General features: G+C 49.5%; 5 protein-coding genes across 9 annotated transcripts; 2 read left to right on the plus strand and 3 right to left on the minus strand.

Annotated features, from left to right (window-relative positions):
- Nucleotides 1-16493: 16493 nt before the first annotated feature.
- NELFB (negative elongation factor complex member B) lies at nt 16494-27873 on the minus strand. Its single transcript, XM_062505705.1, has 13 exons — nt 27772-27873; nt 27472-27635; nt 27186-27285; nt 25394-25624; nt 24260-24445; nt 23155-23267; nt 22244-22346; nt 21218-21313; nt 19960-20102; nt 18977-19083; nt 17951-18092; nt 17104-17212; nt 16494-16860 (listed from the first exon to the last, which is right to left on the minus strand). The coding sequence occupies exons 1-13, from the start codon at nt 27871-27873 to the stop codon at nt 16723-16725; spliced, it is 1734 nt and encodes a 577-aa protein (XP_062361689.1). The 3' UTR covers nt 16494-16722.
- A 1600-nt stretch (nt 27874-29473) lies between these two features.
- LOC134051655 (ectonucleoside triphosphate diphosphohydrolase 2-like) lies at nt 29474-42677 on the plus strand. The gene is made up of 9 exons (XM_062505564.1): nt 29474-29619; nt 31617-31734; nt 33222-33372; nt 34129-34288; nt 35710-35937; nt 37027-37299; nt 38578-38673; nt 39697-39828; nt 41035-42677. The coding sequence occupies exons 1-9, from the start codon at nt 29506-29508 to the stop codon at nt 41260-41262; spliced, it is 1500 nt and encodes a 499-aa protein (XP_062361548.1). The 5' UTR covers nt 29474-29505; the 3' UTR covers nt 41263-42677.
- Nucleotides 42678-50255: 7578 nt separating this feature from the next.
- Nucleotides 50256-52337, plus strand: TUBB4B (tubulin beta 4B class IVb). 5 transcript variants are annotated; one of them, XM_062505892.1, is made up of 5 exons: nt 50256-50348; nt 50435-50543; nt 50620-50730; nt 51137-51228; nt 51835-52337. In XM_062505892.1, exons 1-5 carry the CDS (start codon nt 50292-50294, stop codon nt 52195-52197), a joined length of 732 nt encoding a protein of 243 aa, XP_062361876.1. In that variant the 5' UTR covers nt 50256-50291; the 3' UTR covers nt 52198-52337. The 5 variants fall into 5 exon arrangements, with proteins under 5 accessions (XP_062361876.1, XP_062361873.1, XP_062361872.1 ...); XM_062505889.1 differs by having other exon boundaries at nt 50435-50547; nt 50615-50730; nt 51137-52337; XM_062505888.1 differs by having other exon boundaries at nt 51137-52337.
- CIMIP2A (ciliary microtubule inner protein 2A) lies at nt 52334-65662 on the minus strand. Its single transcript, XM_062505893.1, has 7 exons — nt 65607-65662; nt 62021-62190; nt 58744-59051; nt 57269-57374; nt 56077-56171; nt 54022-54139; nt 52334-52422 (listed from the first exon to the last, which is right to left on the minus strand). The coding sequence occupies exons 1-7, from the start codon at nt 65660-65662 to the stop codon at nt 52334-52336; spliced, it is 942 nt and encodes a 313-aa protein (XP_062361877.1).
- Nucleotides 65663-70608: 4946 nt separating this feature from the next.
- On the minus strand, nt 70609-97956 carry LOC134051647 (discoidin domain-containing receptor 2-like). Its single transcript, XM_062505554.1, has 16 exons — nt 97893-97956; nt 93839-93941; nt 91615-91843; nt 89804-89951; nt 88995-89100; nt 87695-87881; nt 84069-84315; nt 82958-83050; nt 82293-82450; nt 81848-82043; nt 80512-80756; nt 78072-78193; nt 77538-77735; nt 74171-74405; nt 72044-72193; nt 70609-70918 (listed from the first exon to the last, which is right to left on the minus strand). Exons 1-16 carry the CDS (start codon nt 97954-97956, stop codon nt 70778-70780), a joined length of 2622 nt encoding a protein of 873 aa, XP_062361538.1. The 3' UTR covers nt 70609-70777.
- Nucleotides 97957-133484: the final 35528 nt, after the last annotated feature.

Here is a 133484-nt window from a genome sequence, read left to right on the forward strand (position 1 = left end):
GGGGCATGTGTCTTCTTTTGGACCAAATAGCTCAGCTCAGTGCTGTGGCTGTGCTGGTTTTGGGTTAGAGGCACTGCTGGTTACAGCACATGAGGGGGATTCTTGGGAATTCCTGTTCAGATGTATTCCTTGTGTACTGTGCCATCACAGCACAGCTTCTCCTTGCTGAGGAATCACCCCCTCTCCTGCATGGGGGAAATGTGTGTCCAGGGGTGCTGAGGGATGCAGAGCCAGACCCAAAGCCCTCAGGGGGCTGAAGGTACAGACAGGGGCCCACTGGCCACCCCTGGCTGTGTCCTCCTCACCCTGCACCATTGGTCAGCACAAATGCCAAGGGGAAAGTAAGTCTTTACAGGGTCTGGACCCAGCTTTGGGTTTCACCACTCCTCAGGTCTCTGGGGTCCACACCAGTGCAGACTGGTGGATCCTGAGCTCTTCACCCACCCCAGGGTACACTCCTTGGGCAGGACTTCCTCCAACAGAGCTGCAGCGTGACCTGAATATTAAAAAAAAACAACAAAAGAAACCTACAACCATCTGGAACCAGACTCTGGTAGGCAATCCTGGGTTCCTCTGCATAAAGGATGAGAACATGAACATTTGTGGTATGAATTCAGCTTTTATCCATACTGGATCACCACGAGATTCCAGACAACATTTTCACTGGATCCCAGGCTGGGAAAGCCAAAACCAGCAGAGTGACACAAGGGCTGAATGAGAACAGACAGTCTGAATTCTGTGTATGCAAAAGAGTTTATTTGAGTAAACAATATTTATTTACAGGCATAAATCCAGCATGTGATCATCAGGGCAAGGCAGTCCTGGCCCTTCACCCTTCCTTAAAGGTGCATCTCTCTGTCCCTGCTCAGTCTGTCTGTCCTGCTGAGGCTGGGAGCTCAGCGTGGTCTCTGGGGCCAGCACTACCCTGCCCCACTGCAGGAATTAATTCAAACCCTTTTTCCACAGCCAGAGCTCCCAAACTCACTCAGCTCTGTCAGAAGAGCGGGGAGAACATCCCCCAAACACACTCAGCTCCAGCAAAGCAAATTCCCCCAGCACACAGAAACACTTCCTGAATGATTTCCCTCCTGACATCTTTGTCTGTTGCTGTCACTTGTGCCTGCATGGATCAGGACAGGGGAGCAGCCCCAGTGCCCCAGAGCTGAGGCACAATTTCACAGAGTTTATGCTTTCAAATATGCAGAAACTGTTAATAGATACTTCTGCCTCCTTTTTCAAAACCGTCTCAATACAAGGCATGAACTTCAAGGTAGAAACTTCATCTCCTCTAGGTGAAAGCAGAGATTTACATCCAAGTTACTGATCCAGCCTGCCTGGGAGAGAGGATTGGGAACTTCCAGCCCTGGGTGACTGAACAAACACAGCATCAACCATCAGGAACGACTTGCAAACAACTGAGCAGCAGACAAATGTGCAAATGTATCTGGTGGCTATTCTGGATAATGAATGCATAATCTATTCCGACTCCCCTTCCTATCTAAGTCTGGATAATGCGTCTGTGAGCCTGAGTCAGGCTCACAAATGGCTGGCAATGAGGAAAACAGGCTGTGTTTGAGCCAAACATTATGTTCAGCAAATAAGGAGCAGTTTTGCCCATGGGCAGCTAGGGCCCAGTGTCAGAATCCCTCCCATGCTCCACAATTCCCATCCTGCCCACAACAGCTCTATGAGCTGCAGGATGCACAACTGGCTTTTGCCTCTAAAATCTGGTTTTATGCCTAAACAGCAGAGTCTAAAAGAGCACGACTGTATTCCTTCCCCACCTATCTGCTCATTAGGTGGCTCTTATATTTATTTGCCTCAGCTGCTGGGAAGGCTCCAGAAATGCTAATTACAAGGCCATTGCAGTAAATTGCATTTGGTGACATAAATCTGAGTCACTGGTTCAGGGCATTTTCCTTCCTCTTCCCTGAAGCAACTCATTTAACAAAGGTGAGGAAAAGCAGAAAAAAATTGGCAGGCTCTTAGTGCATGAGACTTAACAGGGAGCCAGCATTCCCAAAGTTCTGCGACTTCTGGGGGAGGCAACTCCTCCTGGGAGTGGTGACAAACTGGACCCTGAAGGTTTTCCAGTCACTTTGGGAAATGCTGCTGACTGGCCACGCAGTCCTGGAGCAGGAAAAGAGGAGCCTGAAACCACTGGGAGTCTTCGCAGGGCTGACCTGCAGGAGCAAATTCCCATTTTTCCCCTGGGAAGTCTGCTCTCCACCCACTCAGCCCTTGGGGAAGAAGACAGAAAAGTCACTTCATGGTGTTGGGTGGCAAAAGCCTCTTCCCATCTCGGGTTATCCCATTGCTCCATGGCGGCTCCTCCCCAGGCAGGGATGAATTCCCAGGGGGAAGGGGCTCGTTCCCTCTCAGCTGTGGAAAGCTGCAGATCCCTGGAGGATGCTCTCCGTGTGGGAGGTGCTGCAGACCCTGAGGGGTGGCTGCCTCTGGCCCAGCAGAGCCCCAGGCTCCCAGCAGATCCCTGCTCAGGCTTTCCGGATGATCCTTCCCGGTTTCCTCCAGTCCCGGTACCTCTCCCTGCGCACGGAGTGCACCAGGGGCCTGCAGAAGCTGGAGGGGGCTGATCTGCTGGTGCTGCCGGTGAGGAACAAAGCAAGAACAAAGCAAGACATCGTTACTGGCGTGGGACAGGGCTGGGGCACATCTGCACCCAGTGCAGGCTCCTAAAAGGACAGGGAATTTTGGTTCACCACCACTGTTACCAAGGGGTCAAGTGCTGGATCCTGCTGCAGCCCCTGGTGCTCGGGGTGGGCAGAGGATCAGGGCTGAGCCTTTCCTGTACCCCTGATGGGTGATGGGAACCTTCCCTAAACCAGCTATGGGAGGTCTTGGAAAGAGCTGCTGAACTACAGGTGAAGCTCAGAACCCCTAAACAGAACCCCATAAACCCCATAAACACTCAAAGCCCCCTGGACTATCCCCTCTATCCAGGGTGGATCACTGAAACCAACCCCCTTCAAAACCTCCAGTATCTTTGAGCAGTTTTCCTTAAAACCACTAAACCAAACAATGTGCATTCCTGGCACTCCTTTGGGATTTTTACCACCCCCGTGTTCTCTCAAGGGGTGATCCCGGGGGTGAACCAACATTCCATGAACGAAGCACACCACAATTCACCACAGCCCATGCAGAGATGCCCGGGACAGTGTCACAGAGCTGGCTTAGCTGCAGGAGCAGTGGGATTATGTTCACCTGGAGCCCTGGGCATTTTCCTCTCCCTGGGCACTGTGCCCAGGCTTTTCTTTCCTCCCTCCTGGCTAACACCTTCACTCCTCATTTTCACATCTAGAATTGCAAAGTTGGCAAAAGACTGACACAAGACAAGCACCTTGTGCTGCCAGTGCAGAGGGTGATGTGGGCACAGCAATGTCTGTAGGAATTTGGGGTGACATTCACCCAGGGTGAAGCACAGCCCCTACCATTCTTGCAAGAAAGGCCATCCATGGTGATCTCTGGTGATCAGAGATGTTTCTTCTTTCTAGATCCTGCTCAGTCACTTGTCCTGTGATCCCAAATGGCTTCATCAATGAACATTGTCCAGAGGAGGCCACAGAAATGCTCCAAGGGCTGGAGCCCCTCTGCTCTGGAGCCAGGCTGGGAGAGCTGGGGGTGCTCACCTGGAGAGGAGAAGGATCCAGGGAGAGCTCAGAGCCCCTGGCAGGGCCTGAAGGGGCTCCAGGAGAGCTGGAGAGGGACTGGGGACAAGGGATGGAGGGACAGGACACAGGGAATGGCTTTCCACTGCCAGAGGGCAGGGATGGATGGGATATGGGGAGGGAATTGCTCCCTGGGAGGGTGGGCAGGGGCTGGGATGGAATTCCCAGAGCAGCTGTGGCTGCCCCTGGATCCCTGGCAGTGCCCAAGGCCAGGCTGGACATTGGAGCAGCCTGTCCAAGTGACCCTGGGGTCAGTGAAGTGATTTTTACGGTCCCTTCCAACCCAGCCCAGCCCAGCCCAGGATTCTGTGATGGATCCCCCCTGCCCACAGCACTGCAGGAAGGGCAGCAGGGACAGGGGCTGTGCCCGGACTGTGCTGATGAATGGAGCAGGGCGGGGGAGCCGCCAGCCACTCCAGGAGCGGAGGAAGACAGAGCTGTGGAAAAGCTGTGAATGTGAGAAAAAGCTGCCTCACAACAGAGCCTGTTACTATTCAACAGCCACAAAAGGAGGAAGAGCCCTGAAATCTGCCTGGGCTGAGGCTACAGTCGAGAGAGAACACCCTCCTGTCCTAATTCCTAATTAGCTCGCTGCTTTATAACTGAATTTCCTAACTGGTTTTCGTGTTAATTACCCTTACCAGGCTGGGAGGTGGCACTCAGGCCCCGTGGCAGGAGATGGAGCCTCACCTCCCCAGCTGGCCCAGCTCCAGGCTGTGCTGGAAAGGAGAGCCCTCTCATCCAGCTCAGCCCAGGAGCTCTGCCCTGCTCTTTCCTCAGGGTTAAGTTCTTACAGGAAGGTTTTGGGTGGCTGCTTTGGCAATGTCTGCAAATCCGTCCTAAAATCCTATAACATTTAAGTCCCAGACCACACCAGCCCCCCTCTGTCATTCCTCCTAGCTGGAGATGGCACCAGTCCTGCCACTGCCACCAGGGCTGGGCTGGGTGTCCCAGTCCCTGCTCTCACTCTGGAGCAGGTGCTGTGCTGGTCCTGGCCTGGTGCAAGGCTTGAGGAAACTTTTTCCCACTGCTGAGCCACGGCTTGAACTCCATGAACAGCCAGGCTACAGATGTGGCAGCTGTTTCTGAGTACCTCCTAAGGCCAGGGCCAAACTGAAGGATGAACATCTGGCTCCAGCTGTGCTCTCTGGGCACGGGAAACTTTGTGGGCTCATCAGTCAAGAACACCTCAGCATTATTGCAGCAGGGCTGTGTGAGCCCAGGCTACACCAGAACCAGGGAGTCCACACGGGACAGTCTTAATTCCAGTAAAAGGATCCCAATTCGTGCTGAAATTCTCCAGTTCTCTGGGTCACAGAGCTTCACCTGTTGATGGTGCAATCTGTGAATTATCCAGGTGATCCACACAGACCTGGTGGCTCTGCTTTCCTAAGCTGGAGGCAGTTGGAGGAGCAGCAGGAGCAGGGCTGTGACAGCAGGGCTGTCACTGTGCAGAGCTGCACACCCAGCTCAGGATACAGAGCCTTGCACAGATCCTCCAGCTTGGTCCCACATCCCAAAATGAGGTTGGATGGATGAGGGGCAGCTCTTGGAGATTTTTTGTTTTGATGGGGTACCTAATCCTCTTTTAAAACCCCCAGCCTTGCAACATTATTCTGTCTGCTTGATGCTAGTTGTTTGGTGGCTTCCAGTAAACCAAGTAGCTCCTTTAGGTTTTCTCTCTGGCCTCAGGGTGCCCCAGTGATCAGTACAAGTTGTGTCCCAATTCCTCCCTGCACTCTGCCGTGGAGAGAGCAAGGAAATCTGCCTCTGACCTCGATCAGAGCCCAGCCAGCCCCATCCCTTTCAAGCTATTTCTGTGCTGTCTCCACCCATGGCAGCGTTCCCAGTGCTGATCATTTCACTTGCACAAGGTGCAGCTGAGCTCTGCTGGTCTGGAAATCCAGAAATGTATTCCTGAACTGTGGATGAAGGGGTTGGGAGCTGTTGAGCTCCAGCAAGCCATGGATGCATCCTCACACCACTGCTTTCTCTTGGGGGTTTGATCGATGGAGACACCTCTGGGGGGTGTTTGTGCAGCACCAGGCACAGCAGGGCTGGAACTGCAGATGGGAATGATGCACATCAGAGGATTAGGATAAGGACTGAGCTGAGAGCTGTGTGCACTCGAGCTGCAGCAGCCAGACCTGGAGCAAACTGGGTCATGGGCACATTTTTAGGTCCAAAGCTCTAAGGGGTTGGGTGTGCCATGGCCTGAGATCTGGCAGGAGGTGGATTTTGGGATGTGATTCCCTAATCACAGGGCTGATAAGGAGTATCTGATGTCCAGATATTCTTCCTGATAAGACCCCAACTGAGCTGACCACGACCCAAATCATTGTTACATGTGAACAATGTTTGAAGGAACAGATCTGAATTTTAAAGGTATGCAGCATTTTTCATTAATTGTCCTTATTTCTCCAGCTCATTTTTGTTGTTAGGCAGAAAACAAGGGATTGGTGTAGTGGGCACAGCCCAGGGGGTGGGAGGAGATGGAGAGATAGAGACATGCACGGTAGTGATTTAATATGAAATACTCTGATTGCAAGCAGCCTCTGGAGGTTTGTGCCTCATTGATGAATATCATGCATGAAGCGTAGCTCCTTGTGCTACCCACATTTTTCTCTTCCAGGTCTGGTGATTGGGAACCTGAGTCACAGCAAATATGCTGAGTTACAGCACATTTCCACAGAAAAAAATCCCAAAAAAACCTCAGGCAAATGGCAGGCATGTTTATCTGCAAGTGTGTCAAATGCACGGGATGCTCAGACAATGCAGGCTCAAAGGATTAGCAAACCTTAATTCCTCCCTCAGTGTACTAATGCCCAGCAGATGAGACAGACACAGACACACCTATAAGGACCGGTGGGTGCGCACAAAATCAATCCTCCCCATCAAAACATCTCCGAGCTGTGCCCCTTGGGGAGCAGAACAGGCAGCAACTCACCTGGAGGACCACACCGGACCTGCCTGCTTCTTCGGCTTGGCCATCTGCTTCTGGTACTCCATCCAGCCACTCACCAGCTCGTGCAGAATCATCACGTAGAGAAGGAAAATGAGAATCCTGGGATCCATTCGTGGCACCTCGGGGTCTGCTTCATTGGGTACAGGTGACATTTGCTCGGGGGAGCCGCGGCTGCGGGCAGGGCTCCGGGAGCCGCGGGGATGCGAAGGTTGCTGCTGGAGAGCGGGCTGGGCTCTGAGCAGAGCGAGTGAGCGCTGGAGAAATCCCCGCGGGGATCAGAGCCCGGTGCCTATCGCGTGGAGAAGCACGAACACAGCCCCGGCCGCTGCCTCCCTCGGGCCGGGTCACATCTGCAGCCCCTGGGTCCCTCTGGCTCATGGCTGTGTCCGCATCGCTCCGCACCGGCAGCTGCCCACGCTGGGATGGCAGGAGCAGCCGCCCCTCTCGGGGGTGGAGGGGAGACTTGGCTGCCGTGCCTGAGCTCCAGCACGGGCAGGGAGCACTGTCTGGCTGCGAGGAATAAATCAAACCCACCAGTCGGTGACTGGGGATTCTCCGAGCTGGCTCTTCCCAGTGCCTCAGGATTTGGGGCTGCGCCGAGCCAATCTTGTTTGGGAGTGTTACTGAGTATTTTGCAGCTGAGAATTTTTTTGTTCCTGCTGTTTTCTCACTCTCTTATTTTGTTTTCCTCGCTATTATCCCTTACCTGAATCTTCAGCTGCTGTTTCCCAGTGTGAGGCTCTGACAGGCTCCCAGTTACAAGAAAGCTGTGGCCACAGCATCCAGACTTCCCAACCACAGCTCCTCTCCCAGCCTCTCACCTCCTTCTGTTTAGAGTGGAGGACCCAGCTGAGATCTGGTTGTGCCACCAGATCACAGAATCCCAGACCGGTCTGGGTTGGAAGAGGTCTTAAATTCATCTTGTTCCATCCCTGTCATGGGCAGGGACACCTCCCACTATTCCAGACTGCTCCCAGCCCCAATGTCCAACTTGGCCTTGGACACTGCCAGGGATCCAGGGGCAGCCACAGCTGCTCTGGGCACCCTGTGCCAGGATCTGAACACCCTGAGATGCCCTCAGCCTCTGCCTTTTTTCCTCCATGGACACAATGCAATAGTCATGCCCAGAATTTCTAGCAGGATAAAAGCACAAAGTGTCTTGCTATGACACTCATATGAACCAAAAAGAAAAAAAAAAAAACCCCAAGAGTTGCTTTTAAAACCATCTTACTCAAAAGTCACGTTCTTCCACTGCAATATTTCTATAAGTGAAATAATTATGGTTATCCAGAACCAAACCTGTGCCAACTGTACAAAAGGGGACCCGGGGACCCCCAGGATCCTCCATCCCACAGCTTCTACACAAGACAGGGGGAGCTGGGCAGTGCAATTCAGGTGTGACAAACACATCACAACCCTCCAACCATAAACTCACCACAGGGAAGCTGCTTCCCATCTAACCCAGCTTACCTTACCCACCTGAGGGCAGAGGTTCCTCAGAAACTTTCACCCTTTGGTGTAAGTGCAGACAAGTGTGCAGTAGCCAGGGCTTTGATAATTCTCTACTAAGTGCCAATTTAACACACATTAGAGAATGCTAATTCCATGGTAGATCTGCATGTGAAATAAACCCAAGGGCAGCATCATTGCCCCAGACAAACGTGCACCTCCAAGCGCTGTGTGACTTTCCCTCAGCCAACTCCTGAGGAGCCCAGAAGTGCTGAGTAACTCTAAACTGGGAGGAGAGGAGCTCGTGGAGGGGAGTGAGCAAGTGAATGAAACCAGCCAGAACTGGAGGTGTTCTAGCAGCTCTGAAAATGGGAATAGTTGAGGTTTTCCATGAAAAGATAGTGGAGCTGTTCCCATGGCAACAGAGAGAGTTGCCAGGCTGTGGGTGATGCTTTCTAATGTATGGTACGAGTCAGACCTGGTGAGGGATTGGAGACCAAGGACAACGCTGATATTTTATACATATGCAATTTTTGATGAGTAAACCCAACGTGACTCCTTTGTTCCAGGGGAGAGAAGCTTTTCCCACAGGGAGGGACATTACCAGGGCAAGAGCAATGGAACAACTCATAACAACTCACTCAGATCTGTAGGAGATGCTCCAACATCTGAACAAAAATAATACTTAATACTACATAAGGTAGAAAAGCCAATAATTAGTGAGCTGAGAGCAGAGCAGCTGATTCCCAAACTGTGAATAGTCACGAGCAGTAAGTTCTTTGACAAATGAGTCAAAAATATTTAGAATTTAGAGTGATTAAAGACCAGTTTGGGAGGGCAGGGTGGGAGTGCTGGCAGTGCTCCTGAGGGAGCCTGGTGGTGGCCTTGGGGTACAGGGGGTGCAGGAACCCCCTCACAGCAGTGGGGAGCCCTGACCGTATAGAAACACCTGGCCAGAGGTGTTTCCCTTCTGCCCTCAGCCTGAAGGTAGATTTAGATGAGATATTGGGCAGGAATTGTTCCCTGGGAGGGTGGGCAGGGGCTGGGATAGAATTCCCAGAGCAGCTGTGGCTGCCCCTGGATCCCTGGCAGTGCCCAAGGCCAGGTTGGACACTGGGGCTTGGAGCAGTCTGGGACAGTGGGAGGTGTCCCTGCCATGGCAGGGGTGGGATGGGATGAGTTTTGAAGTCCCTTTTAACCCAAACCAGTCTGTGATTCTGTGATTCCTCAGCTCCAGCCCAAGGGCCTTGGTGTTCTCCTGAAGAACACCTGGTGGGAGCAGAAGCACCTGTGAGGATCCTTCACGTGTCCAATCGCTCTCAGCAGAACCCAGCAGTCTGCAAACTCGCTGTGGATTCCTAAGAGTTGGGAACAATTAACAGCTGGGCTGTTGCCCTGTTTGATAATCATCAGTACCCAGAGATAAGCCAATAAAATATGTATAAAAAGTTATCACATAACACAGCACCAGACAGAGCTCACCTGCAGGCCAGAGCCATGATCTGCTCCTCCAGCTCTCCACTGCTCTGCAAATGGCTTTAGTGAAGAGCCAGCACTCCTCAGACACCCTGTCCATGCTGCTTTCACACAACCCCACAGAAATGGCAAGCGGGTGGAACCTGGTGGAGGCTGTGGGAAAGGAGAAAAGCCCCAGCTGGAGGTGAGAGGGAAGCAGGACCTGGGGTGGTGTCAGAGAGCCTGGAACTCAGGCAGGCTTTGAAGAGCAGGGAATTAAAAGCAAACTTTGGGAGACAAAGCACTCTGCCCCAGTTTTGGTGGGGCACAGAATCATACAGAGGAGAATCTTGAAGCAGACACAGAAGGGACATAGCTGAACTCCTGAGCAATGACAGCATCTCGTTCCTAAGCAGCAGCAAGGGCAGGTTTGAAATTCCTTTGTAAAACCAGGGTGGATGTGAGGCCAAGCTTCTTTGTCCAAGGCTCAGTCCAGCTGATTGGGCTGGAATTAAAACCCAGAATAATTGAGTAGTCAGCAGCTCTTCACTCCTTGCAAACCCAACTGCTGCACATTCCCACTCTTTGGGCTGTGTATTGTTGGAACAAAGGCCCTGAGGAACAGGACTCTGTCCCTCTGCTCCCCAGGGCCTATTCTCCTCAGTTTGGGCATCAATCTGAGCCTCTTTATTCCTAAAGAGATTTTAAGAAACAGAGGTGGTAGTTGCCAGGTAATATTTATATTCATTGCAGCCCCAAAGATACCCTGCAATACCAACCATCACCTTCCTTCAGGCTCCTGGGAAGCATCCATCATCCCATCCTTCCACTTGGAATGTGGTGTGACTGACTACCAAACAGGAAAACCCACCTTCCTGAGGCTCACCATTGACCCAGAACTCTCACAACCTCCAAGGAGCATCACATAAAAGGCAGCAAAAACTGTTTTGTTGCAGTAAATCAGGGTTCACCTAAACCTTGCTGCAATTTTTGTTTTTTTTAGAAAGAACTCCTGAGTTTCACTGCCAAGACAGTGATCTGCATTTCCCTTTTGAGGCCCAAAGGCTGCAGGATCCCTCCAGCTACCAGGGTAGACAGGTTCTGGAAACATCAAACCTCCCACACACAGGTCGAACTGAAACATCAGGACAAGCAGCTCCTGAAAGAGGCCACAAGGTCAAGGCCCAAAATTCCTGTGTCATCCAAAAGGTCCAGTGATCCCCCCCCAAGGCAATCAGGCCACAAACACCTGCAAAATGCAAGTCCCTCTGCTTAGACACAGCACTGGCCAAGGTGGATTGGAGGTCCTGGAGTCTCCAAATCCCCCAAGCAGGGCACTGTTGGTTGCAGGGCTGCTCCTACATCTTCACAGCCAAAGCCCATGAATGTTGCTCTGCTGGGTGTAAGTGAGATGGAAAACAGATTCCTTTCCTTGCCCTTTGGCTGCTCTTCAAGGAACCACCTGTAAAAAAATCCCTCTGCAATTATGTGGTTATTCAGTAGTGATTGAGCAGAGACCACGGTGCTGGTTTGGAGAACATGGGCTGGGAACAAACGTGGCTGTGACCCACTGGACCAGATGTTTTGATGTTGTTGCTACCCAGGCTTTGTTTCACAAGTCACTGATGACACCTTGATCGATGTGTGAGCTCAGGGGAATAAACCACTGCAGCCACAGCCCTCTCTTTCCTCTCTCAGCACACCAGGGCTCCCTTCCTGCACTCCCTTCCTTCCACCTCTGGAAGCAGAGAGGAGAGTGCACACAAACTGCCAGAGCAGCTCTCAGCCTTCAGAGCAGACAGGAAAATGAATTTTCAGAGTTAAAAAGAACAAGGAGCATTGCAGAATCTGTCAGCTCCTTCCACAGGCTCATATGAGTCGATAATTAACAAAAGAAAGAACAGATGCTATGAGACACATTTCTTCTGAGTGTATTTACTTGCTTCTACCTACAACTGTGCCTGAAAAAGTGGTAATATGAAACTACATTCCTAATCATTGGGTTGCTTTGTATCAGATTGTTAATGATTCATTACCAGGATTTTGTACACATTTCACCACTTCTTTATTCTGTTAACCTTCATCAGGCAATTCAGCTTTGGCACAGCAAATTGATGCTGGCCTGAGGGAAAAAAATATTAAAACTACAATAACAGTTGTCTCCTGAGTCCTGGACTGATTTTTTATGACAATAAAAACCAGAACACAAGAACCAAGCACAAGAACCAGCAGGGTTTATTCTGGTTCAAGCTAGATGGTTGGAATTGCCATTAATCAGGACTTACCACAGGAATACCTGAGGGTGGGCAGGCCCTGACACAGTGTGCCCAAAGAAGCTGTTGCTGCCCCTGCATCCCTGGAAGTGTCCAAGGTCAGACTGGACAGAGCTGGGAGCAACCTGGGATAGTGGAAGATGTCCCTGCCCATGGCAGGGGTGGGATGGGATGGGGTGGGATGGGATGGGATTTAAGGTCCCTTCCAACCCAAACCCTGCTGATTCTTTCTCACTTCTTTGATGTAGAATGACAGTCACAGAAGCTGTTGAAAAAGGAAAGATCCTGATTCTCACTCCTGGGCTGCTGTCTCTAACACATGCAGATGTGAGGCTGTGATCTCCCAGGGATGTTTTATCTCTTCCCTGGGCCCAGACCCTGCTGCTGAGGAGAAGCAGAGCACAGACTCACCCCAAGAAGCTCTGTCAGCCCAGCTAAGACACCTTTGCCCCTTATGCAATTGTTTTGCTAGAAAAGGAAGCAGGTTTCACTGTCTCCAGTCATTCAGCCTAGTCCTTCTCAAACTCCTCTGGCAGGTCCAGCAGGCCAAAATCCACCTACACAGATGGTTCAGCTGCTTTTGTGAAGTTCTCCTTCCAGCTGGACTAACCTCGTTATCTTTAGCGTGGGGTCCACGTGCTGCTGGATTCTCCTCAATTTACTAATGGTCCTTTTTGCACCACAGAGGGCAAGAACAGGGAAGGGACTTGGGAAAGAGCAGGGAATGCAGAGGATGTCCATGAACTGGAGCAACCATGGAGTAGCAATCCTGTCTGATGTGTCCTCAGCACTGAGTGACCCTGGGTGGAGCTGTCCTCAATCCATGTTTTGCACCCACCTGAAGCTCTGAGATGCTCATTTGCCTCCTGAGCCTGGCCCTGGTGGAAGGGGAGTCCTGGCAAGGACACCCAAAGCATGCCTGGGGTGCAGAGCCATGAGGAAAGAGCTCAGTCCTTGTTAACAAAACAGCCTGGAGAGGAAATTAAGGTGAGAAGGGCAAGTGGAGAGAGCAGAAAGTTCACAGCAGGATCCACCAGAGCTGCAAAGACAAGTGCAGAAATACTTCCTCCTCCTGCAAAGCTGCTCCACCAACACTCCTATCCATGGACACAGCTGGAGGAACAGTGGCACTTGTGTGCCAGGACAGGCTTCTCACTGCTGTACAAAAGGGAACACAGAGCAGCATGTCACCCATCAGAACTGGAATAAAGGCTGGAGACCCTGGATAGCCCCGTGGGCTCTGTCTCTGTCTCCAGAGAGACTCAGAGCACCCAGGTCCAGGTTGTGGCACAGCCCTGACCCACACAGTCCTGCTGCTGGGCACTTCCAAACACACCTCCTGAGACAACTAATACAGCCCCAGCCTGAGGAGAGCTCAAATAGTATTTAGAGCAGATAGAAATACTTTAAATGCACCTACAGGCAAAATCAGGGATGTTCTTCATCGTCAAATGGCTGATTGATACTGAAAAAGTAATTAAATAACTAAGAAAAAAATTATCTCTCTGCCAGCCAAAACCAGGACAGGAATTAACAAGATTTCTCATGTCACTTCATTTTCTGGGCTAAATGCAACTCTTCCAAAGTTGAAGACAGACATTCACCCCAAGGAGCTGGATAAGGAGATCCTCTTTTACAGGGGAAGTCATAAACCAAATTCCCCACCATGCACAACTCACCAGAATTAACCTAAAGGTGACCTGCAAAGCCTGAATCTTGCAGCAGCTCTGCCAGAAAAGTCTCTTGGAGAGAGATAACTCAGTTATGATAGAGAGATAACTCAGATGCTGTGCAGCATCTGCTTCAGCCTTTATCAGACATTCCTTTCAATGTCCTTCTTCTACCACATCCCATTAATCATTCCCAATCATTTTCCAGTGGGTGCAGTGCCCACAGCAGTGAGAACGGGATGTTCTGCCGAGGAGCAGATGCTTTGGAGCATTCAGAAGTATGAGGATGCCTGACAATAGCTTCAGCTGTCCAGTCCCCACCTCCTGTTATCCTCTAAGTCACAGCCCAGCTGAGCCTGAAGAGCCTCACTGGGCTCCTCAAGCCCACAGACTTGACTTCTGTGTAAAACTTCTCTCCGCAGTCAGGCTCAGCGGGTTTGGAGAGAATTCACGGTTTGTTCGTGTCACAGGGATCACAGCTCTCTTGTAAAGACAAGCTGCCCCTCTAAGAGCGAGCAGGGAGCGATTCCGGCTCCCCGAGCGCCAGTCCGGGAGGATTTCAGGGCACGCAGGGCTGCACCACCCTCTAGTGCACACCCGCAGCAGTGCCTGTGCTCGCAGCGATCCCGCCGGGGCTCAAAGACTGGGGAGAAATTCCCTTATGCAGCCCGGCTGAACCTCCCTGGGAGCTGTGCCGGCACCAGCCCGGGCAACAGCAGCTGCGGGAGCAGAAGGGAGAGAGCTCCGAGCTCTGAGAGGGAGCCCAGAGCAGAACCAAGGGTTATCCTGGCCTTGGCACAGGGAAAATCCACTGTCCTGCACCCCAGCACCCTGCACCCCATATCCCTGGAATCCCAGACCCTGCACAGGCAGCACACTGCACCCCATACCTCTGAAATCCCAGACCTCAACATCCCTGGATTCTGGGATCCCAGACCTTGCACCCCAGTGCAGCCAGCTCAGCTCCTGATATGCAGAGATTTACCTGCACAACAGGAGTCTGTGTAATTCCCAGCACAGGAGTGAAACCTTTCTCATCTCAAAACATGGAAGCAGATTTTCACGACAAAAACACAGAAGCAGATGTGGAGATGTTCACTACTAAAATTGTTGTCTGGAAATTGTCTCTCTTCTCACACTCTTGAGCAGCACCAAGCCAGGAGAGCATGGACTGGCAGCCACTTTATCTCAGCTGCCCAGCTCTCCCCTCCCCAGCCAAACTTGCCACCAGCACTGGAATTGGCCAGTTCATATTCTGGGATTCAGTTTCTCCATGGATGTAAAAAAATGGGAAAATATCACCATTGTGTGTGACAGTTCTGCAGGTACAGGTACCAGGAGAGTACCACGTTAGCTTTGGGATAAGGGGAACATCAAGTGATTCAAGAGAATCCCCAAAACAATCCTAAAATAACCTCCAGATCTGAGCAGAGCATGGGCCTGAGCAGGTTCATGGCCAAGGTTTGGCAGCATTGTGGGATGTTATTTTGTCTAAGTTATCAGGATAGTTTAAACAGTTTGAAATCAAAAATTTGCAGGAAAGACCAAATTGTTACATCCAGGTCCTGTTTCCAAAATGTCCAAAAGTATCAGAACTGCTGGGAGGATCCCAAGGACAACCCTGACCCCAGAAGCTGCAGTGGAGACGAGAGGAGCAAAGGAAATGTGGGCTACAGGACAGTGCACCTGTGTCAAACACAAACATATCCCACCTTTCCTGCTCCCCCACAGGATATCACGAGTTCCTGGACCAGAGGAGAAATAAAGTACCAAGGTGATGAAGGGAGGGGAGTCACTGCCCTCACACAGCATTTCTGAGCTCAGGAGGAAGGAAACCACATAGAGAAGGAAGGAGCAGCACTGGGCAGGGAGTTCTACCTCTACTTAACTACCATGTTTGTTTGGGTTTTTTGGACACAGCTTCAGGAAACAGAAGTGTTTCCTGAGCATGACTTGGCACTCAGTGCTCAAGTCCCAGGAAACAAGAGCTGATGGGAGAAAAAAAAAGGAGGTTTAGGCAGGGTATCAGGCCAAGGTTCTTTCCACAGAGGGTGGTTGGGCCCCTGCACACTCCAGCTAAGGCAGCAGCAAAAGCAGAACTGGAACAGAAACACAAGTGAGCCATGAATCACAGACCTTACAGCCTGGAGCAGAGCAGCTTTGGGGTGACCCAACTGCTACCTTCCAGTGCCTGAAGGGAGCCTTCAAGGAAGTTGGAGAGACTCTTTACAAGGGCCTGGAGTAACAGGACAAGGGAATGCCTTCCCACTGCCAGAGGGCAGGGGTGGAAGGGATATTGGGGAGGAATTGCTCCCTGGGAGGGTGGGCAGAGCAGTTGTGGCTGCCCCTGGATCCCTGGCAGTGTCCAAGGCCAGGTGGGACAGGACTTGGAGCAACCTGGGACAGGGGAAGGTGTCCCTGTCCTTGTCACAGGTGGCACTGGATGATCTGAAAGGTCCCTTCCAACCCAGGCAATTTCTATTGTTCTACTTTTTCAAAAACAGAATCTCACTTTCCCTACACTCAACCCTTACTGTCACTGAGGAACAACAGTCTTGCTCTTTGTAGCTGGGTCCAGGACTCACTTCAAGCTACTCCTTTGCAGAAAGTAGGGGAGAAAGGGAAGAGACTGGTTCAATTTCTGGCTCTCTTTGTGAAAGCCCATCTGAGAAGAGGCTGTTGACTGTTGCTTGGGCTGGTGGCAGCAGTGGACACCTCTGATAGTGCAGCACATCTTATCATGTGCCACGAGAGCTGGAACCTCAAACAGGAACTGGTTTCAGTGGAGCTCATCTCCTCTGACTCTTCATCCTCTTGAGCATCTTCTCCAGAAACCCCGAGGGGTAGACCAAGGCCAAAGGAAACCATGATCAGCCTCAAGAGCCCACACCACCTGCTCAGCCACACTGGGGCTCCACACTCACTGAGCAGTTTAAAAACACAGGATGCCAAGTCTAAAAATATGCTTTTTTTTTTTTTTAAATGTACAGTCAGATGTTAAGTGGATCTACAAGAAAACACTCGGCTATCTTTAAGAAAAGTAAACCTTGCAATGCACTGCATACAGTTTTCTAACCACCAAGAGCCAGTGAGTTGGGTGAACGGCAGCATTTCCTGAAGGACCTTCAGTGGCTTTGTTTTTGTTTCCACCACGTGGGCAGAGACTCTGAGAAGGCAGCACAGGCTCAGTTCCTCTCCCCTCAGCCTTGCCCTGCAGCCACAGCTCAGCGTGAGGCTGGAGTGGGCACGGTGGGCAGGGGCAGCTCCATGGAGGGAGTCTCAGTCACCTCAGCTGGGCTGGGCTTGCGGAGCTCCAGTTTCTCACTGAGTTGGTTGTAAAGCTCCTTCACAGCTTCCCCACTCTGCAGGACGAGAATCAGGGATGGGGAAACAGGACAGTCACACTCCATTCTAGCCAGAACACCACGTGTGCCTTCATCCTGTGTGCTTAACACAAACCAGCACGGAAGGAGGAAGCCACAAGGTAATCAGACCACAGCTTGGTACACTTGGAAAACAGAGCCCGTGTTCCATTCAACAGAGTCTGGAAAGGCAGCTGCTTTCATCTGTAATCAGTTTTCCCTTTCTCCTGTTTCCCTTCCTACCTGCTTGGTGGGCTCCAAAGCTTTCTGGAGAGACTCTAGTTTGGCTGGGGCAACTTTGTGATGCAGATGCAGCAGCAGCCTGAGCACATGTCTGTGCACGTTCTCCTTCCTGCAAGAGCCATTTGAAAGCAGAGTAACCAAGACAAACAAACACCATCTTGAGAACAAGGAAGCCACAGCAACAGCACCAGAATAATTTACCCATCACAGACTTTGTTATAATTTTCCAAAACCCCTGAGAACTGGAGCTTCTGTAAGAGGCTAACTTAGTGTAAACACTAACACTGCCTCAGACCTTCAAGGATTCAAGGAATTGTTCAATAGGAGTGGATTACCTCAACAACCACAAAGAGGGAGGGGGAGATTTTAAGCATACAGTGTGTGGAGGAAGCGGCAGCACGTGCTGCTATGCCCCAGCAGTAATTTCTGCCCCTTTTAGGGAAGTTTTCTGGAGGCTGAACTTGTCTGCAGGCCACCAGCTAAACCAGTGTGACTGACCAGAGGTAACAATAGCTTTTTGAGTGCTGCTGATACTGCAAAGAGCTGAAGTTAACTCTACATAGCCAGAGCTACTGCAAAGCCCAAAGGATATTCTCCTTTACAACTCCAACTTGGGGATAATGAATTCCAGTTTAGATAAAAATTTACAGTCAAGACATAACCATTTTGCTGATAAAAACTTCATCCCAAAACATACATCCCTTTCCTTAAAGGAAAATAGCATCAGGCTGCTACTTCCAATGCCTGTGAAGAATTTGGTGAACTATTAAACTATTGTTCAAAGCAGTAAAACCTCTGTCAGGCATTCTGCAAACTCCCTTTCTCCAGTCAGAAAAACCTGTTTTACCTGGAGCAGGCAGTGAGGAAGAAGCCATCAAAGAGACTGGTGCAGAACTCCTCGAGTGCAAACTCATCACTGAGCAGGGTGAGGTTACCCGTGAGCAGATGCAGGAAAATGTCACTGAAGGCCAAGTCACTGAATGTCTCAACTATAAAATATGGAAAGAGACAGAGACTGATAAGCATGTGCCAAAACCTGTCCACACAGCTCCTGCCCCTGCTGAAAACTCTGCAGTGAGGTTTCACCATAGAATGGTTTGGGTTGGAAAGGACCTTAAAACTCACTTATCCCCTGCTGTGGGCAGGGGCACCTTCCACTATCCCAGGCTGCTTCAGCCCCAATGTCCAACCTGGCCTTGGGCACTGCCAGGGATCCAGGGGCAGCCACAGCTGCTCTGGGCACCCTGTGCCAGGGCCAGCCCACCCTCACAGGGAACAATTCCTTCCCAGTACCTAATCTAAGCCTACTTTTTTTCAGTCATTTTTTTTCTCATTTCCTTTGATAACAGGCAGCCCAGGCAGGTGGCTTTGATCTTTCAGACATAAAACATTAGGAGCGGATTCCTCCAGAGCTCTCCTGCAACTCATCCCAGGGGAGTCAGTGAACAAGATAATACTGGTGAAAAAAATTAAGGCTGTGTTCAGTCCTATTTTGTTACCAGTTCTTGCACCCCACAAAGCCAAGTTCCAGCAACTTCTGGCCACATGCAATCATTGTGGGCAGCAGAACTGGGGGATCTTCTCTGTTACCTTTCAGATTCATTCCAAATGGTTCTCAACTGATCTCATTGTTAAAGGAGCCCTTCATGTAAGGAACCACTAACCTCAACCACTGTCCCTAAACTCTCACATCAGCAGAAAACTGCAGAACCCAAACACTCCTGCAAAGACTCACAACTGAGTCACCAGAAGAGCCAAAGGCAGAACATGATGTTCCTGGCTCTGACATCCCTTTCACTCCAGGTTTAGTGGCCTCCTGGGTGTCCAATACGAGGCAAACAGCCATAGAACAGAAGATTAGACAAAAACTTACCTAGTGCTGGCAGGAGCCTCAGAAAAGCATTTTTGTTCCTCTGTTTGGTGATGTGAAGGATGTAATACAGCCCAATCTCACAAGCTATTCTGTTCTCCTGCAGGAACCTGTTATGGCACAAGCAAAGTTTATTAATCAATAAAGCTAATTTTTTAATATTTTTAAAGAGGTTTAAAGTACTTTTGGGATAGTTATCAAGCAGGTGCAGCAGTGGCTAACCTCAAACCCACTGAAGAGCAGCTATTTAGTGAGTGAGCAGATTGATCATACTTACATTCACTACCACAGTCCAGAAAAACTGAACATTCAGCAAAGAGCTGGATTTAACTGTGAACATTTGTAATGTATTCATGATGGAAGTGCTGTTCAAAATGGGGTTTAGAAGAAGCCCAAATACTCAAAAATATACAAAGTCCAATACTGTTTTAGTCTCCCAAAGTCAAACATCAACGCTGTGACAGAGCAGAGCACAACTACCAGGACCCAGTATCCCAGATTCTGGCACACAGAAAATTGTGCTAGAAATCAGCAGAAGATCTGAACACAACAGAGCACACAGAGCTTTTAATTATTTTTCTGACATCCCTGGAGTAACAGGTTATCAGAGAGTTTGGGTGTCAAAAATGCCAACATTATGATTTCCAATAGTGCTTTTCAACAAGGGCACTCATCCAGCTGCACCCTACTATGACCCAAAAGTCAGCATTCACTGCCTGGGAAGCTGAACAGAACCACCAAATACTCTCATATTGAATGAGAGAATGGTCATTTTAGGAAATACTACTTTATGTAGATAAATTTTATTTGAGGGAGCACAAGTGAAACCTGTTGTGTTAAAGGGAAAGTTCAGACTTGATGAATTAGTACTGAATCTTATCCCAGGATGCCTTGCCTTTAGCAGAGGCAGTTTTCCCCTGCCAGGTCTGGCTTGCTCCCTGCTGCTTTGGTGCCAGACCCTGCAGTGGGTGAGGCCAGGCACCTACTTGGTGAAAGCCTCGGGAATGGTGCTGGGGTAGGGGATTGGTGCCTTCTCCTCCGAGGGCAGCTTCTGATCCACAGTGAAGGTGTGGTCATCCACCACAAAGGACATCAGCAGGGGCAGGAACCTGGTGATCAGCTCAGCCTCCTTGGAGAACAGAGGAAAGAGAACAAACCCATCATCAGTCACTTCATGCCACCTAATGGTCCTGAAGTGCTGTGACAAAAGCAAAGCAGTGTAAGAAGCCTCATCCTACACTGAAGAAAACCAGGTTACAGACATCCAGTTCAAAATTCCTGAATAATCCACTTCTACATGTTCCATGGTAATCAGGAAAACTCTACTTCATCTCATTACAAAAATACTCTTGCTCAAATCCTTCTTCAGACAATTGTGTAGCATTTCTTCTGAGAGGCCCTTCCCAGCACTGCTGCAGGCATGGGATGTGTTCAGGATGACATAAAACTGCTGATATCAACAATTACAGACTCACAGCATGGCCCAGGCTTATTTGTGGCAACTCAACCACAAAGAAATCAGATTTTAAAGACTGATTCAGAGACTCCCTTTGGAAAGAAATGGAACATTTTCCCTTACAGGTTCATGAAAGAGTACAAATCACAGCACTACACATGGTAAATACCCATGGTATTTATAAAACATTTACTGCTTTATAGTTCAGAATAGAAACAGCAAATTCCTCCTGAGGAACAGCCGTGCTGTGCAACACCAGGGTTGGCCCTCCTGCCCTCAGCTGAACTACACGAGGGGCTCCTGTAATACTGGGAAGGGATTTCCAAAGCATAGAAAGATTACAGTTCAATGTGGCGCTACACTAAACTGCTGTAACAGAGAGCTGGGAGGGAAAAACCATTTTTCTTGTCAATGAAAAGCTTCTAAACTACTACCAGAGTTTGAGAATAGTCTTGGAAATCCTGCTTTCCTCATGCAAGATGTGTTCTATAAACCCATCAGTTGTGTACAAGACTCCAGGAAAAATGAGAGAGCAATGAGCAACTAGTGGAGTATTTAACAAAGATACAGGCTGATTTCAGAACAGCAAGGACCAGAACCCATGGAAATAAAAAGGCAGGTAATGGAAGCTCACAGTCCAGAACAGCTGCTCTGTGACCACTGCTTTTTCCCAAAAAAGCTCTGATGAGACATTTGGAGAACTAATGTTTAATAGGGAATACAACAAAATAATAAACAACCCTGAATTTGATTAATTGTGTTAAATTCTCACCATCAAAAGGGCTCACCATTTTTGGTTCCTTGAAGACTTGGCTGTCAATCATGTCCCAGGCCCCCTGTCCCAAAGACAGCATCCTAAGGAGCAGCAGCAGATCCGGGCTTTCCTCGAATTTTTAGGGGAGAAGAAAAACAGCTATTTTGATCTTCACATGAGATAGTTAATTGGAAGCAGTGGTTTATATTCAAAGCTGTTCTGGATTAGCAGCTTTGTCCAAGACTCCTAAAGGCATTCAGTTCAAGTTGAAAACTGATCCTCAAATGGGCATCAAAGAACTGCCACACCTCAGGGTTTGTAGATTTATAATGGACCAGGAAGTTTGCAGCCATCTGAGCACATCTTTTTAATATGTGTCCAGCTCAATTAGTGCACTAAAATATAATGTGTGAGAGGATGAACTAAGTTATCTCAGCAGAAGAGAGGATAAAGGTTGTGTAAGAATGACAGTGAATTTTTTGTTTGTATTGTGTCCTGAAATCCAAACGACTTTCAGTCTTAAACTGTCACAAGAAGTTACTACATGCAGCAATAACACTGAACAACTCAGGGATAAAACAGCAAGTGGCTCCCATTGTCCAGACCCCTGCCAAGATGCCCTTCTCAACATTTCAGCACTTCCTGCAGACTCCATTGCAGGAACTGTGGAGTTATCTCAGGCACCAGACCAGAACTGTGCAAACAAACCCAAGGCATTCACTGTGGCAGGAGAAAGATGCTGCTGTCACACAAACTGATGGAGGGACAAAGCAGGGAGGAACAGACTCTACATATTATTCTGTATTTGCACAGCTGCCAGGCAGAATGAGCCATGCAAAGAATTCATGGTCAGTTTTGGAGACTTCCAAAATGCCCATGCCCAAACAGCTCCTGCAGAGCTCTGCAGCAGGTGCTGCAAATGGACAGGAATCATGTTTCCTTTGTTCCAACTGCCACATTTGGGAACTTCCTGAGACTTGGACAATGCCAGCCCTTCCCTAATGGCTGTCAGTCAGCCAAGACCACAATTCAGGTTAGGTACACAGGCTGCAATGCTTACCCTGGGTAAGGTGTCCTGCCCAACCAGGTCTTGCAGGTGCCTTATGGTGCTCAAGGCTAAGGTGTTAATGGCAAAGGGATCACACAGGATCATTGATAAGTCCCTGAGAAGAAGTAAAAAATCAAACACTTGTCATACATAACCAACAATCTCATTGTACATGTCCAAACCCAGATGTGTGCACCTGATGAACCTTCTCCTGGCCTTGTAAACAAGTAACATTCATGGTGGTTTTGACATGAAAGAGCACAAAAAACAATTGCTGAGGTCTTCTGCACTGAGATCAAGCACAAAGTCTCCCACAGCCAGTTGAAGGTCTGCTGGGAGACAGCCCACAGGCAGTGGAGCTCTGGTGGCCCCAGCCCTTTGAGCCGGCAGGTTTTGACCATCTCCAGAGTGCTGAGGACAGAAAGGTCTCAGAGGCTTTTGAAAAACAACAGGTAAAAGTAAATTTGCAAATAGTCAAAAAAAATCACCAATGGACAAAATCTGAAAGTACCAGCTAAATAAAATACTGTGAGGGCACCTTCCAGAAACTTAAGTGTACCAGATCACAGCAGGGGTGTTATTTGAAGCTAATGAAGTACTCTAACTGACAAACATCACTAGCCCATTTTCTTTGGGTTTAAAGCCAGACATGTCATTCATAATAACTTATTCTGACTCCCTAAGAAAGGCTCCTGAATTTTGTTATGAGGCCACAGGGGAGACTCAAGAGTTGCACGTGAAGCAGTGCAAGCTCTGCCAGCAGGATGTGCTTGGCTGTGCCCCAGTGCACTGAGGGATTGCACAGAGGGGCTGCTGGAGGTTTGCTGGCTTTAGGGAAGAATTAACACCTACAGCACCTGTCAGATGTTGTGCGTGCTAGGAAGCCTTTTTCAGTTTCCCAAAAAATAGCCCAAGTGCTTTACCCCAACACTTGTTCTTGTCCTTTCTTCACCCCATCCAGGAATCCTTGCAATTCCCGAGCTCTCTTGTTGTCCACAAACTTCTCCCGAATGCAGGCGTCGAGGCACCAGGTGAACTGTCACCAAATGGAGAGAGCTTTATGAACTCATTAAACCAGCAATAAAACACATGATGTCAGAGAAAACAGTCTCAGAATGACCTCAAAATATCTGCAATTGAGATGCTTCATTAATGCACCTAGGCATAGTACCACACTGGTGACTACCACAGAGGTCAGAAAGGCCAACATCCCAAAAGGAGGTTAGGAATGCCCAGGGAAGTTAACCTAGGGTCACCTTCTCCACTTCCAGGGAAGGCATTCCCTGGCAATTAAGAAGTAGGAATTAAATTCACCACAGCCCTGCACACCTATGGATTTACACAAGTAGGAGACTGAGAAAGAAACAGCATCACTCAGAAATAAAAATGTTTATTTTGGCCAGTGCAATAGCACTCCCATTCTCTAAATGAAGGAATATTGACAGTGGAGGTGTTTGTGCTTTAGAGCTGTATTACTGAACTATTTTTTAATCAGAATACATGGAAAACTTAACAACTACTTCAGAGAAAAAGCCTTATTCCAGATCACAGTGATGCTATCATGAGCAAAAGCCAGTAACAAGATCCTGCTGTGACATTACCATATCTGTCACTTCCCAATATTTGAATAGTTTAATGTTTTCTTATAATTCAATATCCAAAGTATTTACTGTTACACACAGAGTTTACTGGCAGATGGAGCATATCCACAACTGGGAGGGAAGCCTGGAGTAAGAACCTGGGGCCAGCTGATGGTTTTTATTATTTTTGCAGCATCTACATACGACAGATGTCAGATTAGACATTGCTTTTAACACTGCCAAAGTACCCTAAATTTGAATGATTCATGGATTCACGAAAGCAAACTGTTGCTTAACCAAGATTAAGTTCTCACCTGAAGGTCCAAGGAATGTAAGATGACATTTAGGTTCAAGGTCTGAACTCTCTTTACAGAAAGGACTCAACATCTCTGGGCTTTTTCCAGAAAATTCTCCATAAATACCCCCATCTGTCCTACACAACTGGTACCTTGTGACAGGGGTCAACAGTGCAGATCTCACTGATCTCCAGGTCATGCAGTGACATCAGGAGCTCTGCCCTCAGCGTGCAGTAATGGACATTCCTGGTGCGCAGGAACAAGGTCCTCAGGAACTGCAGCACCATGTCATAGAGCTTCACGTTCTTCCCAATCATCTGTGTCAGCTTCTGCACCACCTGAGCTCAGAGGGCACAAAAGTGGGCTCAGCACCAAGAGATGTTCTCATTCTACACACACACACAAATGTAAATTAATTACATTACGTGATTCACCAAGATTGAACATCTGCAAGGGCAAGAGGTCCTGAAAAGGAACTGCTTACTCCAAGATTTCCAAGAGCATTTGTTCAAGAGACATTCACCAAATCTTCAACAGCCATAATGTTTTTGTCTCAACTCACAAGTTTCTTTCTTCTACCCTTCTTACTCTCCCCCCATCCCCTCAGAGGAAGTCACCAAGTGGATGTGTGGTGCTGAGTGTCCAGCTGGGATTAAAGCACAACTCTGCAGCGCAAACCTGGAGTAAATTGCACCAGGGCACTTACACCAAATGATTTTGAAAGCCAAACAGGCCTAGAACAACCTCTCACATAACAGATGTACTGCCCTCTCTGAAATTAAAGCTTTGTAATGCCTTGTAATTAATTTAATTCAAAGAGATACACTTCTGGATGCAAATTAACTACAACTTTCTACATCCTTTATAAAAAATCAAAAAAAGCAACTTCAGTTGAGCTATGTCCACTAAAAAAGGTCCCAAGAAAGCAAATTTAACATATCAGCATACTCAAACTGATGTGATAGAGATGTTCAGCCTTCAGAACAGCTGAAGCATTTTAAAGCCAGACTGAATAATAGAGAAAAAAAATCTGCCCTTTCTTTTTTCAAAGGGCATAAACAGCTTAGAACATTCATCATTTATTACACAACAACTAAAATAATTCCTGCTGCTTTCATCAAGATGTGTAGGAGAAAATGGCTTGGCGTTTCTTGCAAAGAGTTTCTCCAGCTAAACAACTTCAGCAGCAAAGGTGGGCAGGGGAAAACAGCCCCTGTTATGTGATGGTTGACTGAAAGCTGATAAATTCCCCTCAGCAGCAGACTGTGAGGGTTCTGTGTCCTTACCTCTCCTTGACGTCTCGTTTTGGGAGATGGACTGAAGAAATTTTGCAAGAAGGAAATATCATTGCTGAAGAGAATGTTCTCCTTCTCCAGGATGTATTGTTTCAGCAGGGGTGACACCTCATCCCCAAAGAGAGCCTGGTTGTCCTGCCAGATCTGTCTCTTCACCTCCACAGCACAGGCCTTGTACAGGTCCTTATCTGCCATCACCAATTTCAGCTTCTTCTCAGGGACCTGCAATCCACAGAGCAGTTACACAGTGAGCAGCACCTCACCTGCCTGATAGTCCATGTAACCCAAAACTGACTACAGGAGGTATCTAAATCCTGGAATCACAGAATATGCTGAGCTGGAAGGGACCCACAGAATCATCCCTGTCCCTGCCCAGACCCCCCCAACAATCCCCCCCTGTCCATCCCTGGCAGCGCTGTCCAAACGCTCCTGGAGCTCTGGCAGCCTCGGGGCCGGGACCATTCCCTGGGGAGCCTGGGCAGTGCCCAGCACCCTCTGGCTCAGGGAAGAACCTTTCCCTGATCTCCAGCCTGAGCCTGCCCTGGCCCAGCTCCAGCCGTTCCCTGGCTCCTGTCCCTGGCCCAGAGCAGAGCCCGGAGCTGCCCCTTGGGAGGAGCTGCAGCCCCAGGGAGCTCTGCCCTCAGTGTGCTCCAGGTGAACAATCCCAGTGCCCTCAGTGTGCTCCAGGTGAACAATCCCAGTGCCCCCAGTGTGCTCCAGATGAACAATCCCAGTGCCCTCAGTGTGCCCCAGGTGAACAATCCCAGTGCCCTCAGTGTGCTCCAGGTGAACAATCCCAGTGCCCTCAGTGTGCTCCAGGTGAACAATCCCAGTGCCCCCAGTGTGCTCCAGGTGAACAATCCCAGTGCCCCCAGTGTGCTCCAGGTGAACAATCCCAGTGCCCTCAGTGTGCTCCAGGTGAACAATCCCAGTGCCCTCAGTGTGCTCCAGGTGAACAATCCCAGTGCCCCCAGTGTGCTCCAGATGAACAATCCCAGTGCCCTCAGATGCTCCCCATGGGTCCCTTCAGACCATTCCCCATTCTTTCAACATTTCCCAACAGCTTTAGATGTTTTTTTATCTTGTGCTCAAACAGCCCCAGGACTCAAGGTGAGACTGCCCCAGTGCAGAGCACAATCTTCTCCATGCCCTGCTCTCCACCTCAGGCAATCTGGGCATTCACCCACCTAGTGCAGCAGTAAACCAGTCCTAAGAGACTTCTTCAACAACCAAAGCACACACCCTTAATTATTTCAAAGAAGAAAAAAGATCTACTTTAAATCTCCAGTGCTGAGATTTGAGGTGATGTTTCCAAACTCAGTAATTTACTGAAGTTCCAGCAGTGCTTTGGATCCATTACCTTGAGTGCAACATGATGCTCTTAGTAAGGACACTCATAGAGATTTTTGTTTCACAGATCTGATTCTCCCTCCTGCCTACTTTTAATTGCACTCTTCAAATTTTACCTTGCACTTGCCAAAGATTTGTAAATCAGCTGTGGAAAAATTCACCTATCACCAAGCTTGACTTTTTAAGGAAGGTGCATGGATTGAAGAAAATAGGGAAATGGTCTCATCTGATTATGAAAATGTAAAAAGCTTTTTGATTCACTCCACTGAGTTATTAGCAGATATAAGATCTATTGAATCTTCAGCCACTCCCTGACACAGAACAACACACTTGCAGAGGTGCAGAGGGAGCAGAGCCCACCTGCCAGAGGCACACCACAGATCTCACACGACTGACACACGTCACACCAGGCCAACCAGTGCAGTGGTCCCACCTTGGGCAAATGCTTCATGACACACATGACCACAGGCTGTATGGAGGGCATCTTGACCAGGGAAAAGCTCTTCTCTAAGAGATCTTCCAGCTTCTTGTATCTGAAAACGTGGGAAAATACAATACTAAGTACCATGGAGCAGTAAAGGAACAAAGTGGCCACCCCAAAGTCACTGGAGCTCAGTCCCTGAGGAACCCAACTCTCCTTCACAGAAGTCGCCCATCCACTGCACTTTCACAGAGAATTCCCAGCTCACTTCAAGGAACCAAGAAGACTGCTGACAAACCTCTCCTCGACCTTCCCCTCCAAAGCGATGGCAGAGACCCTCTCCAGCAGCTTCTCCCGCAGCTCATCGAACACGGACTGGTGGAACTCGAGCCGGGGGGTGCCGTGCAGGTCCAGGAAGGGCAGGGCATACTGCAGCGAGGGCAGCAGCACCCCGTTCTCGGTCTGTAACACAGCCCGCAGCGGGAACTGAGAACGGCACTCGGGAAAACAAATAAAGCGAGGAAAACCCAGACAGCACTGGGGGCTGCCTCAGCACAGGTCCCCGCACAGCCCGGCCCCACACGGCACCTCAACGCACCTGGAACTGCTCGATGGCCTTCAGCGGCTCCGTGCAGTTCGTGAGGGTCTCCTTGAGGTCCTCGCCGTTGGCCACTCCCAGCTCCTGTAGCCCCGCGTACATCTCGGCCTGGCCGGGTGCGCGGGGCCGCTCCCGCACCTGATCCCGCTCCCGATCCCGCTCCCGGCCCCGATCCCGCCTCAGCTCCCGCCCCGGCTCCGCGCGGTCCGCCCCAACCCGCCCGGCCGCGCGCGGGCCCCGCGCCGCAGCACCAAGGTTCCGGCGCACCAAGGTTCCGCGGCGGCTGCCCGGGCTGGCCCCGGGCTCCCCGCGGCCCGACGAGCTCCGTGCGGCTCGGCTGAGCGCCGGGCAGGGCGGACAGGTCTCAAGGAACCTTTGGACAGCGCTCTCAGGCACGTGGAATCACAGAATCACGGACTGGTTCGGGTTGGAAGGGACCATAGAGGGTCATCTGGTCCCACCTTCCTTTCCAAGCAGGGTCATCCCAGAGCACGCGGCACAGGATTGTATCCAGACTGTTCCGGAATATCTCCAGTAATATTCTGGAATATCTCCACCCTCTCTGAGCTGCCTGTTCAGTGCTTGGTCACCCACATAGGAAAGAAATCCTTCCCCATATTCAGGTGGAACCTCCCAGGTGTCAGTTTTTGTCTCTTGTCCACTCGGCTGGGTACCAGCAGAGTCTGGTCCATGCTCTGACACCACTCTTTAGATACCAATACACACTGATGGGGTCCCCTCTCAGCTGTCTCTTCTCCAGGCTGAACAGGCCCAGCTTCCTCAGCCTTTCCTAGCAAGAGAAACGTTCCAGAACCTTGACCAACTTAGCCCTCCACAGGACCTGCTCCAGGAGTTTCGACATGGTGGGAATCTCGGGGGTGTCTTACATACGGCCAGGAGTTGGACTCCATCCTTGTGGGTCACTTCCAGCTACGGAGATTCTGTGATTCCATGCTTCTATGCAGCAAAATTCGGGGTTCCTGGGGGTGTCTGAGGATTCCCCGCTGGCTGATCACGGGCAGACCGCAATGAAAAGAGGAAGCGTCACCAAAAAGAGAGAAGTGGCCTCTCCTCATTCCTGGTTTGATTTTGAGATCCGTGACCAGTCTGTGGACATGAGCAATCAGCCAACTGCCTCAGTGCAAGCAGCCATGGAGTTTACTTCAGAATTTCCATTTTCAGGGATGAGACTTTGTGGTACTGTCAGGACAAAGCAGGCAGGTGTTTCATAAAGCCTGAGCCTTGGTTATTTTCCACAGGGAGGCTGTCAGGAAGGGGGGCTCAGGCCCTCAGAAATAAAGTAAATCCAGTGACAAGCAGTTTCCCCACTTCTAATTTGGAAGCTCACACTACCAGTCGTGGAATACCAAAGGGATGAGTTTTGCCTGCCTTCTGCTTACTGCACAGCTGAGTTAACCCCACATTTCTATTTACCTCAACCCCACTGCCTGGGGCAGTTTCGAGGTTGCAGCGGTGCCGTTGCAAAGCTCTCACTGGGATGGGCATGGAGCCCTCCTGTTATTTATGGACAGCAGCGCTGGAAGGGAAAGAAGAGCTGCCTGACGCATCATGGCCAGGCCCACGCGTCCTTGTGGTCCGTGTGGCTTGGGGCCGGGCTGAAGTCAGAGCCTGGCCCTGGCCACGCCTTTCTGCTCTTTTTAAAGGTTGTTAAAGCAGCCCGTGCCAGTTTGCTGCTCCACTGCTTCCTCCTTTTGTGAAAGGAGAAAATTCTTCATGTCTTGGCGTGAGCTCCTTCCCCCCTGGCTGGTGATCGTGGCGGGACTGACGGGCATCGTGCTGCTCTGTGTCTCCACCAAAGATGTGCCCGTGGCCCCGCTCAGGACCAAGGTAAGGGCTCTCAAGGGGTCAGACAGGCAGTTAAAACAGGCTGGTTTGTTGCTTTTGACATTATTTTATTATTGAGATGCTTACAAACTGAGGAGGGAACTGGAACAAGACTGTCAGGTTGGCATCTTTCAACATGCTGTAGGTTTTCGAGCAAGAAACAAGCCCACCCCTTTGATTGGTCAGGAAATACAGGCTGGATATGGTCCATGGGTCAGTGGAGATGCTCAGGGAGGCTGAGGGAAGGCAGCCCATGTCAGGAGGTGCCCCAGAGCAACAAGGAACCAATGGTGTCAATGCAGGGAAAAGAGCTAGGTCCCTATCAAAAGTCAGTAGGAATGTGCCCCTGAACTGCTGCTTCTGTCTTAAAAACAAATTGTCTTTCATGCATTCTTCTCTTTGGTCCTATCTTGATGTTGATCAAAGAGCCAGCTCCTCACAGTGCTGGGTCAGGTCTGGGGGCGTTAATGCCCACCTGCTCTGTCTCTTGATGCTCTCATTGTTGAGGTGAGCTCAGTGGCACACCATGTTTAACCCAACAGAAGGAGGTTATCCTGCCTGTTTAGAGATGGCACCCCTCCTCCATGCTCCTCTCAGAAACAAAACTGGATTAAAAACCTCCTTATTTCTCTGTATAATGTCCTTTCCTTGTTAAGTTGGACATAAATGTGGTGATCCCTCCCTTTCTCCCAGCAGAAGCCTCTAATTTTCTGAAGGAGGAAAAAAAAATCCATGTTTCTCCACCAATGCCATTCCTTTCTTCCTCTTGTGCAGCAGCCAACATGTCCCTGCTGGAAATCCGAGCTGTCGCTGGTGTGGGAGGGTGCCAGCAGGCTCGGGCAGGGAGCTCCATCCTCCTTCCGCATTGCTGCTCCAGCCCAGCCCCACCAGCCCCTGGCCTGGGTGCCAGGACTGGTGCAACTGGGAGCTCCAGGAGGGCAGCAGGTAGCCAGCCTCACCCAGAGGCTGCAGCCAGTTCTGTCTGGTGCTGAAACCCTTCTGGTGGCATTAACATCAACCTTTCAGGAGGTTTCTCCTCCCACTCAGTCGTATCTCTATTTGTGTGTGAGATAGAGCTTCGACCATGCACTGCCATGGAGCTCATGAGTTTCCTTCCTGCCTGTGTAGGAGATATCCCAAACTGGAGTCATGTAATAGGGAGCAGAGGACCCCTAGGCTAGCTCTGGAGCTATTTAGGGTGTGGGGACATGAAGAGCTGTGCTGCAGGGTAATCCAGTGGCCTCCACTTGCTCACCCTCATATACTGGGAGCAGCAAGGCTTGGTCAGCAGTAAACAGACAAATACTGGGGACAAAGAGACAGAGAGCCCTTGGCTTGGGCAATAGCAGAGCTGCCAGGGGACAAGGGGCTGAGCTGATCATGTTCACTGCTGCTGTTCTTCCTGCCAAGACATCATCTCTGTCTCGAGGGGCTGCTGTGTTGTACAGTGTCTGTGCTGGTTGCTGCAGCTCCCACAGCTCTGCACACATCAGGGCAAACCCAGCCTGCAAACCCACCATCACTGCAGCGGAACATCAAAGAGACACAGGAGTCCTGGGTTCCTCCGGACGGCACAAAAGCCTGAGCAAACCAACCAGCAGCAGTTTTGAGTCCCAGAATCAGTGGAGAACTCATACAGTGCCATCTCCCACTGCTTTAGGACCTGTTTTTCCTGAGCTCCAGGTGGCTCAGCTCTCAGGGGAAGCCCTCTGCCTGGTTTCAGGAGCAGCTCCAGTGCATGCCACTGTAGGGCTGATGTATTTCTGGGTGTTTCTCCACTCCTGCTCTTCCTCATGCATATTCAGAAATGCGGATGGTTCCTTGCAAATCCTCATCCTCTTCTGCCTTCTCTTAGTCTTTGAATATGACAAGCAAACTCAAACACTGCAGTGTAGGCCCAGGGGTGACCCAGAATACCTATATATGCTGGCTAACCCTACAGTATCAATCAGTATGCATTCAGTAGTGTTTTTCAGTAGAATGTTTTGGGGTTTTTCCAGTATGGCATTGTTCTGGATGCTGGCCCATCCCGCACCATCCTGTTCATCTACCAGTGGACAACCACCAATGCAAGCAAGACCGGGGTGATCAGAGGATGCAGTTCCTGTCCTGTACAAGGTAAGGTGCCAATTTCCTGCTCAATGGTCTGTGGGATTGGCATGGGATGGATGGAAAAACAGAGACCTGTGCATGGTCCAGTGCAACAAACTCCTTGGCTCCTGCACCACCCAGCTGTGCACTGAAATAGTGATGTACAGGTTGCTTGTTTTCATCATGGCTCTTCTCGACTGGGCAGATTTAGCCACACACGGCTGGACATCAGATACTTGGCAGTAGCAGGTGTCAGGGTTTTGGGGCTGCAGGGAAGGGAAGCACACAGAGAGGATGGGGCTTGTCCTGATGTCCACATGGATCAGTGGTAGAGCCAAGGTTGCTGGAGCTTCTCACCCAGGAGAGGCAGTGAACAGCAATGAAGACAAATCTGACTGCAGGATGACTCCTGGTATCTTCTGCCTCCTCCTGACTGTGCCCTGGGCAGTAAGTGGGGTAGCTCCAGGACAACAGAGCTGCAAAGACTCCAATCCTCTATGTGGCATTTGACAGCACATACATGAGTTCAGCTTGCTTTTAGGTGTCACATTTCAGAGAATTTGGGGGTTTTCCTCATGAATTTGAATCACTTTGGTCCTGTCTATGCCAGCTGAGAGGGTTGAGTGCATTAAATGGGGTTTTGCTTCCCTATCTCCTAATCTTGCTTTGATGTTAAAGCCTGGTTATAGCGGGATGCTGGGAAGGACTGAGCCCTCAGCAGCAGTGTGCTGTGGGAGGGCAGCTGCACAGCAAGCAGGGAACACAGTTTGTGCCCTTGCAGGCTGTAAACAACACAAATCACACACAGAAGATGCAAGAAGGGCTCATTGAAACCTTGTACGTGTCCCTGGTTAAGTGGCTGGGTTAAGCAGCAGAGGCCCAGGAAGGTCTCAAGCCCAGGTGTGAGTGGCCCTGTCTGCATGGCAGCACAGCCACAGCCCTGCAGGGAAGCTGCAACTCAGCCCTGCACAGGGCCCCAGAGAACAAAGCTTGTGGTGAGGGAATCAGAACGATGGGGAAGGGAGGCTCGTCCTTGGTAGTAGCTCTAAACCAACATTTAAGACCCCATTGACTTGCTGGAAAAATGAGTCAAGGCTGGCTTGCAGCTTCCCTCTGCAGAGCACTGGCTTCCTCTAGGGCAAGGGTGTCCTGCTTCCCAGCAGGGGCTCAGTGGCTAGAGGAGAGAGGTGTCTTTTGCTTATTTTTATAGCAACTAAAGCCACATTTCTTCCTCTGTGGGCTGAGACAGCCTCAGCTGTTGCAGCAGTCATGTGGCTTGTGTTGATGTCTCAGCTGCAAAGCTAGAGTAGTCTTAGTGCAATCAGGGATTTCTATGCATGTGTTTTGGTCCCAGTTCTGTATTTCAACCAGATGGATACCTGGAAGACCTCCTTCATTCCACCTGTGACAGGTTCTATCTTAATCATGTCCTAGGATAGCAATCTCTGAGGTAACAGCTCTCACGTTTCTCCTATAACTTTCTTTAAAATTCCATTCTGTTCCATGGTCCTCAGGTCCAGGAGTCTCCAGCTACTCAGATTCTCCTCAGAAAGCTGGGAAGAGCTTGGAACCATGTTTGAACTGGGCCCAGAATGAGATCCCAGCAGAGCAGCACAGCCAAACCCCCCTGTACTTGGGAGCCACCGCCAGCATGAGGCAGCTGAAGTGAGTGAGTGTTGCAAACCCACACCCAGAGATCAGCACACATCACAGGATCATTCTGTACAAGCATCTCACCCTGTCTGCTCTGCAGTGTGAGGTAAACCTTCCTCAGCCCTGAAGAGAGGAGCATGGCATGGCTGTGTCTCCATGTCTCACCCCAGGCAGCCATGAAAATTATAGTCCTCCAGCTGCTGCCAGGCTGGTAGTGTCTCCTTTACAATTACACTTTCACAATTGCACTTTCACAATTAGTGCTTGGGAAAACACCATCAGTGTGTTTCCCATCAGTCTGGAAGCTCAAGTGTTTTGTGTGACAGCCCACATGACATGGACTTTCAGGAGTGTTTCTTGTCAGCAAATTGGAAATGGTGAGGTTCACCTTATCACACACTTGTGGACCCTATTCTCAGTCACCACATTACTGGGACCTTCATCTCCCTTTAGACACTGGGGAAAAGTAAGGTCTGGAAGGGACCAGGCCAATGGGATAGGGCCAGAGGATTTACTCAGTGACAGAGGGTGTTAAGATCCTAAATTCTTAAATGGTGGCACAATTGTTCAAACCATCTTTCTGCTGTATTTGCCTCCAGTGCCATGCAAGGGGAGAGGGAAGCAGCAGGAGTGGGTTTGTCATTGTGTCTCTGGCCTACTACACAAAGTAGAGAGCACAGCAAAAGCCCTGCAGTATGCCTTCACTGCAGGCTGCTTCTGGCAGGGTCCTGTAACATCAAATGTAACTTCTTTTTCTTTTGTGTTTAGCTTCACACATCCCATCCTCTCTGACAGTCTCCTCGCAGCTCTGACTGGCACCCTGAAGTCATCCCCCTTCAATTTTCAAGGGGCACAAATCCTGTCCAGCCCAGAGGAAGAAGCATTCAATTGGGTTGCTGTTAACTATGTGCTGGAGAACTTCTTCAAGGTAAAGAATGAATCTTCCTGGGGCACACAGAGCTGGGCTGAGCAGCTCCTGTTAACAGACAGCCACAGAGACAAGTGGTGGGATGGGTCAACCCCTGTACTTAAAATAATGCTTCAGCACAACTTCCACTTCCTTTCAGAGGAGGCAGCTTAGATCCAGCACCAGCGGGTTGAGCTGAGGTGGTGAGGCCCTGGCACAGGGTGCCCAGAGCAGCTGTGGCTGCCCCATCCCTGGAGCTGTCTGAGGCCAGGTTGGATGGGGCTTGGAGCACCCTGGGATAGTGGAAGGTGTCCCTGCCCACAGCAGGGGGTTGGAATGAGGTGAGCTTTAATACTCCTCCCAGCCAAAACCATTCTGTGATTCCATAGTCATAACTAGGCTGAAGAACCAAACCTCTGCTCTGGCCTTCCATGAACACATCCATGCAGCTGCCCTAACAGACCTGAGGCTTCCTGGCCAGCACATCCAGGATGCTCCCATGGATGGCCTTACCTAGCCTGGCCATGGGCCATCACCAAGAGCTCTGCTGTAGTGCCTCTGTCAAACGGGAGTTGCTGCTGTTTGTGGAGCACTGTGGCATTGCCACTAGAGTCCAGCTGTCCCATAGGGTGTCTTCTGGGTGGTAGAGAAGCAGATTCTGTTGCTGCCAAAGCAAAAGCCTCTCTCAGTGAGACACCTGTGAGACAAGGGAGGCATTTAAAAGGTATTTGCTAAACAAAACAAAAAAACAACAACAAAACAAAACAAAAAAAATTCCATTTTCTTGTTTCACCCATCACTTCTCAAGCCAGAGAATGCAGAGGGCAGGAGAAAGGTGGGTCAGACTGTTATTCCTCATCAGGGATCAGAAAAGCAGCTCTGATAACCAGCAGCAAGCACACACTGGTTAGGGAATTGTCCGACCTGTTGACAGCAATATGGCCTCCCCCAGCCAGGCCTAGAGTGTTTACCCCATGTAAACTCTCCTGCCTATGCTGCCAACTTCAGCATTGCCAAAGTCGGTTCTGCAAGACTGCTGGAGATGATGCCACAGGGTTCTTCTGACAGAAGGATCACTTTAGCATCAAGGCAGCACTTGAAACCCATATCTGCCCTCTTGGAAATGTCTCTGCCACCACTCCCCACCACTGTCTCCATTGTCCCCTTCTCCTGCCTGCTGAGACCCTGCCTGGTGCAGCCATCCAGGCTGGGCAGCCCTGTTTGCCCCCCCAGGCTCTCTGCAGGTGGCAGTGACTGTACAATGGCTCCTTTGTTCCCTCTGAAGCCACTGGTTCAGCATCCTTATGTCCTGTGGGCAAAAAAGAACTGGGCTATGGGCACCATCAAGCTGCTTTCTCTCTCTGTGCACTAATACTGGCACCTGGCTGTGACTGAGATGGAGAAGTCTTAAGGATTGACCTCTCTTGTTCTTTTTGGGTCAGTATGACTGGCAAGGACAGTTGGTCTCCTCCAGGAAGGGGATGGCAGGAGTCCTGTCTGTGGGAGGAAGCTCAGCACAGCTCACTTCCGAGCTGGAAGAAGAGAAGCAAGCCCCAAAGGAGGGAGTGAGGCTGCAGCTCTATGGGCAGACACACAGGGTGCACACCCGCCAGTGCCCCTGCCACGGCACGGAGCAGCTCCGCAGCAGGCTGCTGTCTGTGCTCATCCAGGTGAGCATCTGCTCAGGGCCACAACATCCACACTGTTCCACATGTTCCAATGTTCCATCCACAGGGCCACAACATCACTAAATGACAGCTGCACAAGGTGTGCTAATGGGCAAAGTGTCAATCACTTTAAAGTCAATCCCTCTTTAGTAGAGGCTGTTTGCATATCTTAGAAAAAACCCTTGTAAAACTTTCTCTCCCTCCAAGCAGACACATAGGCACCAATTCAAGGTTGTATTTGGCTCCTACTTAATACACAGAAGCAAAAAAATTGCTCTCCAGAGGTGTCAACATCACCTTCAGGGTGAGCAGAGGCAATGTTTGCCTTGACTCCTAGAAACTGCTCCTCCATCCTAGAATGGGAGCACCCAGGAACCAACTGGTGCCTTCCATTTGGGGTAATTCCTTTGCTGACTTTAACCCTGAAGCATCTTTAAAAGAACAATATTTCATTTTGAAAACATGCAGGTGTTTTGGTTCTTCCAAACTTTATTTCACTTGGAGAATGGGAAGGAGGAAAAGAGTGATGTAGTGTGGGACAAACTCAAGAATCACCTTAGTCCTCATCAAAACTGTGTTTTTCAGGAATTAATTGCTCCCTGCGCATTCACTTTCCTCCCTATAAACCCCACTTGCCTTTATTTGAGACCCGAATGTCACACACTGGACACCAACTTCAACACAGTTATACTGGGAAATTGCTAGATAAAAAACACTGTTTCTTGTGGGGTTGAACCATCTGGAAGGCAGATCAGAACAGCCTCCTTCTTGCAGCTAGAAAGAGCACAGGATGCATGAAATTGTATTTGTGCTCTAAAGGAGGATGGGTAGGGCCGGGAGTCATCACTTCACAACAGCTCCAGTCACTGCAGTGGCCCTGAGCTCAACAGGAGCTGGGACTTGGCTGGGACTCGTGGTTGACTCAATGCCTTAAGATTTGGCAAAGCTTTTACAGCCTCCCTGCTCGATCTCAGCGTTGTGGTGCTTGGGCAAAGCTCTTCCTAACCATGTTACATTCTGCCTTCTGTGTGAAGCCCTGGGATGCCAGTGTCCTCTCTTGCTGCCTCTGTCCTTGTTTTATTCTGCCTCCAGGATCAGAGAAGTGCTAAAACCGTGTCCAATCCCTGCTGGCCCCTCACCTACTCTAAGGAAGTGCAGTGGCAATCAGTGCATGCTGGGCCTTGTGCTGCCAGTGATGACACACAGGACATCCCTGTCCCCAAGGAGGTCTTCAACATCACAGGCTCCAGCAGTCCCACAGCCTGCATGAACCTTGTACAAAGCCTGCTCAACTCTTCCCCTTCCTGCAGCTTCTTCAAGTATTCCTTCAGCAGTGATCTCAAGCCCCTTCAGCCCAGGTTTCTGGTAAGTTCTCATTTACACTGGAGTATGCAACTGGTATGAGGAACCCATGAAATGGCACCAGTTCGACCATTAATAAATACAGTGGGAACATCCAGACCATGACACTCCTGCCTTCTCCCCCTCATTGCTACACAGTTATTCAAACATGGACCACTGGCTCCCCACAGTGACTGTGGGAGAGCTTTTTTCATCCCTGTCTCCTCAATGTCTGCTGCTGAGACCAACTCTGGAGCTCCATGGAGCCAACAGAGATGGGACAATCACGAGTTGTGTGCTGAGCAGGTCTTCCCACACCAAGTCTGTGGTAAAGCTGGAGATCCTTTGCTCCTTTCTTAGCAAACTTTTGGTCATGCTGCACACAAGCACCCTTCTACCTGGGAAGTGGCCAGTCATCGGATTGTTAAGGCAGGAGTAGCGCAAGATCCTAGGACAAGCTGAGTGCATTTCCAGGGAGGGTAACTATGGAAATTTCCCCAGCTCTCTGTTCCTGAGTCTCCTATGGACATGGTGCTGATGAGTATCAGGATCACCTCCCAGTCCTCAGCACTGGTGAGGTGACACCATGAATACCGTGCTCAGTTTTGGACCCCTCACTGCAAGAAGGACACTGAGGGGCTGGAGGAAAGGGAAGGGAACAGAGCTGGGGAAAGGGCTGGAGCACCAGAGAGACTGAGGGAGCTGGAAAGGGGCTCAGCCTGGAGAAAAGGAGGCTCAGCAGGGACCTTGTGGCTCTTCACAACTCCCTGACAGGAGGGGACAGACAGGGGAGTCAGGGACAGGAAGAGAGGGAACAGCCTCAGGCTGGGCCAGGGGAGGCTCAGGGTGGATTTTACAGAAAATTTCTTCACTGAAAGGGTGGTCAGACATCTGAACAAGCTGCTTAGGCTGTGGTGGTGTTACCATCCCTGGAAGAATTTAAAAGCTGTGCAGATGTGGCACTTGTTGTTTAGTGGTGTGCTTGGCAGTGCTGGGTTAACGGTTGAACTTGATTTTAGACATCTTCTGCAACCAATGTAATTTTTTGATTCTATGACCAGGGTACTTATCCAGGCAGGGCCAGGAAGGCTGCTGGATGCACACAGGGAGCAGACCTGTTTCCATCCCAGACAGCAACAGCTCTGCTCATGTCCCTTGAGCCCTTCCAAGGCACTGCAATCAACCCTGCACACCAAGGGCACCCTGGAAATGCTCCTCACTTCCCTAGGGGTAATTTCTGGTGTGCAGTACAAGGACACAGAGCACAGCCCCAGCTGATGATTATTTCTGCTGCTGTTGTAGGTGGTTTCTGAGGCCATGGACTTCATGAGAAGAACTGTACCTTCTCCTGACTTGGGTCAGGCAGTCAAGAGGCTGTGTGGGATGTCTGTCCAAGAGGTAACTGTGGAATACCTGGGTGTGCAGAGAGACTGGGAAGCAAGGAAGCAAGTTTGTTACAAAAGCCCTCAGAGCTCTGACAGAGCTGTAACTTACTGGCTCCCTCAAGGAAAATTTTGGATTTGTCTGGATTTTGTGGGCTTTGGTTTTTTTGTGGGGCTTTTCTTTGTTTGATTTTTGTTGTTGTTGGTTTTTGTTTTGTTTTGGTTTTGGGTTGTGCTTTTTTTTTAAACTTTGAGGAAACATTCCACTGATTTTCCTTCCTCTGCTGCTGGTAACACCTGGACCTAATTACATGAAAAGCTACAAATACCTTTTACAGTATTTTAAAGAGTAAACAGGAAGGCTGTCTACTCACTCCTGTACATCACCTTGGTCTTGCTGTTATCCTGTCCTTAAGTGCAAGGGACACATCCACTAAGACTACAGGGCTGTTCCCATTTCACCTGGGCCCAGGGAGCCCAAGCCAGGGGGAGCTTGTCAGTTCTTTCCCTGAGTTGGTGGTTATGAGGTCACCCTCATTTGCATTTACACTGATAGAGCATTGACAGTTAACATCCTAATGGGACGATTTCTCCAGGGTTTGTTAATGAGCCCATAAGCAGTCCCTGAAAGCATTCTCTTCTGGAAGGAGGAGAAAGATCCCAATGTTCCAGTTGGGAGAAAGGCTGCAGCATCAGCTCAACCTAATTAGAGAGAAAGGAATCAATCCTACCAAGCAATTCATCAGCAAGGCAACCTGGCTGTCAGTCCTGCTGCTCTTGGATCTGGCTTAGTAAGATGGAAACAAAAGGAGTAACAGATGACACTAATTTCTACCCCACATCCCAGTGAGTGCAGGAAATGTGGTTTCAGTCTGCACAGGACACAAATCCCTCCTGCAGTCCCACAGTCAGCGTCAGAACAGGAAAAAGGAGGCTGTAGAAGACCTGAGATTCAGCTACTGAGTATTTACTTCTTTGATTTTTCTCCCCCATCTTCCTTTTTTCTTTTACTTTTTTTTTTCTCTGGAAATGGCACCAGCTGATTAGGGAGTCCCAAGCAAGCCTGGACACACTTGTTGATTACTGCACTGTGTCTGCCTTGATCTTCCATCTCAGTACAAGAGGACACACACTTGACTTTGACCGGCCTGCTTGGACTGCATTCCAGAAGGTCAGTTCCTGCAGCACAGTGTTCCCAGTTACCAAGAGGGCTGGTCCCAGTACACCTAGTTCCCACACTGACAAGCCCTAACTAGCTGGGCTTCTCCAGCAGGATGGTTTTGCAAAATGGATTCACAGTTGTGATAAACAAGAAAACCAGGATCAAGAGAGCCAGAAATGACACTTGTCCTCTCCCAAAAACATATGGGTCAAAAAACTTCTCTGGATCAACACCATCTTTAGAAATCTGTGTTGTCAGGGAAGGAAGTACAGCTGATCTCCACTTAATGCTAAGAACAGGATGCTGATAACATTTCCTGAGCCAAAAGGTACTTCCCTACCTTTCTGCAACCACCTTTATTGATAAATACCTTATCATCATAGTATCCTTGACTGGTCTTGGATTGAAAGGAAATTTAAAGCTCTTCTCATTCCACCCCCTGCCATGGGCAGGGACACCCTTCTCTATCCCAGGTTGCTCCAAGTGCCATCCAACCTGGCCTTGGACACTTTCAGGGATGCAGGGTCAGCCACAGCTTCTCCAGACAACCTGTGCCAGGGCCTTCTCCCCCCAGAGAAGAATTTCTTCCTAATATCTAATAATCTAACCTAATCTCTAATAAAGTCTGAAATTGCTCCAGGATCTGGAGGCCCTAAGGACAGGGGGATTCGATTCAGGTCATTCCCTTCACAAAAGAAAAGAAAGCCTGTTCCCAGACCTCTTCACAACTGACAATCACAGCCATGATCCCACTGAGCCAGGCCAAGTAGTGACCATCAGAAAAGGCAAGGTAATGAGGTAGGTCCAGGACCCCCAGGGAGCCCAGCCTGGAAATAGAGAGACAAGCAACTTAAACCATAGGTCTGACGTTCAAGGAGGGCCAGAGAGACAACTATTCACAATGCAGACTTAAGATCCACTAGAAAAACCCATCAGTAAGCAGAGAACAGCACTCCCCTATAGCACAGCTCAGGAAAGAGGGGGCTGCCCAGGCCACAGCTTATGTGGACCACCCATGCCCATGGGCAGAGGTGTGGGTGGAATGCCATTCAGGCCTATTGGTGTACTCAGGACACCAAGAGGGGGAGAGCTCCTAATTTCAAGCCTTGGATCAGTCTTGGACAATACATACAAAGCCTTGGGCCCATGCACAGAAACACAGATGGGGTCCAGGCTGTCTCCTTATCTTCTGACCTCTCCTTTTTATTTCAACAGATGGGTGATAGATCATCTGGCTGGACTCTTGGGTACCTGCTGAGTCTGACCAGCACCATGCCCCAGGGCAGCCCAAGCTTCCTCAAGGGGATCGAGCCGGGGGTCTGGTCCTTGCTCCTGATCCTCTTCGTGGTGCTGCTCATGGGCTCTTTCATGCGCATCTCGTACCGAGTGATGGTCAAGGAGAGCAGCTCCAGCCACAGGAACAGCAGTGTTTTTGATGACTGACACTTTTCTGCAACTCAGGACTCTTGTCAGAGCACAGTTAACAGGGTCCACACAGAAATCACAGAGGTATAAGTCACTGGAGGATGCAAGTGATTTTCCTGCAGGGCTCCAGCAACTTGCTGGTACTTGCACTATTGGACTTTGAGACAATGGATCCTGCTCCACAGGAAGTCTGTGATTCCTGGTGGATGGCAAGCTATTCATTCTCCAAATAAGAACAGCCTGCATGGCTCTTCCTTGGGCTACAGCTGGGATTACTCATGTCAGACATGAAGTGATGCCTCTGAGCAGGCAGTCTCTAAGCTAATGTGAAGTTAGTATTGTATAATCCTGTCAAATCAGAAGAGGTGGTATCTGAAAAAAAGTCTCTGTCCTCTTCTGTGGCCTCTCGAGAGATGATGCCTGCAGTATTGCCATTAGTGAAGATTGGAAGGGCATTAAAATACAGTCAGAATGTAAGAGCCAACTCCTTCCATGTTCTAGGGAAAATGCAGGTATTTTCTGCCTGATGTGTCTGTGCTTCCATCTCAGTGATGATGGCCACGTGTCCCTTCCAATGAATGCTCCTGCTGACCAGGAATCCTTCAAAACCAATCCCTCTTAGTCTTGGCCTCTACAAAATGTGCAGAGGATCAAAGGAGAAACAAGGGGCACAGACACACAGCTGAGTTTTTGCCTCTCATCTGAGTTACAGCCACACAGGGTTAAAACTGCCAATTTAAACTCTTTAGCAAGGACTCAAATTAACACATTTAATTTCACATTTGCTAAAGCTGGACTTATGCTGGGCTGAGGTTCACCTGTTTGTTCATTTGCACTGACCTGCTTCTCTTGCTGATTCTGGAAGTGTCTCAGCTGACACTGTCCTTTAGACCAGAGTAGGCTGAGGAACAGAAGCTTTCCTAATTGTCACTTTCATATTAGACCATGACCAGAGTTACTTTATGATCTAATAATCAGGATTTCTCTGGGATCTGGCAGTCATTCCAGCTCCTCTGGTCTGCTCTGCACGTCTGAAAGATGAGTGCTGTACAAACTGTGTGTTACTGCTAAGAAAAGGGATCAACTCACAAACACTGTCCTTTGACTAAGGCATTTAGAGCTCACTTCTTAACTGCTGCAGAGACTTAAAACACACAGACTGTTAAGAGCCTCAGGGATGAGTGTCTCCAAGGCTTCTTGGACCACTTTAAACAGAAATGTAAATGCTCACAGATACAGTGATGTGCCTTGCAGGGTTTTTAAAGCTACCATGGCACCTAAATCCTTTCAAATCTGATTATTCGTCCCTTGTGCTTCTAACTGATAATATAGGACACACACACCCCATAATATAGGGGTATTCATGCATTTTCAGGCCAATTAATGAAGGTTTGGAACCTGCCATTCAAGTTTAGAGGGGTGTGGAAACAGACTTAAACAAGCTTCATATTCATTTCTTTGAGTTGCATGTTAGATATTTTTAATGATATCATGTCATTAAAGATGTTTTAATAGACTGTCTGTGTTATTCTTGGCAAGAGATCAAAGCAGGGGGGTTATTGAGAACACAGAGTGTTTCAGTGAGCAGGATGGGGGAGCTGCTGCTGCCTCTACTCAAGAGCTGTTTTGCTGTGTACTTTTGGGGTACACAATGAGAACCCCTGAAGGCACTTTCTTTCCAGTGAAAGACAAAGATTTCAGATAACCTGACTGCTGGTATTTCGTTGATGAGAAACATGCCTACACCTTTTGATGTGTTCTTTGCTCAAACCATCTGAAGAAGGTAGGAGGCATTCAGGCAAGGTGGCATAGAAAAAATAAAGAGATTATCATGGAGTCAGCAATATAAGGGAAATTCCTGAGACTTCATTCATCCTGCACCTGGAAATGCAATCCTTTAATAGAGCTCTCTGGCTCAGTGACCTGACAGCACAGGGCTGAGATCTGGAACCTGCCAAGGAAGAATCCTACCACTGAAATGGAAACAAGCAATGAGATGCCAGGAACTCCTGAACTCCAGGTGCTCTGGTCTGGCAGTCGCTGCACCTTCCTTCATTGGAATAGATCACAGGGTCCAAGAGAAAAGGATATCAGCCAGAACTTCCCCAAGCTCTCATTTAGAAGCTTTGGGACTTCCACACAGATAAGTGAGTAATTAGGCAATGAGCTCAGCGTGGCCTCCTGACACTTCACTTTTGCTTTGCACATGCCACTGAATTAAATCCCTGCCCCTTGAGCCATCCTGACACTGAACCACTGCTCTGCCATACAAAAACCCACAACCACTTCTTTTTCTGACAGATAAAAACACTTACAGATGTATTTACCAGATGATAAGATAGATCCATATTTTAAAACTGGTGTTTTGGCAATAAAAAAGGCATAAAATAACAAAATGAGGAACCTATGAGAAGAAAGAAGACTAAAAGTCTTCTACTAATAGTGTTAACATATTCCTTCCTCCCAGCTCTCTATAGAGCAACTCATTCATGTCAGTCCCACAATAAGTTTGCAGAATAAATCCTCAGATTGTCTGGACAGCAGAAATCTACTTAAAAGGAGATACCAGATGAACTCACTCACTTTGAAACAAAGATGCTTGCAGGTCTTTGGTTACAATTCAGCTGTGAAAATGATAAACAATGAGGATTTTCTGGTTGTCCGTAAATTCTTTATACACAGGGCCCTCACTTCTCACTCAGGCTAAGCCACAGCAGAGATCTTCTGGCAGATAATAAAGTCTGCTCATGTGCAACTGCAGTTCTGCTGCTGTCAGCAAATACCAATAAGAAGGAAATAAAAAGTATTAGATACAAAAATTGACACCAGAAAACACTTTCTCTATTTTAGCTCCAGACACACAACAGGGTGACTGACCTGCTCCTGGCTATTGGGTCTTAATTGTCATTGGCATCCCAAAGCACCATGGATTCTCAACCAGTGCATCCCATCTGGGTTGTCCCAATGAATTCCCACAAATATTGAGGGAAATAGTTTGTTGCCTGCAGTTCCACTCTGCAATACTCACAGGGCCTGAGTTGTTTCTTTCTTCCCATTCCAACATACCCAAGCTCCCTGTGGTAGGAGAGACCCAAGTTGAGGCCTTGGAATCTAGAACCATTTCTAGAGCAAATCTAGCAGAAGATGAGAGGAATGCCTTTTATGGATGGCTGGATTTAGTATCAGTATATTTTCATGTTGTTCTTCTACCCTGCCTCTGATCCTGTATCTGAGTGTCTTTCCAGAGAAGCAGGCAGCCATATGATGTGTTTACTTCCTACCTCATGGACTGTCACTCCTGCTTCAAGAGCTAATTATGAATACGCTGAAGAAGAACAGGCCTGAAGGAATACTGGGACCAGAAAACCTGCAATTTTTGCCACAGCTTTCTTAATATAAAAGTCCTTTCCCAATGCCATTAAACCCAGGCAAGTCTCAGTGTTTTGGTGTTCTCTAAGTGCAGACATCACCATGTACTTGTACACTGAGGTAACCAGGTTCCCTCCATGTGAGATATTCAGAGCCCTCCTGCATGCTGTCAGATCCTGGTTCAAGTCAGATAAACACAGAACAAGAACTGCTGCTCCCAGGAGTAGTGTGCAATGCCAGGGATCAGTCATGAGAGGGAGAATGGCAGAGCACCCTTTGGAAAGCCTTAGGAAATCTCTGACACAGCCAGTAGCTTCTCCCACCACAAATGACATCAGTTAGCAAGGAGGCTTCTCTGGGAACTCGTCATGGATGCAGGGGAAAGGCACTGCGGTATGGAACCTCTCTGTATGGGATGTGAAAGCTGCTCTGACCAGGGACTTAAGAAGCTATAGCATTGGAAGAAGTCCTCTATGCAGGGAGACAGGCACTAGCATGTAGTGTGAATGAAGGTTCTTCTGGAAATGAGAGAAAGAATAATCCCTACCAGGAACAGCAGTGCCCTGGAAATGAAGAAGAGGTTTGAGACAGACAGAGGAATGATAAAATCAACTTTTGTGTGAAGGAAAGCTTATTTTTGTTCACAGCAGGGGTGTCACCATCTGTGCACCTCATGACCGAATTAGTCACCACTTCTTGGTGGAAAGTCTCAGGAGAAACAGATTCTCCATGTGGAAGAAGGCAACAGCTATCAGGCTTATCACTGGACAAGGAACAGCAGCATAGCTGTGGAACCTTCATGGGAACAACATTCAAAGTTCACAGGTTTCAAACATGAAGGAGATGTAAATGGCCAACTAATGAACATTACATAAAGTAAAAGCTGGTTTAGCATTACCTTGTCTCACAGTATCACAGAAAATGTTAAACAGTCCTGGAGTGAAAGCTCTGAAGGGTCAGACTCATGGCTTGTGAATAGAGTTACTCGGTGGAAATCATGAAGCCAAATGGAAGGAGCTCTTCTTCCACACAGATCATGGTTAAACCACAGGACTCATCAGGACAGGAGGCTGTTTATGCCAAAAGTATACATGGCTGCAAAAGGTGATTAGATAAATTCATAATAACCCATTGAGGCTATTAAACAAAAAGTTTCTTGTGGCTAAAAAATTGCCTGAACCACCTGGCACATCCATATCTGTTTGCCCTGTTCCTCTTTGGTAACTGCTGCAGAGCATTAGAGACGAGACACTGGCCTGGGTAGACCTTGATCCCATTCAGCTGTTCCGATTTCCCTTAGGCAAGAATCCCACAAATGCACCACTCACTCACTGGTCTCTGGAAGCAGCCTCTCACCTCCATAACTTCAATATCACAGGAGCAGTAATTTCTAGAAAACAAGACTGGTTATTCCTAAAAGTAACGATCAGACAAGAATGAGAAAACACCTGCATATACCCACGTCTCACTTCAGTGTTACCATAAAGCTGGAATGACCCCAACACCAAAAGCCCTCTGGTTCTGAAGGCAGCTCCCACCCACACTCATCCAGCGTCCCTCCCTTAACTCAGGGCTTCAGGTTTTCACCTACAGAGACAGAAATAGTTGTGTGATTTCTGTCGGGGCTCCTGCCAGCCCCAGGTAGAGGCTCGGCTCGGACTGGATCTGTTTCAGAGACACAGGCTGCAACCTCGCTGGTTAAGCACCAAGAGAGGAACGGCAGTCGCTGCCTGCCTGCTGAGGGGAGGGATCAGCTCTGTACACACACGCAGAGAACACTGGTTCGGCAAAAGGGGAAGGCACTATGCAAAAGTGAAAAGAAAGCCCCTCCCCACTCTATTCAAACCAGTTGTTTACAGTAAAATCTGTTTCCAAGCCAAAAGCAATACAGGTAGTTACAAAACCAAAACAACTGCAATTAAAAAAAAAAGTTTTAAAAACCCTAATACATAATTCAACAAAACAGAACTTCAATTTCCAACTTGTTTTAACTTCCCTGTGTCTATCTTTGACTTGTACCCAGGGTCTTTGGCCATGTAACACTGTCCTGATGTTTTCTAGGACCCCTGTTACCACATTAATTTATACAGCACTTACATATGGGATCTGCCCCTAAATGAGGTGAAACCTCCTTGCTTGTCACTTGCAGCAGTTTGAGGAGAGCGTTCAAAGTAATCAAACACCAGCTAAGACAGATGTCTGCAAAGAAAACACGATGTGGGAGCCACAAACACCCTACCTCAGTGCTGTTCCTTTGCCCTCCCAAGTGCTTTCCAGCATTCCCTACTCTGGCAAGCTGCAGCCTCTCCACTAAACCAATGGCCACTAGAAATGCATTTCAGCATTCAGCTCACACAGGACCATGGAATGTGCAGCTTTTTCTCCCAGAATTTGCCTCACATTCAGTATTCCATGCAGAGGCTCGCCCTGGAAGGAATGCTCCATGTGAGCCAGGATTCTGGCACAGACCTGCCATGGCATTTGCCAGCTCGCCTCCTGGCACACACTAATTAATGCTGGCCTGCCACGGTGCTAGAAATAGCAGGGCTGACATGGTCAGCAGCTCCAGCAGCTCTCCATGGAGATTCCTGTGTTCCTTCCCAGAGAGGTCTTAGAAGTACTGGCATTTTACTTCAATTTTAAAAATGGAAAAACATTTAAGAGAGAATTGTCATTTCCTGTGGATGTGCAGGTAGCTAAGAACAGAAACACTCACTAACTGGGCTAGAATTAGCAAAAATTAATATTGCACAAATAATTTGAAATGTCTCCTCCTTAGATATTCAGGTGGCTGAATCTCCTGGGGAAACCTCTGGAAGCTCCATCAGAGAGCAAAGTTTAGCTCCTCCATAGGGTCCTAGTCCTGCTCCACTGGGAGGGATCCTGCTGGTGTTCTGCAGACAGGTATGGGAGCCTTAACCAAGCAGAGCATTTCCACTCTCACACTCCCTCTGGGAATGCTGGGGGTGGCAACAATTGCTCACTCCACACATTACAGAGCAGCTTCCCCAACATGAAAGGCAGTGCAGGCTGGAGCAGAGGCTGTGGGAATCACAAAGGCTCGGGACTGCTAATGCAGGGAGGACATGGATGACGCTAATACACAGGCCTTCACTTTCTGGCCCTGGCTGAAAAAAACCCCAAACCTGTATGTGCATTAAATACAGCAGCACTTGTACCACAAAACCTCCCCCAAGCCCTGCAGTGGCTCCCTGCTCCATCTCAGGATTTGCCAGGGTTTCCCGAGCACACGTGCCTGTGAACGCTGCGCTGAGCACACCTGATGAGAATTGATGCTGAATGCACCTTCCTGGACAGCATGACACAGGCAACACACTCTACAATCCCTGGTTTTAATCACAAAGAAGTCAGGATTCCTTTCATACACTACTCTGAAGAGATGGCATCACATCCTGCAGGAAAATCTGTCTTTACTGATTAGCACATCCTTGTGTGAAATCTTGAGCCAGTCTTATCCGGATTCATCCTGGCTGCCTTTGGTACCTAAATGATGCTGCAGTTTTTGGAATTGGTCACTTCAAAATCCGTCACAGAGAAAAGAAAGGTGTTGTCAGAGCACTGCTCTGAGCTGGAGTGGGCCAAGCCATCCCTTTCCACTGATTCCAGTGTGAACACTATCCAATCAATGCCTGTAATTAGTGGGATAAATCTGGACCCTAATGCCTCTGCATTACTCAGCTATCTCAAAGGGAACTGCATAAACCTCCTGCATTCTGGCTGCGGATGCAGGAATGAAGGATAAGCTGTGTGCATTTCCCCAGACACCTTGGAGGCTGACACAGGCCTTTCCCCCCTCTCAAATCACTCCTGGGGCTGCTCCAAGTCTTCCTGGACTCCTTCCAGCACCTCTGCAGGAATATGTTTTAATGCCAGAAATATCGATCATCATAATCTTTATATTAAGCCAGAGGACATTCAAGCTCCAGCCAAAGCCTTCACGGGGCTTCTATATCCTGCCACCTCCTCACCTGACCCAACCACAGGATTGGATTATTGTTATCCAGGCACAGATTCCAGGATGTGTACGAGCTGTTTGTGTGTCACACAGAGCTGGCCAGTGTCAGCAGAATTGAGGTCATGGCTGCGTTTGCCTCAGCCCACCCCACGGCAAGGCAGCAGGATGAGACTCCCTGCCTTGGGAGTTCCATTAAGAGCCTCTTTCAAGTTTTCGCTACAGTACGAAACAAGAACAGATGCTGGGACTTGTAGACCAAGCTGGCATCACAATGAATACATATAACCATGAAAAGATTTTGCTGAAACAATAACCAAATATGCTTAATAAAACTGTGACCAATGAATGCACTCTCTGGGCAAGAATGTGCTCACAAAGCTGGGAGGCGGAGTAAGGGACAAGGAAAGGCGAGGGTGGTATTTATCCAGCATGGGGTGTCTGCCTGCTTCACGACAGGGCTGCAGCACCCACACACAGCCCAGGATGGAAGTGTCGATGTGGGGAAGCCTTGGTAAGCAATGCCTACCTCAGATCCCCTCACAGCTTGGAGCCCCTCAATGGGGCCTTTCCCTCACATCACACCGACTGCCACAGAGCTGCCACTGCAAGGCTCAGGGCAGCCCTAAGCCCTCACAGCAGCCAGACCCCCCCCAGACCTCCACACTCCCCTCACAGCTGCCAAAGCCCCCCCCGCCCTCTCATGGCTCCCCATGGCCCCACAGCCCCTCACACCTCCCACCCAGCCCCCACAGTCTTCTCACAGCTGCAAAAACCCCTGAGCCCTGAAGGTGCCCCGAGCCCTCCAGGAGCCAAGCTCCCTGAATTCTCACAGGAGCTCTCAGAGCGCCTCTCAGGCTCCCAAGCCCTCACACTCCTCTCACACCGCCCGCCCCAGCCCCTTCCCGCCACCCGCCCGCGCTGTCACCATGACAACGCCCGCGCGCGCGACCCCGCCACCCTCGGGCGGGGCGGCGCGCCAGAAAGTGCTGGAACGCCGCTGCAGCCCGCGCATGCGCACGCGGGGTCCTTCCCCCACCCGCCGCGGCGCTGCGGCGCCGGCTGGAGCGGGAAGGGGGCGCGGGCAGGGAAGGAAGGAGGAAGGGAGGGAGACCTGCCTGGGGGAATGGAGCCGAGGGGCGGGGGGAAGCGCTAGGGACCCGCGGGGAACCCGCCCTGTCCCGCAGTGAGGAGGAGCTGCTGCCGCCTCCGCTGCGCAAAGCGCGCACTCGGATCCGTGAATGGGCGGCTGCGGTGGCCACCGCCCAGAGCCCGCTGCGGAGTCACTGCGACGGTTACTAGGGCGCTTCGTTCTCCGCCAATCAAACGGCGTTAGCTCAACCCCCAGGGCCGGCAGCCAATCGGCTTCGACATCAATCATTCAATTGAGCCAATCGGGAGCGCCGTAAGGGAGCTGGGGCGGGCACTCGAGGCTCCCGGTTGCCTAACTGTAAAGCCAGCAGACAGGCGGGCGGGGCGAATAGGTGCCGGTGACTTGAATGGCATCTCTTCAACCAATCAGATTTTCTCATTTCTAGAGCCTCGCTATAAGCATCCAATCATTGCTGCGAGTGGCTGCCTGGGCGGGGAGAAGAGGGCTGCGCGCGCATTCCGCTGCTATATAAGTGCTGGCGGTTGCCTCACGCAGCCAGAGTCGGTTGGGGGAAGGCTGGGGTCGTAAAGGGTACTTGGAGCCGTCGCCATCATGAGGGAGATCGTGCACCTGCAGGCCGGGCAGTGCGGGAACCAGATCGGAGCCAAGGTCCGGGCGGGGATAGAGGGTGCGGGGGTGGGAGGGGAGCGCGCCCAGTCCGGCGTGGCCGCCGCTGATGCGCTTCTCTTCGGCAGTTCTGGGAGGTGATCAGCGACGAACATGGTATCGACCCCACCGGCACCTACCACGGGGACAGCGACCTGCAACTGGAGCGCATCAATGTCTACTACAACGAGGCCACAGGTAGGGCCCGGACCCACCCCCCCGGGCTCCCCCCGGCCCCCCCGGCGCGGTAGTCACGGCTCTCCCTGTGTTGCAGGCGGCAAGTACGTGCCCCGCGCCGTGCTGGTGGATCTGGAGCCCGGCACCATGGACTCGGTGCGCTCCGGGCCCTTCGGGCAGATATTCAGGCCAGACAACTTCGTCTTCGGTAAGTGCGCGGGGGCGGGAGGAGCCGCGGGGTGGGGCGGGCAGGGCACTGCGGGGCTGCCCCGCCGCACATGCTCCGAGGGACCGGCCCGGACGGGGCTAATCCTGGTGTGGAATACCGGGATGGCGGCCGGGAGCAGCTCCGAGGCGGCACCAGAGGTCGTTGCTCTTCCGATTCTTCGTTGCCGCCTCCGTGCGTGCCACGGAGAAATGGAGTGGCTGCTGTATCATTGATAATTAATGTTTTCCCTGTGGCTGCCGAGCCACTGCAGTGGTGCCTGTGAAAGCACAGCCCTGCGCTCGATAAGATGAAAGCTTTCATAGAGCATGATGCTCTTAAGGTTTGCTTGCAAGTAATAAGTAGGAAGCAGTGACCGTAATCTAATACGAAAATGGCTCTTTTCCAGGTCAGAGCGGAGCAGGAAACAACTGGGCAAAGGGCCATTATACGGAAGGTGCTGAATTAGTCGATTCTGTGTTAGATGTTGTAAGGAAGGAGGCAGAAAGCTGCGATTGTCTCCAGGGCTTTCAGCTTACTCACTCCCTGGGTGGTGGCACAGGCTCTGGCATGGGTACCCTTCTTATCAGCAAAATCCGTGAAGAGTACCCAGACCGAATTATGAATACTTTCAGTGTCGTGCCCTCCCCAAAAGTGTCAGATACTGTAGTCGAGCCCTACAACGCCACGCTGTCTGTGCACCAGCTGGTGGAGAACACAGATGAGACGTACTGTATTGATAACGAGGCGCTGTATGACATTTGCTTCAGAACACTGAAGTTAACAACCCCCACCTACGGTGATCTGAACCACCTCGTGTCAGCCACCATGAGCGGTGTCACCACCTGCCTGCGGTTCCCGGGCCAGCTCAACGCTGACCTGCGGAAGCTGGCAGTGAACATGGTTCCCTTCCCACGTCTGCACTTTTTCATGCCCGGTTTTGCCCCGCTCACGAGCCGTGGGAGCCAGCAGTACCGGGCTCTAACCGTGCCAGAGCTCACCCAGCAGATGTTCGATGCCAAGAACATGATGGCGGCGTGTGACCCTCGTCACGGCCGCTATCTGACAGTGGCCGCCGTCTTTAGAGGCCGCATGTCCATGAAAGAGGTGGATGAGCAAATGCTAAATGTTCAGAACAAAAATAGCAGCTATTTTGTTGAATGGATCCCTAATAATGTTAAGACGGCGGTCTGTGACATTCCACCTCGTGGCCTCAAAATGTCTGCCACCTTCATTGGCAACAGCACGGCCATCCAGGAGCTGTTCAAACGCATTTCTGAGCAGTTCACTGCGATGTTCCGCAGAAAGGCCTTCCTGCACTGGTACACGGGCGAGGGCATGGACGAGATGGAGTTCACAGAGGCTGAGAGCAACATGAACGACCTGGTCTCTGAGTACCAGCAGTACCAGGATGCCACAGCTGAGGAGGAGGGAGAGTTTGAGGAGGAGGGTGAGGAGGAAGCAGAGTGAAGCTATGCAGTGGAACACCTGTAAATTTTGTTTAAAGTTGTATGAACTCTCTCATTCAAAAGTTCTGTTTGTGTTGTGTTATTATTGCTGTTCCCGAGTCACTCCCGATGCTGTACAGGCACCATTAAAGCAGTTTTCACAGTGCACGTCCCCGTCTCCTCTGTTCACACCGGTATGATTCCCGTGTGGCATTCCCGTAAGTGAGCCCGCAGACGTCCCGCAGGCCTGGAGGAGAAAAACGGTGGGCTTGGCATGGGCGCTGCCACCTTATCCATGGCAACCACCCTTCTCCTGCCCTCAGCCAGGTGACACCTCTTGTGTCACTGGCACGGTTGCAGTCCTGCTCCTGCTGGTGGGATGACAGAAAGTCCCTGGTGTTCTCTTACAACCAGGTACGGTGTGAGGGGGGCATGTGTAACAGGGAGGGTGGAATTAACTCCAGGCTGTGTCTAAATTTAGGTAGCTGCCTGTGGCCCATTGCTGCCTGGCCTGGCAGGAGCTGATCAGGGGCCACAGGAGCTTTGAGCTGCCTGGGTACAAAATGGTGCCACAGAGCTGCCACCCAGCACTGGGTGTTCCGTAGCAGCTGAGCTGCTCCACTGCAGCTCCTCAGCGCTACAAACCCAGCCCGGAGCCCTGGCCTGGCCCAAGGATGACAAGTGACCCCAAAGCTGTCCTGTGCACACAGCCCTTTTGCAGCGATTTCAAAAACCACAGTAGGCATTTTGGTGATCAGGTGTTGGTGCAGCCTCTGGTTTTGGGGTAACACCAGTTTTGTCTCATAAAAACTATTAAACAGCAGCTTTTTACAGTGAAACCAGTTCATATGTTTGGTGTCACTTAAGTGACAGAGCTGTCACCGAGGAGCTGGACAGGAGGAGCAGGCTCTTCCTCTGCTGAAAAAGTTCTGTTCAGCGTTTTAAATTATAACTGCTTTTGTTTAAAGGTTTTCTGCCTTAATTAATTTTCTCCATCCAGAGCCGGACTGGTTGGAGCAGTTAAAACTGTGCTGACTGGTGGCTCCAGAGGCAGGGAAGTGGGAATGTCTGCAGGAGCAGGGCCCAGTGTCAGATCTGCACTCAACATTCTCCTCTCTGGGATCAACCTCCCCATTAGCCGAAACCCAGCCCTGCCAGGAGAGCTGTTTTCTCACTCTTTGCTTTCAATCCTGCCATATTTTATGTTTTCTCCCATTTTCCCCTTGCACTGCAGCAAGGACAAGCAGCGCTGAGTTCAGTTCTTCCCAGCTGAGCTTCATGATTTCCCACCCACCTTACTGAGCTGTGACCAAACACAGCAATGCATGATTTGTTGAGATTTTTTAGGCTGGTACATTAATGCTTTCAGGTGCATGGACACACCTCCCCCTTTCACACAAAATTCCTCCAGACCTTTTAGGCAGCCCAAGACACCACAGGGCTCAGGCAGGGACCTGTCCTGATGGCAAATTCCTTTTCCCTACACTTTTTTGTGCTTTCTTCACCTCTTCATACAATATTTTCCTTTTTTTGGCAGACTTGAAGCTTTTCACAAATCCCTTTCCTGATGTGTCAGGTGGGATGTCACTGTGCGTCCCCCACCTCGGCAGGGAATGGTGGCTGGAAGTGTGAAGCCTGGGAAAGGCTGGCAGTGGGAATGCTGGGCTCTCCTGCAGCCAGGGCATGACAGAGTTTCAGCACCTCGGCACAGTCCAGAAAAAACCTACTGCCCATCTGGGACATCTCGGTGATTGTTCACTTCTCTGCCACTCCAGCCACTAGCAGCACTCCTTAACCCAGTAATGAATATTAGTGCCTCTCATTTTCACTCAGCTGATGAACTTACATGGTACAAAGCCTGCGTAGGCAGGTTTGAGTCCAGCACGGTTGTAAATTTTGTTGTCTGGCCAGTGTGTCAGGGGGAATCTCGTGCCCAACGTATAAGGTGGATTTCTCTGCAAAAGCTGGAAAACAAAACAAAAACAACAACAAACCTACAATATGGAACAGTTTATTTCAAAACATGCTATTTTTACCAATGTCATGTGCTTTGATTCTGCATTATATAAAATATTTAAGCCAACATAAAGCAATTCTCCTTCCAGTCCTGCTTTCTTCTAATTAAGAGCTACATGGCATTGTCCCTTTTTCCACTGCATGAATTTTTCTCCCGGCAGTTGTCAGCAGCAGTCCCTGCCAGCTCATCCCCCATGCCCACAGCACGGCTCAGGTGCTGTCCTTGGGGTCCCTGCAGAGATTTATTCCCTTGGGAATCATCCCCAAGTCCCAAAGGCCTCATGCTCCTGCTCTGCTGTCCCTGGAGCTGGGCCTGCTCCTGTGCTGTGGCCGTGTTTGGGTTTGACCCCCTTTGTGTTTCCATGAGTCCCATCAACAGGAACAGCCTGGAACTCCCAGGCCAGGAGGAGCAGGAAGGCTTAAGGAGCATTAACTGAAGGAAGAGTGTAAATCATCTCCTGCCCTCTGAGGGCAGACACAGGCGAGGGGCTGGGCAGCAGGGTGGGTGTCACAGCTGGGTGTCACAGCTCTGCAGCCACAGAAGCCCTAAAGGTGTCCCTGGAGCTGTGCTTGGCAGCAGAGGGGCTGCGAGTCCCGGAGCCCAGCGCACCGCGGGCCACGGATGGAGCCCAGGCTGCGGCTCCTGAGAGGATTTTTGCTGTGCCTGCTGCAGGCAGTGAGCAGTGATCCATGATGGCACATCTGTAACCGAGGACAACAAAGATTTAGGGCAGGAGATTAGCGGCTTGAAGTCAGAAGCCATCTTAGCTAGAAACGTGGTGTGATTCTCCCGTCAGCGTGTGGGCTCCTCCGCTGCTGCCAGCCCGGATTCCACCGACAGCTCCCTGGCTGATTCACGGCATGGCAGGCGTGTCTGAAGGCATCGGGGGCAGAAAGGCTTGGCAAACAGCACATCCAGGGATAAACGCCCGGCTTTTGTTCTGTTTGCTCCATTTCGATTCCTAATCACGGCGGCAGGGAAGGAGACAGAAGTCAGCCGGGAAACACATTTCATCCAGAGCACGACGCTGCCCTGCTGCTCTCTCCGCTGACTCATTTCTGCCCAGCTGATTTCTCTGAGCTGGGCATCCTCAGTCTTGGGCGTTTTTCCTACATCAGCCCCATATGCCCGGGGGTGAAGGCACGGCAATCCCCGATGTCCCGGGGAGCAGGAAGGGCTGGGATGTCTCAGCCTGCATTTAATGCGCTGATCCGCTGGACCAGCGAGGCTGCCGCATCCCGGGGATCCCGCCGCATCCCGGGAATCCCGCCGCATCCCGGGGATCTCACGCCACCCTGGGCAGGGAGGGACGTGTAGCTCTGAATGCAAACTATCAACTGCTGTGGGAGAGATCTCGGTTTCCCGTGCCAGAGGATTAGGTGTCATTGAATGTCATGTAGGAGCTCTTACAGCAAGGGGACAGCAGTTTTTCAGGAGGGATATTTCTGCATCCTTCCCAAAAGGAGGAGGAAGAAGGTCGAGATGCCTTTAAGACAAATCGTGTTAGGAAAGGAAAAAGCCTTACAACCAATTAAAAGACATATCACAGGAAGCCACCATCACTGCCAACCAGAAAGAGGAGATGTATTCCATAAGGGAAGTGCAGATAGTTGTATCCTGCCTTTCTGCACCCAGAGCAACATTTTTAACAGCCACTCTTGGCCCAGTCCTCAACAGATTTCCTTAATCCTTTTATGAACTCATTTACCCTCCCTTAATGTCCCAAGGAAACAAGTTAGAGAATTGCTGATGTTTTTTTCAACATTACCTAACAGTGTTTGATTTTGCTCGCACTTGTGCCCCAGTTCTAATCCTACTACTGAAAATTCAGGTGGATCAGCATCAGCATTATGCACATTCTTATTTCAGTAATCTGTAATCTACCTGGTATCGGTCAAATTCCTCTATGGCTTTCTTCACAGCTGGGATGTAGGTCATGCCAACTTTGTCAAAGATGTAGGGGACGAATCCAGTGTACCCTTTGGGTGGAGGCAAAAGAGGACATTTCCTGCTTGAGAACATACAATGATCATTTAAAAATCAACCACTCTGAGAGTGGAGGAGCCTGGGATGAATATAAAGCATTAAAGTATGGGAAGGAAAAATTAATCTGTTTAAATTGCAAAATTAACTCTTACATGTGAGGTATCTTCTATGAAAGAGGTTTTTTACTTATGATTCCCATGGAAAACACAATGGCCTGAACTGATTATTGTTGGTCTGCATGTGGTATGGAAAAACCGTTTCATTTTCTTAGTACTTTTTTTTTTTTTTTTTACATCTACAGCTCCTTCATGTTTTCTCCCAATTTAATGCACATTCAGGGGCTAACAACAGGATGTCCAACTTTTTTTCCTCATCTGCTCTGGCCATCCAACAAACAGAAACTTTATAAAGTCTGAAAGTACATAAACCCTAATGAGGTAGAACCTAAAGGCAGCCCAAACTCCCTCTTTCCAAAGGAATGTTTTGGAGAGAGAAATTTGTCTTCTGCACCCTAAAGCATGGACACGCTCCCATTTTAACTGAAATACTGTGATCCCTGTATTCCCGTGATCCAGTGCAGAGTGGAGGATCCCACCTGCTGGAGTTGGATCCTTGAGGGGGGAGCTCAGCCCACCACCCATCATAGCTCTCCTGCTGCACTGGAATGTTCTCCCAGAGCAAGGGAGAGGTTATGGAACACCCCTTGTAGGACAGATCTTATGCCTTTATGATGGTGCAATACACTCCTGCGTGTGGATTTGGTGATTCAGGAAAGCATCTCATTTCCAGGAGATAAATAACCACCCCGACAGTGTGGGTCAGAGCCCAAGGACCAGCTCTCCTCATCCCCACACCTGCAGGGAGCCAAGGTGGTTCCTGAATCCCTTCCACTGCCCATGGGCACAGAGTGACATCCACAGGGTGACAGCATCGCAAAGAAACACCCTTTCAGGGGGAGCAGCAGGAATATTTTCCATCCCAAACAAGGTGGAGCCACTGGGCAAAACCACTGAGGTTTCCCCATGGGGAGAAGGGTCACATCAATTTGTCAGAGGTGGCCTTGTGCTGCACGTGCCCTCCCTGTTTTTACCTGGGATGACTTTCTGTCGGATGGCATTTGGGACAGGCAGCACGGGCAATGTGTAATCTGCTGTTGCAGCCCCTCCTGGCAGTGCCACACCTCCAGTTTCTAGCTGCTTAAAACAAAAAGAGAAATAAAATAAAACACCAGTGAAACCCACTTCTTTCCTTGGCTCCACTGTTTGAACTACCAGGACCTGGGAATGGCAATTGCCATTTCCAGTTCTTCCCAGCTTTACACTGAGAGCTATCCCAAGGATTTCTGGGAAAGTCAAACCAGAAGATGAGCAAGTAGCAGACCTGGAAGGGGTTTGCAAGATCCCCATGGAGAACAAGGGGAGCTTTGGGCACTGAGCTCCTGTGCAAATCTGTTTCTGAGGGCAAGGAACAGGAATGCCCCTTCTTGGGATTTACATCCCAACCAGCTTTTGACTCCATGCGTCAAACTCTAATCTCTGCCTTCAGAGGATTTGCAGAGCCGCGGCTGCAGGAACCTGACAAAGGCTGTTGCTGGCTCCGGAGGAAATAAAAGTTTTTAAAAAGATAATAAATATAATAATAAAATTTAAAAACTAACATGTTGGTCTGAAGGGATATTTGGCTGTGCTCAACAGTCCCCAGCCCCACACACAAATCCCAGTACTGGTGTTCAAAGGGAGGTAATGATGGTGGGAAATTCAGGTGGGGGCAGATACAGGGTCTGAAACCCAACCAAAGATGCTGGGAGTGCTCTCTTTTTGGGAGGAGGAGGAAGACAACATCAGGGCTCCAAGAATACTCTAAGGAATCACAAGCCTGTCTGCCCAGCACAGCATAACACAACTTTAGGCACTGGGATTGAAGCCAAACCCACTCAAATGAGAAATTAAGCCTTTTTGATTGGGAAGCATAGTAAACAATCAAAACCATTTCCTGAAGATGGAGTAGGTTTGCTGCTGCTGGAAACATTTGTGTGTTTGATCTTTCTCTACACAAGCTCCTAAGGGCAACAAGGCTGGTGAGGGGCTTGGAACACAAGCTCCCTGTGAGGGAGCTGGGGTTGTTCAGCCTGGAGAAAAGGAGAGTCAGGGGTGACCTTATCACTCTCTCCAGCTCCCTGAAAGGTTGCTGTGCTCAGGTGGGGTTGGTCTCTTTCTCCAGGCAGCACTGACTGAACCAGAGGACAGTCTCAAGCTGTGTCAAGGGAAATTTAGGCTGGATATAACGAAAAAGATTTTCATGGAGAGAGTGATCAAGTACTGGAACAGTCTGCCCGGGGAGGTGGTGGAGTCACCATCCCTGGATGTGTTTTATTAAAGACTGCATATGGCACTCGGTGCCATGGTCTAGTTGAGGTGTTAGGGCATGGGTTGGACTTGATGATCTTGAAGGTCTCTTCCAACCCAGTCATTCTGTGAATTAACTTTGTGCCCTTGCCACTCACACCTGTGTGCAATTCCCCCTCGCATCCACCAGCCCCAATCCCACACCCAGGGCCATACTCACTGTTTTGCTCCCTCCACAGTTGCACTGGCATGTTCCAGTTCCTTTGCCCAGAAGACCAGCCAGGGGTGATTTGACCACCTCCCTCTCCATCTCCTTGGCCATGGGGTGCAGGGCGAGCCCCTGCAGGGGCTCCTGGGGCTGCCAGGTCTGCAGGGCACCGGGCAAGGTGGTGTCTGGGGGGCACTGCCACTGCCTGAGGGTGGGATCCATGTGGATCATCATGGGCTCCTCCAGCTCCAGCGTGGGGGCACGCTGCGGCCCCAGGGGTATCTCAGGAGGGCTTATGATGGGCTGGTAGGTGACATATCCTGAAGGACAGACAGAGTTAGGGGACAGGCATGACCCAAAGGGGATGAGGGATTGCCATTATCCCTGTGCCCCTCCGGGGAAATGGGAAGGAACGTGGAGGTCAACGGTGCAGAATCAGAATAGCTCGAGTTGGAAGAGACCATAAGGATCTGCTCCAGGCACATCCCATGGCTGTGTCATCAGCCCCATCAATAAACCAGCCTGCACAGAAAACTGGCACAAATCCGAGTTCACTAACATTTATTCCAACTGTCACCTGAATGGTGAAAATACCACCAGCCAAGTTAAAAAGTAGTAAAGGGGGAAAAAACTCTCAATCCTTAACTCCACGTGGCTGTGTCAGCTCACCCCAAACAGAGCCCCCCGCCAAAGAATTCTTACTCTGGCACTGTTGCTGCTCATCGAGGAAAGGATTTGCTGTAACACTGGCTGGAAAAAAATTCTCTTGCATCCAGCAAATGCTAAATATCTCCACTGTGAATGAGGGACAGAGCCCTGTGATTTGAGATTCTGCAGGGACAGCTGAGCTTGGCAACATTTGTCTGATTTCCCCTTAAAAATCCCCCATGACGTGGCTCCCCGGGTGCCCCAGCCCTGTGTGACCCCCTGGCTCAGGCACTCCCTTCTGTGCCAGCACTGAAGCCCATTTTTCCCCTCTGTAGTTCTAGAGGAGAAACACTCCTCTAACCCACAACCACCTTTTCCTTCTTGGAAAGCTGTTACTATGTCAGTCTTGTCTTTTAAAACAAACCAAATTCTTTCCATTTTTGTGCTCACTGGTCGTTTTTTTTCCCAGGTCATTACAGCCTTCCTCTGAGCTCCCCTTGGGAGCACATCTGCATCCCAGGGCTGAGCCTGGGGAATGAGGCCCCATCCTCCACAGAGGCTCCATCTGCAGACAGCCTGGTCATCTGCAGTGCTAGATTAGTGTTGGACTCAATCTTAGAGGCTTTTTCCAAACGGAATGATTCCATGATTTCTGCAAATCTGCAGAAAACAGCAAAATCTGCCCTTTTTCTGCACAAGTATAAAATTCTGGTGGGCATTTAGGTGTGCAATCTGCCCATAGTTACACAATAATGTGTGTACATTCTGTATACAACTTTGTGAAATATATATAATATGCTCTATGCAATGGAATTATTAAGTGTCCAGGCTGGCAGCAAAATAAAGAAAAATCCTTGATTAAAATGATTTTTCAATCCAATGTGCAAATTTTAAAGCAGGTTTGTTTTTTACTTCATTATTAATAAGAATGTTGAATCTACTCTCTTTGTCCCACAAACCAAAGGAAAAGGAAACTCAGATTGTTCTGTACTTGAGAAATCCCTGTGAGGTCCTTTTGATGGTCCTGGGGTTTGCAAATAGATTGATTCTTAAAGGCTACACAGTGAGGCACAAAATGAAAAACCAGGAGAGCACAGTGGTTTTGATTTGAGTAAATATCCACATTTTCAGCTCAGGGTCCCGGGGAATGGCTGCCTACACACTTGGCCTGTGCCACAATCAGTTCCAGCATGGATGATGGATAATTCAGCACATCCCTGGCTGGTCTCATGGAATCACAGAAATACCCTGAGCTGGAGGGACCCACAGGATCATCAATTCCAGCCCCTATCCCTGCCCAGACCCCCCAACAATCCCCCCTGTCCATCCCTGGCAGCGCTGTCCAAACGCTCCTGGAGCTCTGGCAGCCTCGGGGCCGGGACCATTCCCTGGGGAGCCTGGGCAGTGCCCAGCACCCTCTGGCTCAGGGAAGAACCTTTCCCTCATCTCCAGCCTAAACCTCCCCTGACAGAGTTCCAGCCATTCCCTGGTCACCAGAAGGAAGAGAACCCCAACAGCAGAGCCTGATTTCACTTTCAGCAAGAAAACAAATGTGATTCAACTGATAGAAACTAGTAAAGTACTTGGTGCCCATCAGTGAGACTTAATCAAAGCCAGACCTTGAGAAAAAAATCTCGAGACTGAATTTCTAAAGGCAGCCACAGGCCCAACACTGCCATGAGCTCTTTGACCACCATCATATAAAACACCCAGAAGGACACCAGGCAGCACCTGGAGAGGGTTTAAGGGATTGCACAGGGCCAGCTGGACAGCAGGAGCTGTTGGTGACCTTATCAGCACAGCCAGGGCTGGTTCTTCAGGACATCACTAACGAGCAGCAAACACCAGCACCAGCATTAGAAACAAGGAGAGAACCAGAATAATGCAAGAGCAACTCGGTCAACTGGTTAGTTGGGTCTGTCCCAACTGTATTTTGAACCACAGAAATGCAAATTCAAATCTCCAGGAATGAAGCCTGTAAACACCACCTGTGTAGTGGAGCCTGGATCCTGGAAAACAGGGCCAGGAGGAGCAAGGAGGCCACAAGCTTGCAAGAAGATGCACAGCACAAATTCCCAGTGAAAAATCAGAAAGCAACACTTCAGTGTGGCCATCCCCAAGGAAATAAAGACCTAGATCCCACATGGGCACATTATCCCTGTGTTCAGCCTGGAGGAAATTCACCCACTGTCCACGGCATCCACAACAGCCATGGCTCAGCCACAGGATGGGACATGGCAAATGTGTCCCAAAGGATGGCACATCCCCAAGGGGCTGATCAGGACAGCTCTGCTTTGGGGCTGCTCAGCAGGGACCAGGCACTCTGCCCAAAGGGCTGGGACTTGGTAGGAGATTCCTGCAAATTCCCAGTGTTGGGAATCCACATGAGCCTAAGTGTTTGATGGAGGAGATGGAGCCTGTTGGCAAAGTGGGAAAAGGAAAAGAGAAAAAGGGAAAGCACAGGAGCTGTTCTGCTGAGCTGAGGAGCAGCAGCAAGAAGCAGAATCAGTGCCAAGATGTCAGAGCTCAGAGCAGAGCAAGCTGATGCTTGTCCCATTGCATCCAGGAGCTTAGCAATGACAGGTGGGCACAGACCCCACTAATGATAATTAATGTTCATTAGCAGGGTCCATTTGCTCACCTGGATGCTCAATGTGGTAATGGAGCTCATGGAGGTTTTCCTTGTTGTCCAACGGTGCCAGCAGGGACCGAGGGCTCTTCCTGATGGTGGGATCTGTCAGCAGACCATGGGTGATTCTGCCATAGGTGTCCCCAAACTTGAAGGAGAACTGAGGAATGTAGCCCCCATAGCTGAGGAGGAAACCAAACAGGAGCCATCACGGAGATGGAGGTGGGAGATGTCCACTGGTGGGTAATCATGGAATGCCAGACTGGTCTGGTCTGGAATGGAGCTTAAAGTCCAGTCAGCTCCACCCCCTGCCATGGGCAGGGACATTTTTCATCATCCCAGGTCTCTCCAAGCCCCAATGTCCAACCTGGCCTTGGGCACTGCCAGGGATCCAGGGGCAGCCACAGCTGCTCTGGGCACCCTGTGCCAGGGCCTGCCCACCCTGCCAGGGAACAATTCCTGCCCAATATCCCATTTATCCATCCCTGCCCTCTGGCTGCAGACTGTTTGTACCCTGGAAAGCCCTGTCCAGGAGCCCAGGGAAGGTGAGGGATGGGATGAGCCCAGGTGGAGCAGCAGCATGGGGGGAGAACTGAGACCACACGTGTGGTTACACAGGAGGCCAGGAGGGAGTGTCTGTGCTTCACATGCATGTTCTCCTCTGGCAGCATGAAAACTGGCTCATCAATTCACAGGCATGTACAGGCACAGGCCTTTGGTTCTTGGAGAACCACAGGATGAGGTCAGGGAGCAGCACCTGTGGATGGGAAAACTCCCAGCACAGCCTGGGCTACAGCACCAACATCCACAATCCACCAGGTAAAATTCCAGTTCAACATACCCCAGTTTAAACTTTGCAGTGCCTCTCTGCTCTGACACACAGTGAATAACTGAGAAAATCCCAGCATCTTGTTTGGTATTGAAACACAAAAATCAGAATCATTCCTCACTTGCACCACCCTCCTCTCTCTGCTCACAGAGAGGAGTGGGCCTGGGCTGATGAGCACAGCTTGGCACAGGAGAGGCACAGGGAAGGTGGCCAGTCCCAGGAACAAGCACAGCTCTGGTTTCTTGGGATCTCTCCACTGCCCAGTCCCTGGGATGGGCACTGTGACTGGTTGATGGCCAAGGGCAGGGCAGGTGCTGGAGCTCTGGCTCTGCTCTGAGTCACCATCAGAAACTCGAGCTGTTCCAGTCTCAGGTTTCCTAATGGTGATATTATTCCAGGACTAAAGAAAGGTAAAGCAGACAGTTGCAATGGACAGACAGAAATATTCCATCAATGAGCCCAGCGTGGATCTGGGGATAAAGCCAGATGATGCACGAGGATCATAAGATGATGACTAAGTCCTTTCCCTTCCAAATAGTTGAAACAACAGCGAGCAGAGCTGTGCATTTACTCTTGGCAGCTTTCCCCACTCTGCATGCAGGATTCCTCCCCAGCAGCTCAGTGGCTCATCCCCAGGGATTCTCAATGAGTCGTGCAACACGAATGACAAAACCAAGCAAGGGCACAAATGAACAGCCCAAATAATTACAGGATGGCTGGAGGGATTTTGATCATGGACAAAATAATGGTTGGGCTGAGAAAGGGCTCTGTTCCCCTGCAATTAAACACGAGGTGACCTGAGCGAGTCAGTCTGAGTGCACAAGAAGGGATTTGCCACAGAGGGAGTCACAAGTGCTGCTGGTAAAAGCCTGGGGAATGGCTCAGCCTCAGCAGGGCTGTTTGTGCCCCTGTGCTGGGGTGCTGCTGAAGGACCCCCCTTTGGGGATCCCTGTTTGGGGGCTCAGGCTGGTAAGCAGTGAAAACCTTCTCACAGAGGCTGAGCCCATCTCACCCTCCCCTTGCTCAGCCCTGTATCTCCTCCATCACCACTCCCAGGCTGCCACCCAAACCTGCTCTGCCTCCCTGGTCGCCAGCAAAGCCTTGGCCTTGGGCCCAGGCCCATCCTCACTTGTCTCCAAACCCTTCCCAGCTCTGCAGGGCCAGGCTGTGCCCAGGATTCATGGACTGACCCCTTCTCTGCCCACCCAGACCTTCCCAAGCTAGCCCACTCTTTGGCTTTAGGCTTCCCAGTACTCTTGAGCACTGTGATGGCTTTTCAAACTCCTGCTGTGACCATTGCCTGGCCTGAGGGACAGCAGCGTGCTTTGGTGCTCTCGTGGTGTTTGTAGGTTCACTGGCACAGGCGGCTGCAGCACGTGGGACACCTGGGGACACCCTGGACATAAACTCCTCTCCTGTGACACCCTGGTGCAGGGCTCTGCTGGTGATGTCCTTCAGGCAGCTTCTCCTCACCCTCAGTACCCAAAGCAGATGCAAAGCAGCACCCCCAGGGGCTCAGGGGGTGCCCCGAGCCTGCACAGCACCAACACAAACAGCAGCAGGATTTGCTTCCTCCTCCTGCCTCCAGAGGCCAAAGCAGCTCCGGAGAGGAGCATTCCCAGCCGCTGTGTCCATCCCAGGGCTTGGAGCTGCTCCTGAGGGAGCTGCAGGCAGGGATAATCAAAGGAAGGTGTTGAGGCTTTTGGGGCTGCAATTCCAGCCACAGCTCCCTCCTTGCTGTCCCTCGACTGTCCCAAGCTGCTGCCAGCACAGCTTTGACGGCACACACAGAATGTCACATCAGATGGACACAGCAATGCAAAAACGAGTTAAAAACCTCCGGCCCCAGAGCTCGTGTAAGTGGGAAGGTACAGAGATGTGTAATGGAAAATCCTGCCTGTCACTGGAAGGGGAAGGGTTGATTCAGTCATCCCTGCAGGAGCAGCCTTAAGGAAACCTGCTCTACCCTCTCCCCGTGGCTGAGGATCTGCCTCCCCAGACCTGCCCTGCACCTCAGGACATGGCTGGCGTTCCCTGTGCCAGGGCTCACAGCCTGGTTCACCTCAGTCTGGGCTAACCCAAAGGATTTCATACCCACAGCAGCTGATTTTCCCCTGGGGGCCACTCCACCCTTCCCACCCTCTTTACACATCCCAGGCCAGGTCTTATCACAGGACCCCACACACAACATCTTAATTCACAGCAAATCCCTTATTCCTCCCATTCATATCTTACCTTCTCCCCTGTAACTCATTGCCTCATCCAGTGTTTCTTCTTTCCAAGCCTTTGGAGGAGAGTGTCACAAAGAGTTTTGGAAAAAGTCCAACTACTTATGGAGGAGATCACAAGACTTCCCAGTCCCTGACCCAGCAGCAGGACAGGGCTCCAGCCCAGCGACCAGAGGGTGCCACATTTGTACAACCATTTAGTCAAAGGAGACTTCCAAAAATACTTGAGGCAAATATTAAGACAGTTTGGAAGCCAAACCCTACACAGTAGCTCTGGTAACATTTGCCAGCTTAAAAGAAATAGGGAAAAAGGGGGAAAAAAAACAATTTTGGCTTTGCTCTCCATGTGCTATGGCATGGTCTGTAACTCTACCCTTCTGCAAGGTGCTGTTTCTCCTGGAGCTCTGTCTCTTTCAGAGCATGGCTACATGGAATATTGAATAGTGTTTTTTAAAAAACCCCAAACATCCTGGGTCATAAATACTCCCTGACCCCAACCAGAGCCATTTGCATTGGAAATGGATGTTTTGGATGAACTTACCCAGGGATGTAGTAGGGGTTTCGAGGGAAGATGCTGTTTCTTTTGGAGCCTGCCATGCTGATGTTGCAGCTCGTGGTGGGGAGGGGCAAAGGAAACACTGCTCAATGCAGTCACCAGGGGAGCCTCTGTGATGTCAGCCCCCAACAGGTTCCACCTGCAGCACAAAACCCCTCAGCTTCTCCTGGACACAGCTCTTTCTTTCCCCACCTGGAAGCTCTGGATGAGCACAGCAATTTTACAGCTCCCCATAAGTGGCCCCATCACAAACCCATGTCCGTGGTTCACATCCCACACCAGGACTCTGCAGAGCCTGTCCTGCCCAGGGTCTGCTGCTTCCACCAGGGACAGCTCGAGGCACAGCCTCAGAGATGCCCTGGGCTGCAGTGGAAGCTCAGCCAGATGTTTGAGGAAGGGATGATCCTTCATTGCCTGATTCCTGTAGGATATAGGTTGCTCCCATTCCCAACATCACACCCCTGGCAGGTGATGGGTTTCTCTCAGAACAGGGGCTCCTGTTTACTGAACAGCCCAGGCACAGTTTGGGGTGGAAAGGACCATAAAACTCACCTTGTTCCACCCCAGCCATGGCAGGGACACCTCCCACTGTCCCAGGCTGCTCCAAGCCCCAGTGTCCAACCTGACCTTGGACACTGCCAGGGATCCAGGGGCAGCCACAGCTGCTCTGGGCACCCTGTGCCAGGGCCTGCCCACCCTCCCAGGGAAGGATTTTCCAAAATGCCATCTACCCCTGCCCTCCTTCCCCTTAAGGCCATTCCCCCTTGTCCTGTCCTTCCATGCCCTCATACACCTCCTGTACATTGAGTTGACCAGCTCACAGATCTTTGGGAAAAAAAACCACTGAATATTTTGCATGTGGTTTTAGGACTGGTCACTGATGCAGTTTAAATTTCTCACACATACAATGCTTGAATTAAAAATTAAATATGTATGAACATGCTTGGCTTTTAGACATTTCACTGTGCTGAGTGTTCTTCAGTCTTCCAGAAAGTATGTCGTAATTTCTGACGTTGAAAATTATTAACTTCTTTCTCCTGAAATTCCCCTCCCAGCTGACTGGAATTGCAATTGGAGCTGCAGTCATGCTGCTACTTGAAGCAGTTGCTCTGTTTGTCATGTATGGGACAATGAGACTGTCTAATTATCAAATACTTACTGTGTAAGTTTTAAAACCAGTTTTTCCATCAATCTTGAGTTTTTTGTAATTTTCTGTGGTAGTTGTTTGCTGCAGAGGTGTGGTTCTTGCAGGACAACAACTTTAAAGGATGGAGAACTTGTGTTAATTCACTTCCCCACGTCTGGACCCAGAACTGTCACATGCAGGACCTGGAGGTTTTATTTCTTTGGTGTATGAGCAGTGTCAGCCTCAGGATCAGTTGTGAATTATGCAGATGATTTCAACCCTTCTGTGATTTCACTGTCACAGGAAGGAGAAATGGTTGAATGAGAGGTTTCCTTCAGGAGATTAAAGCTGCCCAATCCTTCTGTGTGCTCAGAGAGCCCTTTAGCTCCTCTGGGGCTGAGGTGGAGCCTCAAGGCAGCCCTGACTTGGCCAGAGCTGGGGAATGAGGGATCCCAGGGTGGTTTAAATTCCAAACTCTGCCCACAGGAGCTGTTCTGGAGGCAGCAAAGTCCCCAAGCTGTGCTCAGGTGTTCTCCCAGCTGCTAAAGGTGGTTTCTAATGTGATGCTTCTGTTTCAGAACAACTTCAGCCACACGTGCCTCAGTACAGGTTTTCCAATAGCAACAAAGTGAATTTCTAGGGGCAGAAGATCATTAGGAAGGTGAGGGCACCTGGCACAGGGCGAGGGAAAGAAAGATTAAGATCCAGTTTGGGAGATGTAAAGTTTGCAATATTTCACTTGTTGAGCCTGGCCCAGGTCCTTCAACCTATAAGATTTCACTTTTGTGGGATTTTGTGGATGTTTCAGAACTCCTGCAATACTGACTGGATTGCTGATGGAGCAGCAGTAGCTTCTCTTTTTGGCCAAACCTTTCCTTTTTGAAAAATATTTAGTCAATGAGGGGAGCAATAAATCAATGAATATCTAACTCCTATAAGGAGTTTAATGATTGTTTAAATATCCCAGAATCCAAGATTGGTTTAGGTCGGCAGGAACCTTAAAGATCATCTTGTCCTACTATCCCAGCTTGTTCCAAGTCCCATTCAACCTGGCCTTGGGGACACTTCCAGAAATGAGGCATCCACAGATGCTCTGGGCCACCTGCTGAATATTTGAGGGTTGTTCTTACCTGTTAAGGTGCTTAATTCCCTCAAACTAATATCTGAGAAGATAAAAATGCTGCTTTTCCCTTGGTGCCTAAACGGAGAGATTTTTTTATTTTCAGCCTTTATAAAATGTATTTGAATTTGCCCAAATACCCAAGCTCTGATCAGGGGCAGGCCTGCCCAGCAAGCCCAGGCCTTCAGAGTGGCTCTACAGGGGAACCACAGCTCAGCTCAGAGGGGCACAGTCCAAGACCAAGAGGCAACACAAACACAGGATGCAAGGGAAAGACCCACCAGGCACCAGGAAAAAGTTCTTCATAGGCACAGGACAGCCCTGGGACAGGCTCAGGGATGACATCTCCAACCTCAGAAATGTTCAAAGCCCAGAGCACCCCAAGGGAACTTTGAAATTAGCTCAGCTTTAAGTGGACAGGTTGATAAGGGACCTACAAAGGCTTCTCTCCCAGCCTAAAGCACCCAATTTTAACACTGACGTGTAAAAGTTGCTTATTGAAATGCAGCACCAACCAAGAACCCCAGGCCATATCAGGTCCCACCAGCATGAAGGGATTTGGGCTGGCACCTTTCCAGCATTTCCAGAAACTCCCTTCAAAACTTTCTTAATGGTGAGTGGCTGATCCCTCCAAAACCAGGGGTCACACAGTCCCTGAAGAGCTACTGAACCACCACACCAAAATGTCAGTTCTCAGGGAAGACACCTAGGCACACAAAAAGAAATGGAAATTCACTTTTGTCAAGGTTATCATTAGAATTTATTGATATGAGACAAACTTTGTATGTCACCATGTCAGTGGAGGAACAGCATGTCCAGATGTGACAGAAGCACAGAGCCCATCCAGGGACACTCCACACCCTGGGAGCTCCCAGCTCCAGAGCACAGGAGACCACACACATGGCTGGGTGGCACTGGGGACATTTCCTGGGGCACGAATGTTCCAGAAATACCTTGGCTGAGTGGTTTGCCAGACAACAGCACTCAGCAGGCTGCAGCAGGGACCTGCAGGCTCTGACTCCGGCAGGGAAGGACAGCTCACCCCAAGCCCTCCAGTCACAGGGGACAAAAAGAACACCTATTTGAGGGTGAGATTCCAGGAGTCCCTGCAGGGAGATGAGAGCACTTGGGTCCTCTGGCTCCTCAGCCCTAAAGGGGCTCAGAAGTGAAGCTGTGGTGGGGACACATCCCCAGCAGGACAGCCCAGGCACAGCTGGAGCCTTCCCAAGGAGCAAACACAGCCATGCCATGCTCCAGCCTGGCATCTGCCCATTCAGAAGCAGAGTTTTTCTTTTAGCACAATTATCCCTGTGTTGTAACCACTCAGACATTCCCCTCTCAGCAGTGCCCTCTCACAGCACAGCCAGCCAGTCATCTATGCTTGTGGCTAAAATGAAAATTATCTTTATAATATTTACTGGAAATGCATTTTATCCTGGATTCTACTTAAAAAAAAAAAAAAAAACCAAAAAAAAACAAATGCTGAGCTTTCATCTTCTCCCAGCTTACGAAATATTTGGTTTGGTCCTATAAGTATCTTGCTAAATGATTAGAGAAGGAATAGCAGAGTATTCCCCAGGCACCTGGTAAATCCACAATGGATCTATTGTAGAAACACACTGCATTCTCTAACTCAATCCAAATGGATTTCAGAGCCCTCTAAAACCCTCCAGAGAACAAGCTGTTTGTGACAGGACACGCAAAAAGCAACCCCAAATTCAATAAGTAACCAGCCTACACTGAGATAAAGGACAGGCCACAGCAGGGGACATGCCAGCCCAGCCCTGGGGCCTCGTGTGACAGTGACAGAGACAGAGCTGCCCCTGCCTGGCCATGGCACCAACCTGCTGCACACCTGAAGAGGAACCTCTGGCTCCAGACACACACGTATGGGCCTGTGTGCTCCTCTTGTCCCTCTCTGGGAGCTGTGACAAGTGACAAAAGAGGGTTCTGCTCTCAGCCATCCACTTCCACCAAATCTAAGTTCCCTCTCACACATAACAGCATTGATTTAGAGATCTCATATTGATGGGTAATTATACAGGATTAATTGCACATCAGTCCATTGTGGCTACAAGTTCATTAGGTTAATAAATCTACATAGTGACAGTAGTACAGTATCAGCTACTTCTCAATACAAACTCCCTACCCTAACCTTATTTTGTAGGTCAGAGGAAGACCTTCTAACACAGTGACCTCCCAATGACCTTTAACATTCATTTAAAAACAATTTTTTCTAGAAAACAAAACAAAAAAATCCAGTGTGGGGAAAAATGCACATATATAACCAAAGCAGTGCTTAACAACCACAGGAAAACAGAACATCATCTTGGACTCTTGTTTCAGCATCTTCTGTGGACCCTGGCAGTACCACTCCCAAAGCGTTCCGAAATGCTTTGTCAGTTCCCAAGTCCATTAAACCATTTCCCAGATGTTTCTGGCCTCTCACCATTGTCTGTAGCAAGAGCACACAGAAACACTTGCTCATGTGCACAAGACTTCCATCAGATTCCATGGAATAGCTCTAGAAGGCTGCAGTTTTTCCTTCCAGAAACCTGTTCTCAAGTGGCAGCACTCTCACTCACCTGCGCCTTCTCTTCCAGCCAGGAGAGAGCCCCAAGTCCCTCCAAGTTTTACTCATTCCTTTTGCCCAAAGGTGTATGGGTATCCAATAAACCCCCTCTCACAGTATTCCCAGGAAATGATTCAGAAGAGGAGATGATTTTTCAACCAAATGAGATCCTCTGGTCCTGTGTGTCAGACCATGGCCAAGAGAATGAGCAGCTGCCATGGACATCCCAACTGCAATAGGGCCCAGTCAGGGAGGGGAGCGAGGTGGCCTGACTGTGAGGGACAGGTAATGAGACCCCAAAGTCACTCTGTTCTCAACAGTTTGCCTATTTCCTGGCCTCAAATGTTTGATTCCATTTGTTCTAGCAGGAACTGGTGGATCATGTCAAAAGTGGGACGATCTTTGATATCCCTGCTCCAGCATTTCAGCATCAGGTCAAACACAGGGTTAGGACACAGAGGAGTCTGGGAGAGATAGATCTGAAAGGAAGAGAGTCACAGTATTTCAGTGGGGTTCTCACAAAAGAACTGAACCTTTACTAAAGCAATGCCAAAAGACAGTTTCATTGCAGGTTTACAAGACACAGCCACCATGCAGCACTTGGAATCCCTCCAGCCCCAGTCTGGCAGGAGTCTGGACAGAGCCTCTCAAACAGCACCATGGACACTTTGCCAACTTGCCTGATGAGCTGGTCACAAAACAGGCTTTTGTCCCTCAGAAAACATCAATGCTTCTGATTTGTCTTCCAAGAGACAGCAAAGCACAAACCAAAACCAAATTTACCACAATAAAATCCAAGTACTTTCAACTCACCGTAGACAACCCATGAGGCTTTCTAAGCATCGTGACAGCTTGTTAGCAGAGACAGAAAAAAACACCTTTTAGAGCTTATCTGCAGCACAGCCTGGCAGAATGATTTGATTTCTCCCTCTCATTTTTTAGGCTCACTTATTTTAGACTCCTGGCTAATCACTGGCATCTGGGAGATGGTGAGTAAACCACTCATCATTCTATTTCCCTTAATTCTCTGGTGCTAAAAGGTGAGTTTTGGGGAGAACTCTTCTGAACTGGTACTCCACAGCTTTGGGTACTGAGGAGCTGGAGTGTCCTGCACCATCACTGGTATCTACTGAGGGCAGCAGCAGCGGGGACAAAACAACACAAAAGCCTTCAGCAGCTGGAGAGGGCCAAAGGCTTCTTGGCACATGCGGAGATACTACAGGGAGAATCTAATCCCCTGGGAACTAACAACTGCTCCTTCCCACCACAATTCCCTCCTGCTTCCTCATCTTCCAGAGGCGAAGCTGGTGGGAGAGTGCTGACAGAGGAAAGGAGAGAGGATTGTGTGAGACAGCCTGGAAAAGCTGAAGACAGGGCAGAGTGGTTTAGAACAGGAAATAAGCAGAACAGGGCTGAGGGATTCTTCCAGTGGGACTCCAAGAGAAGAAAACTGGTGCAGTGAGCCCAGAAAAAGGGGAGGAGAGGCAGGACACAGGTGAGAAGTTGAGTGGAAGCAGAGACTACTGCAGATGAGGTGAGGGCAGTGGCAGCATGCACCAGGCTGGGAGAAGCTGAGTGAAGGCAGAGCCTGTTGGGTTCCTTACCTGCCTGCCCTGGCTGCGGAAGAACTCGCCCGTGTTCTCGATGACCTGCTCGTCCGTGAGCAGGCTGTAGGGCTGCTCCTTGCACAGCACAAACATCTCCCACAGGGTCACCCCAAATGCCCACACGTCGCTGGCTGTGGTGAACTTGCCCTGTGGACAGAGAGATTCTGCTCAGGTGCCCATTCAGCAAAACCCTTTCAGTCTGCACCCTCTGCAGCTCAACACGAGGAACACACCTGGGGAAATGCTCCAAAAAGAGCCAGAGGTGACTGCACACACGCAGGGCTGTTTGTAGGGCAGCAGTAGTACCTGGGGGTCCCACAACCCCTAAGAAGGTGCAGCTTTCACAGGGGCAAAGCTTTGTAACAGGGAGCAGGCCCCAGAGAAGGCCAGAGTTTCTGATCCTCCTGAGACAGTTTGTTTGCAGCAGAAAAAAATAAACTGATAGAGGGGGATAGTCACTGGCTACCTCCACCCAAAACAGCAGAGCTCACAGAGAAGCCTTTGAAAGGGAAGCAAACCCCTCAGGGTGAAAGCAGAGCCAGAGCAGACTCCAGACTCTTAGAGAAAGGCCCCAGATAATTTTGATTTTTGCACATGTAAGAAGCCAGTAAAAATCTTCTTGCTGTCCCTGTTTTCTGTCTTCAGAATGTGCCCAAACTGGCTGTGTTTGGAACAATGTGTTTCTGGAGAAGTAAAAAGAAGATTGCTCAGAAAATAACACAAAACACTTGAGGGGCCAGAGGGCCTGTTTGGCAGAAAACATCCCAGCCCTATTTCACCCAGGCTTATCTGGCAACCCTTGCAGTCTGTCAAGGTTTGGAAGGTGTTCACACAGGTAGGATGGGAGTGATTTATGGTTTAGATGCAGCTGTAATCAGGAAGAGAGTGGATTTCTGAGAGCTTGGGCCTGGCAGCCTCTGTAGTAGAGGTAACTAGAATTTTTCTGGGTACTTGGAGAGTATGTTGTAAGGAAGTAACTCACCAACTACTACAAGAAAAAAAAAGGTTAAATATCCTCCAGACTGGATGTATTTGGGCTGTGGAACAATCTCCTCAGGGGAAACAGCAGGACCCTTAAATGTGAAGAAAACCCCATAACCTCAAACCAGACCTGGCACTTGAAACTCATGTGGTTTTGTCCCCACCCCTCTCAACTTCCCAGCTGGGGGATTAAGCAGAGAAAGGCAACTTCCTTAAAATTCCAGCAGGAATGCCAGGCATTCATGCCCAGATAAAGCCCGAGGGATATGAAGCCATCCAGACAGACCTGGACAAGCTCGAGCAGTGGCCACAGGAACCTCACGAGGTTTCACCAGTGCTGGAGCTACCCCTGGGTCAGGACAACCCCTGGGATCAGTCCAGGCTGGGATGAGCAGATGGAGCAGCCCTGGGAGAGGGACCTGGGGGTGCTGTGGGGGAGAGCTGGACCTGCCCCAGCCCTGAACCCCCTGCCCTGGGCTGAGCCCCAGCGTGGGCAGCAGGGGAGGGGGGATTCTGCCCCTGGGCTCAGGTGAGACCCCACCTGCAGAGCTGCCCCAGCCCTGGAACCAGCACTGGAAGGAGCTGGAGCTCAAGGAGAGATCCAGAGGAGGCACCAGGGGGATCAGAGGATGGAGCAGTTCTGCTGGGAGGAAAGGCTGGGACAGCTGGGATTGTTCACCTGGAGAGGAGAAGCTTTGGGGTGACCTCAGGGTGGCCTTGCAGGGCTTGAAGGGGCCTGACAAGAAACATGGAGAGAGACAATTTACAGGGGTCTGGAGTGTCAGGACACAGGAAATGGCTTCCCACTGCCAGAGAGCAGGGATGGATGGGATATTGGGCAGAAATTGTTCCCTGTGAGGGAGGGGAGGTACCCCTGCCCATGGCAGGGGGTGGAATGGGATAGGCTTTAAGGTCCTTCCAACCCAAACCATTCCATGACATTCTGATTTTCCAAGGGCATGCTCCTTTCCCAGGATGAGTTATGTCCAGCCCAACCCCATGGATTTCTCACCAGGGGCCATGTGCAGCACAGATAGTGGTGGTGATTAGCTGGCACACAGCTGTGTGACAGCTGTGCCACTGCTTCAGGGACACAGTGAAGATCAGAGGAAGGAAGAAAGAGAGGCTTTGTGCAGTGCATACCAGCAGAATGCTTTCCCAGGCCATCCAACGGATGGGCAGCACAGCTCTCCCCTGGATCCTGTAGTAATCCCCACTGTAAAGGTTCCTGCTCATGCCAAAGTCTGCAATCTTGATGGTGTAGTTGTTCCCCACCAGGCAGTTGCGAGTTGCCAGATCCCTGTGCACAAAGTTCAGAGATGCCAAGTACTTCATCCCTGAGGCGATCTGGGTGGCCATGTACAGCAGGTTGGAGTGGCTGCAGCAAAGGAAAACAGAACAAAGAAAAATCAGTGGAGTTTCCCCACACTCAAGACTTTATTGTATTTGATGTGTTAGTGACCTGTTGTTTTATTTTCTGCCGTAACAGTGGAACTAAACTGTCTCGTTCCAGGGCGTGAACAGCCAAGATCCTGGGCTGACTAAGCAGGAACAGACAGGCTGTCCCTGAAATTCAGGCCTTCACAACCTGACATCCTTTAGATTTAGGTTTTTTTTCAATACTACACATTAATCTTGAGATTTTCAAAGAGTTCATGCATCAAAGCACCAACGTTTTGTAGAGAGACATGAAAAATTAAACTCAGAATCTCATATCTTAAAAACCACTTAGCCTGGTACTGCAAACACCACCACTATTGAATGTTTATATTAACATAAGTGTGTCCCTTCACATTAAAGAGAGTTGACTTGGTTTTAAATATGCTGAACATTACTGAAAATAGAAACAGATACATTTTCCATCTAATTTAAATTCCTCCATTAACTAAATGAAAACAGGATTAATAAAGCAGCAGGATGCACAGATAGAGTTTGGACCCTCAGACTCTCAGCATTCTTCCCACACTATTGCTCTGTGCTGCTCAGCCTGTATCCCACTGCTGAAGCTCAAATGCTTCACACGACCAAGTGCTCATCAGAACACATCTGATCAACTGCTCACAGTTTGCATTTTTTCAGTAAAGGTCAGAAAAAGAGGTCTTCGCCACCAGAACATAAAGAAAAAGGAGACTATCACAGAATCATGGAATGGCTTGAGTTGGAAAGGAGTTTAAAGATCATTTAATTCCACCCCTGCCACAGGCAGGGACACCTTCCACTATCCCAAGTGGTCCAAGACCCTTCCAACCTGGCTTTGGACACTTCCAGGGAATGGGACAGCCACAGCTTCTTTGGGCAACCTGTGCCAGGGCCCCACCATCCTCTGAGTAAAGACTTTCTTCCCAAAATCTAATCTAACCCTGTCCTCTGGCAGTGTAAAACCATTCTCCCTGTCCTGTCACTACCTGTCTGTGCAAAAAGTCCCTCTTCCTACTTATTATAGGCTGCAGAGCAGTAACTCTTCCACTCATCTGTACCCTGATAACCTGGCTGCTGGCCTGTGGCACAGGAATGGGCACAGCCTCTAAGACCCCATGGCCTCCATGATCCCAGGAGTTCCTTTCCCCTGCTCAGCTGTGGCTCCTTCTCTGCCTGGTGCTGCTCTGATCAGCCCCATCTTTCCTGTTCCACCTAAACCTTGGCAGGGGTCCCACCAGCAGCTTCCCCTTGGTTCCTGTCCCCCTGCTCAGGTAGTTCCCAAGGCTCCCACACAAGCAGCTCCATGAGCAGAGGGACAGGATGGGATGGGACTGGATGGGACAGACTCCTCAGCAGAGTCATTGTGGTGCCTCCAGGTAGCACCCCAAAGGCAGAGGAGCAGAGCTGCCTTTGGAAGAGCTGCAAAACTGATGGAGAAGCAGCTGGGGGGAGGGGGGCTCAGCCTAGAGAAAAGGAGGCTCAGGGGGGGACCTTTTGGCCCCCCACAACTCCCTGACAGGAGGGGACAGCTGGGGGGGATTGGGCTCTGATCCCAGGGAACAGGGACAGGAAGAGAAAAAGAGCCTCAGGCTGGACCAGGGGAGGCTTAGGGTGGATATTGGGGAAAATTTCTCCACCAGAATGTTGTCAGGTCTTAGCACAGGCTGCCCTGGGCAGTGCTGGACTCACTGTTCCTGGAGGGATTTAGAAGCCATGTAGATGTGGCACTTTTGGGACATGGTGGCCTTGGCAGTGCTGGAAGAACATCAATGATCTTAGAGGGCTTTTCCAACCTAAATGATTCTGTGATCAGACAGCCAGAGAAAGCAGAGAAAGCATTTCAAATACCAAAGAGTCATAAGGACAAGAACATGTGATCCCTGTGTGTGAAAGGGCTGGTCACCACCTCTGATGTACCAAATCTTGGGTCTGAGAGCCAGGTGGGGCATTCCTGTCACTGCTAGGACACAACCCCTTCAGAGCTGCCTCTGTGTGACACTGCCTGGGAGGAACAGAAGGAGAGGCTGAAGGATCAGTGGGAGACAATGAAAAACTAGAGGTAGAGACAAGTAATGGAAAGCAAGGAAGAACAATGTGAATGACAGTGCTGAAGTTAAATAAGAAGCCAAGAGAAAATAAAGAAAGAACATTTTGAGGCTTTGGCCAGGAAAAAAAAAAGCCACAAGTCTAAAAGTGAATGAGGTTTCAGATGGGCAGAACGGGCAGGAGGCTGGAGAGAGCCGGAATCTGTTTCTATTCAGAGGCAAATCCTCTCCTCCAACAGTTCCTGGCATGTCCTGACTGCAGGACACCAGGTTAACACTCCTGACAGGACTACTGACAGGTCCTGGCAGCAAGGCTGGTGTTGTCTGGCCACAGTAAGACCCAGCCACCACCTGCCCAAGCACATCAGAGCTTGCTCTGCCTGCCTGCCTTGTGCCTGAACCACAAATCCAAGTAATCCTTTAGGGAGGAATACACCAAAGGCTCAGCAATGCTGCAGCTCCTGGTCAGTGCAAGGCTCCTTATCAACCAGAATATATTAGTCCTACATGACTCTCCTTTGAGGAAAGCATTACTCCAATAGCAGAGATACTTTTATGGCAGATTTAATCCTTCCACTGAGGAGGAAGACAAGTGCCACTGCAGTTGAAAAGTGGTCTTCTTTGCCAAATATTCTGCTTCTGTTGGCTGATGAAATCTTCTCCTTACTGAAGCTCCACACTCAGCTCCTCTCATGCAATATTTTTTGGTCAGCAGAGAACATATGAACCTTCTAAAAGCCTAAGAGACATTCTTGATTTTCATCCCAAAATTCTTGCTGTAATGCAACTGATTTTCATGTCAATTAAATATTTGACGCAAGCCCACTAACATAAAGAGATGGTCACCTCAACAAATACAAAGATGGTCTCTGTGACCAGAACAGCTCTGTCAGGGACACTTCAGGGGTACACAGAGCTCCAGAAGCCTCAGGAACAACCCCACACCAAGCAGGACTGGCATCCACGTGCCATGGCAATGGCACAGCAGATAAAACTGGCAGCTCTGTATTCTGATTTATCCCAACAAGAGAGGCAGCTTCTCTTACGTGACACAGGGGATGTTGTTTGAAATGGCAAATTTGCTGTAGATCTCCCTGTGGGACAGGAACTGGTTGAGGTCTCCATTCTCCATGTACTCTGTTATCATGCACAGGGGGTCGTCCCGCACGCACACGCCCAGCAGCCGGATGATGTTGGGGTTCTTCAGCCGGGACATGATCTTGATCTCCTTCAGGAAATCATTCCTTGTAAAACAGAAAATACCTTTGAATCCCTAACTGTACCCCTGTCTGAGGACAGCATGAGTGGTGTGTTCTCAGTTCAGAATAATTTACACTTTGCACACACAGGTGTGAAACTGGTTCTGGACCTCTCCCAGCAGCAGGATTAATGCAGCATTTCAGGCTGATATTGCAGCTTCCCCTAACCCCCCCCTCCCTGCTGTGTCCTGCTCCTTCCATGAACACATGGAATATACACCACAGACACACAAACACTCCCACAGCAGCCCCCAGGGTTAACCTGGGCTTGGGGAGTATCTGCTTTTCTCCCCAGCTAGTTGGAACTGCAAGTGCACTTACCTGGCTGTTTTGTTGACATCTGATCTCAGCATTTTCACTGCCACAAGAACTGGCTGGTGAGTGAATTCTGAGGATGAGACTCCCAGGAATTCCAGCAGGCCATCAGCTTCACAGAGGTGCACCTGCAGGGCAGAAGGCAGAGGCAGCTGTAACAGCATACACAGGCAGAAAACCAGAGGAAAACAACATCACAGCCAGGTCACTGGTTGGTCACTGCTGGCAGAATGAACAAGTGAGTGATCTGGCAAAGGTGACACAGCTGTGATCAGAAAAGACCCAAGGGTCGGCCCTAGATCCTGACACAACGTGTCCAGGACATAGCCCATGACACAGGAGCACACAGGCATCAAAGCCAGGTGAGTCCCCAACACACTGTGTTTACTGCACTGGTGCAGCAGCCTGGGGCAGCCCAGCTCCCCCAGCACCTACTGGGGATGTTCAGGAAGGCCCCTGAACCCAGGTGGCTCTGCTCTGCACTAAAGCACCTCACAAAACCCCAGAACCATCAAACTATGGCCTGGCTTGAGGCATTGCTCAGACTTCACTGAGTAGTATCCAAGAACAACAGCCAGTTATCCAAAATCCTCAAATTCCAGGAAAAAAAGGAGAAAATTGTGTGCAAATGTGTCCCTGATATGAACACCTCACCTGTATGTATACCCAGAGATAAATAGACAAATACTCTAATGACTATACATAATCCCAAATTTCTTCCAATAAATTAATGATTAATGTTATAAAATTACTGCCAGGGTTGTACAAGAAGGGGTGACAAAACACTTGCTTAAGAAGCTCCCAGAATGTGCATCCAAATGGAGAACGGGGTGGGGAAAGCAAACAGACCTGAGAGTGTGGATAGGAAAAAGGACTGGAAAAGAAGAGCAGACTGGATGTCAAAGACTTGCAGCAGTGAGGGGAATGTAATGGGAGCATAATGAATTTTGTATGAAGAGAGTAGCAAGAACTTATGTCACAAGCATGGTGAGGGGAAAAATGAGAGAGCAGAGAAAATGGGACAAACTGCAGAACAGGAACAAAGGTACAGAGATGCTGCTGCAGTCCCACAGAGAATCAATCTGCTGTGGGGAAAATACAATCACAAGACCTGGAACAGGGAAGAGCCCCAGGACTGAGCACAGGTAATTCCGAGGTGATGTGTCACCAGGGAAGGGTGGTGGCTTCCTTGGGAGAAAGGAAGACAAAAGACTGAAAGCAAGGAAAAGTGGAGATTTGAAAGCAGCAATGAGCCCTGTTTCTAGGGGCACAGAGCCAGAGCAGTGGAGCATAGCACATGATGGCCAGTTTGACAAAGACTAAGGAGGCGAGAAGGAGAGACAGGAAAACGTGATGCAGCACATTTGCAAAAGAGCCTGTGATACATGGAAAGCAACAGGCTCTGAATCCATCCTCAAGGAAAATAGTGCTGGGAGAGCCATCTCCAATCAATACAGAGGAGAAATGATTACAGTTATTAAGAGGACAGCATGAGAGGAAAGGAGAAACCAGAAGCAAACCAATAAGAAAATTCTCTCTGTCCCACTTTTGGAGCACAGAGCAGGATGCAGGCAACAGCAGAAAGGGCTGCACTGACAGCCAGGTGAGGAGGGTGAAGACTGTCAGCACCTCCCCAGAAAACAGTGAGCCAGAAAGGAGGGGACAGGAAAGGGGCTGGGGTAGGGAAGGGGGGTGTCAGAATGGAGGAACTACAAAGATGGGCACATCACAGACCAGGAAGCAGTCAGTGAAGGGCTGTGGTTGCCAAAATGCAATAGAGAAACAGAATTTAAGACTGAGTGAACAAAAGCTGAGAAGAAAAAAGACAGAGAAAAAGTGAGAGCAGAAGAGGGAAAGACCTGCTCAGGATGGAGCTACAGATGGTGTGAAAATGAAGCAGGGAGAGAAGAAAAGGCAGGGTGAAAATGTTGACAGCTTGAAAGGAGCTCAAGGAGCAAAGGGAAAGCTTGGCAGATGACAGATGTGTGCATCATTCTGCCTGAGGCTGCTGACAAACTGGGGTTTGAGCAAGCAGCAATGTCAGAAAATATGAGGGTGCCACAGTGTTTGGGAAATGTCTGTCGTTGTTTGGGTCAGTGTGCAGAGCACCCCCAGAACCTCCGTCAGGACTGTGAAGAGCTTCCAAACCCACATGTCTACAGGCAGGTGGCAGCCATCACATTTGAGATGTCCACGGAAGATGCAAAAGTCTGAATTCCCAACCCTACGTAGGAATTACCAGATATACAAATAGCAAACAAAAAGTTCTCAAGTTCATCTGTTGCTAAAGACCCCAGCGGTACCAAGCAGAGCCTCACAGCTGCACAAGGCTCAGTGGAACACTGGAATGCAGAACCCTCAGAACCACTGAGCAGCACCTCAGAAGACTCCTCTCTGCCAGGCACCTCCTTTCTGCTGGAGGACAAGCAGCAGAGAATGGCTGTACCTCTCCAAACTGTCCTTCCCCCAGCTTCTCCTTGAGGCGCAGCTGCTGCCGGGGGAACTCCCCCACGGAGATGTCCTTCTTGGTCAGGGAGTCCACGGTGAGGGCTGGCACTGCGTACATGTTGTTGCCAGTCACCCCCTGCAGGTGCACGATGTCCGTCTCGGCGTAGTGGGGGACGTTGTTCTGGAAGCCTTGGTGAGGGGTGGACTTGGTCAGGTCGGGCTCAGCATAGTCCCCACTGCACACTAAAGGGAGACAAAGACAGCTGAGTCACACACGCCCTCCCTCAGAACCAGTATGTCCCAGTTTCCACTCCTCCCAAGTCCCTATCTAGGAATTTGGCCACCTGCTACCTTGTACTGAGGGACACCTACACGGGAGACACTGCTCTATTTGAACCAGAACAATACCTGTGAGCTGCCAGCAAATTCCAGCTCAACACAGCCTGTTCTAGCCAGCCACGAGAGCTACAGGTCTTGTCCAGACAGGGAGGCAAGTCTGAAGTGATTCTCAGTTTCTGATTCATCCTAAGTACAATCAGTTCCCATCACCAAACATAGGGATGTTGTTTGCAACGTCAAACTTACTCTGGATTCCCTCCTGCAATAAGAACTGATTGAGACTTCCATTTCCCATGTCCTCTGGTAGCAAGCTCCTCTCCTTTACAGCTTATTCACATAAATACAGGGTAATGCTTTAGAATGAACTCCCTGTAGGGTCAGTATTACACAGAACATTTCTCCTTCAAGTTCTGCTTCAAATTCACACCCTGACTCAATCAAATCAGTCTCCCTGTGTAGAATAATGCTGGATCTTAGCAACTTATCAGCGTGAGGAATACAGCACTGCCTTCACTGAGTACAAAACACTGTTGGAAGCATTCCCCTCTGTGTGGGTCCAAAAACTCCCCGGGGGTTGGAAGCCACAGACCCTGCTCTATTTCCTTCTGTTTTTTCTACAGGAATTTCAAAGAGCTCTGGCTGGAGTAAAAGGTGTTAAAGATCTCCCAAGAGTGCTGCAGGCAGCATCTCCACAAATAATGTGTGATTGCTCTGACTGCCCAAACCAGCTGCTAAAAGATGACCTGGGTAATACATAAACAGTCTTCAAATAAAACAATGAAAGGCCACCACCCTCTAGTGGGACTGCTGCTCCAGCTGTCACAGCTCCATGCCAAGAAGTGCCAGTGTTCCACAATACTGCCTGAGCTCCCTGGGTTATTGCATTGCACAGGAGTCAAAGATGGCAACTTAGACACTGACAAGTTGCACATTTTACAATCTGACAGAAATAATAAAAGAAGAAACATGCAGCTTTCGGAAGCTGATGATGTTACCTGAATCCTCTGCACTTTGGGAGAGCTCTGGAAGCTTGTGGAGCAGTGTAGCTGGCTGGTGATATTCCAAATCCAGTGGGAAAGCACGTTCATAGGTGGGATTTGACTGGTGGATCTGGGTCTGGTTGTTGGCAATAGTGTAGCTGTAGAAGGACAGGCGAACAGTGGCATCCTCCTCCAGGATTCGACGTGGGGCCTGCACAGGAGAGGGCAAAAAAACCCCCAGAATACTGAGGCAATGCTCAGCTGTTAAGTAATGCCTTGGCTGCAACCACAGCAACTTCCAGTAATATCTTGGACAGGCCTGGCATCCTCCCCTGCTGTGAGAGCAGCTTTAGCTACTCTATGGAGCTGGGGAAACCCTGTGCTTTTTACACAGTTCTGAGCTCATTAGGGTTAATGACTGGTTCTGGACTTGTGTCTACAAAATAGCCCATTGTATTACCTTTTCCAACCTTTTTTGAACATATTGTTTCCAAAGAATGATGATTATAATCATCAGGAGCAGCAGAATAATAGCCACAAGGCAGCCCACGAGGATGGAGGTGTTGGAGTCATCTGCCTTCTCCCCTATCCAAGTGCTGGTTACAGAAGATGTGGTTCCTGCAATCACAGAGAAGAATCTGGGGTTAAAGCACCAGATGTTTTCTCTGCCAGCCAACTTCTCACAGCAGAGAAAAGATCCTGGTAAGATCTCTACTTCCTGGTAGAGAAAAGATCTTGGGCTGCTCCCTGAACATAAACACCCGCTGTGTTCACATCTTGCTCTTACCAGAAATTCTCATTTTGGAGGCTCAAAGAGCCAAGAATTCTCCAGAGAAGTTCAGCAAAGATTGCTATGAGCAGAACAGATTCCTGCAGTGGATCCATCCTACAGCAGACAGTGCTCAGAGTTTCACTGATTCCATGTAAGTCTCCAGTCCATGTTCTGAGCTAGCCCTGGCCAGCTGAGGCTCAGGGGACTGTCACATGCTGCCCTGTGCAAGATGCACTGATCAGCCCATCCCCAGATCTCCAGAAATGGAGGGAAAGATGACATTAACTGGGATGTTCCTGTGAAATTCCCCAACACCTGAGCCTATGGCATGGCCAAGGGGCAGAGGTCCTTACCCCAGGTGCCTTCAGTAACGTTGTGCTCCGTTTCCAGGAGATCCGTGGTGCTTGTGGCTACCGTAACAAAACTGGGATTGACAGTCTCCATGTCTGTGGAAGGAAAGGGAGTGTGTCAGCCCAACAAAACCTCCCTGCTCCTGCCACCAGTCCCTGCAATCCCAACCCCAGCAGGTGAGGGCTGGGGTTCAGGCAGCAGATCAGGAACAGGAGCGGCTGCTGTCTGCAAGGTAAGCAACAAGCAGCACCCAGAGAATTCCTCCCTCAGGAATGCCCTCTCACAACACGATTAGACTTTGGAGTAGAAAGCTCCATCCACACCTTTCCCTGTCAGTCCTGGTGGTTTTTTCCAAGACTTTTGTCCTTTTCCCTCCAGAGCCTTTTAATGCACCTCATGGCATTGACTTCTGCATCACAGTTAAGACGTAAGGAGAAAAAGAGTCAGCCTCTATTTTTTAATAATTTGCTAAACTTGATCTCATCATCTCTAGATATACTTGAATTATTCCTAAGAAAATACTTGGTAAAGAGAAGCAAAAATCAATGTCATAGCCAGCAGGCAGCTGGGGAAGTAGAGGCAGGTACTGATCTCTTCACTCTAGTGACCAGGGACAGGACTCAAGGAAACAGCTGGAGTTGTGTCAGGGCTAGGCTGGAGATCAGGGAAAGGTTCTTCCCTCAGCCAGAGGGTGCTGGGCACTGCCCAGGCTCCCCAGGGAATGGGCACGGCCCCGAGGCTGCCAGAGCTCCAGGAGCTGCCTGGGATGCCCAGGTTGTGGTGTCTGGGCAGGGCCAGGGGTTGGATTGATGATCCTGCTCGGTCCCTTCCAGCTCAGGATATTCTGTGACCTGTTTCAGAAAGAACAACTGCTCTACAATCCAATTTTTGGTTGCCCTGATTGTGCTTCTGCTCATGTGCATCAGTATCAGCCTGGAAAGAATCCACTGAACCTTTCAGCCCCTTCGTTGCCCTTCCAGTGCCTGCAGCACCTCCTCCCTCCCTCCCACTGTGCAGCCACTCTCCTGTCAACCCCATAAGTCCTGCACCCCCCACACCAGCTCTTCTGCTCCCTGTCCTTCTCCAGGTGTGTCTGACTGCAGGAGCACTCACCTGACTGGAAGGAAATCTCGCTCATCATCATCCAGGTGTCAGCAAAGTAGAAGCGGCACAGGATGGCCTTGCCCACGCGCTGCTGCAGGGGCACGGTCACAAACCTGGCACTGGGGTTTTTGTCATCCAGGACCGTGGCCACCCCCACAGGCTCGGGCTCCCAGTCTGCGATCAGGCGGGGCTTGAACAGACACTCCACCCTCTGGAAAATCTTCACCCCCTTGGAAAACATGTTGTTACAGTGCACCTGGGGAAAGGAGAATGCATCCATCAGAGAGGAGATCTACTGGCACCTAAATCAAGCCCCAAGGATGCTCCATTCACAAAAATTTTCCATTCCCAGTATCTCCCAGTATGAATGTGCAATGAGTGACTTCTTCCAGTGAGCAATGAGAACACTGGGCAAAAAGCTATTCTGACACAGCTCTGAATTTTACCTGCAAAAGCTACATTAATGGTCAGATTCTGGCAGGCTTCAAAACGCCTGCCAGAATATAAAAACATTGATAGAAAAATCAACCAAGCAAACCTTGTACTAATCTAAAGCCTTGCACACCTATTGTCTTTGAACATTTAAACTAAGAAGGGAAAGAAGAAAAACATCTAAACTCTTAGTGTTAAAAAAATTGGTATTACTTGAATTGTTTGACATAAGTAGCTGGAATTGTTAGGCCACAAGTTGAACTTTATCTGAACTACATGGCTCTGTTCTGCAAGTCAAAGATGGATTACAGTGAACACTGGAGCTAATAATCTGATCATTAATAATAGTAAAGATGGATTGTAGTGAAACTTGTATGTAACAATCTGATCATTAATAACAGTTACAACAGACAAAGCTTCAGCTTAAATATTACTCAGAGATCAACAGCTGGAGTGGACAACCCATAGATTGTGCTCTGTGAACTGTAACAGCCATGTTAAAAAATGAACTACTGAACCCATCAAAACCCCTACAGAAACCAGTCTCAGAGGCCAGTGTGGAAACAATGACACAGCAGCCATTTGGTAAAAAAGAGTGAAGCAATGAAGAGTATGGAGAATCCAGACCCTAATACTGCTCTTAGATTCTTCTTCTGTCCTTCTTGCTATGAGGGGTCCCAGGAATTTCTTTTTCCTTGGTCCCTCTTTGGAGGCACCAACTCAAGCTATGACATATCACAATTGATCTCTGCCATTAGATGAGAATTGTGTCCCAAAATTCTTAGCATTTCGACACTTTTAGCAGCTGCAGTCTAAGCTAATTCCTTCCAAGAAAAAAAAAAAAAAGGACAAACCCAAGCAGATATTCCCCTGGCATACACCTGTTCCAGTTTTACCTTGAAGACAACTAAGGATCTGAGTTTCAAAGAAACCCTCACCTCAGCCTGCATCCACCAGCTTCTCCTGGTGGTTCAGCATCAGGTTGAATTCTGTTATGAAGACCTGAAGCTCAGGACTACAATATCTCAGCACTGTGATAGCACTGACCAGGAATCAGAAGAAATAAGGTGACTCAAAGCCTTCAGTATCCCTCAGCCTGCCCCATTCTCACAGCCACAATGGTCCAACCATCCCCATGACCCCAGGAATAATTTCCTAGTGATGTGGAGTAATTGCCACTGTGACAGCAACAGTTTCCAAACCACCTACAGCCTTGAACCCTCTTAATTACTTGCCCTCTGCCAGGTCCTGCAGGGAAAAGCAGTGAAGCACTAATGAGGGCAACCAGCCTGATGAGCAGCAAAAAGACAAAAGGAGGGTATTTGCATATAATTAGGACCAGATGAAGCTTAGACAACATTATTCAGTAAGGAGAAACAGTCATTCATAAGCAGGCAGGAAAGCCTGATGCCTGGAATATACAATTTGTGCCATATTTGGACAGGAGTTGGATGTGTTTCCATCCTGGACTGACACAGACATTTTCTATTGCAAACATCTCCTACTAAAGTCCAATTTTGCAGCATACAAGCCTATGCAATGCAGTTGCAATATTGCTAACATTTATTTCTAATACTTTTAAGTCCAGAGAATACTGGAAAATTGGATACTGGGAAAGCTCAGAGGACTGGGACAAAGTTAATGGGCAAGAGAAAGCAAAAATTATTCACAGACCACCTGACCTATACAAAAGAAATGCAAAGCTGAAGGAGGCAACATTCAATAAATAGTGAAAATTAATTTATGCTAATCAGAATAGCTTTTTAATTAGATGCTAGATGAAGTAGCTCTTCTTATGATCTGATGTGCTTGGTTTATCAGGATGGTTGTGTTCACAAGACAGATTTTTGGAAGGCATCTGTCCCCAGTCAGCATAGTGTGGGTTTGTGTATTATATTAATTTGATTAAACATTATCAACTAGTCAGTCTTAGAAATTTTAAGGCACAAATTCTTCTCTGTTTTTCTAAGAGGAATGCATTCCTAAATCACAATTATTTGGTACTTTTTCCAATGACCTGAGGGAGACAGCAGAATCACCAGCAATAAAATAAACTGAATGGGAGGGAGTTTCCTAAAATAATCTTAAGGACTGACTCATGTCAGGGTAGTGAACTCAGGGACAAAATCTAAGTGATGCTTTCCACACTGGACTTTTATCCTGGACACTAATAACTTGGAACTGATTGCTAGCATGATTCCAAAGCCTTAATGACCACTGGCTCCCTCTCTCTTGGCTTGGAGGATTAATACCATCACAAGATTCACAAACAAAAAGGAATCATCCAAAAGCAGGAAATTGGTACCAGTTTTTATGCAATTTGATGGAAAGCCTGCATCCAGATCCAGATTGTGTACCTCCAAAAGATTAATCAGCAAAGAAAGAAAGGATTGGGTAACAACACCAAAAATGACCCTTGGTCTTGCAGGGAAGGCATTGAGAAGCCTGCCAACTTAGTTTACTGAAGCAAAGATTAAGAGAGTGGTTTAATCATGGTTTAGAAGCAGAAGATTTCTGTGAAGGCAGGACTCTTATTTTTGCCAGCAAAAGCAGGCAAAGAGCCAACAGTTGCAAGTTAAAAATAGACAAAATAAAACCAGAGTAAGTAACCACCAAAACAATTTACTTAAGGATGTGGTGGGTTCTCCTTCATTTGAAATCTCTACAAGAAAAGCCACCAATCCTTTTTAAAAGATCCTTTTGTTTACTACAGACTCAAAGTTCAGCTCATGCTTTTCCTGTGTGTTTAAATAATTTCCCACAGCACAGGAGAAATGTTTGGTCAAAATGGAAGCATAGCCACATTCCTTTACCTCAGGGGTCAGTAAATTCTACATCTTAAATCCATCTCAGCTGCCTAAACACTGCTTCAGGTGACTGTTTTCTAGTCCTTCAAGCCAAATACTGGAAGGAGAGTCTAAGCTCTGAAGAAGCAAGTGCTCACCTGCTTCACCTTTCTACACTGGAAAGCTTGCTCAAATTCTGCTGTCAGGCACTTCCTGCATGCTCCTGCTTTGGGAGGAGTACTCAAGGCCAGGTTGGACAGGGCTTGGAGTAACCTGGTCTAGTGGAAGGTGTCCCTGCCTACGGAAGAGGGTGCAACGAAATGAGCTTTGAGGTCCCTTCTGATCCATTCAATGCCCCAAAAGGGGCAACCTGGAAGCCCCCAGACCCAAAGCCTGTCCCCCTGGAGAGGGGGTTACCTTCATGGAGGTGAAGTTCCGTGGGCGGTCAAACTGGAATTCCATTTCCACAGCGCCTGCGCTGAAGCTCTCATTCCTCCAGCCAACGTAATCATAGCCTGGCCACACACGGTACTGGTGGCTCTGGGTGAAGTCATCCAGCCCCAGCACTCCATCTGTGAGCTGGCCCAGCCCTCCATACAGGTGCCTGGCCAGGGAGAATCCACAGTCAGCCAGAGGTCCAGTGGGAAATCATATGGGTCTTTCAACTGGTACCAGTAAAACATCAGTTTCCCTACCCTTGACCCACCCTGCACAAGGACCCGCTCACTGTTCTTATGCAGCACCACCCTGGTGTTTGGGCTGAGATTTTAGCATCGTTCCCAGCTTGGGAAAAGGCAGAAGTTTTTGCACTGAGGTCAAGGACCAACAGCAAAGCTGAGCTACAGGCAGAGCCTCTAGAGAAGAAAAACACCCTAGAAAATGACACTGTGTGTTCTCCCAACAGCTGGAACTGCAGCATCTCACCATAAAGCTGCACGGCAGGAACACTGCTCTATTCCTATGCTGGGGGACCCTCTGGGGAGAGTCCTGCAGGCAGGCACAGAAAGGCAGAAAAGTGTGAAGTGAGACCATGGGCAGCTCATGAGCCACAGCCAGGTCTAACCAGGATCATTTCTGGCACTGCTCCTAAGAGAAGAGTGTTACTGGCTCTTTCCAAAGCTGATTGGACTCTCTGTCAGGACCCTGTTTCACTCCACTCTTATGTGAGGGTGCAGAGCCCCTCATACAGTTTTCCAGCACTGTTCCAGAGTAGAAGATGCCAGTGTGGAACAATTCTGACCCCCCCTCTGCAACTCCTCGGCTCTGCAAGTCCAGCCTGGGGAGCCCTCCTGCCACTAGAGCACATGTGCCTTTGAACTGCAAACCAGGATTAACAGCTGAAAGAGGCTGATTCCTGCTTCCAGGCCAGTCAGGCACATGAATTGCAAAGTTTCAAAGAGTCCTGGCTTAGCAGGTTGGGTTTTATGCCTACATTGGCAGCTTCCTGACACTCCCCAGCAGGTTCCTAAGTTATTGCTGGACAGCTACATGGAACACTTACTCTGTACATAAAAACATTTTTTTTTTTTAAATATCCAAGCTCTACTGTATCAGCCCAGCTTGAAACCATCAGATATTAATATATAAAGACATTGTTAACTAGCATCTTCCAACATCCTACAGGCATGAAGAAGTGTTTGAGATACAAGATACCAGTGACAGGGTGAGTAGGAAAGAATTTGTACAGTGACAGAGAGAACAGGACAACTTCTCCCACCTGCGTTCATGGTAGCCATCGTAGGTCGAGTCATTCAGATGAACGATGGGGAAGCCAGGAGCTGCTATTGTCCCTCCTTCAGGGATGCTGTAGGATGCCAAACCATCTAAAAAAAGGTCACACACCTCAGAAATACAGTAGCAGCAGCCTCCCATCACCTGTGTCCATGTACCTTTTTATTTATCACACAGACCAACAGAAGCAGTTCCACAGGCCAGGGGCTCCCTCTGCACATGTGGGGAGCCCCAGCCAGGTGTCACTACAAAGATGTGCCCAGAAGTAGTTATCCTATCACCACCTTCATGAGCTGTTGAAACCAGAGGGGCAGTGTTTTCCTTGTCTCCTTCCCCCAGACTATCTCCTGTTAATGGACCCATCAGTGCCTTGCCCATGATTCACAGGTAACTCCCTCCAGGAGCCATTTCTGTTTCATGGGCAATCAAGGACCCGCCCTTGGCTCACAGAATGACATCAGCCCATTGTGAGACATTCCACCCAGGGGGGAGGAGCCAAGCATCCCCACCTGGATATAATCTGGGATTTGGGACAGAACAAGCAGCCCTTACCCACTGGTTTCCAGAGTATAAGAGCTACCAGACCTTTCTACAGAATCACAACTTCAACAAGACCACTTCATCCGGACTGCTACCACCACCCCAACTAATGGGGTGGTGACAGCGGTTTTTCTTTTGTACTATTGCATGCATTTTATTTTTCCTATTAAATTCTATTCCCGACTTGGAGTCTGTCACCAGCTTTTCTTTCAAACCAGCACACGAGGGCCATGCAGGGCTGGAAGGGGCACTCACCGTGCCAGACGCAGCCGTAGAGCTCCACCCTCATGCAGACGGTCATGGCCGCCCTGGTGACCGGGATCAGCCGCACGAAGCGCGCGATGATGGGAGGCCGCAGGTCCCTCAGCACCACATCGTACGTGTCGGTGTTGCCTTCGATCACCTGGAGGAGAAACATCCTCAGCGACTTCCCCCTGCTGTGCTGTTGGGCCACGGAGTGGTGCTCCTGTATCCCCTTGTCTGACACTGGGGAGCTTCCCCAGGAATCTGCAGGAGGGAGCCGCTGCTGCTCCCATGGTGATGGGTGTCAGGGGTGCTGCCATGTCACCTCCTGCCCACTGCAGACCCCCCTGGGCAGCACTGAGGGAGAAGAGAGGCAGGTGGGCTGAAGGTGTGAGTGGATATTGCAGAGAGTTCCAGTTACTGGATGAAACCCCTTCCTCCAAGGGATCCAGGGGTTCCAGCAATGGATAATGGAGGCCGCCCTCATCGCCAGTTACCTAGTAGAGGGTCCTGATGTCCTTTCTCTACAAGCAAACACAATTCCAGAGGTGCTGCAGTGCTTGGTGCTGCACAGGAGGCATCTTGGACTGAGGTGTTCAGCATCACCACAGCCACCCCATTGTGTTGCAGTGCAGTGACAGGGCAGGGACCCTCACCCTTCCCTCTGTGCCACCACTGTCCTGGGAACACTCCACTGTTTATTTTGACTTCCCCTCCCATCCCGCACACACAGCTTTTGTAGCACACACCAAAATGTGAGGGATGGGCAATATAATGGTAATGGCCAGACAGCTGATAAACGGTCTGAGTGAGCAAATAATTAATGAACAAGATAAAAGCTGTTACCAAATACTGCACTGCCAACCCTGCTGGGACTTCCAAAGCACCCTCAGTGCAAGAAAACATCACCACACCCAGTACCTCTGTAGTCTGACTTAGGTCTTCAGACTCCACAGGCCAGCCTGAGGTCAGATAAATTGCAGGTGAGATTCCCAGGGGATTCCTTCCCAGGGCAAGTTTAACAAAGGCTTATGAGCACACAGCCCTGAGCTCTGTGCTCAGCTCTGGAGACAGCATGAGACAACTGTGGTGAGCAGGGAAGCCTCCGAGTGTGTGGGCTCAGCACATTTCCTATTCTCTAAACTCCTTTCTCCTCAATATCCATACACCAAACACTGCTATCAGACACCCAGAAACTCCTCAACTCCCTGTCACCCCTCTGATTTTAAATCCCAAAGCAGGCATTTGCTTGGCAGCTTCCAATTTAGAAACAAGTGTCTAAGACAGGGACACCCATGTGGTGTTTGGGACATGCACAGGTAGTGAAGAGCCACAGTTCTCCTGATTTGGGGGATCAAGTCAGGGGACATGGACAAAGGAAGAAAACTTCAGACATCCCCTTAGGGGAAAAAAAAAAAAACAAAAACAAAAACAACACCCTTGCACTAGGCTCCACAGCAGAAGAGTTGAGAATCCTGCCCATCTTCTGAGAGGAGCAAAGGAGATGATGCACCTTGTGTAGCATCACTACACAGTGCAGCTGCTGCTCCTGAGCATGCAGGGCCAGAAAACCCAAATCTGTTGTGTGAGAGACAAATCCAGCAGCAGTTTCCAGTCCTGGTCACTGCTGATCCCAGTGCTCCCCATGTCAGGAATTCTGCAGCGCTGCTGGATGAGACCAGATGATGCACAGCAAGCACAGCAGTGAGGCAGAACACGCTGCTCCAGCAGAGCCAGGATGGAGTACGATGCACTAAGCAGGACAGGGAGGATGTGCCTGGCACAGTGCAGCATTCCAAGCAGACCCAGCTCGCCAGGCTCACCCTCGTGCCCTGGCGGTCCCTCCAGGAGATCCAGCGCTCCCCGTTCCGGCTGTAGTCGATGCGGTAGGCGCGGGCAAACTCTTTGCCCGTGGCACGAGCGTGCCGGCCCTGGGTGCCCACCAGGGTGATGAAGAACAGTTTGTGCAGGTCAATCTGCAGGAACTGCACATCTTCAGGCTCCAGCAAACCAGCTGGGCACCAGGCTCCATCCCCCTCTTCCCTCTGTAACCTGAAGGGGTGGGGGGGGAAATCACACGCATTAAAAAGAATCAGATTTCCAATGATTAATTGAGGAAACACCCGGAACTTTGAGGAGTGGGAGGAAGCAACAAAACCTGCAATGGCTACCAAATACCTCTACCCTTTGGGATAATGGTCAGTTTTTGAGACTCAAATCCTACAAGGCAGCTTTCCCCTGTGCAGAACAGCTCCTCAGTCCCAGATATCTTTCATTAACTACTTGGAGTAATTTCTTCCCCAGACATGAATTTCCACATCGATCAGAAACAACCCTGCTACTCTGTAGCACCTTGCTGCTAAAGTGCATCCTCACTGCTCCTAAACCCCACATGGTAGGGCCTGAACTTCTGCTTGACCATCTCCTGCAGCTCTATAACGCTTAAAGAGGAGCCACCTTAAAAGTACATTTTATTGAGAACAGCTCTGCTAGAAATGATTCTGGGTCATTTCAATGCATATTTCACATTTCCTGCAGTCAGTAGAGCTGCTGGTGTAGGATGCTGTTAGGAGAGCAGTGGGGAAGGTCTCTGCTCTTAAGCTGAACATTGGGAGAGCTGTAGTTGTGAAAAATTTATCTGCACACCAAAAACGTGTGGATTTTTAATAACAGGGATTTCTTAGCCAACAGCAAGTCCTTGAAGCGCCCTTGGCTTTCAAACAGCTACCCTACCTCCAATTAATGGGATCAGAGAGGGCATCGTGGTACCCAGGAGGAAGCACTGAAGGTCAAGGCTCAGGCCAGAGAAGATTTTAGTTTCTGGCTGGTCAGCTGTTTGTGCAAGACTTTCTTACACTGGAAAAACAAGTAAAAGAATCTCTAAAAAAAGCAGGAAAGGTGACTGAAGTGACAGGGACAAAGATCTGCATGGGACAACTCTGACCTCTAACCTAATGAGGTCAGCTTCATGCCTTGACCCTGTGGACATCCAGCTGCCCCAGTAAAGAGAGGATGGTAACAGATGGCAAGAGATGCCCAAAGTGTTTGCAGCACTGGACATAAGCCATACTTAGAGGAAAAAACTCCCAGCTTTCAGACCCACAGGCCTATTCAAACACTATTAAAACACAGCACACAGCATCACTGCTCTACCACAGACTAAGAAAAAACAATATTTGAGCACTAGGAGAATTTTATTATTTTGGACTCCCTGAATTAATCATAAAAATGTAAGTATCATAGTTAATCTGAAATTCCTATCTGAGTTGCACCAAAGCAGTAGGAACGTTTGATATCACCACTACAAACAGTTCTAAGGAAACTCACATTTGGAACACTTGTGAATCATCAGTTAATAATTTTGAGAGAAATAAAATGACCAAAAATAAAAAAAGAAAAGCAAAGCTTATGATAAAGACTCTAAGCCTCCTTGACAGTGAAGAATATCATTTAGCTGCTTGCTTAACAATTCCTTAACTGCATTTCTAAGGTTTTTGAGGCAGAGTAAGCACAGCCCATTTCCTCAATAGGATGCTGTTGAAAAAGTTCATCCTTGTAAAGGATTTCCTATGATTTAGTTTAAAGCATTCTACAAGAATCCCAGGGGCACTGTCCCTGGCTGACCCACAAGTCACAAATCCTTTGGAGGATTTATTCACAGAGTGACTGAAAGATGGGGGTCAGAGGCAACCTCTGAGTCTCCAGTCCCACCCCTTGCTCACAGCTCCAAGGCTGCCCTGTGCTGCCTAATGCCTGGTACACTCACATCCCCAAACACTGAGACATCACCACCTCTCTGGGTCCCCATCCCACCACTTCATTCTCATGGAGAAGGATTTTTTTTTACCCCCTTAATATTTAACCAGAATTTCCTGCATCACAGCTGTGACCATTGCCATTGCCTCCTGGCCTTTCACTGTGCACTGCCCAGATTGACTATAGAAGCAGCAAACAAGGTTTTAAGGGTAGGGGATCTTCTTCCTCAACCACATATTGGGTATTTAGGGGAAAAAAAAGGACTGAATTTGTTGTCAGAGGTGAACCCACCGTGCATACTGGGGCCCTGTGGAGTCGTACCACTGGCTGGAAGCAGTGATGTCCTCATCCCGGATGGTCCCCTCGTGCATCCCCAGGGGGTAACGACAGATGGCTGAACATGGGAACACGGGCAGCAAAACAACAAAGATCAGCACTCATTTCTTTTAAAATCACCAGGCAAGTTTAATTAAAAGGCTACCACATCATGGTAATGTTAAAATAAAGAATGAAAAAAGAAGGATTAAATACTTCACTATTATCCTAAACTGAAATGATAAGTAATGCATTAGACTTACAGCATCATTCAGCAGAGCCCAGGCAAGGCAAAAATTTTACAAAGAAACATTTTAAGAGCATGAAATCCCCAAACCATAATATTGTTGCCGGTTGCATGGGCCCATTTTACAATGACAAATTATTCATCAATAATAATGTGACATAAAAAGGAAGCTTTTGTTCAAGATTTTTCTTGCCCTGGAATAAACTGGATGTTTGACTTGTGCTCAAATGGGAACAATTATTACCTTCACCAGTTCAGATACAAGGGAGAAGTTAAACATATATTACAGATGACAAGTCATGGAAACATCTGCTCTGCCCTGTCACTGCAGGCTGGAGTTCACATCTGACCATGAGGGATCCCTGTCCATCCATCCTGCCTCATCCCAGTCTGTTCCTGCCTCCAGCCTCAGCTGGAGCAAGCATTTCTCCCCAGCATGGGAATCCTCCCCAACTTGATGTGTCCAGGGAGCACAGACAACTGGCTCAAGCCATGGATCACCAAAAACTTCCCACAGCAGTACCCTGCAGATGTAGCTAACAAATCCTAGCTGGCCTTGAGGTTATCTCTCCTGACAGAAGTTTTTTAAACATGTCCTGGAACATTAGAGACATTTGGGAAAACTCTAAATCTGAATGTATTCACTGCCACACTGCTGCAGCCACAGAAACAGTTCTAGCTGCCTCTCCCTCAGGCAGGGCTGCCCTGGGTGTCCTCCTGGTTTCCCAAAATCCCAGAACAGGCTGGGTCGGAAGGGACCTTGGAGATGATTTCCTGCCACCCTTGTACCAAACCTGGATACAGCTCAAGAGAAGTTGCACTTCAAGGATCCTCGTGGGTCCCTTCCAACTCAGGAGTTTCTGGGATTCCATGAAATCCATTCAGCAGGTTCAGAAGCTACAAGACAAGACAGATGGATGAAAACTACCTTGCTGTTATCACTACACAGAATAAAGCACCTCAGGTTGAATGACTGCCTGACAGATCTGATGTAGAAATGTTTGCAAACAGAGGGTGGTGCTTCCATAGGGTTTGCCTGCAGCTGTTAGTCACAGTATTAAGTGAATGTGTGATGTGCTCAGTATTCATAAATCATCAGGGAAAGGAGATGGCTGGTGAGGTGACAACATTTGGTAATGATACCAGGTTATTTAATATTCAAAAGTAACTACTACTTTTTAAAATTGTGGGAATATCCATAAAACAAACTTTTACAGCACTGCCTGCATTCATGGTCACGTGCCAGGCAGGTTAGGAATAGAGCTCTTGCTCCTTCCTTCCCTCATCAAAAGGCAGAGAAGGCAACAGATGATGAAGAAGGAAAGATCAGCAGCCTCATCTCTACAAAAGGGATTACTGAAGTATGACAAAGATAATTTATACTGAACAACAGATATCCTTACTGTCTCTCAAAACACCAGAACCAGGAGGCATCAAAAGGTCAGGCAGGAGAGCTCAAAAACAGAATATAAATCCTTAACATATTAAACACTCCAATGCTACAGTTTCCCATGGGTTCAAAAAACCAGCTGAACAAACTCACAGCCATCACAAGCAAATAAATACCCAAGCCCTGGCTCTGGAAGCTGCAATGATCTGAGGGTATCCCTGGGGTAAAGCTCTGCTGTGTGCCAGCCCATGCGTGCACCCTTTCACAGTCAGAGGGATGGGATCCTGCTGGAGTCACAGAGCTGGGTGGGCTCCAGGCATCACCCACAGCATTCACAGGCTGGGGTTTGCCAAGGGGCCTGAATTCCCTGGAAGGAAACTGGGATCAAGAACAGTTGTGCCTGCTGAAAGCTAAGCAAGAGTTCCAACTACTGCTCTTACACTTGCACAGTCGGGCTCTCTGGGGAACCAAACCTGCCTCGACTGTCTTCACTCTCACCTGTCCCACCACAGACCAGCACAACCCCCTCTGCTGCTGAACCATGGCTAAACATATGGAGATTTTCCAAAAGGGTGGGGTCACCATCTGAAAGCAGAAAGTGCTTTTTGTGCTCCTGCAGTGTGAGTCCTGTGTAGTCACACCTTATTTAAAGGTCAGACACACTGGCCAGCAATGCCAGATGGATGCTAGCTGGGAAGGACTCAGGGGGGACTGAGTCTTCCTGCAAACCTGAACAAAACCCATTTATTCATAAGCCCAGGGCTGGCAGCAGAATCCAGAGTGTCTTTGGCACTGAGTGATGCACTCTGTGGGTGGCCACAGCTCTCACCAAAACCAGCAGCACTAGGCTCTCACCAAATGCACTTATCTTGACCATCCCTGGGTCCTGTTTAAGTGCCACCAGGACTGCTGACCCTTTACTGTGCACTCAGGAGACACTGGGGCACAGAGAGGTGGCCCAGACCACCTGTCAGTGAGGTCAAACAACTGATGCAAGACAAGAGGACTCACCAGGACCCTGCTACACAGGTTTGAAATCACCCCCAAAGCAGCCCCTGTGGGTTAGAAGGCAATGCAGGACATGCTTCAGGCTGCTCCTGGAGCAGGTCAGGAGGTCAGGATAATCCATGGAGCCTGTGGCATCACAGCCAAGAGCACTAGCTGGGCCATGGTTCTGGAATCTGTCTGGGAAGAGCAGGGCCAGCCTCGGGCAGAGGCACCAGAGCAGCTGGGGAGCTGAGGAAGCAAAACTGCCTGAGGATGTCACAAGGCAGAGCTGAGAAGTGTGAGGGGACATTTCTTGATGGAAGAGATTCCTGCAGGAGGTGGGACCACAGACCTGTGCTCAGAGCCCACCCACCTCCCTGGAGATGGTGTGGAAGAGCTATTCCTGCACCAACCACCATTAAAAGCAATCAGCATGGGACTGACCTGATAGCTGCCTCCCCTCCTCTCCTGGGAGGTTTGACCACCAGAAGCAGATGGCAGCCCCAGTTCCACACTGGATGCGTGATGGGGTGCACAGTGCAGGGAATGCTGTGTAACAGGGAGCACAGGAATGCTGCTGAGCTCCCCCACAACCCTCACTTCACTTCTGGCTGGTTGCAGCACAACCTCAAACCTCTGTAAATATCCACAGGCCAGAGCAGGGGCAGAGCCAGCCACAAAGGGCTCCAAACAAACATAGCCAGCCCCAGCAGAGTCAGAACAAGCCCTCAGGGTAGCACTGCTGCCTCACCACACCTTCAGCCAAGCTAGAAAAGGATTAAACTAATTTATTTCACAGACAGTCTCCAGCTCAAAATACCTCATTACAGGAATTCTTGCAGCAACACATTGCAGACCATTATCTTACTCATCTCCATCATGACTGTATCCTGCCAAATGCTGTAGGATAAGAGGTCCTGCCCTCCACAGGTTCACATCCCTATCTGCACCCTATCTTTGTGCCAGGTAAGGTTTTCTATCTGTCCTTCCACACTTCTCTCTCCAGAACACCCCTTGCTGGCTGGAGAGCAGTGGTTGAAGCTTTGCTAACTGGTAATTTGTTTTCCACAGTGAGCACAGAACCAATGAGCCAGTCTGGAGGGGGTTTGTCCTGCAGGCCACACAGTCAAAGCCATGGAAGGATATTCAGAGCTCAAGACAGGCCTGAGTGGGCAGAGAAAGGAGGATGTCCATGTGCCCAGGCCTTCCCGGGACTGCCAGGACAGTGTCCCACTCCAGCACAGCTATCCAGGTATATCTTAGTCCAGAGAACATTCAGGAACTACGTCAGTGATTCTCTGCATGCAACCTTTAACACTCAATCCCCACGAGAGGCAAAGAAAGGCTGAGGAGGAGCACACAAAAGGTGGGAGATGATAACAGCTCCCAGCCTGGCAGCTCCCTACCAGGGTTGACTTCGGTGCCAGAGGGCTCAGGCAGGGAGGCCAGCAGCAGCATACAGAAGATCATGGTAGCAACTGGAGGTGCTGCACAGGGTCAGACGAGTCCTTCAAAGGCAGCAGCTGCCATCTACATCTCTGAAAGACAAAGCAAAGAGAGAGGATGAGTCCTCCAGAGACAGGACTTCTCTGTGCTGCAGGGTTGCTGTGTGTCATTGCCTCGTGACAGGCTGGGCAATCTTCCCTGCCTTCAAGAGTGTCTTTGACCTCAGCCCTGCTCTGCTCATCACCAGATCAGAGGCTTAGTGAAGAACCAACCAATGATCACTTGACTGTCTACACCACCCCTAAAGCTACCAGTGCAATCCATCTTTCAGGCCCTTTCAGCTGCCATGACTCCTGGATGGATGGATGTACCCTCTTAACTCCTCTTAAACAAGTCTAACGTAAAGTAATCTCTCCCTCATCAATACTTGCCTTTCCTTTCTAAATTACCAAGTGGTGAAACTGCACTACAAATGAACCCGGGCAGTCCAACCAGGCTCCCCAAGCAGGCTTTGTCCACCTAAACCTTGGCACCAAGTAGCCAAGCGGGCACCTTGGAACTTGCCACACAACTTTAAAATAAGGGTCCAAAACAGGGTGAAAATCTCTCCCTGCATGTCCACACTGCTGTCAAAAGTGCATGTGCACTCACAGGGGTGAGCCCACTTCATTTCCTGTTTGGAAACAAGGAAAATAGCAAAGGCCTAAACACTGGCAATCTCACTGGAAAGCAATGCTAACACCTAAAGGAACAGGAGGTCAGATCAGCAGTTATGTGAATTCTTTGTGTCCACATTCACTACAGAGAACCTTGGGAGGCTCCCATTCTGAAGGATAATTTTACAGAAGGCAGGTTAGAGGCTCTGTCTCATAATGGAATGCCAGGAGAAAAGAAAACAGAACAAATCAATAAATGTGAAGTTGCCAGGACCAGAAGGTGTTTTCTCAAGAATCCTCAGAGTCTTAGTAAAAAGGCACCACTGAATGTTGGGATTTGTTAGTGAAGGGGAGAGACTACAAAAGGGCCCATCACTGTGCCAGCGCATGCATGCAGGAGTATCAGATGCCATTAACTCAGATATTGGTAAAAAAAGGCTCTCTTTTTCTACCCAACATAAGCAAACTGTACAAATCACAGCCCTGAGCTGCCATGGAAACCCAAGAAACTGGATATATTCACAACAGACAGATACTCCACAGCTCCTTAAATCCAAAGGTAAAACCTTTGGCTTGGGAAATCCCCCAGCTGCAGATTGCTGGACGCCCAGAAGCTAAATTGGGGTTAGAATCACTGGAGCATGCCCTGTTTTTATTCTCTTTCCTAAGGATATGCTACTGGCCATTGTCCCTGCTGGATTCCATCAGAAAAGATGGCTCTGAGCCTGAAAAACAACAAGGGCCTTCTTGGGAAGGGAGCCAAACACGTAGGCAGGAGGGTGACTCTGCTGGGTGGCTGTGCCCAGCCAGGCAACCAAAACACACTTTAAAATCACCAGGTCCTTCCTGCCTCAGCCATGTCCTGGCTCCCTACACGAGCACCCTGGCCAGGGCTGGCAAGGGGCTGTGATCCCATGGCATCCCCTGTGGTGAGCCTGCAAAAGCAAAGCACAAGCCCAGATCTCAGCAGGAGGGGCTGGCGACCACAGAAGAGGTTTTGACCAAGCACTCTGCAGCTGTTTGTGCATCCAAGGTCATCCTTCCCCCCTGAATGGAAGGAGGTGATTTGCTGCTGAAAACATATCAATTCCCACCGTCCCAGGGCAGGCTGCAACTCCTACAGAGAAGAGACTTTGTGTACTCAACTGGAGAGAGATTTTGTAAAGAAGTTTTAGGGCAGAGTTTGAAGACAGACTTGGTGGGTGTTAATTTATGCAGGTGATTTGCTAAGGTGTCCTGGGAGCTCCCAAAGCTGGACCTGCCAAGGGAACCGCAGAGAGCTCAGCACTGGGAGAGACAGTCCTGCCACAGGACCTGTCATCAACATCAAAGCTTTAACTTGAACCACCTTCCTGGAGGAGGTGATGGGATCTCAGCAGAGACCCTGACCATGACACAGATCAGCTGCACCATATGGGTGAAGTCCAGGATGGATCCTTCCCATGGGTGCCCAAGCTGGACCAGCCACTGACCAGAGCTGCAGCTTGTTGAGGAGGCCCTAGAAGGAGAACAGAAGCTTGGAGACATGTCCCAGATGATTTCTTAGCTGCATGTTTAAAAGCTCCCAACAAGGAGCCCTCAAATGGCCAGTGACATCACACACAGACTGCACCCCCTCATCTTCCCTCCAGAGCCTGGCAAACTGGGTCAGCCTCAAGACTCAGGCTGGCTCTACCAAAACACACAGAGATTTCTCTGTAACTTGTCTAGCAGTAAGGGGAAGGATGGCTGGAAAGGACTGAAATAGGAATTATGGTTAGGTTGAGGGCATAAGCCCCACTGCTGAAACAAGAAAGAAATGAGAGCAGCCCCAGATACTGGGGGCAGTCTACACCCTACACCCCAGTAAGTGTTCAAATGCTTCCATTTCCCATTTGGTCCAAAAGCCCAGCAAAGAAGGATCAAGAACAGGGCATGATCCATCCTCACAGCTGTGCTATGCCTCATATCCTCTCAAAATGACAACTGAATAAATGCACTACAAACAGCACCATTATCTCATCTGAACAAGCACCATAACTTAAGTGCCCATTTGTTTTTTGCAAGTATCAGGCCCTGTTCTGAAATGACACTTTTTGTACTACAACATAGCCAGTCACATCATTAACCACCTGAATGTGGTGATAAGAATGTAGAAAATCAGGAGGAAAGAAGGAATGAGGTATAGGGATAAGCAAAGTCACACAAATCCCCAAGAACCATTTCAGCTCCTGCCACTGAGCCGGCAACCAACACTGGAGAAAAGGTACGAACTGGGGGCCACAGGTCTAGGTGACACTCCTGAGAACCAAGGGCTCCTCATGACTTGATGGACACATGGACCTCTGCAGGACCACAAAAACACCCTGGGGCTTGGAGGAACTGCAAGTCAGAATTAGAAGATGTGGCCATAGAGGTCAGTCTGGCCTCCAGGAGAAGAGAGGAAAGCTCCAGACCTGATCTAGAGCTCACCTGTCAGCAGCTCTGTGCCTACAATACCTGGCTTTGAATTGGGCCCTTGCCTAAAGCATATCCTCCCTGGAAGTGTCTCCATTGTTGACAGAAAAAAAGGCTGGTCTGGACTAGTCCTGTGACTCCCAGTTTGGTAACATGAATTCTCACTTTTGGATGTAGCAGTGGTGAACTATTTCCAGCAGTTCAGCCTTGCACAGGGACCTCAGCAGCTGGTTCAGGTTCTGCTGGGTTTGTTTCTCCCAACACATTTGGTTCCCAGTCCTGGACCACCAAAGTGCCTGTCAGAGAGTCCTGGGAGAGGTGATACACTGAGGGAATAAACAATGCCATTTCTCCGCTTTTAGTGCTCCACAGCAGCTGCTGTTGTAAGCAAAGTCAGCAAGAGTGGTTTCCACATCTTCAGAGGGTGAAACATTTTGTAGGAGGTTCAAGCCCACTCAGGGGCTCCATCTGCAGAAATCACTGTTTTGAACTATTGATGTTGATTGGTGCCGAGTCTTAATCCCATCCAGGAGGAGATTGGATTCCCAAATTGCACAATTCCCAGAGCTAGGACACAATGGATTTACTACTAAATATCAGCCTCTGTACAAACTGCTTGGGAATCATCTTACTAAGGTCTTTTTTCTGTGTAAATGGCTCAATACTTCTCTTTCAGCTACATTAGAGTCCTTTGCTGTACTCATGCCTATCTTCCCACCCTGCCCACACATACAAACCAAGTGCCAAAACTACAGCACAAGCCTGAAACCAGCAAAAACAGGATTAGCAACATCCTCTGAGAGACAAGAAAGTGTTAAACTCTGTTCCCAGGCCCGACTAGATCAAGTTGCTAATTGCTAACAGCTGGCTGCAGGAGAATAAAATCCTGTTACAATCATTGGTAGAGTGGAAAAAAAAAAATCTACTTGTTGAAAAACTCACCAAGAAATGCAAAAGAGGGCACTTTTCCCCAATAAACCCAGCAGATACCATGGCTGAAAAGCCAGTCCATGCCTGCACAGAGCTGGCTGCGACCCAGCGCTGTCCCCAGCACAGCAAAGGCTCGGCGAGCGCAGGAGGGAGCTGTTCTTCAGTGATGTGCATGAAGAAGGTGGGACTTGGAGCTCCTCCAGGCACTGTTCTCCCTCCAGAGATCCATTATGGAGGTCTGGCATGTTTGCAAGCCTCTCTAGATCCCAACTGAAACAGGCATTTGTTTTAACTGGTTCTTTTGCAGATCATTACCCCGGAGTGGGACCTGAGGGTTTGCTGCAGGAATCCCATTCCAGATACTCAGAGACACGCCAAGAAACCCCACGGTTATGGGCAAGACACGGTGTATCACACACAGAGCTCTGTGTACAACAGGAGGAGCTATCCTGAATCAAAGCATCCTCAGAAGAGGTCCAGGAGCAATCAGGAGGACTGGATGCCATCTCCGAGCATTACTGAAAGAATTCAATGGGGAAGAAGCAAAGCTAATAATTGGGGCAATATCTGATGCTGGAAGAAATAAGAGGTTGGGAAGTGTGATTTCCATTTTTTTTCTGGCTCCAAAACAGTGGTAAAGCATTTCTCTTTGCCTCAGAGTTAATCTGAGAGACCCCAGCCCCAGCAGTCTTCCCCTGGAGCGCACACAGCTCTGGCTTGGACCAAGCAGAATTCGGTGATGAAAATGCTTAGCAGAAAGAATTCTGATCACTTTTAAAAATGTTCTGCTTAGTTTACTATTCAAATACTGGCACAAGACTGCAAAAACAGAGTGGGGCTGCTGGCCAGAGAACATGGCCACCCACTCCAGCAGAACTGCTGGAGGGTGAAGGATGGACCAAGCCACACTGCTTGTGCAGAAGCCCTGTGAAAATAAGGCAACAAATTTCCCCTCAGGTGAACTCAGAGTGTGGGGTCTCTCTCCCTGGATTAACCAACCAGGCAGCAGTGGAGACACGTGGATGGCACCTGGACAAACCAACTTCCAACAGCGACACCAAAAATCCTTGTGTCAGAATAACAGGGGAGCTGGGCAGGGCCAGCAACATCCTGGCATGAAGTGCAAGGCTGCAACAGGAGATCTGGTATTTAGGCACCAGCAGAGATGGTCAGAAAGAAGAAAAACCCATTGCAGTGTTAGGAACACAGTAGGGAACATTGGGCAGAAATAGTGACACCACCAAATGACGTCCAGAGCAGCAACAAGGCTGGATAAATAAAAGCAAACAGATTTTAGGTGAAAGGTTAATCTTGGGTTAGTCAAGATACATTTGAGAAGTAAGTCACAGGAACAGGCTCCAGCATCATCTTTGAGGTGGCATTAGGAGACCTGTCACAAGAGATATGAATGTGGGACTAAAAGGACAACATTCAGGAGTGGCACTTGGGGGTGGGGGGAACAGGGTCACAACCGAGCTGAGTCTGAGGCATGGCAGAAGAATGGCAACATCAGGGTCTGGCTGTACTTCGTGGTCACTCTCTTGAGAGGTGGGGGATAGGCCTGCCCTGGGGCTGAGGGGGATTTAAGCCTTGTTTTCCATGTTGTAGCCAAACATCTTAATTGGGTTATGAATAAAGTGACACCTCATTCCTGCTAGATTTTAGGAGAAAAACAGCACTGCAGTCACCCACACCATAGCATTTAACACTGGGAGGAGCTTCAGCCCACGGACTCAAACATGAGGCAGTGCCTCACCTACAGCCCGGAGAGATGCTGGTGGTTCTGCACAAGACAAATAAATCCTTCAGCTTTTTCCCACTGCCTGTCAGCCAGTCCTACAGGGGTGGGGTGTCCTCAGTGAAACTGCCCAGAGCACTTCTGTCACAAAACCAAATTTGGGATAAATGAACATCATTAAATGTAATTTAATCCATCCAAGCAACAAGGCCAAAATTAGAAGGCATTAGAAAAACAAAGACAAAGATAAGGAAATGCAAATTCACTGCACCACAATGGTGGGTTTTAGCTCAGCTAAACCAAAACCAAAGCTTCCCCCCCCCAACCCAGGGCATGGGAGCTCTGTGCTCATCTCAACCAAGGAACCTGGAAACACTTCCCACGACCCAGTCAGACCTGCCAGGGCCCTGCTTAGGACATGGTCATTCCCCAGGAACCCCTCACCCAGCAGCAAGGGCAGGGGTGCCTCCAGCACCCTCCAAAATACACATCCCCTCAACTGCAGAGGCTCCAGTTCCCAACTCCAGGCTCCAGTGCCACTATTCCTGTAGGACAGAAGTGGCAGAAAAACAAGACTGCACAAACCAGCAGTTCCAAGTACCTCCCTTCTCCCTGCCCAAGCAGCAGTGTCCCTTACGGTCCCTTTCCAGAGCTTCCTTCTGACCCTGACAGGCCCAAAAAGCACTCAGCATGCTGACATTTTTACTGCTCCTAAACACTGGCATTTCTCCACAGATTTTTTCCTTTTATAAAAAAAAATAATCCTTGAAATATATCAACTAAAAGTCAGCAATAGTTCTCTCAAGACCTACAATCTTCCACTGCAAACTCTCACATAGCAACCATCCCCACGACATGTTAACCACAGAGATGACAGATGGGGTATTAAGAGCACTCAATCTAAACCACCTTCCTCCCTCCCTGTTCTCAGGGGGCTCCACCATAACCTTTTACTTAACTGTGCTCAAACTTGCACGCAGAAGGAGATCAGGTTGCTGAGTCGCAGAATTATTTGGGCTGGAGGAGATCCCCAGGAGAGCATCTAATCCCACCTCCTACTCCAAGCAGTGTTAGCACCAATTTCAGAGCCTGCACAGGGCTTTGTCCAGCTGTGCCTTAAAAGCCCCCAAGGATGGATGCTCCCCCACCTCTCTGGACAACCTCTCCCACTGCTCAGCTGTCTGAAGAAGGAAAACTTTATCCTTCTTTATCCCAAGGCAGAAACTCCTGTTATCTCATCTGACAATCACTGTCAATCCTGCTATGCACCTCCTTGATAATCTGCTTTTAGGTATTCCAGAGCCTCCTCTTGTCCCAGCCAAACCACCCTGACTCCATCAGCCTGTTCGGGGAAGATTCAGTATTAATTTACTCAATATTTTCTCCCAGGTTTCTCCCTGGTGAGACAGAGGCTCCCTCCAGGCAGGGAGACGGCTCTAGCCAGATTTTGCCATGACTCCCACTGGCTTGTTCACAGGGAAACCAGGGAATAACTGAGTTTGTCCAGACCGATGTCAGAGCATGGCAGGGGTACACCCTCTGCTTACGGAGTGCAGGGATCACATTCCCACTAGTAACTATTTTTGAGGGGTATCAGGTGGCACTTTCCAACTCAGCTTGTTCAACATGGGGCTGACCAGCGACAGGGACACTGAGACCCTGCCAGCCTGGCACAGGGCAGGGACTGGGGATAAGTTACAAAGAGGGATGAGCCCACCACAACTGCTCAGGTGGGTGTTTCTCAGCTCACAGCCCACCAGCAGTGCTGAGACATGCAGGAAAGCATGAAGGACATGCCAGGGATCAGCCCCTGCCCAGAGAATCCAACACAGTCCTGGTCCCAAAGCAAAGCTTCTTCTGCCTCCTGGGAACAGCAGCCTTTGGTTGACAGCAGGGTTGCATCCCTCTGGATCCAGACACATGATGTCAATGCAGCTACTCTCTGTTACCAGTGCAGGAATCTCATTAAACGCACAATTTTTTATTTTTTTTTTACATGATCTGCTTTCCACCAGAGCACAGGGATGGCTGAGCATGCTCCTTCTTTAATGTGACAGAGGTTGGTCTGCACTGCCCACTGGTTACCTGCTCCCTTCTCCATTTTAAAACACTGCTACAACATTTGTTTCCCCAAACTTCTGGAACTCCTTTGGTCTTCCCAGATTTATTACAAATTGGCAGCCAGGATTCAGAAAGTTTGCTTTGCCAATTTGTTTTAAACAAACAGGTCCCATTGTTGCTCAAGTTTCAAAACACTTTGAAATGTTATCTTGGGTTTAACACCCTCCCTGGTTACCAGTGCAAGGAGAGGCATTCCGAGAGAATATCATCCAGCTTCGCCACAAAAACAGAAATGTTTTACTTCTCTGCACTGTTATCAGCAATCAGTGGGGTTTGACCTTTCCCAACAACATAAGCACTGCTGATGAAATTAATTTTGTTTTACAGACATTAAAATATTTCTCACTGCCCCATGATATATTTGCTGTGCTTTTTCAGTTATTTTCAGCTTTCCTTATCAACTGCCTACCTTCAAAAATACCGACTTTACAGTAACAGGTCCTTATCTACAACCTTTGTTTTGCCAATTGCTCATAGTTGAGCCTATTTAAAAGCTAAAACATGATTACTGGGGCAAGTTCTGTGCAAAACCAGAAGAGAAGCAAACCCTTGCACAGAGCTGCATGTAGTACCTGAGAACTGGGGATTTTTGCAAGCTTGGAAGCCAAACTCCAAGAGACAGTTCAGTGAAAATCAAACCAGAAACAGGATTTTGGAACATCTACTAATTAAGCTGCCCATCTGGTCTCCCTCAAACCACCACAAATACTAATACTATCAAAAGCTATGTTTTATGAGTTTTGCAATTTCTCTCCATATTTGTAAAAATGAAACTCGGAGCACCTGCAGCTGGCAAAGAGCCCTCGCCCTTTGCTTGAGGAGCACTATGGGCTCTGCTCCAGTGGTACCAAAAAATGTTAATAAAAATGAAAAGCCATGCCCTACAGCCAAAGAAAGATACCAGACTTGAAGCTTTTCCAATATCAGAAAGAAGTATAACTTATTGTCCTTCACTGCATTCCACAGATTGCAATAACTCCACACACCAAAATGCAGTGAGTGGGAAGTGCTCCAGCCCTCCCAGAGCAGCCCAGGAGCCAGAGGGGACAATACAGGCTGTGACCACAGTGGGTTCCATTTCTCCAGAGGCTGAGCACAACCTCCAGCCAAGGCAGCCAAGACTGGGTACACACAGCTGTTGCATTTGGCTTGAGCAAACTTTGTTTACGACCCAAAGTGGTTTTAAAGTTTAATTTATGAAGTGCCTGGCAGAGATGGGAGCAGTGAGTGGCAACACTCACACACCACCTGAAACACAGCACCAAGCCTGGAGACTCCAGTGAGGATTTCCAGGCAGGTCCAACCATGTTCCACTGGGTTTACTATTTACTAGTACAGCTCTGCAAGATAAAATTTAACTTCCCACATACAGAGATGAAGCTGCCATTAATTAAACATTCCAGCAAAATACCTACCATGACTAGAGACAGCTCAGAGAAGATCTTTGCTTACCACAAATGTATTTCAAGCAATCAAAGCAAATGTTCTGCTTGTAAACAAAGGAAAAGCCAAGAATACAGAAAAAAAACTCGAGCAGCATTTCTCAGCTTGGGCAAGGCAAAATGACCAATTCTGATTTAATTTTCTTGAGACAACAGAAAACAGAAGCCCACAGAGATGTAATAAGATTTAGCAATTACATATGAGGCAGGTAGCAGCAGGAAAATCATGGTTATTGTTTGAGGCAAAAGCAAGAGAAACAGGAGATGAGAAGGGAAAAAAGAAACATGTAAAACAATGATGCCTAAACAAAAAAGATCCCATTTGCCTCTTTTCCATATTGAAAATGAACTGAAATTAAAAAACAACAAATTAAAACTGAGGAAATGAAATTCCACAGCATAGCATGTGCATTGAGCCTCTGGGACATATTGCCACAGAGCAATGTGGGAGTAATTCAATAAAATATTGGAAGTAGATCTCAATAATAAGAACATCTGCAATTCCATTAAGAGAGTAAAGGAGAACACACTGGAGATAAATTTTCCTCTAGCCAGGCATAAGCAAACGAGTAACTAATGTGACTAGAAAGTTATCTTCTGCACAGGCAGGTTATTCCAGAGCTGGCTGCACTCAGGCTCTGGGGCTTTCCTGTGCCTCTGATAAGATGGGTGCCTGAGTAGGTGGGCTGTGATCCCAGCCAGTTTGGCAAGCTCTGCCTCTGTGGACAGAGATCACATTTCAGTTTTCAGCAGCTTATTGTGCAGCTTCTCAAAGAGAGAATCAACATTACCCACCTTTTTTTTTGTTTAAGAGATTATCCTCTGTGACACAAAAAGAACAGATGAAATTTCAACTAAACCTATTAAAGAAATACCTGTGGAGGAGTGAGCGATCCTGGAACGCTCTTGGTGGAAACAGCTATTTTGGAAAGTTCTCAGCACCTGAAAAAATGGGTTTACTAAGGAACTAAGTAAGATTTTATCTGGAGGGGCTGCTGCTGGAGAGCCCCATGGTTAACCCCAACAATGAAGATTCTCAGGAGCACCTTCCTGCATATTCATAATCCCATGTTTCAGGGTAAATGGGAACCTCAGAAAGTTTAACACTCACCAAAATTGCAGTAGGTGCTTCAGGAGGGGACAGGCTCAGGAGAAGAGGTGAGTGAGCACAGGAATGCTCCTCCACAGAACAGCTCCTGGGGGACAGGAGCTCATTCCCTCAGCTTCCCACTGTCCACTAGAACTCACTGCCAGCTCCAGTTTGTGCACATCTGTCCCAGCCTCAGCCCTGGCAGCACCTCAGGGCTCAAGCAGTGCACAGGCTCCCCGAGAGCCCCAGAAGCCCAGCCAGCAGCACCTTCGTGCTCACAGGACACAGAGGTGCCCAGGCACACATCCTGGAGGGAATTGCCACCATTTGTGAGCCCTCCCAGACTTTGGGACGGCAGATGGGGTGCCAAGAGCCACCCTGTCCCTACTTTCACCTCCCAGCTCCACAAACCCCCTCCAGCACTCCCAGCAAGCCCCCAAAGGCTTTATCCAAGGACAGAAACAGGAGGGGGGAGAAGGGAGAGAGCAGACACCAAGTTGAGTGCCCCGTTGAGCTGGAAGGACCCTACCTGTCTCTGCCAGGGCCTGCTGAGCACAGGGAACAACTGCTATGTCTCTTTGGAACTCCACAGGTTGAGCCAGGCTGTAGTTTAGACATTCCTTGCAACTTTCCACCAGCACACACATGATATGTTCAAACTTGAGTAACTCCTCCCTGCTCCCTCCCTCCTCACACACAGACAGGCCCAGGAGATGGCCCTGCCTCTATCATCGCAGTTCCTATAGCAACTCCTGACCCAGCAGATGGAAACAGAGCTGTTTTCTAGGCAAATCTGCCTTCTTGGATTCCTCTGCTCTTCCCTGCTGTTGGCCCCTCCTTGCTCCAGTGCTCTCCCTGGGGGCTGCTCCGCTGGCACCTGGCCCAGACTTTGCCTGGAGGAAGGCCAAGCTTTGAATTCATTTAGTAAAACCACAACATAAAGCAGCTCTCCTGCTCAGGAAGCAGGGCCCGTGTAGTCCCAGGGGCAGGCCAGGCACCGCAGGGCCAGCCTGCACCTTCTGGTTTAACGCAGCGAACGTCGCCACTCCTCACCTCCATCCTCCTTGTGCCATCCATGGGGAAAGGCAAAAAGCAGCAGAACTAGTCATTTATTAACAAGTACAGCCGACAAAATTATTATAACCCTGGGCACTTCTCTGACATTTGGATTTTTGCTTCCAAAGTCTTTCCTGGAAGAGAGAGAGCCCAGCTGTGACACCAGGGCTCTCTGCATGCTTATCACAACAGCTCGCCCCATTGCTGTCCTCAGGTCAGGGACCCACAGGAGTGGAAGTCACCAAAGCAGCTGTCTAAAAACAGCACATCACATTCCATAAAATGTGATTTTCTCTAAAATACAGAAACTGCGGGAAAATAAAGAACTCAAACCAGGCTGTGGCATTTCAGGGAAGATAACTACCAAGGGTGACAATGGGAATGTCATGGAGCAGGTGGCTCCATGGTGACAGGACAAGCAGGACTGCAGCAGGACACAGAGCTGGGCACAGGACCAGCAGGCTGTGACTCTCTGTGAGACCACCCAAACCCACCACAGGGGCTACAAAACTGCTCTGCAAAGCACTTCCACCCCCAGCACCCGCTGCCATCCCTGACCATGTGGGCTCTGCTGCCCTGGCCACTGGAGAGCACAACAGGATGGGGCCACACTCACATGGCTGAGAAGGGCACTGGGGCTTGAGAGGAACCTCTGAGGGCACTGGGATACAACCCCAGCAGGATCCACAGCAGCACAGGGAGAGCAGAAGGAATGTGCTGATCCTGCCTGCTGGGAAATGCAGGTGCCAGCCTGCCTCCTGCAAGGGTGCTGCACAACAAGGGAAGGGCTGCAATGTCTCACTCACACACCTGGCAGGGGTAGGACTCCTCCAGGCCAGCAGAGAAGGGCTGGGACAGCAGAGCTGGGGTGGGAAGTGATGCCAGCGTTGTACAGGACTCATAGGGACTCCACAGCAGGAGGGTGAAGAGAGGGGACAGGAGCCATTCAGCCCATCCTGCAGAACCCCACCAGTTTCCAGCAGGAATCCTAGCAAAGCCTCCACAGAAACAGCAAGTATTTTGGGTGTCCCAAAGGAAAAAAGGAAGCAGACACAAAGCACGCTGTGCCCATGCTAAGTCCCAACTGGAAAATACAGCTGTGAGCTGCAAGATGCAGTCAGGTGCCACCTTGTTCCCATTTTCCTTCCTGGCTCCCTACCCCATCCCAGCCACACAATCTTCCCCTCCCCTTCCCCCCCTCCCATCCATGGTAATTTTTCCATGCATCACTAAGTTAATCAGCACAGAGGGACAGGATTGTCCCTAAGGTTCATCAGTGGTTGGGACATGACCAGCAGTAGGGTGGATGTGGGAAGACATCAGATCCCTTTCTGCCTGCTCCAAAAGGGTGTTACTCATTCTGATAATGTCCTACCAAGGCACTCTCCTCCCAAAACAAGGATGCCTGCCCTGAGAACATAATGGTACATGGGAACCAAGCTGGATACAGGCCCCTGGGGTAAACTAGGACCAAACAATTCCCTTTGCAAGACACAGGGCAGACTGTGGCAGCAGGAAATGCTGGACATCCAGAGAGTCCAGGAGTGGCATCAATAAAAGCATCAAAGCAGATGCATATCACAAACATCACCAAGGGTCTAGAAAAAGCTCTCAATTTCCCTGTGGTGCTGGGAAGAGCAATGGCTCAACTCACAAACAGATCTGAGGAGCTCCTTTCCCCGGGGAAGGACATGGCTGTGGAGGCACAAAACACTGCTAGAAAACTGCTGAACTTGCAGTCAGACTCACTTGAGCAGTTCAGCACAGAAAAAGGCTCTCTGCTGGATGCCCTCTGAGATGTAACTTGATCCCACAGTACACATCCACTAATCAATCGAGGGATAAAGCAAAGCAGAAAACAGCTTTTTTTTTTTTTAACTGGAATGAGCCCAAATATGCACAATAACAGATCCCACTTACAGCTATTGCAAACTCAAGTACTTGGGAGAGTTTTGCATCTCACATCTCGGAGGGAGCATACTTCTGCAATAGCATCATTGCTTCTCAAATTGGGTATTTGAGAGACTTCCTAATGACCTCATAACAGCACATGTGACCACTAAGTCATCTTCTCAAAGGACCAGGAATAACATCAACAGGCCCTGTTTCGGCTGTGCACAGGACAGCTCTCCTCAGTACAAGCAGGTTCCTAAGGAGGGAGCAGAAAGGAGCAGGACCCAGCTCACGCCAGAGCTGACTGTTTCTCCAACAGATTCTGTTTGGCCTTGGAAAAGATCCATCCTATTAACAGATGAAGACCCATTAGCACATGCTAAATTCCGCATGCAAATTTAGACACAAAAGCTTGTTTATCCCAGTGTAGGCCATATTTTTTGGGTTTAAGGCATTTTTTTGATAATGTGAATCCCAGAAATATTCCAAATGCATTTCAAGAGATAAGAGGTGAATTCACAAAACACAAAATAATTACTTGAAAGGGTTTCCAATTTTTTTTCTCCCAGTACTTAAAAATAACATGCTATGCTGAGCAGCAAAGCAGAAATTAGGAATTTCTGGGTCATGAACTGGTGTGATCACGTTGGGATGGGGAAGTTGCCTTTTGCTGACCCCAAGCCACCCCCAGTCAGGTAGCACTGGGAGAAATAAATGAGTGAACACCTGTTTATGTTAACACTGAGGTGAAGGCAACTACACAAACAGCTCAAGACAGACTGATGGCCTTGAACACCTGAGGAGATCCCTCCTCTGTAGCCAGTACAAAGCTCCTGCAGAGGAAAAGGACAAAATCCCACTGTGGAGATGTCAGGAGATGTGCACCAGACCTGTGACCAGACAGCTTCCCCAGTTACCAACAGTGCTATGGGAACCCACATCCAATCAAGAATAAGGAACATCATGAAACAGAACCCAAAAGCTTCTTCTGCCAGGTTTCTCCTGCAGCAGCAGCACAATAGATCCATAAAACCTCCTGTCCCTCCCCAGGGGCTCTGCTCCACAGGTCTTACACCCTTTGCCTCCCACCCAGCCCAGCTATGACAGCACCTCTGCCTGCCTTATCCCAGGAAGGCACCAGCAGGAGCTGGTGATCCTGTGAGCACCAACATCTGTCACACAGGACCAGGACATCACCTAAGTGACCTTGGGCTAAACAGACACAGTTGAGGAACATGGAACAGCCCCACTACAGAGGCTGGACCTGCACAATGTTAAGGCTTTATTCTTTCAGTGAGAGGTGGTGAAAGCCAGCTCCTGCCTTCACCTTTCCAGGAACTTTTGATGGAACACAGAAGCCTGCTGTAAAAGTGCTGTTTACACCCTGCAGCCCTGTCCTGTCTTTACCCAGTTTGAGTGCAGTCACTCCCACTACCCCATGAAACATCTGCTCAGCCCAGCTCTGCTGGAATCGTCCTTCTAATGCAAAGAAATCCAGTACCAACCATAAACCTGGGAAAAGAGGGAAGTGAGGCAGAGTTTGGCATGATGAGGAGGGCAAGTTTGAGATGGGACACCTTCCAAGAAACACTGACAAGCCACCTCCACATACCAGGTGCTGACTAGAGCTGCTCTGCAGGGTAACAGAAGGCTCAGAGCTGACAAGACAGAGCATGTAGTGACATTACAGACACCTGATGTGGAGCACACCCTTCTCAAGGGGTGCAAAACAAGGGGAGCACTTACCTTCCACCACAATCCCCCCACTCCATGCCAAGGAAGCTTTTCCTGCTCTGAAGGGAGATTATTAGAGTCCTCAAGAGGGCAAGTGCCAGAGCAGAACTTCTTTGCCTCTCAGTCACTTCCCAAATTACTAGGACAACCTCTGGCCCAGCCATAGGACAGATACACCCTAATGTCCCCAACTGATAAATTTCTGCAGCTTGCCAAGCTCCCCATTTCTGGGCACACAGGAAACTGCTCAGCAAAGCCCTGTCCTGCTGAGACATGGGAGCAGAGACCACAGCTCCCCCTCCCAGGAGTCAGAATGGCTGGGGAGGTGACAACAGAGGAGCAATGACTCTTCCCCAGTTGCAAAAACCTCTCTCAGAGCTTCCGTGTTACCAAGAAAGATCCAAACAGGAGCAGCCTCCCATTTGCCCTCTGTTTAAGCAACAGCGTCCCCATCATGGGCTGCCTCAAAGGTGAGGGTAAAGTGGGGTAACCCCAGGTCAGAACCAGGGCACTGAGTTCAGCTCAGCTTCACTTGCTGAAATGAAAAAAATCTCAGAGAGCACGTCATCCATGAGGACTGAGCTGCTGGCACAGAGCTGTGCTCAGCAAGGATGCACTTGTAAACACTGTCCCTGGCCATCGTCGCTGACGCAACGAGAAAGAAGCAGAGAAAACCATTATCTGCAAACAGACACCCCTCCCTCTCCCTGGACACCAGGACCAGCCCAAGCAGGACATCTCCAGCCTTTCTCTTGTCTGTGTGTTGAGCCAAAAACCCTCTGGTGTCCTGCTGCGGATGAGGATCACCACCACATCAAGGAAGGGCTCAAGTCCCACAAGCCAGAAAACCTCTGCTCTGGGATTTGGACCCTAACCCCCAGAAGCAGTAGGTATATTCAGCAGGCACGTGGCCTCTTTCAAAGCTGGCCTTTCTTCTTGAAGCACTATCTAGTAGTATCTAACATCCTGAGCATTACCCTTCACATGTTCCTCCCCACCACGGCAGCAGGCAGCTCTTTCTGCCCATCATCCCTGTCAGGAGTTTGGAGCAAGGAGATGCTGTAAGGTGTTCTGACAAGCAGAGCTACACAGGTCCTGGGACTGCTGGGGGCAAAGTCCTGCTATCTCTCTTACAGTGATACTTCCCCATATGTCTTCCTCTCTCCCAGAAGTTTCCCAGATAAATCTATGCTGGCATATCACATCTCAAAACTACAATCTGTGAGGATCTGATGAGACCAATGTCTAAGTAGTGATTCCACATCCAGCTCAAAGAAAAGCCAATCAGCATTCTTCACCAGATATTTTATTGCAGACACATGGAAAACAACAGCAGAAAAACCAAAGCAAACCATAAGCACTGGCTGTAAGCTTCATCAAGGAGGAACAGCACAAGGGAAGGGAGAGATTCAGCACCAGCCATATGATTTGCCCAGCAAGGGATGCCAACTGAACCATGGAATGGGCTGAGCTCAGCTTGTGACAGCAATGCCACTACAGCTCCTCCCCCTGCAGCTCACAAAGACAGACCTCTGCAAAAATAAGACGTGCATGGAAAAACTGGTGGTAATAAAAGAGCTGTCAGCCTGGTGCTGATGCCCCTGAAGCCCTTTACAGCTGCTGCTCCAGGACCCTTTGGCCGTACAACCCCAAACCTGACCTCTGCACTTTGGACCAAAGTGAGCATGTGGAGAGCAGCTGGCAACAGTGATCCCCACATTTCTGTGATTCCTCAGCAAGGACCCTCATCCTCAAATAACCAGAGCACACAGAAGCCCATGCTCCCAGCCCTTTTGGCTGCCCTTTCTGGCATGGAAACAAAAGGCAGGAGCAGTTCAGATGTGCAAGATACCAAAGGGCCCCTCCACAAGTGAGAATTTGTAATCCACCCACAGGCACTGCTGCTCGCTCCACAGCGCCAGATTCATCCTACACAAGGACTGGTGTGCACTCTAACAGGAGCTCAACATGAATCTCCAGAGCAGATGGCAGTGCCAAGATCAGGACCAGACCACAGGACCTCTCCTTTTCAGTGCCCATGAAGCATTCACATAATTCCTGTTGCACGAGGGGATGCAGAGTCCAGGGATCCAGAGTTGAGTCTAGCAAAGAGGCCTTGGCTAGGGAAGCTTCCACCTCCTCAGCAGCACTTTCCATCTCAGCCACTTCCCTTCCAAGCAAGGCTTCCTGGCTGGAGCAAGCACGAGGGGTGTTGCAATCCACAGTTCTGTCTGAAGAAATCCAGCCCAGCTCAGACACAGCAGCAGGACTCTGGTCTGGCCTGACTACATGCCATCTCTGGACCCCCACTGTGTCCAGAAGCTTGTGCCATGTCAGAAGGCAAGTTTACTCCTCAGGTGCAGAGAGCTGTTCTGCTCCCTTTAACACGCAGGACCACAATGGGTAACTCAGACTTGCACACACTCATCTCATGGGACTTTACTGAAATAAATGCAGCAGACTCTGGGGAAAAACCCTCTCCCTTCCATGGCAAAGGGCTGAGGAGGGTGGATAAAAGGCAACTGCCTCAGTCTGGGCAGCTTCAATCCCACACTTGGCCTTAGGGCAAAGGATGCTCAGGGGTGTTCATCCTGTGCCTCCTGACAAACATAATTCCAGTGGGAACACATCCATGAGCTCATTGCAGCAACAGGGCATGTCCTACAAGCACAGTTTCACCTGCAATTCCCCATGCAAACACGGGAAATCCAACTAATAGAATCCCTGCCTTTTCCTGCAGAAACTGCACAAGGGTCTGCTCATGTTTCCCATGTTAGCACAGAAAAGACAGAAGGATTCAGATCCATTACACATTACATTAACCCTACTGGGACATTTCCCACAGCTCACTTAAATGTTTCCAAACCTGCAGGATGAGGTCATCCCAACCTCATGCATAACCCACTCTCCAAGGTGGTTCACTAGGTATAACTTCCAAGTAAAAGCAAAAGCTGATCTGGTGTGATACTCTGCTCCATCCCCAACATGTTCAAGACTTGGCCAGACAAAGCCGTGGCTGAGCTGATCACTCACATGCTGGAGACAGTCCCACTTCAAGCAGGAGGTCAGGCCAGAGACCTCCAGATATCCTTTCAGATGGTGCTTCCATCATTCTGCAGCAGCAAATGAGAAGAGGCAGAGTAATTACTGCCAACACGAAATGCTTGCCTTGAGTTTCTCTGGAGAGCTCCTTCTAGATAATATTAAAGCTTGGTTAGCAGAGATGTCGGCACTGACACAATGAGGGCTAATTCTGTACAGGCAGGAATACTGGAATGCCAAGATCTGAGCCTTATGTATTGCATGGGTCTCAAACAGGGTCAGCACACTGCGTCACAATGCCCTTGCACAAATTAACACCCGCCACAAGAGATTCATTTTTGACAATTTAACTTCAGCTATGCATTCAAATACAACAGCCAGCAATAATCTGAGAATACAGGTTAAAAGCCAGACAGCCAATAGCTCTCAAGATATTAGAAGCAACTAGAAAATTCATTTCCCACTATTAGTCTTTACTCTAGGGAGGTCTCAACAGTACTGCTGCTATTCGGTGTCCTTCCAGTGCTGGGAGAAGGCCAAAAAATGCCGTAGCAGAGACTGAACCACACTAATCACTGGTGGGTTCAGTCCTTGGGAAGAAGGCAGAGTGTCTACATGAGATGCTGTCTGAAGGGTGATGGGGAAGCAGCTGCTGGCACCAACATGAAAGAAGGTTGCTGGTCCCCAGAGGAACTGCCATCAGTGCTGTTCCTTCCAGATGTCCACCCATGGTATCCACACATGACACTGGCCAGCAAAACTCATTTTCTCAGAGTAAAGCCCTGTCCAGGTTGCCCCAAAACATAAAAGGAATACAAGACAGCTGCTAGCCAAGTATGCAGACAGAGGGCATCAAACACACGGAAAGGACGACATTTTGTGAAGTTATTAGAATAATATCCATCACAATCTAGAGAAATGCAGAACACATACACTTAAAAACAAAGTCCATGGGATGAATTCACAGCGTTGGGACCCTCATTCAGGGAAAAGCGAGGGAGGTCCGTATGGAGGCTCTGCTGGTCTGATTTGTCCCTTCAGCAGCACAGGGACAGTGCCTCAGCCCAAACAACAGGGCACTGGAGGCACATTCTCAGCACCCCAGCTCAGCTCCACTACAAATGTAGAAATGAAAGATAAACATTCCTGGAAGATCACATTACCAGCATGAAGAGATGACAGCTTGTCAGAAGCAGCAGAAACAGGCTGAGCTCAGTGAAAAGCACTCATCACAGGCTGACATCTTCCTATTGGAGAATACTGATACTCCAGCTATTTCTGCTACAGTATTTAACTTTTTTTACCTTTTGACAGGCAGAAACAAACAAGCACAAGTGAAATAACATAACAGTAATCGAGATGGACAACAAAACCCAACACTTGGCTAGCTCTCCGTGGGAGGGTAACACAAATGACGGATGCCAGGACCAAATGATAAATGTAACAAAAACATGCCCAGACCCTCATTCTTCAAGGAAAAAGAAGAGCTGCAAAGGCAGTGTGCTCTGCAGGCTCCATCTCAGTATTTACTTGTTCTTGAACAGCTCTTCCTTACTGATGGGTGGGACATTTTAACACCTTAAATGCTATTCCCAAAGAAACCGAACTAACTCCTCATTTTCACAGCACAGATTCATCTGGTTGGAAGAAAATACCCCGCCCTATTCCTCTGGCCTCCAAACTGCAGCTGGCAGCCTCAGGACACAGGACAGTCCTGGGGAAGAAACACAACTGTTTATTCTGTTGGTCTGTCCTTCCTCCCTCCCCTAGGGCACACAGGAGCCGATCATCTCCTGTGCCATCTCCTGACAGGAGCTGACTTGTTCCAAGTTCATTATGCACTGGAGTTGTGCACTGCAGAGCTCTGCAGATAGATTTGGGCACAGCACCCAAACATCAAGACAGAAAAGTCAAATCAGGTCAGGAGAGCATCATCCATGCTGGGAGAACTTCCAAGCAAACACCCAAAGCTGCTGCATTAGGAAAAGACAGGCCCCAAATCCAAATTTTGGAGTGACTCCACCCAGTTTAATTCCTTGGTCATGCATTCTGCAAGCATTAGCTCTGAGTGGGCTGGGGTTCTAACAGCTCCACACTTGAAGCTTCATGGACAAAACAAGGTTTAGGCAGCACTTTTCAGAGCACAGATCATCACTTCTCACGTGTACCTTGCCAGGTCTGGGATGACCATCAGCCAGGCTCCAGATGGACAGATCCAGCAGAATCCCATCCAGGAGCAGAGTGAAGGGTGAAATGGTTGAGCTGCTACAAAAAATATACAACCTCAGTGCCATCCATCACAGCAACAAGTGTTCTACCACTCCTTTATCAAAAGAAGGGATTATTAGCCAGTAAGGGCATGGAACCAAAATAACTTGTGTTCACAACTATTTTACCTAAAGAGAAAAATAATACCACATAAAAATCAGATATTTAGTGTATGTAGAACTTGCATTAGTACACACTCTCAAGGAAGCCAAATGAAGTTTGATAACCTACATACAGGAGTTTTCCACTTTCATGTGCTTGACTTTCCACCTGTGTGAAATTAAACATTGGAAGAAGATTCTGATAACTCCCATGGAACAAACATGCTTAAGTGACAGGGGGAAAAAAATACCACCAAAAGCCTGTGCTGATCTGTAAATTCTAGTTTCAATGATTTGTTTCAGAAAGACAGCTCACAGGAATGACTGAGTTGAGACTACAGGCAGAACATGATATGGAGTAGTAAGAGGTTTTTACACATCTTGCCTTATGCATTCCTGTCTTCAAGTTGCATAAAACACTGACAGATTTAAAGTTTGGGATTTGAAACTTTCCCCTCCCAGTCTGACTCCATTGCTAATTTTTTTTTTAAGATAGACTGGGTTCAAGTGGTTCTTTGGCTCCTATTTCCACAGCCAATAAAAATTCCACCCATCCCAAATCCATTTTTGCATAACTAATGCCTTAGTGATTGGCAAGAAGTGATTTTAGGCACAAAGAGGCTCTGGCATCAGAAAGGTGCCTTCCCACCTTGCCTGTGAGAACAGGTTGTACTTTAAAGCTACTGGCAACAAAAGTTCCCTATGCTGGGAACACCACCCAACATCACCTGGGAACAGCTTTGCTTAATTTTCAACCTCTCAAACAATGGCTGTGATTAATTTGGAAGAGAAACCCAGTTGCCATCAAGAGAAATGGATACCTGCATCCCTTCTGAGAGCGAGACCAGAGACTGCTGGGATCCTCTGCAGCAGAACATTACCATCAAGTCTTCCCTGTTCGGAATGTTCTCATGCATTAACAGAAAAAACACCATCAATTCTACATAAATTCCTTTGCTGAAGCCAGCAGCAAAACGCCTGCAGAATTAAGGCAGATGAGAGCCTTCCCTCACTTGGGCTTATCCCAACCCCACACACACTAAAGAGAGAAACAGAGCTCAGGAAAGATGAAATACTTCCTTGCCATCATCTCCTGTTGCTGTCCAAGCAGCAGGCCCCATCACTCGAGAGCATCCCTGGGTATGGTGTGTGCTCCTGTTGGAGCACAAAGGCACCCTGAGCTCACCGTGTCGCAGGCTCGGGGGCTCTGTGTGTGCCATGAGGACACCAAGCATGTGACTCGCATGTTAAAACTTTCTGGCTCACCAGTCGAAGTTCAGATTCTTTCCCTGCAAAACACACTGTATGATCTCATCTGCAAGCAATCAGCCTGAGAAATCAGCTTGTTAAAGGAAGCTTCTAGGAAAGGAGAGAAGTCTCTGGAGGATTTGGGGGCCTATATAATTTTAACCACTTTGTTAAACCCCAGCTGCTCTTCTTCCCATTGGGGTCACACAACCAAGAAACCATTTCTCCTCCCACACAACTCCAGACAGGACAGTTTGCCAAGACCTAACTACAGCATCCTATTTGCATTCTCCACAGCCTGAAAACACTTGCACTTTTAAGTAAAACTCATCTCAAGCAGGCACTGAAAGAGTGCAAGGACAAACTCAGAGCTGCAAGCTGAGCAGCATCCAGAAAAGCGATTCATTAAACATGCAACAGTGATCATCTCAATGTGTAAAACAGAATATTCTCTGAATTTCTGGATGTGTATTTCAGCATTTCCTCACAATCCTCACAGCGACCCACGACATGCACCAGAAGACAGGAATAACCAGCACAGTGGGAGCTCTGCAGAGGAGTGAGGAACAAGCAAGAAGCTCCCTGGAATTCCAGCTTTGTCCTGAGATTGCTCAAAGTGATGTAACAGAATTTTACCTGAGTTTCTGAAGATGCTGCAGGAGCCTCCAGGAGCCTTATATCCTGCCTGTGCTACAACATGCCCAGATAGCAACACTTTTTACTCGCCAGTGAAAACACTGAGGAAACAGCACTGCAGAGAGTAGGACAAATTACAGCATTCAATTCCCTGCTGCACTCTCACTTTGTCTCTCCAGGGCACTGTGGTGAGCAGAATGAGCAGCCTCGAGTCCTGTGCTCACACACTCGGTCACATTTGCATCCCCCAAGCTCCCAGAAGCAGGACCACCGCTCTGACACTCAGCAGGGAGGGAGGGAAGACCAGAGCAGCATCCTGCCTTCTTCACTTCCTTCCATGCTGTCACACCCTGCCTCAGCTGCTCCCAGCAGCATCTCCCAGGCAACCCTTTCCCAGCTACCCCTCGTTGGTCATTCAAGTGCTTTGAAAGACTTTCCTTAAAATTCTTGCATAGAAATCACTGTTTAATGTTCAGTGTGAACACGGGGTGGGTGGGGGGAGCCAGCCCGCCTCTAACAAAGGAGATCTGCAGGACTGAGCCCTTGGCTCTTCCCAGCTGTGGATTATTCCAAGTGAAGTGATTATTCACCACTCCAGAGCCTATTTTCAGTTCAACTTGCAGAAGTAACTGTTCTGAAACAGAAGGCAACAGAGATCAGGCAACACACATTTATTATCAGGAGAGCAGAGGAAGAAGTTAATCACACTGGGCTCTCCCTCAATTTGTATCCTTACAAAAGCTACTTTATATATGTAAAGTAACTTCTTTACAAAAGTTATTTTATTTAAGGATTAGGAGCCACTCAGCCCCTAGGTGTTGAAGCCGCAGTGCAAATCAGGGCGAGGGACTTGGCCCTGTACAATGCAGGATCACAGTCATCCTGCAACTTTTTTCTGGTCAATGGTGGCACCTTCTAGCTCCAAATGACACTATGAAGCCTCACAGCAATTTGGAAGAACTGCCTTGAAAAAGCTTTATGATTTCTGTGTCTTCAAGAAACACACAGCTCTGACTGCAAACATTCAGGGTAAACAAAATGTTATGAGGGGGGAAAAAAAGTCTCCTTCAAGCTTTTTACTCCCCAGCCAAATTCCTAATTTTACCAGATTAAGAGCAGGCACTCCGCTCACCCTGCCCCCAAATTGATGTCCACTACCAAAATCAAGGTACAGGGCAACTGCCCCCAAATTCCTGGAAAACCACAGCTCAGAAAATTGGAAGTATAAAGGGAGGGGGATAATACTGAAGGGCTCAGCTGCTGGCTCCTCTGGTGCAGCTTCTCAACCAAATCATGAAAAAATAAGAAAAAAGGAGACTTTCCAGTTCAAGTTCCAAGTCCTTTTTAAAAATCAGTTTATAACCACTAAAATAAACACAGTAAGAACAACTGTGCAGTAACTGGGAACCTGCAAAAACAGCTGCAGTTTAAAAGCAGTTAAGGCAATGTCTGGCAAACACCAGCAGACACAACGGCCCAAGAGGATGGCAGCATACTGGGGAATGAAACAGTGAATTTTATCCACAAGCTCATCAAGGAACTGCCCAAAGTTCACCCACACTGGGCAGAAGCAGATATTCTATGCTGTTTACTGCTATGGTGAGCGTTTGCTTCCTGTTAGAACTGCCTCTCTCCCAAATTCCAATCTCCTCCTGGATGCCCAGGCTTCTCCCATGCCCTCACCTGCCCCATGCTGCCTCAGCCCAGCCAAGAATTTCCCAATGCACCTCACACCTGGGCAGGCACACTGCTCTCCTCTTGGGCCTGTCACCCCAAAACTCTCTGTGGGTCCCTCTGGGGCACAGACCCAAAATGCACCCAACCTCCCCAGGAAACAGCCACCTTGAAGGGAAGGAAGGGCAAGGAACCTGGAACAAGCAAACTTCTCCAGGATGCCATGACGTGGATACTTCAGCTGCTCTAAGTCGCTTTAGGGCATCTCCAGAACAGCAGCAACCACAGCAGATGGTGCAGAAGGACAGCATCAAGCAGCACCTCTGAAGGAAAGACTTCCAGAGCCCTACTGCCATCCCACCTTTGGGCTCCAGCCAACAGAACTCCCCAGGATCTGGACATTCTGACTTTCTTTAGAACTGAAGATCCAATTCTCCCCTCGGTGTCATCCGAGGAGCTACCCAAGCCACATGCTTTGAACATCCTCCTTCGCTGCAAAGCTGACAGTTTTCAATTACAGCCACTTGGAATTGTTCTTGGCTCTCCATCCCTCACCACAGACCTGTGCTCTCCATGGCTGGGCTTCTCGGTGTGCTCATGAAGCAAATTCAGGAAAGCTGGGACAAATAAAACCCTTCCTGGACACTGACTGGAACTGGAAAGACAAAAACTCCTAGGAAAGCCAAGGAGACAGCTCTGGGCAAGGAGGAGATGACCTGGGCCATTTCCATGGGGGGAAAAGCACAGGAAGCCTCAAGTCTCACTCTCGGAAGTTTTAAAAAGTTTTTAAGTTAAGTGGGATGAGGGATAAATCTTCCAAACTAAAAGAGAGAAGATTTAGATTAGATATGAGGAAGCAGATTTTCTGAAATTAGGGTGGTGAGGCCCTGGCACAGGATGCCCAGAGAAACTGTGGCTGCCCCACCCCTGGAACTGTCCAAGGCCAGGTTGGATGAGGCTTAGAGCAACCTAGGATGGTTGCATATATTCCTACTCACTGCAGGAGCATTGGACTAGAAGAGCTTAAAAGATCCTTTCAAACTCAGTAGTTCTAAGATGCTGCAAACTTCAGACGGCAGCCTGTGACCATGAGGATAGAGATCATTTGCTCAGAGCAAAACAAAGCTCACACCACCTGATACCTGCCCAAGGGACAAGCACACACCTGAGTAATAGATTTAAGGCTTCTTAAAATACAATTACTTTCCTAATTATACACCAGAGGCCAGAACCCACAGGCTGAGCAAGCCACGAGCAGCACAGCAGCTAATTCACAGAGAGGGCCTCTTGATTTCCACAGCCCACATTACCCAGACATCAGACTGAACGGACATCAGAGCCTTTCTAATTTTATAGTCCACAGAGACAAGGCAGGAACGGCTGATGGAAGAGCAGCAAGGCCTCTCTGCCCACACACACCACCGCTGCTGGCTCCACAACTGCAGAACTGCTTCTACATTTTTTTAAAAGATATTTTTTTAATGGAGTCAGCTGAAGAGAAAATGAAGAGCTCGGCATTTTAAACCAAAGCATTTCAAAATGCTTGTTTATCTTTCAGCCTGAAAAGAAGAGAAATAAAGTGAAACAAAATCTCAGTCATTCCCTCTTAAGTTTTTCCTCTCTGTCTCCAACAAAGCAAAGTGCCCTGAGCAGCACTTGATCACTTTTTCTTTTCTTTCCCCTTTGGCTTACATTTCAGTTAGAGAAGTTGATATAAAACAGTCCCAGATTCTCATATTTTATCTTTTCCCCACCTTACCTCTCCATTAAAGAGTATTTAGAAGGCAGAGCCAAAGGAACAGGGCATCCAACACAAAAAAAAAAAAAATTAAAAATGGGGAAACACACCAACGAACAAGCAGTGGCACAAGCCAACAAAGCCTATAATGAAAGTTTAAAACCGAAGGTTGCACACAGAGGTCTCCTTAAGGAAAAGAAAAATGGAAAGCTCTTTTTTTCACAACCCCAGGCAAATGAGCCATGAGGCAGCACGAGTGCCCAGCTCCCGAAGTTGCGAGGAAGACCCAAATCCCGGGACCTGAGCCGAACAAACTCGACCGCAGCGCACCGGGGCTTCACCCGCACCTCGCACAGCCCCAGCAGCCGAGGGCGAGACAGCGGAACCGGCCCGGGAACCAACACCACGGGCGGGAAGGGCCGGAGCGGGGCAGGGGGACCCGCACCCCAGCGGGAAGCCCCGGGTGGGGCGGAGAGCCCGAACAAAGCTCCGCCGCTCGCTTTGCTTCGCGGGGCTCCCGGGCGCGTCCCTGCCCCGAGCCCCGCGCGGCCCCGGGCAGCGCTCCCACAGCTTCGGGGGCTCCGCGGAGACCGAGCCCGGCGCGGCCGCGCACGGCCCGGGGCAGCCCGGGGACCGCGGCCCGACCCCCACCGAGCCCCGGGCGCGGGTCCGCGATTCCCTCGGCACAGCGGGAACCCCGGGGGGTTCAGCGAGAGGCGCCCCGGGGCGGCCCGGCTGCGCCGGGACCCCGCTCGTCCCGCGGGGAGCCGAGCCGAGCCGGGCCGGGAGCCGGGCGGGCCGGGGCGGCCCCGGCGCTTACCTGGGGCAGGCCGGGCGGTGGCGGCACGGGCTCGCGGCCCCTTCCGGCGGGCGGGTGGGCAGGCGGGGGCGGCCGCGGGCGCCGCGCTCTTAAAGCGGCCGCGCCGGGCCGGGGCCGCCGGGAGCGTCGCTACGGCAACGGGACAGCGGGGCGGGAGCGCGGCGGGGCCGGTACCCGCGGGGAGCCCCGGCTGGGCAGCCGTGTGTGTCCCCTGTGCACCGGAGACCTTCCATGTCCCCTGTGCTCTAAGGCTGTGCAGCCGCGCCCATTGAGTGCCGGGGCTGTGCAGCCACGTCCCCTGTGCTCCAGGGTGTGCATCCGTGTCCCTTGCGCACCGCAGTCCCCCCGCGTGCCCTGTACATCGTGGCTGTGCGCTCATGCCCTCGTGCCCCCTGTGGGTGACCGTCCCCCCATGTGCCTCACGGCTCCTCCGTGTCCCCTTGTGTCTCTCCATGTCCCCCCGTTCCTCCCAGCCACTCCGCGTGCCCCGTGCCTCAGGGCTGAGCCACGCTCCCCTGTGCCTCACGGTCCCTCCCTGTGATCCAGGTGACATGGTTTATTCGTGGTCCGTGGTTTTACACAGGCAGTGCTGGGGGGACAGTCGCACTAGATGATCTTGAGGGTCTTTTCCAACTCTCACGATTTCATGACCCTGTGCGCCTCAGGACTGCCTAAGGAGCTGTGCCCTCATATGCCTTGGGGCTGAACCATGTCCCTGTGTGCTCACAGCCCCACTGTGTCCCCATGTTTGTCAAGGTCCCTCCATGTCCCTGTGTGCCTCACCGCCGCCCTGTGTCCCCGTGTTTCTCGGGGCCCTGCTGTGTCCCAGCTGCCTCAGAGCTGAACTGCAGGCCTTGTATGTCTCCATGTTCCCAGGTGACCCCCCCACCTCAGGACTGTGCTGTGTCTCCTGTCCCACTCCATGGTCCTGCCACATTCCCAGGTTGTCTCCTGTACTTTACAGACCTGCCATGTCTCCCTATTCCCTCTTATACCTCAAGTCACTGCTGTGTCCCTGAGTCTCTCTTGCTGCCCAGTCACTGCCACCCGACCCAGGTGAGCACCACATCCACAAGGGTCCCATCACCAAAGGACCCTTCCCACTCACCCACCACCCCCAGCACGCTCCCAAAGCCATGGTGGCACTTGGTGCTGTGCATTCTGAGGATGCACGTGAGCTCCATTAGAGCAGCCTCTCTTCTCAACAAATTATGGTGTTCCATCCTCTTTCTGTGCTGCTGTCAGTGAAGATGGGCCCTTTCCTGGAGCTGTCCAGACACGTGGCCAAGAACAAGCCAAAGAGAGCAGAGGCAGAGGGACACTCTCCCAAGCAGGAGAAAGGAAAGGAAGGAAATTCCAGTTACCAGAGAATAGGTGTGCTCAGAGGTTTCCAGTACACCAGGTGAAAACAGAGCCAAAACATTAGGCCAGCAACCAGCTGGATGAAGCTACACACCCTCTGAGTGTTAAGTAGATGGACTTTTTGAAGATACTATTTGACAGCAATTAGCACTGAAGAACATTGTTTTGCTCCAGGAAACAGAAACCCTGGGTGTTCATGTAATCTTGTGGTCATAACCAAATGTCTCCCATAAAGAATTTTAACTCCTTTTTTTTTGCTATATAAACAAACAAACAAATCAATTTTCTATATCATGGCTTTTAGTTCTGTCAAGTTGCTCTCTGTTGCTACAAGGCAGAGGCACAAACTCTGCAATGTCTTCACTAGATTGCTCATTGATTTATTGCATTCTTATCATTTCCCCTGGCTTTTGTCTCCTTTCTAAGTCTTATTCACAGCAGCATTTTCAGCCTCCCTTTTCTCAGACAGTCAATTGTGCAATGGAATAGAGCAGCACGCAATACCTAGGTGAGGCAAAGCAATGAAAAAACACTTCAATATGTCCTCCATTATGCTCCTGGGACATCACCAGTCAAACTGAGAGTGAGCCAGAGGGTGAATAACGTGCCTGAAGAAAGCAGCTGTGTTTATAATTCCCATGGCACGCCTCTGCAGGGTGCAGCTCTGGTGCCCTTGTGTCGCAGAAGGAGAAGCGGGTCTGGCTCCACATTTGGTGGAGAGTCAAGAAGCTGTCTCAAAGCTTTCTCTGCTAGTGAGGGTGGAAAAAATCTTCTGTATCCCTGGGAAAAACTACTGAGCAGCTCCAGGTACAGTCAGGATGGGCAAGAGGGCAGTCAAATGTTCCTATTATAAGACTGGGGAAGTATGGAGCAAAGTGTCCCTTTAAGAGCATCTTTCAACTGCTGCATAGACTTATACAATCATTAAGGGTGGAAAATCCCTCCAAGATCAACCATTAACCCAGCATCACTGTGTTCATCACTAAACTATGTCCCCAAGTGCCACACCTACACATTTTTGAACAGGGATGGTGACATCAGCTCTGGGCAACCTCTTTGAATCCCTGACCATTTTTTCAGAGAAGAAGAAATTTCTCCTGATATCCAATCTAAGCAGATATTAGGATTTCTAGTGTGCCTGGAGACATCTTTGGATGTAGGACACATCTTTAGTACTAAATTAAGCCACTCCAGAGGACATTGCTGGGTGACAAATTTGATCATATGTAGTGGCGGCATCCCAGAATGGTCCCTGGCCTGGTTTTGGGGTATTGCATGCCTCACCCTCCTCAGGGGTGGTTCCCGGTAGGGAACACAGTGGGAATGTCCCAGGGGCTGCTCCCAGTGCACATCTCAATGCTGTTTGCTTAAAGGACAAGGGATTTTACCAGCAGGGATGTGCTGGAACCCAGGGGCAGGGCTGGGGGATGCTGGGGGATCCTGCAGCAGGATGGGAGGCTGAGATGGTCTAAGGAGACTTGGATACAGAAAGATGTTGGAGGGAGGATTTGTATGAGGAAAGAAGGGGCTGTGGCATGGATTGGAAAGGCTCTGGAGCACAGAACAGGGAACTGGGAGCTCCAGGAGCAGAAGGAGGGAGACAAGTTTTGAGCCAAGGTGGGAGTGAATGTACAAATGGCGTACAAGAAGCTTCCCCCACAGAGAAGGCACAGGAGCCACAAGCCTTGAGCAGGGCTGGGAATGCCAGCTCAGGACTGGGTCCTGGCATGTGCCTGCCACAGAGACTGTTTGGATACAGGGCTTTGCCATTCAGGGTGTAGCACAGATGCCTTATCCTTCCAGGACATTTCATGGCTCCCAAAGCCATCCTGGGGCTGCCTTGGCCCCTGTGCACTCAGCTGGAGCTGGGACACATCTCTGAATGGCCTCGGTGATGCACAGGCCTGGGAGAAGTTACACCAGGGCTGGGCAAGGCTTCGCTCACTCCCAGCATGGAGCTGTGAGCAGGGATGTACACTCCCAGCAGGGTCCTTCACTCCTGCCCTCACCTGAGCTGTCCTGGCCGTGCTGCACCCTGCCCAAAGCAAGTGTTGGGGCAAACAGGGATGTAACAGCCAGGAGGAGGGGCTGGCCATGACAGGAACTACCAGACTTCATGCAACAGGCTGATTGTGAAGGTCCCTTTACAAGCTCATCCAAGTTACCACCAAGTCTGAAATGGATTTTTGGGGGTTGCATTCAGCTCTCAGTGTTGGGCAGCTGGTGAAAGCAGCCTGTGCTTTACCTCAGTTCACCATGCCACGATGTTTAAACAATAAAACCTCCCACCTATAGGACTCAGGGATGGGAGATGTTCTATTTAAGGGATGATCTGTGTCTGTTCTGCTGAGCTAAACCCCAGTACACTCGTTTATTTTGACAGATTCTGGTTTCCTCCTGGCAGCATCCTCAGCAATGCTTTGTACCTGCGACGTGGGGTTTCAGATTTAGTGTCTGGAGCACTGCAGACCACTGCCTGTGTGTCCTGCTCAGCTCCTGTCTCTGCTGCCCTCTCGTGATGCCTCTGGATTTGCTGGGCTCGGGGGAAGACCTTGCCTCCCCCATCGACTCTGAGACGTCAACATCAGCACCGTGGTTAAAAGTACTTTTTATTTCCAACAACATTTATAATTCCTGAATCTTACAAAACTTCACAATCTGTTGTCCCTTGTGTTTGTGTGTTCTCCCCTAGTTACACAAGGGAGATCTTCTGAAAGGCTCATCCTGATTCACCACTTGCAAAAGTTGTATACCAGCTGCTCCTTAATCCAGATCGTCCTTGGCTTTTACTTTTTTTTCCCCAGTAGAAACTAAGCAGCTAAAATCTCGTATTGAATCATTTTTTTTTCTTTTTAAGGAGTACAGGTGTCTGTGTTCACCATCAGTGAACATCTCCCTGTTCTCCTCTGCCTTGGTCTGCAGTGTTGCATGCTGCACTTGGCTTTGCCACCTCTCCTGTGCAATCACTGCATGTGTCACCCAGCTTCCTCCATCCCTGGGTCACAGTCACCTGCTGTGGGTCACTATGAAACCTCTGAGCTCTGGTTTTATCCAGACCTGAGGAAATCACTGCTTGTTCCCAAGAAAACACCTGCTTTCTGGGACACTCTGCTCAGTGAACAGCTGTGTGAGGCTCACCAGCTCTTCCATCGTGTGGCAGGGAATTAATTGGAATTAAGTCCCAGGCAAGTGTAAGCGATTGGCCAAGGAGGTGGTGAGATTCCATGCTTGGAGATTTTAAAAGCTGGGCTGGACACAGCTCTGAGAAACCTGGCAGAAGTTGGAAGTTGCTCTGCAGAGTGGATGGTTGGGCTGGAGACCTGGAGGGCAAAGCCTGGGCTGCACAGACATAACGTGGTGTTTTGGGGATTAACTTCATTGGAGAAAGCCCTGATGCATGAGAGACATGGGTCTGGAGCATGGGCATGGCTTGGAGAAGGGGTTTCATGTGCCTTTCCCCAGGCAGCCTCTTCCCAGGAGACTGGGCTGGGAAAAACCCAGAACCCTTACTCAGACTTTCCTCAGGATGCCTAAATTAAGCCAGCTGAATCTCAGCCTCAGGGTCTGTCTAATAAAACAGCCCAACAAACTCAGTGAGCTGAAAATGCCAGCCCCTGGAAATCCTGCATCTGCATTTCCTGCAAGGAGCCGTGAGTGGCTCCCTGCATGCCATGAGCCCCAAGGAGCAGAGCAGCTCCTGAGGCAGATTCCTCCACTCCTGCTCCCACAGCCTGCTCCTGTCTGGAGGCAGCTGTCCCAGCCCGAGCTACCCTTGCTGCGCAGCCCCCACACATCATCACTCTCTCCCACACCTGCACTGTCCTGGAGCTGGGACAATCCCCTGTTTAGTGCACAGAACTACCCAGTAACCCCCTGCTCAATACAGAAATAAATGGTGGAACTGTGCTGAGCAGGGACCACAGTGATTTCTAGTTCAGACACCCCTTTATCAACCATTTTTCTCATCATTCTCCCAAGAAGATATCCCAGTGCTGGGTTCACCTGCTGCCCCATCTCCCCAACTACAGCTGTAGCATCTGCCCCAGGTTGATGGACCTCTCCCAGTGCTTCAGTCGATGTCCAGGTCATGCCATGGCTCCCACCCCACTGTCCTTGCTGCTTGGACAGTTTTATTCCCCACGGAATAGACAGAAAAATCTTAATTTTAAAATCTAAATTGTAAAACACACTGTGAAAATATGGTCTCAGCAGTTTATTCTTACAGTGTCACCGAGGGAAAACGGTGCTCATGAACTTTGTTCTCTGGTTACTTTGAGAGCTGAGCTACTGTGTTTTAACTCCTGAGAATTGGCAGTAAATCACAACAGGTGGATACAGCGCTGACACAAGTCCAGCAGCAGGGACAGGTAGGTCAGCACAGCACAAACCCAGCCCAGGAGGGCAATTCTAACTCCTGCAGCCTTTTGCTGAAGCTAGTGGAAACCAGAGTCTCTAATCACAGTCACAAACAAATCAGCAGGAAAAACTGCCCAGCTCTTGCTGCTGGGCTTTCAACAATGCCTCTTGTGTGTCACCATCCAGAGTCCCAGGGTCCCCTTGGAGGGGGGACAGGAGCACATAGGTGCTGCAGTGGCTGATGTACAGGGACAGGGACAAGGACAGGGACAGGGACAAGGAGAGGGACAGGGACAAGGAGAGGGACAGGGACAGGGACAGGGACACTGGACAGGGACAGGGACAAGGAGAGGGACAGGGACAGGGACAGGGACAGGGACGGGGACAGGGACAGGAACAAGGAGAGGGACAGGGACAACGGACAGGGACAGGGACAAGGACAGGGACAGGGACAGGGACAGGGACAGGGACGGGGACAGGGACAGAGACAGGGACAGGAACAAGGAGAGGGACAGGGACAACGGACAGGGACAGGGACAGGGACAGGGACAGGGACAAGGAGAGGGACAGGGACAGGGACAGGGACAGGGACAGGGACGGGGACGGGGACGGGGACAAGGACAGGGACAGGGACGGGGACAGGGACAAGGAGAGGGACAGGGACAGGGACAGGGACGGGGACAAGGACAGGGACAGGGACGGGGACAAGGAGAGGGACAGGGACAGGGACAGGGACAGGGACAGGGACAGGGACGGGGACAGGGACAGGGACAGGGACAAGGAGAGGGACAGGGACAGGGACAGGGACAGGGACAGGGACAGGGACAGGGACAGGGACAGGGACGGGGACGGGGACAAGGACAGGGACAGGGACAAGGAGAGGGACAGGGACAGGGACAGGGACAGGGACAGGGACAGGGACGGGGACAGGGCAGCTCCCCGCAGCCAGCCCAGAGCTGTGGCCGGGAGGAGCCGGCCCGGCAGCGCCCGCAGAGCGTGTGGGTGGCTCTGTTCTCGTTGTGGCACATCAGCCGTGCTGCGGCGGTGCCCGGTGCCCCGGAGCTGCGGAGGAAATAATTCCTGCAATAGCTGAGAATTCTCTGGAGCGGTTCCGTGCGAGCCCGGCAGCTCCTGCTGCACACAGCAGCTTCTCCCCGGGGCTCGGCCCCCCAGCCAATCTCTCCTGCTCGGGAGCCTCAATTAACACCTGGATGAGGATGATGCCAACACAGAAGAGCAGCCACCGCTTGACTGGATCTTTCTCTTGACGTGGCAAATATTTTCTCATGTGGGCTGGGTACAACACCTTCTTGGCTTTCCTGCTCCGCTTTGTTGAGATGCCTGAAGGTCTCCTGACAGCTTGGGCAGCAAACATCGGCCTGGACAGGTTTTCTGGATTGTTTTTCAGCAGATCTGTGCTGGAGAAAATGTTTTCTCTGGTGTAAGGCAGCATGTCCTTAGCAGTCTGTAGGCGTAGTTCTGAAAGCTGGGAGAACTCCATGGAAATACCTCAGAGATTATTTTAATGCAAAAATCAGAGCTCTGAAATAATATTAAGAAATATTAATAATATCACCAGAGTTTTTATTCATTCTCATTAAAGCAAAAAATGCAGAGCCCCAGAGCTGAACTCTTGGAGTGATTTATGCATCTTTCTAGGGAGCTCCTCTTTGATTTCTTCCCCTGCTCCTACCTGTGCTATAAATACTTACTTTGATGAGTGAAGTGATGATGGGAGGAGCTCAGCAGGCTCAGAAATCACTCTGGAATGTCTGTACCCCAGCAGCCCCTATCTGCCCAGTATCTGCCCAGGGGCACTCGCTGCTAACAGCAGTGTAAGGGCACGCTCCAAGTTTTCTTCTCCCCAGTTCTCCTTTATTACCACTGTCTACCACAAGGCTTTGCCTCAAGACATTTCAGTGCTTTTGAGAGTGTGTCCTTCATTTAAATTCACATATTTGCTATAAAGAACAGAACCTGAGCATGACTGTGCTGTCCCCTGCCTTCCCATCCCATCCACCCTGGCCTTGAGCTGGAGGGAGGGAGATCAGAGACCGCAGTCTCTGTTCTGACCCTGTGCAATCTCAGCACTCTGCCCCAGAAAAATGAGCAACCTCAGCACTTGCTCTGGCAAGCTCCATCTCAGATATGCCCAGAAAAGGAAAAAACCAGCACTCATGTTCAAATTCTTTGTGCCTTATAATTACTAAACAGAGCCTGAAAGGGCTGAGTGCCCACAAACCTGCTGGAAAGGGCTACAGCTCTCTCAGGTTTTTGTCATGAATTTGGAAGATTTAGCTGCAAACTTTATGTGTCTTAGTCATTGTGGACCACCTCAAGCAGGAGGGAATGAAAAATGGATTTCTGTGAAAAGATCCTGGCTAGTCATCTCTGCATGACTACTGTAAAATCAAACAATAGAATCAAAGTCCTAGAATGGTTTGGGTTGGAAGGGGCCTTAAAGACCATCTGGTTCCAACCCTGCTGCTGTGGGCAGAGACACCTTCCACCAGATCAGATAAATAGAACTTGATCACTCCTAAGGCTTTTTAGGCAGCTTTTAGCCACCACAAAGCAGCAAAGGGCAAAAAATTCCAATTTAAAAACTATGTTTTGACAAATTTGAAGGTATTCTTTGACATCTCCTCTTGCCCTTTGGGCTGCCTAACATTTCTTGCTTTCTGCTTTTTGGATGACCAAAGCGATATTGGCTTTGAGTCACAAGGCATCAACCCCTGTGGCCCCATCACTGCAAATCACCACTGTGTCACCTGCTGTCACACTGGGAGAATTCTCCCTCTTCAGGCTTATTCCACTGGAAACTCAGGCAGAAATAAAATAACTAACACAGGAACCACAGTGGGGTCCCTCTCGTAGGAATGTGCCACCCTATACATCCAAGCTGATGGGGCATTAATTCCACATGTCCTGATGGCTTTTGCAATCACCCCTAATCCCCATTCAAACCTGGAGCTGGAGCCTGAGGCCCCCCTCAGGGCACTTGCTGCTGGAAAATCCTTCCTCAGGGCTCTCCCTTGTGCTGCCCAGGTGAGTGCTTAAACCTGAGCCACAGCCAGGGCTTACAGACAGCATTTCAATGGTTTTTGGTAATCTCTTCCCCTCTCTCCTCTACAAGGCAAAGTCCAGAGGGCTGGGGGAAAAAAAAAAAAAAAAAAAAAAAAAAAAAAAAAAAAAAAAAAGCTGCTGCTTC

This window comes from Cinclus cinclus, chromosome 19 (assembly GCF_963662255.1).
Source record: "Cinclus cinclus chromosome 19, bCinCin1.1, whole genome shotgun sequence".
NCBI lineage: Eukaryota > Metazoa > Chordata > Aves > Passeriformes > Cinclidae > Cinclus > Cinclus cinclus.

Bases quoted from the DNA above. Each gene is read 5' to 3' on its own strand.
- NELFB (XM_062505705.1), bottom strand. From the start codon at position 27,873: ATGTACGCGGGGCTACAGGAGCTGGGAGTGGCCAACGGCGAGGACCTC. The intron at 27,286-27,471 runs GTTTGTCAGCAG...CCACGTTTTCAG, and splicing joins GAGGGGAAGGTCGAGGAGAG to ATACAAGAAGCTGGAAGATC. The intron at 17,213-17,950 runs GTAAAACAGGTT...TGGCTCTTGCAG, and splicing joins TTCCTCACTGCCTGCTCCAG to GAAGGAGAACGTGCACAGAC.
- LOC134051655 (XM_062505564.1), top strand. From the start codon at position 29,506: ATGTCTTGGCGTGAGCTCCTTCCCCCCTGGCTGGTGATCGTGGCGGGA. The intron at 33,373-34,128 runs GTGAGTGAGTGT...TTTTGTGTTTAG, and splicing joins GCCAGCATGAGGCAGCTGAA to CTTCACACATCCCATCCTCT. The intron at 34,289-35,709 runs GTAAAGAATGAA...TTTTTGGGTCAG, and splicing joins TGCTGGAGAACTTCTTCAAG to TATGACTGGCAAGGACAGTT.
- TUBB4B (XM_062505889.1), top strand. From the start codon at position 50,292: ATGAGGGAGATCGTGCACCTGCAGGCCGGGCAGTGCGGGAACCAGATC. The intron at 50,349-50,434 runs GTCCGGGCGGGG...TCTCTTCGGCAG, and splicing joins GGAACCAGATCGGAGCCAAG to TTCTGGGAGGTGATCAGCGA. The intron at 50,731-51,136 runs GTAAGTGCGCGG...GCTCTTTTCCAG, and splicing joins GCCAGACAACTTCGTCTTCG to GTCAGAGCGGAGCAGGAAAC.
- CIMIP2A (XM_062505893.1), bottom strand. From the start codon at position 65,662: ATGGCAGGCTCCAAAAGAAACAGCATCTTCCCTCGAAACCCCTACTAC. The intron at 62,191-65,606 runs GTAAGTTCATCC...TTTCCTCCTCAG, and splicing joins AACCCCTACTACATCCCTGG to CTATGGGGGCTACATTCCTC. The intron at 52,423-54,021 runs GTAAGTTCATCA...TTTCTCCTCCAG, and splicing joins CTACGCAGGCTTTGTACCAT to GCCTGCGGGACGTCTGCGGG.
- LOC134051647 (XM_062505554.1), bottom strand. From the start codon at position 97,956: ATGATCTTCTGTATGCTGCTGCTGGCCTCCCTGCCTGAGCCCTCTGGC. The intron at 82,044-82,292 runs GTAATACAATGG...TCTCCTGTGCAG, and splicing joins TTCAAAAAAGGTTGGAAAAG to GCCCCACGTCGAATCCTGGA. The intron at 72,194-74,170 runs GTATGCACTGCA...CTCTGTCCACAG, and splicing joins CCTGGGAAAGCATTCTGCTG to GGCAAGTTCACCACAGCCAG.